This window comes from Jaculus jaculus, chromosome 13, assembly GCF_020740685.1.
Source record: "Jaculus jaculus isolate mJacJac1 chromosome 13, mJacJac1.mat.Y.cur, whole genome shotgun sequence".
In the NCBI taxonomy this organism is placed as follows: domain Eukaryota; kingdom Metazoa; phylum Chordata; class Mammalia; order Rodentia; family Dipodidae; genus Jaculus; species Jaculus jaculus.
Genome location: NC_059114.1, coordinates 30,408,586 through 30,542,095, shown reverse-complemented (window position 1 = coordinate 30,542,095; position 133,510 = coordinate 30,408,586). Strand labels below are relative to the sequence as shown.

Sequence of the window (133,510 nt, the reverse complement as noted above, 5' to 3'; positions counted from 1 at the left end):
AGGGAAATTCAAGGGTCATCGCCACCCATCCCATCCCACAAACCCTAAGCATCATGAGTCAATGAAGCAAGACGTGTCTATTTTCCCCAACACAGGGGACAGTGACTGCGCCACTAATTTGCACAAAAATGGATTGAATGGCGGGGCCCCCTGGTCGCTAGGCTGGGAGATTTGTGCTAACTCCAACCAAGTACAGTTCCATATGCTTCAGCGCACGAGGCTGTAAGAAGTCCACCCACCACGCTCTTTCCCTGGATAACTGCCCACGCAGGAAAGGGGCTCGGAAGACAGCGCGCCGAGCATGATGCAAGCGTGCCTCCTGCCTAGGAACTCTCCCAGCTCCTTGGCCAGCCAGCACCTTCCAGAAAAAAAGAAAATCCAGCCAGCTCTGAAAGAAGCTAGTTAAGTCCTGAGAATATTTCAACCAAGTGTAGACAGCTAAGGGTTTCTCAGGAACCAGCCTCGCTTTTGGAACTAAATATAGACTTGTCAAACTGTGTTCTCTTTATGTCCCTGGTGGGAACCGGTGAAAGACATGGGCGCCCAAGGACCTAGACAGATTGTGTCCTAGCAGCAGTGCCGAGAACCCTTTCTGAGCCAGCAGCACTCTGAGGGGTAGCACAACGTCCCTCCGAAGGCCAGGCTGCCCAAAGCCACACACAGGCAAGAGCCCTTTCTGGGTGGGGCGTGGCACGGTGAGGGGACAGGTTCTGACACAAAGCTCTGGGCAGGCAGCTGCTCCAAAAAGCCTAGGAGCACATCCAGGCATACGCTGACCCCCCGCGGAGAAACAAAATAGCGACAAAACTGAAATTTTCAAGTCTGAGGGACTGTACACTTCTGCAAACAAGTCCCAGAGCCTCAGCTGGGCTCAGCCCGCAGCAGTGCCCGACGGCGCGAGGGCGCCCAGCTGCCCACCAGCCCACCGAAGGCCTCGCCCCGCAGCGAACCGACGCCGCCCTCCTGGCCCGGGGAAACCCAAGGCCTGCCACTACCTCGCCAAGTAGAAGGTTTTAGTAAATATCTGGGGTCACTTAAGGGTATGTCATAGGAAGACAATGTTTACATTTCTCCCTGAGCCGCGAAGTTACCTTTTCTGGTGCGTTCTGCGGGTCTGCCTGGTTGGTCGGTTAAGAACCAGGGAAAGGAGGAGTGATTTGGGATGAGGGAAAGGTGGTGGGAGGCAATTATGATCGTGGTGTATTGTCCATATGAACGGAGGTTGTCAATAAAAAGTTTTAAAAGAACGGGGAAAGAATGTCCTCAGGCAGGAACTACCTGGTCCTGGTTTGAAAAGGTCAGGGGCACTGAGCCCTCCCCAGCATAGGGGTGCTGCTGTCACCCGGCCTACAGGGGTGTCTCCCCGGCCTGGGGTAAGGGAGGGAGGCTCTCTCTTTTCAGGATCAGCTCCTCAACCACCAACACGTAGCCACAGCAGGGAGGCAGAAAGCTTAGCAAACGAACTCCTGCGGAGGCAACAAGCAGAAAAATACCTGACGAGTTTGCTTTCCCAACGCACTGGCTTTGGGAGACAGCGGCCCGGGGTGGCAGCAGGGACCGGGGATCGCTAATCCCAGGGCGATGGCTATTCCCTCACCGCATTCCAGGCGGCCCTGCGCGCCCCGAGGCTTCCTGGCCACGCGGCCCTTTTCCCTCCGGTCTTGGGGTCAAGGCGGTGGGGCGGCCCGTGTGCCCAGGAAGGGAGCAAAGAGGCACCGGGCTGGGAGGCCACTTCTGGGGGCGTTTGGATCGCGGCGGGGCGCGGGGAAGGACTACTGACAGGTCGGACAGCACTGGCGACACCACCTCAAGGCCCCGCAGGTGTCCTGAAAAGGCACGTCCCTGAGCGTGGGCAGCAGGCCGCGGGTGGAAGGGTTCTGGGGACCCTGGACCACAGCAAATCCCCAGGGCCTGGGGACGGGAAGGGAACTCCTGGGGGCGAGTCCTCGGCCGGCCGCCCCCGGGCGCCCGAAAAGGATGCGCGGGGCAGCGGGAGCGGGAGCGGGGCGAGGCCGGCGCGCCCCTGCCCGGCGCGAAGGGGACCGCTGGAGCCTCCCCCCACCAAGTCCGGCCCAAGTGCGGGAGCTGGGAGCCACGCAGGACTTGAACGGAGGCGGCCAAGTTTGCGCGTGGCGGCCGGGGTCGCGGAGGGGCCCGGGGACGCGTTACCTGGGCACCGGAGCGCGGCGAGCGCCAGCAGGAGCCCGAGAGGCGGCGCCCGCGGCATGGTCCTAGCGCGGCGGCTGCGGTCCGCCCGGCTCCGGGAGCGGCTAGGCGCGGGCGCCGGGCATGGCTCGCTCCTCCAGACGCAGGCGCAGGCGCCCGGGCCCGCGGCTTCCTCGCGGCGCCTCCCCCGGCGCGCTCTCCCGGCTCGGCTCGGCCCGGCCCGGCCCGGCCCGGCTCAGCACCGCGCGCGCTCGCCCAACGCCCGGCACTTGGCTGGAGTTGCGCGGCCCCCGCCCGCGCCCGCGCCGCCGCTCCTGCGCCCCAGCGCCGGTCCCATCCCGGCCGCGCCGCCGCCGCCTCTGCCAGCGCCAGCTGCCGGCCGCCCCTCGAGCCAGCGAGAGAGTGAGCGAGAGAGCGCGCCGGAGGAGGGCGGGGAGGAGGCAGAAGCAGGGAGGACAGGAGGGGGAGGAGCAGGGGGCGAGGAGGAGGGGGCGGGGCGGAAAGGGGGAGAAGGAGGAGGAGAACTAGGGAAGAAGGGGAAGGGGGAGAAGAGAGGGCGAGGAATGCGGGAAGGGGGAGGAAGGAGGATGGACGACGAAGGGAGGAGGACAGGGAAGGGAGGAGAGGAGGAAGGCCAGGGAGGGGGTGGGAGAGAAGTCCAGAGAAGTGCCGGGGTCTGGGGACCCCAGGAGACCGGCGGCGGGACGTGCCTGGGGCAGGGCGCCGGGCAGGAGGCCTAGGGAGACCCGCACGGGTGGTCAGGAGCGTGGGTTTGGCAGGGACTAGGGTGGGGGTGATGCAGAGTGCAGAGAGAAGTTTCCAGGTAGAACCCGGCTGTCGTGTAGGGTCGAAGGGATGGGCGTTCCCAAGGTCGAGGGATGGAGGAGCCAGGGGAGGGCCCCAGGAATGGATCTGCCACGTGTACCCCCAAGGAATTATATTGTTGCGAAGCTGATCGCTGAGTTCCTGTGGTAAATCGTTTCGGGGGTGCCTGCGGAAGCAGTGGCGGCACCCCAAGGGCAGGTATGCCAGCCGGGCGGAGATCCAGAAACAGCCCCCAGGGTCTTGGGGACGTCTGCGACCTGCGGCTTTTGAGGTTGGGACAGTCCTGTCTCCAACCCTAAAGTGCGCCTTCTCCTTGCTCACAGCGGAGCGGGAGCCTGGAGTGGGCTTCCCCGAGAGTCCTGGGCGTCTCCTGCCCCAGCCCGGGACTGTGCCATGCTTCAATCTGGGCTGGATTCTCTCTGCTCTGTCCACCACCACATACCTGCCAGGGCTCCAGAGACTCAGCTTTGCCTGAAAAAGTGGGTCAAGTGGGACGACCAGATCAGTGGTCCAACAGGGGTGATCCAGAGACCTGGGAAGATTCCTGAGTAGCAGCCTTAGCTGGCAGCCTGCTCTGCACGCTGGCTGTGCAGCCTAGACCAAGGGAACCGCTACCCTTCCAGAAACTCAGTTTCCCCGCCTGAAAAATGGAAGCTACCTGGTGCCCCCAACAACTACACAGAAAGCCAGACCTCGGAAATGGCCGGCTTAAAGGCTACTCTGTGGATATCATTCTGCTGCATCTGATTTTCCTCCGGGGCCCTGAGCACACAGGGCTCTCCTCCACCCTCCCAACTGGTCATTAGTGCAAACAGGCTCCTTAGCAGAACTGCTGTCCTCAGATAAAAAGAGGAAGAAAGAGCTAGGGGCAGGTGGGCACTCTCTGGCATGCGTTAATTATGACACATGAAGTCATTCCTCTTGTGCTGCTTGAGCCTTCCCTTCCAAGGGGACCCCCCACCAGCTCCAACCCAGCCCCCTCTTGGGCTCCCAGGCAAGGCTGGACAGTGGGATATCCTGAGACCTGGGGTCCTGCAAAGGGCCTGGCTGTTCCTTATGATGACTCTGCCCAGCTAAGAGGAAAGTCCTGGACATGCTGTTCACTGTCCGTCCTCAGGATCAGCTGTGTGGTGGCTCCAGCTACCTCTTCTCTCTCCCCTTCCAGCGTGTGTGACTTCCACTGAGCTGAGCACCTATCCTGTGTGCACTGCCTGGCCTTGTGGAGAAGAAGCAGGCTGGACACAGCAGCCCCGTGACACACGTACCCCAGGGTACAGCCATAGCTGGAAGGAAGTAGGCCAGGAAGTGCTTGGCTGTGTCAGTGAGATATATGAGGGATCTATGGCCATGAAGGGATGAGGGGTCATTCTGTGTCATACTAGGGACAGGGGACCACTGGAGGACACACACAAGCATACATGAGGCCCTTGAGCAAGGCAAGCAGCCGGGGCCATGCAGTCCTAGATGTGTGCTGTCTCCTTCTCCCTCCCACAGCCATCCCTGGGCAGAGATGACAGGATGCATCCCTGTCGCCCTCCATGGAGCTACTCAAAAGCAGAGGTGGACTGGAGCACACCCTCTGCAACTGAACAGTAGGGGTGATGGTTGAACACTCAAGCATCAAGGAGGAGAGGGATCTGACTTTTGTTTGTTTGTTTTTCAAAGTAGGGTCTTGTTCTGGCCCAGGCTGAGCTGGAATTCATTATGTAGTCTCAGGGTGGCCTCAAACTCATGGAGATCCTCCTACCTCTGCCTCCTGAGTGCTGGGATTAAAGATGTGCACCACCACGCACAGCTGGATCTGACTTTTGAGGGTGCCTTTTACACACACACACACACACACACACACACACACACACACTGGGTGGGAGGATAGAAAGAGTTTATGTTACTTTAGACAAACTCCTAACTCTCTCTGAGCCCCTTCTATGGGATAAACGTGATACTCAAGCCTTGTCCTGCCCTATGCTGTGACTGGGTGAGGATTTCTGCCTGTCAACCAGGTCTCTGGACCAAATTCTCTAATGAGAGTATGTCTGGAGTCTTTATGAGCAAGGACAGAGCCTTCCAGAACCAGGGGGAGGGGCCAGGGAGTCTGGGGGACTAGCAATGTGACCAGGAGACCCCAGAGTGCAGTAGAACCCTCCTTTTACCCCACTCCTCATCCCTAGCCTACTAGCCTCACAACCTGCAGTCTTCCCATGTACAGAGATGGGGAAACTGTGACCAGAAATGGCCCATCTCCTGGTTCTACAAGTATGGGGAGGCAGTTCTTCTGACCTGGCCCAGTTAAGCACAGCTTCCATAAGCCTGCCACTCCTATTTAGCAGGTGCTGAACCTCTAGATTCTCTGGCCGGCTCCCTGCCCTAGGCTATAGCTCAGCCTGCGCGCCTGCAAGGCTGCAGCAAGGGGCAACATTGCCATCCTGTGGCCATCTCAGGCACTGCAGGCAAGGGTGCTAGGGGGACCTGGCAGGCGACCTCCCGACCTCAGTGGGCTAGCTCAACTCCGACAGAGCCTTTGGCCTTTACACAAGAGGTGAGAGCACACAGTGTGCAGTTCTTTGCATTTTCCAGTCAAACTGTGATGCCTAGCAGAAGCCTGACTGACACCCTCACCCACTGAGAACATAGAACTCACGTGCACTGGCACCACCCATGGAACACTGGGGGTGGAGGGGACTGGAAATAGAAGTCAGGCTCACTTAAATAGGAAATCAAAAATGAGCTAAGAATCAAGAATCCCAAGAAATCAGTTGCTCGGTGCTTGAGCCTCTGGGGGAGAGAAGCAGTGGCCTTCCTGGGATGCCCAGCCACACGCAGCTCCTATGGACTCTGCCATGTTTGTTTGGTTGGTGGGTTTTCTGTTGCTGTTTTGTGGGGGGTGGTGTTTGTTAATATCTAGGGTCATACACAGAGACACTTTTACTCTCTCCATTGGGTTGTGAGCTTCTGTCCTTCCACCAAACAGCTGGTGGCACTGGCTGGGTCGTGTGACAGGCTTGGCACAGGAGATACCCAGCAGCTAAAAAAATGCATGGAGGAATGAAACTCAAGGTTAGGAGTTGAGTCCCGGGAAGGTGACAGGCACTCCCGGAGGCCTGAGAAAGCCATAGCAGAAAGGATCTGAGCTCACATAAAGCCCACCAAAGGGAGGGGCTTTGGGGTTCATGGGTTGCATTAAAGTAGGGAGTACCTGCAGCCCTGTCCCTGGCCTCCCATAGGAGAGAGGAGCCCTTGGGTGCTAAGCAGGCAGGGAGAGAGGGGTAGGGAAGAGCCAGCTAGGGCTCAGTAGGTAAAGTACAGGTTGCACAAGCATGAGAACCTGAGTTTGAATCCCTAACATGCAAGTAAAAGCTGAGTGCTACAGAGTGCACCTGTGATCCCAAAACTGGGAGGAGGGAACACGCGGATCCCTGGTGCCTGCTAGCTAGATAGTCTTGCCAAATAGGTGAGCTCTGGGCTCCTTAAAAGACCCTATCTCAGAAAATAAGGTGGGGGGCCTGGGAAGAGAGTTCAACAAGAGCACTTACAGGGAAAGCATGGGACCTGAGACCACCCGAATGTGATTCCCCCAACACCCATGTAAACAGTTCAGCATACCAACACATCGGCAGTCTGTGGGAAACAGAGGCCAGAGAATGCACTTGTCAGCCAACCTGACTGAAAGTGACAGGTCCAGGTTCAGAGAGAGACTGTCTCACAGAAACACAGAGATGAGCAATGAGACATTCTCCTCCGGCCTCCAGACCATGCACACAGGGCATACACATCTGTGCATACACCACCACCACATATACTATACACATGAAACAATAAATAAGATGGGGTGTGGGATTGCTTAGTGGTTAAGGCGTTTGCCTGCAAAGCCAAAGGACCCAGGTTTGAGTCCCCAGGACCCACGTTAGCCAGATGTACAAGATGTATGCATCTGGAGTTTGTTTGCAGTGGCTGGAGGCCCTGGCATGCCTACTCATTCTCTTTCTCTCTCCCTCTTTCTCTGTCAAATAAATAAATTAAAATAAAATATTTTTAAGTTGCCAATAAATAAGATGGTAAAAATGAAGAGTGAATGAGGAAAACAGCCTCTATTAACCTCTGGCCTGTACACACATGCACATGGAAACACACAGGAAGGAAAGCAGCACAGAGGGCGAGCCAGCCATGAAGGCACCAAGGGGTGCTCTTTGGAACAAGTCTGAGATGCACTGGAGGCTGGAAAGTAAGGAGCAAGACCGGAGCTGCTGAGCCCGGCGCCATCCAAGGCTCTGCAGCTGTCCCGCGTCGTGCTTGCCAGTCCCACTTCCCAGCTGACCATCTTAAAGAGTTCAGTTCCCCAGTGCTTGGGGCATCCACCCTGTAACCATCACCACAGACTACTCCAGAACTTTCTTAAGGACCGACTTACTCCATGTCACCCCCTCTCCACTGCCTTAGGCCACGACACCGCCAGCTGTGTTCCACCTCTGAGGCTTCCCTTCTACTGCACACCTCACCTGTGCTGAGCCACGTGCTCCATGGCTTTTCTGTGGCCCTTTACACCCCACATTGTGTTCTTGCGGTCATCTGTGTGGGGTGGGGGTGGGAGGTGTTGTTGGCAGGTCATTCCTGTCTGTAGTTGAATGGTATTCCTTATGGAATGGGCAGCATTTGTTTTAGTGGATATTGAGATATTCACAACCTTAGGCGGGAACACTATAGAATGTATAAGGTTTTACTAAAATACCATTTCAACTCTTTGGAATTTGCATATTTGATTCATTTAACTCTCACAACCCAACTATCCATTCATTTTGCCCCTAGCAGTGTGACCTCAGGTTCTGTGGGCACCAGGATGGATGGGCTATGCCAACCACACATTCCAAGACCACCCCAGATGCAGCTCTGCTTGCCTTCCCAGCTCTCAGCTGCTTTGTAGGGCACAAGGCAAATCTGTCACTCACTCCATGGGGCCCAGTTCTGAAAAAGGCCTGTGACCCAGCTCTGACCAATGAGAATGGGAAATATGGAGACTGCTTTCCTGATCAAAGGAGAAAAGCCAAGGCCCTTTTTGCTCTCTGCCCCTTTTTTTCTTCTTGGCAACTTGTTGAGTGAAGTTGTGGTGAAACAGGCTCTGGTTCCGTCTTATGACCATGAGGTCCACCAACAGCCACTGCAGGGGACAAAGACATAGATTCTGGCAACATTCTTAACTACCACATCACCCCCACCACAGGCTTTTCACTGCCATGCTTCACTGAGACAATCAAAGGCAGCCTCATTGATAAAGGTGGGTTCTGGAAGAGCCCAGATAGACAGTCACATACACTCACCACATTCACAATGTACCTTGAGAGATAGAAAGAAGAAAAAAGTTCTGCTATTCTGACTTTATGAGTGTTAAATCACTTTCCAAATTGTGTGCTCCTGGTCTGGGGGTATAGCTCAGTGGTAAAGCATTTGCCTGATATGTACAAGGGCCAGGGATCCATCCCTAGCATTGGGGAGGGCCTGTGCATGATACCGTTCTTGTGCATGGTAAGTTCTGGGGCATATGCATGGTTAGGTCTGGGGCATATCCCCCAAACCACATTGAGAGTGAGGGATTTGCAGCTTGGGGTCACCATGCTAAGTGCCCCTACAAAACTGTGCTGATGAGGTTCCCACCCTAGGTGGCCAGGGCGTGTTGCCCAGTCTGTATTTCTCATATACAGATGGCTTTCTTTACTTGTTTTTAACATGCACATCTGTGTTGTTCCATTCATCAAAGATGACCATATCAGTACTAACTCATTATCCATTCAAATTTGTAAATATTCCAGAGAAGTTTGCAATGAGATTCATAAATGTACTGAAATCACCACCACCTGTAATTTCATCACCATCATCATTTTGGTGCAGGAGGTCAAGCCCCCATGGGACACAAACCCTTCTCACTCTTTCTTTTCTTTTCTTGCTATTTGTTGTTGTTGTTTTTAACATAGGATCTCACTCTAGCCCAGACTGACCTGAAACTCACTCTGTAGCCAGGCTGACTTCGAATTTATCTCTTCCTGCCACAGCCTCCCAAGTGCTGGTATTAAAGGTGTGCACTACATGCCCCAAGTCTCCCGGTATTCAATCCAGACTCTTCAATTGGGCCCAAGCAGCCTCCGATTTAGCCTGAGAGATGGTGGTGACACCAGCATGGCTCCTTATCTTGACCACACCTGCCCATGTGGTCAAGTAATTCCTTCAAGTAATTCCTCCCTCGCACCCTGTTTATCCTCTGACCCTGCAGGCAATCTAGAGGGAATGGTACATTCTGCCAGGATCCTCTGAACTAACTTCTAGGATATGTGGAGGCTTCAGTTCTCATGGCTGGATGCTGGGCCAGGGGCAGGGTGGGGAGCCCTCATTACTGTCCACAGAAGGGATGGCACCTGACCTATGGTCCTGTGTTTTCCTTCTAAGAGGAACAACTGACTGGTTTGGCTCATTGTCACGTTGAGCTTATCACAAGACACGAGTTCTCCTCGTGTCTCCAGCCACAGGGCTCAGCGCAGTGGCATGTTTTACAGTGACCGCGGCCTGAGTGGGAAGGGTCTCGGGGCTCACACAGTCAGAGGTTATGGCTTTAGACTCAGCTGATGCCGAGCCTCAGGACTTGCTCTCAGCAGAAGAAGGGTAGGAAAAGAATGTCACTGGGGCTGGAGAGATGGCTTAGCGGTTAAGCGCTTGCCTGTGAAGCCTAAGGACCCCGGTTCGAGGCTCGATTCTCCAGGATCCATGTTAGCCAGATACATAAAGGGGCTCATGCACATGGAGTTCGTTTGCAGTGGCTGGAAGCCCTGGCGCACCCATTCTCTCTCTCTCTCTCTCTCTCTCTCTCTCTCTCTCTCTCTCTCTCTCTCTATCTGCCTCTTTCTCTCTGTCACTCCCAAATAAATAAATAAAAATGAACAAAAAAAAAATTAAAAAAAAAGAATGTCACTGGCCACAGGCGGCGGATCACACTCTGACAGATTACATGACCCAGCTCCCCCAAAAGGTGTTTGGCATAGAGTAGATCCTGTTGATTGCTGCCAACGCAGCTTACTGTTAATAGTGGACTCTTACTGCACGCACACTTGAATGTATACTTTCCCCATTAATAAGATGCTGGGGGCCAACATCATTTGATTCCCTGATTGACAGCAGTTAGATACTTCCCTAATGTCTGGCTGCCTTGAACAGAAGATGGTTGGTCAAGAGGCCAGATGGATGGTCCTCGTGGCCACTCAGTGGCTGTGAACATACAGGCACCTGAGGAAGCTGCACAGCAACCACAGCTGCTTGCTGCCAACTGGCAACTTCAGACCCAGAACTCACTGTTCCAGCCATGACTGTTGAGCTGATCTTCCTGTAGCCACTCATCTTGGTGTACTCCAACAGCCACTTTCACCCAGGCCAGAAGGGAAGGACTTCCTCTCATTGGTTCAAACAACCCTGTCATTGGTTCATATGCATTTGCCCTGATTGGTGCAGACACCCTGGCTACACCCACTTTCTGACTATATAAGTAAGCTGTCTCCTCACCAGCTGGAGACACCCTCCTGTGCTGTTCCCTAGTTAATTCTAGACTTCTCTCCAGGGTGTTTTCTTGCTCACTCTTTATCATGAGGAGAGTAGGCTGAGCTGGCTTCATAGAGAAGAGAGAGCAGAAACATGAGCACAGCAACAGCATCAATGGAGGCAGTAGCAACGGCAGTGGCAAGAGGGCAGCTGAAGACTTACTGGCAGTGGCTGGGGAAGAAATGATGAGGAGCAGAGGCAGCCAAGAATGAGGGATAATGGACATACATAGAAGGTGAGAGACACCAGAGAGTTGAGGCAAAGACAGAAGGCTATAAAGAGATGAGAACCTGAGGGTTCTGGTTGCTAGAAGAATCCTGGGGAGCTATAACACCATTACCACAGGAGCTGAGGGCCTGCACCCAAGGCTGCCCAGGAGCTATAACCCCACAGCAGCTAAGGGCCCAGCACCAAGGCCTGCCCAGGAGCTGTAACACTCACCACAGGAGCTGAGGGCTAGCACCCGAGGCCTGTCCAGGAGCTTCTACTACTGCTAGAAACCAAGGACGACAACAGCCGTCAAGCTCCAGGTCCTGGTGGTTAATTCCCAGAGCAATGATTCCCCTCCTGCCTGACAAAAACCAGCAGACTCTGATTCTAGAGCCTGGAGTGGGAGGCCTCTAGCTCTCAGAAGTGTAGTTGGGAGCCTCTGGCTCCAAAGTCCAGCCTTCAGGTCTTGGGAACTCCCAAGACCTGGGACCACCCACTCCACAAAAGTATACCTACATCCACCATAATTCCTACCATGGTAGAAGAGAAAGGCCAGTAGATTGATGGCAACATGTCCATCATCAGACAATCTCTGTGTCAAGGATATGGAATATGCTAATTGGCCAGGCCTGATAAATCATGTGAGCCCATCCATACCACACCATGCAAGCCCAGATCCTTTACCCAAAGCCAACACCCAAGTTCTCCCAGATGATGCCCCTGAGAGGCAGAGGGCCACTCTGAAGATGCCAGACACAGCTCAGAGGATCAAGAACTCTAGAACACCAGCCCTGATTTTTCTTAGTCAGTTCTTCCAGCATGAGGCTTCCATGACTTCCACGAGGAAACCCAGCCATTTTAACTCAGGTTCAGCTGAGGGCCCTGAATATACATCAGGTACTTAAAAGACCTTCCAACATTTACTCATCCATGCAAAATGGACTATTTTGTCCCCATTTTTCAGAGGAGGAAACTGAGGTTCAATTTGCCCCCATACTCCAAATAGCACAGGTGGAATTTGAACAGAGATCTACATGAACCCAAGATCCCTTGTCAGCTCCCTTGTGGGTCTTTCTCCATCTCCTGGGAATAATGCTTTGTTTGTTTGCTTTTTGGTTTTTTGAGGTATGGTTTTGCTTTAGCTCAGGCTAACCTGGAATGCAGTAGTCTCAGGATGGCCTCAAACTCATGGCGATCCTCCTACCTCTGCCTCCCAAGTGCTGGGATTAAAGGTATGCACCACCATGCCTGGCTGTTTTGTTTTGAGATAGGGTCTCCTACATAATCCAGGCTGGCCTGGAACTCCTGAGCCTACTGCCTGAACCTCCCAAGTATTGATATTACAAATATGGGCCGCCATGCCCATCTTGGGGATGCTATTTTTGCATGTTTGGATATATGCATGTGGGGTGTATATGCATGCACGTTCTAGATTGTGGCAGTTTGAATTAGGTGTCCCCCATAAACTCATGTGTTTTGAATGTTTGATTCACAGCTGATGGCAATTTGGCAGGTGGAGCCTTGCCTGGAGGAGGTGTGTTTGAGGGGATGGGCTTATGGGTATTATAGCTGGCTCCCCCTTACTAGAAAATGGCCCACTCTTCTGCTGCTATTTATCACCTGCTGTGACAAGGAGGTGATGTCCAGACTCTGTTTTACCATTTTTCCCCTGCCATCATGGAGCTTCCCCTCAAGACTGTAAACCAATAAACTTTCCTCCCCCTGCCCCCCCAGCTGCTTTTGGCTGGGTGCCTTGGTACCTGCAACAGAGGTCAACATCAGGTGTCTTTTTATTTATTTATTTATTTTTACTTGAGAGAGACAGACAGAGTATGGGCATGCCAGGGCCTCTTACCACTGCAAATGAAGATGTGCCACTTTGTGAATGTGGCTTTATGTGGATAATGGGGAATTGAACCTAGGCCAGCAGGCTTTGCAAACAAGTGCCTTTAGCCACTGAGCAATCTCCCCACCCATGGGATCTTTTTCAATCCTCTCCACCTTAATTTTTTATATATTTTATTTATTTATGAGAGAGAAAGAGGCAGAGAGAGGGAGTCATGTGCCACCTTGTGCATCTGGCTTTATACGGGTACTGGGAATCAAACCTGGGTCCTTGGGCTTTTCAGGCAAGCACCTTAACCACTGAGCAAGCTACAGCCCCTCCACCTTATTTTTTGAGACATGGTTTTTCCTTAAACCTGGAGCTCACCAACTCAACTAGGCTAGCTAGTCAGTGGGCCCCAATAATTCTCCTTTCTCTGCCTCCTTAGCGCAGGGATCACAAGTATGCAGCGAATGTCCAGCTTTTACATGGGTGCTAGGACTCCCCACTTAGGATCTCATATGAGCTTACGTTAATGCGAGCATTAATCACTGCAATCTCAAGTCCTCGTGTGTACATGGCACATTAACAACTGAGTCTGACCCCAGCCCCGACACTGCTCTTAAATTTGGGATCCGAGGACTAGCTCTGGCTGAGATAGCTGTCCAGGCCAGCAGCCCCTCATCAGTGGGACCATCACCCAGCAAATGCCACAGCCTCACCCTCAAGACAAGCAAATATATGAAGGTCACATTGCTAGCTGGAGGCAGGGTTCATCCCCTTCCTCCCTGTGTGATTTGCAGGACACCCCTCTCCTCCAAGACCTGCATGTGAGCCCCAAACATCCTTGGCTGTTGGCTAGGGTCAAGGACCACAACAAGCACCTCCTCCATTTCCATGCACCTGGGATCATGAGCGGGGCTCAGTCTCCCTTAGGAAACCAGGCATGGCTTTCAGAGTTCTTGGGAATGTGCGAGGGAAGGAGGGGCTGTAAACACCAAATATAACCACTGTGCTCCAGGGGAGCCATGGGCTCTGCAGACAAGCTGGTTACATAACCAGTTGCCAGGAGCTCTGGAGCCTGGCCAGCTTGAGGGAGAAGACAGTTTTCCTAAACCCCATGCCTTCATTCACCCATTCCTTTATCACATACTTGTCAGCCCTGCCACACCGTGGGCACCCTAAGAGGCACTAGGGACCCAACCAAAATCAGACCAAAGTCCCCTACCCTTCCCCCTAAACACCTGCATGTAAGGGGGGTGCCCTCGGCTGGAGACAAGTCTTAACCACAGAAGTGAGCAAGCTGTTGGACAGGTCAGATAAAAGGGAGCGCAAAGAAGTAAAATAATATTTTTGGAGTGGAAGGGATGGCTTAAGCAGAGAGAGGCTAAAACTGGTGGCACTGGAGTGAGTCGTGCAGGTGGGAGCAGGCCTGCTGGTAGCAGGGACAGAAAGTGCAAAGCCCCTGGGGCAGGAAACGGCCAGCATTAGGAGGTCCCGCTGGAGACCAGCAGCCAGGACAGGGTCTTGAAAAGATGCTCCTGCCAGTCAGAGAGGCCACTGTGTCTGAAGGCAGACATTTGAGGTACAACTGACTATTCCTGCTGCTGGCACTGAGGGCAAGGAACAATGGGGACAATGTGGCCTTCAAGAGTGGGGAGACAGCCAGTCTGACTGCCATCAGGAAACCAGGCCTTAGCCCTCCTGCCACAGGGGCCTGGCTCTGCCTGTCCCAGGTGAGGACACTGGCCAGCTGTGGGACCCAAGCAGACCTCCAGTCTCAGAATCTGAGCTGGTAAATGGAAACTTTGAGCTGCTGGGGCCACTTGCTTCACAGCCAGAGAGGCCAGTGTGGCAGGCACTTCAGCCAATCACCAAACTGCATCTCTAAAGTTCCTCCTTGCTTAAGACACCCACTTCTACTCTAAAAATATTCCTCTTACTGGTTTTATTTTTTTGTGCTCATTTTTATCTGATCTGCCAACAGCTTGCTCATTCATGTGCTTAAGACCTATCTCCCACCTGGCCAGGGCACCAAACCCATGGCCCCACAGGCCAGAAACTTAGATCTGTTTCTGGTTGGGTCCCTCATGCCTCTTAGGGTGACTGGTCTGCCCCTCTCCAGCCTCCTTCCCACTGCCCTTCCCTCCCCTGAAGCCTCTGAAGTCCTCTTGTTTCCCTAGAATAGAACATGGCACTATTGTGGTTCCTACCTCAGGGCCTTTGCTCATACCATCCCCTCTGCCCAGAGCACTCTTCCCCAGACCATGGCATGGCTGACACCTTCCCACTCTCCTGGGTTTCTCTCGACATGTCACCTCCTCTGAGACTTCAGCTCAGCGCTCTCTCTCTCTCTCTCTCTCTCTCTCTCTCTCTGTCTCTCTGTCATATGGTATGTCACTTCTGTGTCAATGGCTGGTTTTTCCACAGGAGCATGAGTTCTATCATGACAGCAGCTGTCCCTTGTGGCTATTTCCTGTGCCCTACCCAGGTCCTGGCCCAGAAAGGCATTCAATGAAAATGGCTTACAGAACAATTGGAAAATTCCTCTGATCAGTCAGTGGCTGTTTTGATTTCTTTCACAGGGAGGAGAGAAAAAAAAAAAAAACAACGAACAAGGAATAATTCATAGAAAAAGTAAAGTCTTTCGCAAAGTGAGACACTCATTTGCATAATGACAAGCATCTGATTTTTAATGTAACCCACCTCCACAGTGAACCATCAGCCACCCGAGCACAGCCAGAAGCGGATCAGCCAGCCGGGGCATGCGTCATCGTGGGTCACACTCTCCTGGATTCGCTGGGAGATGGCTGGGGGACAAAAGCCCTTGCTGCACAAGCAGGAGGACTGAGTTACATCCCCAGTACCCACATAAGAAGACAGGATGGCCATGCATGCCAGTAACCCTGGTCTTGTGGTCCTGTGGCTTGGGGGAGACAGAAGGATCACTGGGGCTCACTAGCCAGCCAATCTGACCAAACAACAGCATCTCTGGCTGTAGTGAGAGACTCTGTCTCAAGGAATAAGGCAGAAGAGTGATGAAAGAGGACACATGAGATTCTCTTCTGCCTCTTCATGCATGTACATGGAACATGCAGATCTGCATGCATGCACGTGTATGCACGCACGCACACAAAACGGCCACACACACAGAAGAACAAAACCTTTCCCAGAGTAGCCCTCACCGCAGCTTGGAGCTGCACTGCTGCTTGCAGGGTGGAACTTGCCAGTCAGAACACTCCTGTGCTCAGCGCACTCCCTACTCCCGGCTTCTCTTTCTCCTGCCTCCTCATTTGATACAGAATGGAGAAATTAACTGACGGTTTTCCCAGGCTCCAGACTCCCTTGAAGACCTACAACTGTCTCCATGAGATAAACAGAGAAGGTCCAAAGGTTAACTGGGAATACTGTTATGCCTGAAGACTATCACAGGGACCTGACCAGGCTTTAATCCCTTCTTGCTTTAAATGTAGCTTCTATGGCTGGAGTCACAGCAGTCATCTTGTGACCATAAGGAGAAGTCCAAGTGTTTCAGGAAACTTTTCCCATGGGGAGACACAAACACATGTCAGATGGCAGACAAAAGTACAATTGCACCCACCCATACCAGTTTGGTGAACCAATGAGTTTACTAAGGCTCACTTACAGAGCATGGAGAGGAGTTACTTACAGGAATGTGGAGCTCCCAAAGCAACCACTCTGATGGGACTTCCTGTGTCCAGATCACTCCTTGGATCCTCCCTCAGCTTCAGGGTAAGGGCCTACTTACAAAGCATGGGGACCCAGAGTGGCTGCACTACCGAGAAGTCTCATCCTACCTCGAATGAAGACTTACCTGCAGCTGCTTCCAGAAGCACCTTGTCCCTGTCCAGGAGTGTGAGACCCCAAAGCAGCACTTCAGTGGGGCTCACTATACTAGGATTGCCCCTGTATATAAGGGAGGCTCCTCTCTCAGCCTCGGGGTGAGGGCTTACTTACGGAGCATGAGGACTCCAAGAAACCACTTCCATGGAGCTCCTCATTCCTTGCTCTTACCCTGTATATACTCCATCTTCCCCTGATGCCACAAGACCTTGTGCGTTCTTGTATACACTGGCACAAGGGGTACCTGAGATCTCAGGTGAGGGTCTGATGACCTCCCCACACCTTCTCTTGTGAGTTGTCCCAGCTGCTTTTGAAAAAGCTGGCAATAGTTGTTCACTGCTTTCAATGCAGAGGAATTTTGCCATACAACACCAAGAAACTACTGTTTCTAACATTTCTTGTTCACATGCCAGCTTTGTGAGTATAGACAGCCCCACGTGCCTGAGCAGAATTGTGTCTTTTCCCAAGGCAATCGAACATCCACAATTCCCCCTCACCATCACACTCTGGCAGTGCACATAAACAAGACTTTAAATTCCCTACCTGTCAGATGAGAAATCTGAGGTTCCAAGAGGTTAAGTAAGTTGTCACAGGTATGCTATAAAACTTGAAACTCAAAACTATAACCTGGGCTTCCAAATTCCTAATCCAATAATTAAGAAACAAGAACCTGAGGCAGCTCAAGTGAGCCTTAAGAGAAAGAAGAGCCTAGGCTGTCTGCTGTGGGCTGTAAAGAGGAATCCTGCTGATTGACAGATGGTTAATCTGAGCACAGCACCATTGTGAGTCTGGAATGTTCTGCCTGCGGGTCTGAATGGGTAATAGTGGTTTCCTCTTACAGCTCACAGCTGTTCACGTAGGTGGAGCTGTCTGTACCCACAAAGCTGGCACATGAACAAGAAATATTGGAAACAGTAGTCTCTTGGCCTTCTCCTCACTACATGCATAGCAGACCAGAAGTTGAGGACCACTGAACTCAAAGAGCTGCTCTGGGAGCAGCAGTAAACAGCATCCAAGGACAACGGGCTGGGCATGATGTCTGCTGACTCCTAGTGTCCAGCAGCACTGGCCACAATGGCACATCAGATACTGCAGAGTGCTACTCCCAGATGTCCCATTTCAACCAGTTTTCATTGTCTGTGAATTCCCCAGGAGGGTAGCTTCAATATAGTTTTTCTCCCCTTCACCCATCCAGGCCCCATGCTGGGCCAGCTCTGCTCTGTTCACCCCACAGGCTTCACTGGGGACACACAGTGGAGCCACAGGCCACCTCAGCGAGGTGAGGCCTGGCACCACAAGTGTCCCACCGAGTTTCCTGCCTCCACAGCTCACCAGTCACAACATAGATGTTGAGGCACTGAGGGGTCAGAGCTACCAACCAGCCAGCTCAAGGGTCATCACACCTGTAGGGGACAGCAGCCAGACTGTGGTAGATAAACCCATCTCACAGGTGTTCTATCTGACCTACATGATGAGCCCTCTCCCCTTCATGATTAAAAATTATCTGTGTCATTAGCATACCGAGGGCCAGCAGGACTGCACTCTGCCATCTGGCAGATACTGCACCAGCAGCAGGGAGCTCAATGGACATGTGAGAACTGAGGGAACAAAACAGCTGAGAAAGAGGGAGGGGAAGCGACAGAGGAAGAGAGAGAGAGAGAGACGGGGTGACAGGAGGAGACAGAGAGACAGAAGACAGACAGGGGACGTCAGAGAAAAACATGGGGGATGGGAGATAAAGATGGAAAAAAGATGGGGGAAGACAGAAAAAGATACTGGAAAAGAATGGGGGAAGGAGGAGAAGAAACAGAGAGGAAGGGATGAGATAGGGGAGATAGAGAAAAAGTAGAGAATGACAGAATGAAAAAGAAAAAACTAGACTCAGAAAAGGATGAGAAAGGCTGGAGAGATTGTTTAGCAGTTAAGGCGCTTGCCTGTGAAGCCTAAAAACTTAAGTTCAAATCTCCAGGTCCCATGTAAGCCAGACACACAGTGACACAAGCATACAATGTTGCACATGCACACAAAGTGGCACATGCATCTGGAGTTTGTTCACACCTGGAGCGCCCATTCTCTCCCTCTCTATCTCTTTCTCAAAAAGTAAATTAAGGGACTGGAGAGATGGCTTAGTAGTTAAAGCTCTTGCCTATAAAGCCTAAGGACCCAGGTTTGATTCTCCAGGTCCCACATAAGCCAGATGCACAAGGTGGTACATGTGTCTGGAGTTCGTTTACAGTGACTAGAGGTACAGGCACACCCATATTCTCTCTCCTCTCTCTCTCTCTCTCTCTCTCTCTCTCTCTCTCTCTCTCTCTCTCTCTCCTTCCCTCCCTCCCTCTGTCTCTAATAAATAAATAAAAATCAACTGTTTAAAATATTAAAATTAAAACGGAAGGGAAGAGGGCTGGATGACTTGCTCAGTGGTTAAGGCACATTTCTACAAAACCTAACAACCTGAGTTCAATTCCCCGGTATACATGTAAAGCCAGATGCACTAAATGGTATGTGTGCCTGGAGTTTGTTTGCATTGGCAGGGCCCTTGTGCACCCATTCTTTCACTTATCTCTCTTCTATCTCTTCCATGTCTCTCTGCATTCAAATAAATAAATTAGGGGCTCCACCATGTCGAAGGTGTCATTTAAAATCACACTCACGACTTCTGGGTAAGCTGGCGGCATACTAGCCACACCAAAGCAGCCTAGGGAGGGAAATAAAAACACAGCAAAATACACTCTTCTATGAAAAGTGAAGGAGTATATCAACCACAGCAGAGAAGCAGAAGAAACCAAGATCTTCCACAAAGGAGAAAAACAGCCAGAATCCCATTGAGGCACCAACAGCCCCAATTCATGAACCTGCTCACCCACCTGCCCACCCAGGAGCCCAGAGCTGCAGGAGTAGAAAGGAGGGGAAGGGATTTTCAACTCACATCAGCCTCCTCACAAAGTCAAGAAACCTGAAGGAGAAGACAGAAGGGACCAGCTGAGCAGGTGCTGAAGGAGATACAAATGGGACCAGATGAACAGCTCTGGTAAAACTCCAGGCACCTTGCATAACCTCCCATTCCCCAACTGTCAGGGCTGTGAATGTCCAGACAACTGGTTCACCCCCAGCCACCCAGCACTGAGAGAGCGAGATCAAGGTGGGCACTGAGCATTGGTGAGATTGGAAGCCATCCCAAAAGATAACAGGGCTACTTTTACAAAGCCAGGTACAGAGGCCTGCACTGGAAGTACTCGTCTCTCTTTCCACGTCAGGAAAAGCTATATATTGCATTTGAATGATACATTCTTGGTTGGCTTTACCCTTCTCAAGTAAGCTGTATTTTGGTGTGGACTATTGTTGCCTTTGATATTTTTTGTCTTCTTCTGTCATTATTGGGGACAGGGACTGACTGGCCCCAGGCTGAAACCCATTTCAGACTAATCTCAACCTCCTAGTTGACAGGATTAAGGGTGTGGAGCAACCCACCCTTAGGGACTTCAGCTTTATAAGATTATCTGTTTATTTTAATCCCACACTTGTATAAATACTCTGTGCTGATTTTGACTGAATGTCTACATTGCTCAGTTGAATTTTAGAATTTGCCAGTAATTTGCTTCACCCAGTCTACTACAATACTGGAACAGCAGGCAAACTCAACACTTAGGGTCACTTCTGCTATTTCTCTTGGCATGTAATAGCTACCCCCTGGCACCTTAAACTCATACACCGAAGATATATAAGGTCAGATTTACATGGCTAAGAACACTGCAAGTCATTGGAAAACCCAAGCAACAAATTAACTCAAGATGCAAAAATCTCTACATTATAATACAAGAAACACAAAAAATCAAGACAATATAATTCCACCAAAAATTATAAATCCATCAGAAAAGACTTCCACTGATAGTGTTTTAGATGAAATGCCTGACAAAGATTTAACAAATGATTATATCTATATGCAAATCAAAGAAGAAAAGGAATCAAAGAAGAAAACAAACTCCTGAAGGAGAACACAGAAAACCAACTTAATTAAATAAGGAGGTCAATATAAGACATGAGTAAGGAAATCAAAATAATGAAAAAATACCAATCAGAAATACTAGAAATGAAAAACAGAGTACATCAAATAGAAAACTCTATAGAAAGTCTCACCAGTAGGATGGATGAAGGAGAGGACAGAATATCTAAACGAGAAGACCAGGTGGCAGATCTAATACAGTCCAACAAAGAGAAAGACAAACTAATAGGAAGGCATGAATGGGAATTTCAAGACATTCAGGACACTATGAAGAGATCAAACATAAAAATTCAGGGCATAGTAGAAGGAGGAAATTTTCACTCCAAAGGCATAACAGGTATTTTCAACAAAATCATAGAAGAAACTTTCCCAAGTAGGGAAAGTGATGAAAACACAGATACAGGAAGCCTATAGAACACCAAACAGACAAAATCAGGAAAGAACCTCTCACCATCATATTATAATCAAACTGCAAAACACACAAATGAAAGAAAATATACTGAAAGCAGTTAGAGAGAAAAATCAATTCACATACAAAGGCAAGTCCATCAGGATAACAGCAGATTACTCAACACAAACTTTAGAAGCCAGAAGGGCTTGGAATGATGTATTCCAAGTTCTGAAAGATAACAACTTTCAACCAAGATTACTTTATCCTGCAAAGCTATCCATTCAAATAGATGAAGAAATAAGGACATTCCACAACAAAAGCAAGCTAAAGGAATATATGAAGACTAAACCAGCTCTACAGAAAATACTTGAAAGGATCCTCCATGCTGAAGAGAATGAAAAGCACACATATAAGGAACCTGGAAAAAAAGAAGATCATGCTCACATCAGACTGCCGTACAAAGTACTGTGTTTCTGAAAGTACAACTTTTTCAGCGGTTAAGGTTTTCAGCAGAAGAATTTAAAGTTCCTGCAGGAACAAGTGCAATTATTTTCTTTCTTTTTTTTTTCTTTTTTTTTTTTTTGGTTTTGTTTTGTTTTTCAAGGTAGGGTCTCACTCTAGAGTCTAGGCTGACCTGGAATTTACTATGCAGTCTCAGGGTGGCCTCAAACCCATGGCAATTCTCCTACTTCTACCTCCTGAGTGCTGAGATTAAAGGTGTGCACCACCACACACCAAAATGTTTTTCTAAAGCATAGTTCAGAACTATGAAGTATTCCTAGAGATCATGTTGGAAGTCATTAATACATGCAACTTGGAGCACAGTTACCAACCAGAATAAATATTAATGTATACTGTTGCTATAAAATTGAAATCAAGCATTTAAGATACTATGAAAATACCAAGAATCAATGAAACAATGAATGGAGGTTCTTTTGTCCCTTGTTCATACTTTTCATATGAAATGGAAAGCCTTGTGAGTGGAGGGCATGACTTCCACAGAAGGTGGTACAGTTGGTAACTGCTACTTCTTAACAACAGAGAGTTCACTTGTGGCAAATGGATTATCTGACTTGTCTAATAATTCTTACCAGAACATTTGGAAAACTAAAGTTCACTTACTCTTACATCATACTTGCCTCGTTGAGTTAAAATGTAAAAGAATTATGGGTCATAGATGACAATTGACTGATAATATCTGACTTGCAAACATGTAGTTTGATTTACTATATAGTCTGATAAAGTTAACAGACATTTCAGTGAAAAGCTGTCTTAGTTTTTTTATTTTTTAGGGTTTTTAAGTTTCAACCTTAATATATTCTATAAATTTTAATTTCTCATCATGAAGCCAAAAAGTGAATTTTTAGATCTAGCTATTGTGTCTATAAATTGATGTCTTACACTAAATATTTTTAATATTTTATTTTTATTTATTTAACAGAGAAGAGAGAGAGAGAATTGGTGCAGCAGGGTCACCAGCCATTGTAAACAAACTCCAAAGACACATGTGCCCTCTTGTGCATCTGTCTAACATGGGTCCTGGGAATCAAACATGGGTCCTCTGGCTTTACAGGCAAACACTTTAATGGCTAAGCCATCCCTCCAGCTCCACATCAATTTTTTTGTTTTTATTTTTATATATTCATTTGAGAGCAACAGACATAGAGAAAGAGGCAGAGAGAGACAGAGAATGGGTGTGTTAGGGCCTCCAGCCACTGCAAACGAACTCCAGATGCATGTGCCACCTTGTGCATCTGACTTATGTGGGTCCTGGGGAATTGAGCCTCCAACTGAGGTCCTTAGGCTTCACAGGCAAGCTTTTAACCACTAAGCCATCTCTCCGGCCCTACACCTAATTTTTGTTGTTGGTGGTGGTTTTTCAAGGTAGAGTCTCACTCTAGCCCAGGTTGACCTGGAATTCACTATGGAGTCTCAGGGTGGCCTCAAACTCACAAGGATCCTCCTACCTCTGCTTCCCAAGTGCTGGGATTAAAGGCCACACCTGGCTCCACCAAATATTTTTAAGTTATCTTGCAAAATCCAACACTCATAATTGAATTGACATGAGTAGAAACATCTTTTGTTGAGTTATATATTTTTAATACCAACTTATATGAAAGAAATCCTCAAGAAACCATTTTTTTAGGATATTTTTGAATAGTGTTCAGAAAGAATGTTGTTGCAGCAGAGGTTTGAAGTGTACAATGCTTCTTTGAGCAAAGAAATACTGACTGGAAGTGTTGATGAGTAATACTCATTGAAGACCTACACTTCAGGGAAATATTACTATTAGTCATCTTGTGCATAAGAAATCAGGGGAAGTCAGGCGTGGTGGCGCACGCCTTTAATCCCAGCACTCGGGAGGCAGAGGTAGGAGGCTCACTGTGAGTTCAAGGCCACCCTGAGATTACATAGTATAATTCCAGGTCAGCCTGAGCTAGAGTGAAACCCAACCTCAAAAAAAACCAAAAAAAAAAAAAAAAAAAGAAGAAGAAGAGAAGAAGTCAGAGGAAGGAAGATGGGGCAAGCAAAGCAAAGGCCAGCAGTGACAAGGAACAGAGATGGCACTCAGCTGCAGGAAAAACCCACAGGCTGGACAAAACTAAAAGAGTAAATCAGAGCAAACTAAAAGGGAAGACAAAATACATGACTTAAGTACCAAATGACATTTAGACAAAGAGAGGAGGCTATATTATATGAATGTGTACCCTTCAGAAATCCCCCTGATGAAAGTCCAAAGAAAGCTTTGTCCTTACAGAGAAAGTCTCTATCTCTGCATGTCTTGAAAGATGAATTAAAGGTTGAGTGACTCAGAGCCAGGACTGGAGCAGCTGTATTTTTAAGTGGTGAGCTCTGAAGGCAAGAGAAAGGTAGGTATTCAATAAATAGTTGCTGAATTCATGGATAAATTCTCGAGGACCAATTTTTACCTTGACATATTTCAGTGTTACAGGACCTCGGTTCATTTATAACAAAACATAAAAGATACAACATCTGAAAGCTACATTAGTGGTTTAGGAAATTACTAGATATCAATCACAAATTATCAAAAAGAGCGATACCGCCAGGCGTGGTGGCACACGCCTTTAATCCCAGCACTCAGGAGGCAGAGGTAGGAGGATCACCGTGAGTTCAAGGCCTCCCTGAGACTACATAATGAATTCTAGGTCAGCCAGGGCTAGAGTGAGACCCTACTAATACTCAGTGACCTGGCTGCTTATAAGATTAGGCCTCAATTAGACAGAAGTGTCAGAATACTGTCTTGAGTTTTGACCTTAATTGTAATTTTCTTCTTTCTCCTTTTATCACACAAGTCTGTGCAGTCCACTTAAACGTCCTTTGCTATAAAGTGATTTACTTAATACTTACATGTTTGGTTTTGAAAATTAAATTGTAATTGTAAAAACATGTATTAAACAACTAGGTGTTTTGTTATTAAATGTGATCTGTAAGCTCTTTATGCATAATGTTTTGAAGCATTGTGTTTAAATGCATTACTGGTCCATAATTAATATCTTAGGAAAATAAATTTTCTTATACTGTAAAAAAATTAAAAATATAAACAGAGAAAAGATGGGAAGAGAAGAACATGAGAGAGGAGAGATGGAAGGAGAGACTGAATGAAGAGGACTGTGAAGGGGAGAGGCACACACTAGGGAGATCCCTGCAGGAGGAGAGCGTTCCTTGAAAAACTCTCAGACTGAGCTGGCCGTGGTGGCGCACTCGGGAGGCAGAGGTAGGAGGATCACCGTGAGTTCGAGGCTACGCTGAGACTCCATAGTGAATTCCAGGTCAGCCTGGGCTAGAGTGAGACCCTACCTCGAAAAACCAAAAAAAAAAAAAAAGGAAAAAGAAAAACTCTCAGACTGACCATAAGGAAGAAGAGAGCTTCCACCACTAAAGATCCAGAGAGTGGAACTCTGAGCAGGGACTGGAAAGGTCACATACTAACTTTATAAACAAAATTAACATTAAAAAAAAAAAAACTTTTGACTGGGCATGGTGGGAGGCAGAGGTAGGAGGATCCCTGTGAGTTCAAGACCACTCTAAGACTGCATAATGAATTAAGGTCAGTCTGGGCTAGAATGAAACTATCTCAAAAACATAAAATACTTACTCTAGCCCAGGCTGACTTGGATGGGTTGACCAGGAACACCCCTCCCCCACCCCAGCACAGGCATGTAAGGCCATGCCTGGATGTTTACCTAATGCTGGGGATCAAACTCAGGTCCCCATGCTTGTATAGCAAGAGTGCTTACCTGCTGAGCCTTCTCCTAGCACCTTTGTTCTGGAAGTCTCTGTTTTCCTCCAAAGATCTGTGATTGGTCAGCACTCCAGGCCAGCTTCAAGTGACCCAGGCTATGCTATGGACTTGGCAGAGGTTTCTTTAAGGACCCTGGTGACAGACTCCATCTCAGAGAAATGAGGTGGAATGACAGAGGAGGACACCCGATGTTTTTCTCTGGCCTCTGTACAGACCACAGGGAGTACACATCTGCACACACACATACACCACACACACATCATACATGCGACACACACACAAAAAGAAAGATGGAGAGAGAAAGAAACCTCCAAGAGGTGAACGCCTTCACTGTGAAGGTGTAGGACAGACAGCAAGTCCTGCTCTTCACTGGACCGGGCCCACTGCAGAGAGAGCTCTGTGAGGAGAGTCCCCTTCTCCCAGGAAGCTTACAAGGACCCATTTCTTAGATGTACACCCTGAGTCCCAAAAGAGTGATGTGACAAGCTGGCTGAGGGTCTGGCCTTCTCAGTTCACAACCACAGCTTCCTCCTGCCTAGCTGCCCTTCCTCAACCATCTCTTCTGTGCAAAACACCCAGATTCCTCTTGGAACTTACCATTTACTGTACAAGAGGCCTAGACAGAGCTGACACCTCCCCACCCCACATTTGGTAATATGACCCAAGCCTAGCCAATCAAATTTCTAGGGTCCATCCAACCTGAGGAGAGCCAGGCCTGGACAATAGCAGTCCATGAAAGACAACAGAAGCTTCCAAGTGATCTAAGCCATGCCCCCACCTCAGAGCTCAGGAGGAAACAGTGCCCTTCCTGGGAGAGCCACAAGCCCACACATGACCAGGCACTGGGCCACCTGTCCTTAGTCTTCATCGGAACCCTGGGAAACAGTGAGACCACAGCCTGGGTCCCCAGCACAGGCTTCTGCCACAGCCATCCTACTGCCTGGTGAGGAGAGGTGCCCGTTGGTGACAATGCAGAAAACAAGACTGTTGGTGAAGAGGGAGAATGAACCAAGCAGTTGGGTGTCCCTGGGGTCTTGTGCTTAAGCCCAGCTCCCCATGCATGAGTCAAAACCCAGCTCTAAGAGGTGACCAGACTAAGACAGGAGGATGGAGCCTTGGAGCATGGGGTCAGCAGTGTCAGGAGCAGCAGGGAGCCTACTTCTCCCTGTAGCCTGCCTGTGCATAGAGCTGCCTTCAGAAGTCACCTACCTGCAATGGTACAACAGTTACACACGCACTCATGTACACACACAGAAAGAGAATTTCTTCTGTTAAAGAGACACGAGTCTCCTGATGAGGAGTGGGAAGGAAGCACACGGCATCATGTGCTATGCAGGAAGTTGTTGGGACAATGGCAGACAGATCATAGTTGCCTTGGTCACTTCCTGGCTTTGATCATTGGGGCATAGTTGTGTAGGAAAAGGCCTGCAACTGACATAAGTCAGAAAAATACAGGCGTGTGCACATGTGCACGTGCCTATGAGTACAAGAGTACATACGCATGTGGTGGAAAAGGTAAGCACACATCACAAAATTCTAATGCTTGGGGATCACACTCAGGTGTGAAGGACATATGGAATGATTTGTGCTATCCTTGCAATTTTTCTTAACTTTGAAATGATGTCAAACATAAAAAATGGAATAAACAGATCCAGGCATGATGGCGCACACCTTTAATCCCAGCACTCGGGAGTCAGAGGTAAGAGAATCGCCATGAGTTCGAGGCCACCCTGAGACTACATAGTGAATTCCAGGTCAGCCTGAGCTAGAGTGAGACCCTACCTCGAGAAACCAAAAGAAAAAAAAAAGGAATAAACAAGACACCTGCCACCCAGCACCCTTTGGAGTGAAGGGGAGTGAGGCAGCTTGAATAATGAGTTCCGACGCTGAGCATGGCGGTCAGGCTGCAAACACACTGTCATTGCACGCGTCGGTCCCACCCACCTCCAGCCTGCCATGCTCACGGTGTGCTGCCTGTGATTGTTTGGGGTTGCTGTAGCCAGCTTGTGAGCATGATGTGGCTGATGGTGTGGCTTACTAGCCTGTGTGGACTACACAGTCTGCACCCCACAATTGTCTTGAGCTTGGAGTAAGCCTTTCTCCTTTTCCCAAATCACAAGCTCCTTTCTTCTTTTTTGGTTCTTTTCTTTTTCAAAAATATTTGTATTTATTATTTGCAAGTAGAAAGAGACAGAGGCAAAGACAGAGTATGGGTCCGCCAAGGCCTCTTGCTTCTGCAAATGAACCCCAGATGCATGTGCCACTTTGTGTGTCCAGCTTGACCTGGCATGCTTTTCAAGCAAATGCCTTTAACCACTGAGCTGTCTCCTTAGCGCTCTTTTTTCTTTTCTTTTCTTTTGAGACAGGATCTTACTATTTAGCCTAGGCTAGTCTTGAACTCCCTCTGTAGCCCAGGTTGACTTCATGATCTTCCTGCCTCAGCCTTCCTCATGCTGGGATTCCAGGCATGAACCACCATGCCTGGCAGGCTCTGAAAGCACTGACTTGTGTCTCTTCTTCAAACCTTCCAGTCAGAATCTCTAGGAGCAGACCTAGGAGTACCTCATAGCTGATACATAAGATAAATACTTCCCGTGCAAAAACCTGAAGTGTATATCACAACCATTTCTTTTTTAAAATATTTTTATTATTTATTTATTTGAGAGAGAAGGAAAAAGAGGTAGATAAAGACAGAGAATGGGCATGCCAGTGCCTTCAGCCACTGAAAACAAACTCCAGATGCATATGCCACCTTGTGCATCTGGTTTGTGTGGGTCTTGGGGAATTGAACCTGGGTCCTTTGGCTTCACAGGCAAATGTCTTAACTGCTAAGCCATCTCTCCAGCCCACAACCATTCCTATCATGTTAAATATATGGAATTTACATGACATGGTAAACTCAGCATTTCATGCATCTTTAAATGTACAGTTCAGTGGCACCAGGCTCAGTCACAATGTGGCAATGAGCCCTTCATTTCCAGCACATTCTCATCTTCAAAACTGAAACCCTCAACCCATTAAACACTGACTTCAAATTCCCCCTTCATCATTCCCTGGATAACCTGCATGTTACTTCATGTCTGTGAATTTGCCTGTTCCACGTACCTCCTGGAACTGGAATCACACTTTGTCCTTTTGCGACTGGCACCTGCGCTCGGTGATAAAATGTGAAAATGGTCCATCTATATTGTAGCTGTGTCTGTACTTTTTCATGGCTGGGTAATATCTCATTGCATGCACCACATTTTGTTTAATCCATTACCTGACACTTGGGCTGTTCCCACCTTTTGTATATTGTGCAAAATGACACCATAAACATTGATATACAAGTACCCATTTTAGTCAGAGCTGTCAGTTTTGAGGGGTATATTCGTAGGAGCAGAACTGCTGGGTTGTATGTGATCCCATGGTCTAGTTCTGTCAGCTGCTCCCCATGGCGGCGGAACCATGCCACATTCCCACCTTGATGCACAAGTACACCAGTTGTCTGCAACCTCACCGAAGCCCAATTTTTAAAAATATTTTTATTTATTAATTTGCAAGCAGAAATAAAAAGAGAAAAGAGAGAATGGGCACACCAGGGCCTCCAGCCACTGCAAACGAACTCCAGATACATGTGCCACTTGCATCTGGCTTTACATGGGTACTGGGGAATTGAACCCAGGTCATTAGGCTTTTGTAGACAAGCATCTCTCCAGTCCCAAAGTCCAATTTTTAACAAATTTTATTTGTGTGCACCCGTGTGTGCAGATCAGGGGACAGCCTTGGGATATTGGCCCTCTCCTTCCACCTTGGCTTTCTTGTCTCACTAGCTGGCCCTGCAAGCTTTAGGAGTCTCCTGACCTCTCCTCCCACTGCTGCATGCATGGTGGGATTGCAGGTGTCTGTACCACTTCTGCCTCTGGCTTCATGTGGGTGCTGGGGATCTAGCTGATCAAGTATCTTTAACCACTGAGCCCACTCCCCAGTCCCAAACCCCAGTTTCTGCACATGTCTGTAAACTCACATACCATCATGTGAATAAAAATAACCAACATCCAGGCTGGAGAGATGGCTCAGTGGTTAAGTGCACTTCCTGAACCAGTATGAGGGCCTAAGGGGGGCCTGAGTCTGCCTGAGTTCAAATCTCCAGCTCCCACATAAACAGCTGGGCATGGCCACATGCATGTGCCTGTAACCCCAGTCCTGCAGGGGAGCAGACCTTAGAATCTGGCTTGAAGCAAGTGCCTTTAACCACTGAGACATCTCCCCAGCCCAAGACCTAAGAATCAAAGATGCTTTGCGAGCTCTGGAAACAGTAAAAAGAGACTTCTACTCAAACAAGACCAGGTGGAAGAGTGATGGGGTGGAAGAGTGATGGGGTGGAACACCCCAGGGTTTCACTCCATCCACCACAGGCAAGGGATCCCAGTGGCAGGAGAGCATGGGGGCACAGCAAAGTCACAGGCATGTGCATACTGCACACACACACACTCCACACATTACACACACACACACACACACACACACACACACACACAAGCAAAAGTAAATTTAAAGAGATATCAACATCCTCACAGCACAAGAGGCACTCTGTGGAGAAACAGTACTGTTGAAAGTTCCCAGCCAACATGGAACTTAGTGTAGCTCCAGCTCAGAGAAAGCCTGGTTAAAAATAAACCTGGGGTTGAAGATGGGACATTAAAAATGACACTGTCACTATGATAGAGTGGCTAATAATGCCACAAGTGACAGTAGCCCATCCATCAGGGACCTCTGCCTTCCGCTAAGATGGAAGAGGACTACAGGGAGGGACAAGACAGCAGCCCAGCTCCAAAACCCCAAAATGCATGACTGCAGCAGCCGGGCAGAGGCACCAACCCCGAATTCAATTTGCAAAGTCAACCATGTAGGAACGCAGACCTAATCGAGTTGTCACATTTGCATCTGTGTCATAGCATTCACAATGCATCTGGTGGAGCTGGAATACCAACGCAGCTATGAGATACATTACTGAGACCCTCGATTCCTGTCAAGTTTCTTTATTTTTAACATCTTATTGACCACTTTCATACTTGTATGTAATGTATTTTATCATAATTCCTACTATTACCTTTACCTTCTTTTGTTCTCCCTCTCTGTCCTCCATCCATTAAACCTCTTCTTTTGTCTAACTATACTGATGTCTTCTTTTCCTCTTGCATCATACAAGACGGAATGCTGACGGGCCCCACACTGGGCAGGTTCTCTTACCTTCCTGACAGCCACTGTGAGGTCGGCTGCGAACGCACTGGCCACTTCATGTTCGAAAGATGGCATTCCACAGCCCTCCTCCAGGTCCTCTGCCACTTACCTTCTTTCGTTGTTGTTTTAAAACGTTTTTCATTTTATTTATTTGCAAGCAAAGAGACAGACAGACAGACAGAGAGAATGGGCACACCAGGGCTTTCAGCTGCTGCAAACAAACTTCAGATGCACGTGCCACTTTGTGTTGACGTACTGTGGAATTGAACCCAGGTTGGTAGGCTTTGCAGGCAAGTACCTTAATCACTAAGCCATCTGTCTAGCCACCTCTTACCTTTTTTCTACCCTCTCTTCCACAGTGTTCCCTGAGCCCTGGGGGCAAAATAGCAACATCTCACTTAGCACTAAGAGCTGCAGAGCAGAGGTCCATTTGAAGGCCTCACCCTCTCTGGATGAATGGCTCCCCAAGAAACCCCCATCTCCACCAGGCTGGGATAAAGGGAAGAGCTTTTTACAGAACACTGTCATTTTAAATTTCATGACACATGAACCAATTTTTACCTAATTAAAGACTGAGAGTCAGTGACAGCAACAAAATGACTCAGAAATCCCATTTACTTGCATGTATGTGTGCGCACACTTACACACACACAAACACAGGTGTACCATGGATTCTACCAGTGCAAACAAACACCAGATGCATGCATCACTTTTTACATCCGACTTTTACTAGGGAATCAAATCTAGATTGGTAGGCTTAACAAGCAAGTGGCCTTAACCACTGCCATTTCCCCAGCCCTGGTGTGATTTTCAAAATCAATCTAGACAATTAGGAACTACCCACCAAAAAATAAAAACATGGTGCCCAAAACTATTCTCCTGAACCCCTCATGAGCTTGTTCCAAAGGGTTAGGTGTTCACTAGGTCAGTGGGCTGCACTCCACTCCCCAGTGTGGCCTGGGCATGGGAACCAGCCATGACAGGACTGGGGCTCTCACAATGGAGCACCCCGCATGCCCCCCTAGCCACTACATATTGGATATGGAGTGGTCCCCAAAGGCCCGTGTGTTGAATAAGACATGGTCCCCAGCATGGCACTGTGGGAGGTGATGATGGGAACACTGCAGAAGAGTGGGCAGGAAGAATATAACAGCCAGAGAACAGAGAAGTGCTATGGTTCTATTCCTGGCATGACATGGTGTAGCATTTATGACCTCATAGCAACTGTGGTTACCTACACAAAATTGGACCCTACATTCCATCTTGGATGGGGAAAGGACCCATGAAGTGCTCCCCTCCTGAGGAGTAACTGGCAGTTAATGGTTGCTAAGGGATAGGTGTCATACTCAGAAATGTAGCTAGCCACTGGCAAGTTATTCATACTCCAATAAACTACCCCCCACCACCAACTTACACACACAAAGGCAAATAGACATGGAATTACGAAGGAAAATAGTTGGGAAGAAGGTGTTTAGTGGAGAGGGATAAGAGAGGGTAAGGCAGGGGTAAATATCTAAATAGGTATGTAATTGTCAAAAAGATAAAAATAGAGCTGGGCATGGTGGCACATCCTTTAACTCCAGCACTTGGGAAGCAGAGGTAGGAGGACCACTGTGAGTTCAAAGTCAACCTGAAACTATATAATGAATTCTAGGTCAGTCTGGGCTAGAGCGAGAGCCAATATCTTCATAAGAAAAAAAAAAGAAAGAAAGAAATGCTGTTTGGTAGTTCTTGCCACCAAGACTCAGACCCCAGTCTTTTTGCTATTTTGTTTTTTGAGGGAAGGTCTCATTCTAGTCCAGGCCAACCTAGAATTCACAGTGATCCTCCTACCTCGGCCTCCTGAGTACTTGAATCAAAGGAGTGTGTCACATGCCTGTCTTTGTATTATTGCACTACAATTATTCGTTTCTTCAGTTAGTATACAAAGTAACACATTCCATTATGACACTGTCACACATGTACATCAATAGACTGTTAGTTTTGGTCCCCCACCTTACTTCCTACTCCCCATCCCACTGCCCCCCCCCTTGCTAGCCCTCTTCCTTCCCCAAAATAATCCCCTCTTCTGCTTTCATGTCACATGTATTTCATTACTCACTTTCCTCCCACCCCCTTTTTTAAGATTCCTTCCTCTCTCTCTCTCATGGTCTCATCTCATCCCAGTCAGAATAGTACCATCAAGGAAACAAATGCTGGGAAGGATGTGAGAAAAGGGGACCTGACTCACTGCTAGTGGCGTGCAGCTACCATGGAAATCAGTTTCTCAATAAGCTGTAAGTAGGGGCTGGAGGGATAGCTTAGTGGTTAAGGCACTTGCTTGCAGAGCCTAAGGATCCAGGTTTGATTCCCCCATACCCATGTAAGCCAGATGCATAAGGTGGCACATGCATCTGGGGTTTGTGGCACCCATTCTATCTATCTGCCTCTCTCTATCTCTCGTAAATAAATAAAAAAATTTTTTAAGTAATCTAAAAGTCAAACTACCATATGATCCAATTATACTGCTTCTGGCTATATACCCAAAGGACTCTTAAGTCAACATACCACAGAGATCTGCTCATCCATATTTATTGTGACACTGTTTACAGGCATGAAATGGAACCAGCCCAGGTGTCCATCAACAAAGAGGATGTGGTCCAGACACACCAGGCACTAAGGCGAGACCCTGTCTCACAGACAACACGACATCTTTCGCTGGGGATACAGTGGTAAAGGCATTATCAGATAAACTGAGGCTGCCAACTTGGAACCCAGCCACTTCATCAGCATCTAGGAACTACTGCTTTGTGGCTGTGCCCACCAGACACCCATTCACAAAGCTGTTATCTGATGCTTACACTTAACTGGGTGGCCTGCATTTTATCTGTCACGTCAAACCCCAACTCCAGAGCACATGCTCTTTATGGCATCCTACTGCCCTTAGAGGTGCTGAAAGCTGATACACTGGCCTGTCCTGGATCCCTCTGTGCCTAAAGCCAGCCCTTTCTTCTCATTTCCCTCCCAAGAGCTCAGACATGGTGCCAGTCCCAATTCAAATAAGCCCCTGAACCCTTGCTCTGTGGTTGGGCCAAGGGCAGAAGGTGGAGGAGAGGTAATGAGAGAGCAGAGCAGGCCACAAAGTAGGCCTCACACCTGGGGGCACCCAGGAGGTGTGCCCACTAGTATGGAAAGGGGTGGTTAACATCAAAGCCAGGGCGTGTGGGCCTGTGTTTGGGTCTGCATTCTGTGTGTGCATGTGCCCAGACCAGTGTGAGGAAGCTTGAGTGCCGTATGTCTATGTCAGATAGGTCCTAGTGTGTGTCACCGCTTGGGACAAAGTATCTGTGTGCATGTAAAATAAGCATATTTGTGCATGTGAGAATCTGAATTTGAAACTGGAGTGTATATCATGGCCCTGGAGCCTGAGCCACTGGTAGCCTATGTTCGTCACCCATTGATACCTCCTAAATTGTCATTGATTTAAGGGGTTAAAATATCCATTTACCCATGGTCCACTATGTGGGGACAATGCAGGGGAGCGGAGCAGATGAGGCTTGTGTCCCATGCAGGTTCAGCTCTGTTTTCCCCTCCAAACCCTTCAGTCACAAGCAGAACTTATCTCCAAGCAGCTGCTACTGACTTCAGGCAAGGCCTGATAAAGAGAGGGCAGGCCCACTCAACATAATCTCCCCAGATTAACTCAAGGACAATTGACTGGGAACCAGCTATCCCACAAAACTCCCCCCTATGACCTCTAAGGTCAGTGGTGGGCTTAGCTCCTTCCCACACTCAAGGGGAAACACAAAATTCTGTGGGGAGGTAGAGGACAGCTGTGGAGAGGGGTGTCTTGGGGAGGAAAGAGACCCAGGAGGACAAAGCAGCGATGCTAGCCATTCCAGTGCCTGTTGCGTTTAGTTTTGTGTTGTCTGATTTTTGACGCAGGGTCTTGCTCTGTAGCCCAGAATGGCTAGGAATTCTGGATCCTCCTGAGTGTGGGGTTTGACAACTATGTGCCACCATGCCCAGTCCAGCTGGTATTCACAGCAGCCTTGAAGCCATCCCCATGGCTACAGAGCCTGAGAGAACAGTAGGGATTTGGGATCTGAAAGATCTTGTCCTGCAAAGTAGGAGCTCTGAGAGATGCCTACATGATGGTTCTTACTCCTTTCTGGGCCTGGGCTTTGTGGACAGTTATTAGGGTTCTCTGGAATAACTGCAGAAACTCTTTGGGGGAAGTGAGGCTTAGACTGCCACACCCCCACCCAGGTGGTGATTGGGAGGAAGTCTCATTTCTCATTCAAGTCATGGGACAGTGAGGATTCACAGCTGGGCACATTGGGGTGCCTACTACAGCTGTGGGGAGAGGAAAGAGAAGCAGCTTTCTTAAAAATTAATAAGCCATCCCGAGGCCAGAACATAAGAAATGCCCTTTTAAATTATTTTTCTAGCAGAGTCTCACCGTAGCCCAGGCTGGCCTTGAACTCATGGCAATTCTCCTCCCTCAGCCTCCTGAGTGCTGGGATCACAGATGCAGGAGCTACTTTGTATCTGGCTTACAGGGATGCTGGGGAATTCAACCCAGGCTGGCAGGCTCTGCAAACAAGCACCTGTAACTGCTATCTCCCTGGCTCCCACAGACAGCTTCCAAAAGCCTCACTATTCCATCCCAATTTCAAGACTGATACAAGCAAGCAAGTATAGCCCCATGAGTGCATTGTAATCCCGACCCTGCTGTCTTGGTTTACAGCTGGCAATCAGGCCCGGATATCACTGGTAAGTGGATAGTATAATTGAGCAGCTTCTAGGGACACAGTTGTTAGGTCCGATACTCTGGAACTTTCAATACTGTTCACCTTGAGCTCTGGCCTCACCTCCTTTCTTTCATTGGCTCACGCAGGGAGATCACAAGCCACATTGGGGCTGTGGAGCAAGAAAGAGTCTGCTGGCACTGCCTGACCATCCCTCTCACAGACCTGGAGCTGGCTGTGGTCAAGTTGATTTTGGTGTCCTCTTCCTGTTTTTAATTATGATTCAGATTTCATTGGCAGTAAGTATCAGAAACTACAACCCAGACTGGCTAAAGCCAGGACAAACAGTGCCATGAAAATTTCCACAGGGGACTAGTTTCAGGTGGGTCTGGATCTAGAACACCCATACCATCACCACTATTCTCCCTCCATTCTGGCCAGCTATCTTCTGCACCCAGTCTTCTCACGTGGACTCTCCTCCACCCACGCCCAGGAGACATACTCAGCCCCAGGCTTTTATCCTCAGAGAGGAGAGCCTTCCCTCAGGAGTTCGGGCCCAAGCCCTGGTGTTAAAATGTGTTGGACTGTCAGGGTCACATGTCTAATCACTTGCAGAATGCTGATTAGGCAGGCCTGAGTCCCATGAGCTTGGCTATAGAATGGCTTTGCATTGCCCTCAGTGACAGAAGTTGGGAGGCACATCTCTCAGGTGCATGCCCTTCCCAGCTTCTCTGGCCTCCCAAGGGTCTGGGCAGCCTGTGGCACCATGGGGACACAGGACAGCTGGCCAGTGGCTGCCAGGTTTTTAGAGTGCCTTTTGGAGCAAGGTTCAGACCATCTGCCACTTTTAATGAAGTTGTCCAGCTTACTTATCAAGGGGCTTTGTCACCAGGCCTTTCCCAGCTAGAGCACACAGGGTAAGCCCAAGGTTCCTCCATATGCCATGGACTTGCCAGCAGCCCCCAGAACTGACAAGAGGACCACACAGTCCTGAGCCTGACCTGAGGCAGGGTGTGGCCTGATCAAGGCTCCTGGGAGGACTTGAAGACAAGCCCAACCCAGCTGGGGGCAGTCAGCAGCTCGGCCCCTGAGCTGGACTCCTCCAGCCCTCTCGCACCCTTCAAACAGATGTGCTTTCTTGACAACAGGTGTCAGATTGGTCCTCAGAGAAATAATGGGTGCATGGCCCAGTGCAAGTGGGGTGCTTGCTGGCAGTCAGTAACGGGGACTTGCCCCAGCTATGAAGATGGGAAAGAGGCGCCAGCCAAAGCAGCAGCCACTCCAGCCCAGAAGAGGGGCAAGAACAGCTTCTACCGGAGACACCAGGAGCCCAGGCTCCCCAGCCATCTCAGACCCATTGCCAGACAGGGACACTGGGCAGCATTTCATAGACAGGCACTGGAAACTATGCTAAGTTCCCCAGTCCCAGGATCCCCTGTAGCAAGTGTAACCAGTGCCCAGTGCAGTAGGGCCCGGAGCTCTCAAAAAAAAATTCTGCCGATAGGAGGGGCAGACTCAGATGGCTTCCTGCTTGTCACCTCCCTTCCTCCTGCCTGGAATGCAGAGGGAAGGCTTACAGTCACCTAGTAAGCAAGATGACAATAGCACACAGTGGAGCACTCCTGTGTGCCGGGGACACTCGCTGTGACAGAGAGACTATACTCCCAGACAGCCTGCACTGGGTCTGTGACAAACGGTAACACAACCCAAGGAGACACAGCTGTGGCAGAGGTAGTCCAGGCTCCAGCCAGCCAGCTCTGGGCAGCAGCAAGCCCGCCATCGGGGAGGCCTGGAGTTTAACCCAGAGCAGCACACCTAGCCCAGAAAGAGATCACTGCCAAATACCAAGGCCCTGGAAACACCAACACAGTTTGGGCACAGCTGTGACTGGCACCGTGGTACAGCTGGCCTCATCCACACGTCCACAGCTGGCTTCTGCAAAGAAAGGACAAGCATGCTGCACATGTGCAAGTGTGCATGTGCACACATTTATTGCATAAAATTCTTCATAGCACTTTTCCCTTACAGATTTAAAATCCAGAAGATTTCCAAAAGGTATTTCATTGTGCTCAGTTTAAAAAAAAAAAAAAAAAAAAAAGACAGAGCCAGGTGTGGTGGTGTACTCCTTTAGTCCCACGTTAAGAGGGTCACGTTGAGTTTAAAGCCAGCCTGGGGCTACAGAGTGAGTTCGAGGTCAGCCTGAGCTAGAGTGAAACCCTGCCTAAAAAATAAAATAAAAAATAAAAAACACAAAAATGAAAATGACCACCAGGATCCTGACCAAGGCCACTCAGCGGACCAGCACCCTCCCCTCACCCCAGTGCTTCCATCTTCCAGTACTGATGACACACAACCATAACAGATGCAGCCTCAGGTACAGAGAGCAGTGAGGTCACAGCCCACAGCACTCACGGTGACCATGCTGACCTGGGCCTGTACCTAGGAGCTTGCCCAGTGACCCCAAGAGTGGCCCAGGGTGGGTGCCCAGTGCATCACACCCCGGCACCAAACTTTCCATTAATGTTACATCTGAATGACTCAAAAGCTGCTATCAAGCCCCTGAGGCAGGATGACAGCACTTGCCAACAAGGAACCCCCACTGGCTGGAGCATGACTCAGTCTCCCCCAGTGGTATTCTGCCAAGGCAGACAGTACATGTGCTATCAGCCCAGGGCTCCCAACATCCAGCTACAAAACAAAGGGCACACAGGTGCCAGGTGTACCCTGGAACCAGCAAGCTCTTAATGGGATGGGACAACAGCCCTCAGAGGAAACAGGCCAACCAGAAGACAAGAATACAGGGCAGAAAGACTTGCACCATCATAAAGTGAAACAGAATTGTAGGCTCACGAGTTTGAGGGCCACACTGCTTCTCAGGTGTGCTGTCACTGGGATGTCATTGGCCCTGCACCTGCAAGGCCATGTGTAGACCCACATGCTCAGAGCTCAGGGCCTAAATGCACCCTTCTAGTCTCCAAAGGCCAGGCCCATCCTAGCACGTGGGAGACCCAGATCCACAGCAGATGGCTCCAAAAAGGGAACGCTGCTTCAGAGTTTACGAGCACGTGGTGCCACATCCATATAGAGCAGCTGTCAGCCTCTAGGTGTTTCTTGAATGTACAGAAGTCACAGTGCACAGGCACATGTGTGGTTGAGAGGTGTGGGAGCCAGTCTGGCTCAGAAGTCCTGCAGCTCAGGAATGTTCCGGTACAGGTCCAGGGCCTCAGGGTTGGAGAATGCCCCACGATGCTCTATGGCCCTTCCAGCCATCACTTGCTTCACAGCCACCTCCACCTTCTTGCCATTGAGCGTATACTGTGAGGAAAGGCAGGGAAGAGGGATGCTGAAAAGCGTAAGGGGAGAACACACTCTTACTCATATACCTGCCCTCATCCTCATCCTGAAGGGTCAACTCAACCCAGATGCTCAAAGCAGCCATGGCTGTCACAAGCTGGTGCACAAAGCTCTAAAGCCAGTGCCACACACCCTGCACAGATCACATCCACTGCCCATCTGGCAGTGGAAAGGGGTCAGACCAACTACATGGCCCAAGCTTGTGTTAAAGATCCACACACAGGCCACATGAGCATGTAACTGTATCTCATGCCACATGGTGGACCAGCTGCTGGTCTAAGATCCAGCTGGCCCAAAGTGGGCATGCCATGTGCCTGACACTCACCCCTGCCTGGGTGAGGGGTCCACTCACCAGGACCAATCCACAACTCATCTATCCCACCCCAGCGGGTGCTCTGTGTGCAATGAAGGGTGCAGTGAAGACAGGACCTAGGCATAGGAGGCTGATGCAGGAGGACGATGAGCTCAAGGCCAGCCTGAGCTATAGTCAGACCTTGTCTCAAAACAAACAACTGGGCTGGAGAGATAGCTCAGCAGTTAAAGGTACTTATTTGCAAAGCTTGACAGCCTAAGTTCAATTCCCTAGTACCCACATGAAGCCAGATGCATTTGTTCACATGCAAGAGGCCTGACATGCCCATGCTCGCTTGCTCGCGCCTTCTCTCTAAATAATATATATATACAATTTTTTTTTAAAAACTGGTGACTTCCATCACTACACTTGGGGGACTTGGGCAAATTCCTACACCTTAGTTGTTTGCTCACATGTAAAAGAGCTGAAGGGATCAGCAAATAGGACCTTGGGGGAGTCAGCACATCAACTCTGGACACGAAGAAGTCTGCCCAGAGATTACAAACTGCCTCAACTATCTTGACAAAAAGCAGCCTGGCTGGACGTAGTGGCACACACCTTTACTCCCAGCACTCTGGAGGCAAAGATAGGAGGATTGCCATGAGTTCAAGGCCACCCTGAGACTACAGAGTGAATTCCAGGTCAGCCTGGTCTACAGTGAGACCCTACCTCGAAAAACAAAACAAAAACAAACAAACAAAAAAAAAAAGCAACAGCCTGCTGAAATGCGGCCCGGAAAAGTAGTTTGCTTCCATCACTTCAGTACAAACCCTACCTCCACCTTAAGGCCAAAAAAATCTCCCAGCCACATGCTACCCAGGACGCTCTCACATTCGCAGGGTCAGAGGTAGCCCCTGGGCCCAGAGGTGTCCCTCTCAGACTAGCAAAGTCTGCTCTTGCCGTGGAGATTTCTATTCCTTTCTTTCTTCCAAACTCACCTTAAAACTTTCCTTACAAGAGGAGACAACACCTATCCGAAAGGCCATGGGCAAGGCACAAAGCTACCAAATAGCTTCAGAAGGCCTAGCTGTCCTCTGTACAGTCTTGTTCACTGCTGCTTATATTTCAGTACACACATTTATATCATTATACTTTATTACACTATAAAGACTAGCTGGGGGGGGGGGGGGGCTGGAGAGATGACTCGGTGGTTAAGGCACTGGCCTGCAAAACCTAAAGACCCAGGTTCCTACCTCTGCCTCCTGAATGCTGGGCCAGGCACCCAGGAGAGGCCAGCCAGCCTGTAGGCTAGGCCAGGCAACCACGCCCCAGTATACTGCCTCCTCTGGCACAGCACCTCTCAGAAGTGGCTGTAAATGTCAACTGGGAGAGAGAAGCCCCTGCCAAGCAGCACAGCATCCACCTGAAGCTTGAGGAACCATCAGCGCTCAGAGCTCCAGGTAAGTAGACTCCTGAGTGATGTGCTTGTGACAGACATTTACAGAGTGGCACAGGCGGGGAGAACATACCGGGATGCCCTGGGTCTCCAGAATGAGGCTGGGCACATGGCGAGCAGACAGGCCAAGGCGGATGGCATCACGGATGCGCTTCACTAGGTCAGTCCGGAAGGCGTGCCCCGAACCCATCTTCAGAAACAGGATGACCCTCTCTTCACCATCCCTGTTGTACTGGGGGACACAAAGACTGTCTTCCACCTCCTCAAAGGCTTCCACTGTGGGGACAGAACAGGCACGGCCTCACACAGAGTCCTTGGTAGGCTGTGACATTCATAGTCACATGGCAGAAAGGGATAGATGGGACCACCTGGGGAATGCCTTGGGGCTGCACTGCCAAGGGCTAGACTCACTTAAGGACAAACCACCACACGGGAGAAAGGGGGCAGCTGTCTGAGGACTCCACAGCTGGAAAGAGGGGCCTTCACATTGCTCACCTGGAGGCACACACAGACCTAATACCACTGGGGCTCAAATCCAAGCACAGTAAGGGAGGCCACTTTGCAGGAAGGGTGGCTTTGGGATCTGGGCTGAGTCTCTGTCAGGTCGGGCAGCTTTCAGCCCATTCTCCCCACCTACCCTCTGCCCTCCGTGACCCTACTAGACAATTCTGAGCTCCACAGATGTGAACATGGGGTCCGGCAAGGCTCTGCGGCCTTCAATATTCACATCCCCACTCTATACTTGTTTCCACACCCAGAAGACAAATTCACTGAGCTGGTTGTGAGGGTGAAGCATGGTGGGAAGGCAGAGGGCAGGCGATCTTAAACCCCTTCTGAGGCTGTACTCAGTATAGCCAAAAATGTTCTGGAAGAGGATGTGTGCACCGATGCCTGATCCCATATGTTCTCTGGAATCAGAGCCTGGTACTGTGATATCAGGCTGGACATTGAGTGAGAATAACATGGAAAGAGAAATACTGACTGACCGATGTTGTAGATCTCAGAGCTGCCAAATCTCACGCCATTGGGGTTGAGCGTGCCATCGCTACAGAGACAAGGACAAATGTGAGGCTGTGAGGGAGGGAGGCACCATGGGCCCTGAGGCAAAACCTTACTTCTTGGGTCAAGGCTTCTCTACCTGTTGACCTCACCCACAGATTTACACTCAGACATCAAGGGGCGCCCTTCTGTATGTACATTCCTCCCCAATGACCCTCCCCACCTGTACGTGGGTTCCTCCCTCCTGAGGACAAAACTGGGGACAGGTACCCAGCCCAGTGACAAACCCAGGTTGTACCTTTGTTTTGGGCCTCCAACCATGACTCCCTAACCTGTTACCCACCCCTATAAGCAAGGGAGCCAAGAAGGGTGCTCAATTTCATCAGTGGCAGAAGGGACTGTGTACCCACATCTCAGACTGAGTAGCCAGAGGGCCCGATGCTGCCCTGGAGGGGACTCTGGTCAGGGGGAGAGCACACACAAAGGCCCAGAGACAGGAGAGCATGAGGACTCAGGGGAGAAAGCAGCACAGGAGGGGAGGGTCTCTGACTCCTGCACTGGAGCAGACAGGAACCCAGGGTAGGGGTCATGACTACCACAGGACATACCCCACCCCCTGAAGCCTCTAGAAGAGGTAGAAAAGAGGGGCTGCCTAATGGCCACTCACCTCCGGCCCAGCATGACAATGCCCCCAGTCTTGGGGTTGATTCTGCAGTAGTCCCCATGCGCCCAGACACCTGCAAGAAGACAAAGTGGCTCAGTCACTCTGAGGGGACAGGCTGAGAAATGTGCTTGACAGGCAGCAGAGGTGGAAATAACAAGAAGGGGACATTAGCTACAGACTTCATGAGGCCAAAAACAGGCAGTGTGGAGCTAGGAGCAGAGGGTAAGCCATATGCTCATGGCTGGGCCATCCATGAGCATCCATGGGGAAAATGTCACTCAGAACACCAGCTCACACCAATCTTACCACCAGGACAATGTAGTCAGAGAAGGCATTTAGAGAAGTGTTCTCTGCGTGGAGGGGAAAGACAAGCCCCAGAGGACAATAGTGAGGACAGTGGAAGGCGACAGGTCTGGAGCCAGGCCAGGCCAACCAGTCCAGGACCCCACCACACAGACAGCCAACCTACAGGTAAGCCTAGGAGATGTGGAGGTAGGGGAAGAGGAAACAACCAGAGACAGCCCAGAGCAGTATCCTGAACAGTCACTACAGACTCACAGGTCACACACACAATGACCATACGCACAGCTAGGTACTGTGCTGGCAACAGTCAGAAGGTGGCCATTATCCCAGGTCTACCCATGCTCTGGACATCTTGGCAGGAGGTTCATGATCATATCCAATACCCTGCAGTACAGCAATGCACTGCAAGGGACAAGCCTGTGAGTGAAGGGGCTGCTGGGCTCCTGCAAGCAAGTCTACCCCACCATCAGCCATGGAGCAAAGGAATCACACACCACCACTCTCTCTCTCTGTCCACTTTGCAAAGACTGAGCTAAACATGACCAGTTTCTGTGTCCTCTAATGGCACGTACTCAGGCACGCATGCCTTCACTGCCACTCCACACCTAAAATTAAGCTCCTACCCTGAAAGTATATAACATTGAATTCACATGTCTAAGAATAGTGCAGATAATTAGAAAACCCAAGCAGGGACAGAGAGATAGCTTAGCAGATAAGGCACCTGTCTGCCAAGGCTAAGGACTCAGGTTTGATTCTCCAGGTCGCAAATGATCCAAAGGCAAGGCACATGGTGGCACATACATCTGGCATTTGTTTGCAGTGGCTAGAGGCCCTGGCATGATCATTCTCTTTCCCTCTCTCTCTCCAGTGGCTAGAGCCCCTGGCATACCCATTCTCCCTCCCTCCTCCCTCCCTTCTCTGCCTCTTTGTCTATCATTCTCAAATAAATAAACAAATGAAAAACTATAAATTCATCAGAAATGGTCTCAAGTGAGACTGTTTTAGATTAAATGCCTGAAAAAAAATTCAAAAGAATAACTATCTATGTTCAAAGAAATCAAACAAGAAAACAAACTCCTAAAGGAATCCCAAAAGAACACAAGAAATCAACTTAATGAAATAAGGAGGTCAATATAAGTCATGAATAAGGAAATAGAAATAATGAAGAAATAGTAGAAATACAAAACAGAGTAAGTCAAATAGAAAACTCCGTAGACAGTCTCACCAGTAGGATGCAACAAGGAGAGAACAGAATATCTAAACTAAAACACAAAGTGGCAGATCTAGTACAGTCCAAGAAACTAATAGGAAGATATGAATGGGAATTTCAAGACATTCAGGACACTGTGAAAAGATCAAACGTAAGAATTCAGGGTATAGTAGAAGAAAAATTTCACTCCAAAGGCATAGTAGTTATTTTCAACAAAATCATAGAAGAAAATTTCCCACAAATATGGAAAAAGAGATACCAAGATATAGGAAGCCTTTAGAATACCAAACAGACAAAACCAGGAAAGAACCTCTCCTCACCATATTATAATTAAATTACCAAACAGAAAAACCAAAGAAAATATTCTGAAAGCATTTAGAGAGAAACATCAAGTCACATATAAGGGCATGCCCATCAGGAAAGCAGCAGATTACTTAACACAAACTTTTTTTTTTGGGGGGGGGGGTTTCAAGGTAGGGTCTTGCTCTACCTCAGGCTGACCTGGAATTCACTATGTAGTTTCAGGGTGGCCATAAACTCATGGAAATCCTACCTCTGCCTCCCAAGTGCTGGAATTAAAGGTATGTGCCACCACGCCTGGCTTAACACAAACTTTAAAAGCCATAAGGGCTTGGAATGATGTATTCCAAGTTCTTAAGTTCAACAACTGTCAACTAAGATTATTATATCCAGCAAAGCTATCCACCCAAATTTATGGAGAAATAAGGATATTTCACAACAAAAACAAGGTAAAGGAATATATGACCATTATAAATGAGCTCTACATAAAATATTTGAAGAGTTCCACCATGCTGATGAGAAAGAAAAGCACACATGAGCTAATAGGAAAAAATAAACCGAACTCAAATAATAGTTAAGACTGTAGTAGATGCCTCCAGGGCAGGCAGGACCCTGAACTCAAGATGGCAGTACCCAGTAAAACAGCCAAGGCAGACCATAGTGAGAGAGATAGTAGGCATTTTGGATCTTGTTGGCTGGACAGACAGCTGGAAGCGCTGGGGAGTGCACCAAGCTGTGTAAGGCACCTACATCCTTGGTGTCTTACAAGAGGAAATAGAGGAAGAAAAACTGGACACTCTGCATGGTATCCTCTCTGCTTTCCTGGAAGAAGATTCCCTCCTTGATATCTGCAAGGAGATTGTAGAACGATGGTCTGAAACACAGAATGTTGTCACCAAGGTGAAAAGAAAAAAAGGAAGATGAGGTACAGACCATTGCTACCCTAATTGAGAAACAGGCCTACATTGTTGTGAAGCCCAGGATGGTGTCAGAAGAAGGGAAACAGAAAAGCCGCCCTGCTGGCCCAGTATGCTGACGCAACAGGTAGGGGACGAAGCAGAAGAAAATGGTGACTAAGGTGCCTTGGCGATGAACAGTGGTTCTAACAAATCCATACTCAGAAAGACCAACATGGAAGATGTTCTCAATGCTCAGAAACTGGAACAAGACTCTCGGCATGAGAACCAAAGGAAGAAGGAGCAAGACAAGCTGCAGAGAGAGACGAACTAGGCAAGCAGGAGTGCAAGAAAAAGAAAAGGACACAGAGAGGGGAAAGGAAACAACAGAACTGGCCCTCCCTTTGCCTTTACCCGCAGACAGACTGAGTGTACATGTGTTTAAGAGAAAGGGGAGACCATTACATTTTCCAAATTTCCCAAGGCATTTGTCCTTTTGTTTACATAGTCAAAAGGAAAATTGCATTTTGAACTATAAGTGTGCCATGTTTTGGTGATGTGGGCAATCAACTATAGTTAGTGTCTTTACCAAAGATCTTAAATAGGAGAAATCTTAATTTTTTAATATTGAGGTTCTGTGTTTCTTTTATCTTTGTACTTTTTAAAGGTTTTCCTTATTTTTTATTTAAAAAAAAACTAAAAAGTTACAGTTTTCATACTGGAGAAAGCATGATTATTCATTCCTTTTATGATAAAAAAATAAGTGGAATTGTAAATTGATTTGGAGGCAATATGTGCCCCTATATCTAATAATTTGTTTTTTGTTTTTTGAGACAGGATCTCATTCTATAGTCCAGGCTGGCCTTGAACTCATGAAAGTTCTCCTGCCTCATGTTCCTCAGTGCTGAGATTACAAATATCAGTAACTATGCATGGCTGTAGTAGCAGTTTATGGCTGAAATGGCTGTTAAGGAGCCCTGCCTGGATCCAGGTTTTATGACTTATGACAGCAAATTAGTAAAGTGGGAAGAAATTAACTGAGGGTGTTATATAGATATCTCTCTCTCTCTCTCTCTCTCCATATATGTGTGTGTGTGTGTGTGTATGTGTGTGTGTGTGTATATATATATATATATATATATATATATATATATGTACGTATGTATGTGTGTATGTGTATGTGTATGTGTATGTGTATGTATATGTATATGTATATGTATATGTATATGTATATGTATATGTATATGTATATGTATATGTATATGTATATGTATATATATAAAGTTGCAACCTCAGACTTCCAGGTAAGCTGGCGGTATACTAGCCACACCAAAAACAGCCTAGGGAGGGAAATAACAGAAACATAGCAAAATATACTCTTCTACTGAAAAGTGAAGGTGTACAAGCTATTATCAACCACAGCAGACAAGCAGGACAGACCAAGATCTTCCAGAAAGGAGGGAAACAGCCAAAATCCCATTGAGGTGTCAGCAGTCCCAATCTGTGTGACCACGTGGCCAGCAGTGCAGAGCAACAGGAGCAAAAACACGGTGAGGGAATTTTCCACTCACATCAGCCTCCTCCCAAAGGCAAGAAACCTGAAAAGGAAGACAGCAGAACAGCTGCTGAAGGAGAATACAAGGAGGGACTAGCTGAGAAGCTCTGGTACAGCTTCTCATCCTCCATCCATCACGGTCATGAATGTCCAGAGAACTCATTCACCCCTCGCTGCCCAGGACTGGCATCGAGAGAGATCAAGGTGAGCACACAGCATTACTGAGATTGGAAGCCATCCCAAAAGATAACAGGGCCTACTTATACCAAGCCAGATACATAGGCCTACACTGGAAGTGCTAATCTCTTTCCATGTCAGGAAGATTATGTATTACATTTGAATTATATATTCTTAATTGGCTTTACCCTTATCATATAAGCTGTATTTTGTATATTATTGCCTTTGACATTTCTTGATTTTTAAAGCTTTTGTCTTTCTTCAGTCATTACTAGGGACAGGAACTGACTGGCCTCAGGCTGACTTGGAACTCATTTTAGACTAGAAATCTCCTCCTAGTTGCTAGGATTACTAACAAAAGACACCCTTAAGGGGCTGGAGGGATGGCTTAGCAGTTAAGGCATTTGGCTGCAAAGCCAAAGGACCTGGGTTCAATTCCCCAGGATCCAAGGTAGCCAGATACCCAAGGAAGCACATGCATCTGGATGGAGTTCATTTGCAGTGGCTGGAGGCCCTGGCACACCCATTCTCTCTCTTTCCCTGTCAAATAAATAAATAATAAAATACTTTTTTAAAAAAAGATACCCTTAGGGACTTTGGCTTTACTAGATTTTCTGCTTAGTTTAATTCCCATGCTTGTATAAATATTCTGTGCTGATTTTGACTGAATGTCTACATTGTTCAGTTGAATTTTAGAATCTGCCAGTAATTTGCTTTACCCAGTCTACTACTGCAGGAAAATGGAACAATGAAGGACAGTTCTACTGTTTTCCTTGGAGTATAAGAGCTACACCAGGCACTCCCACATGAAGATACATAAAGTCAGATTTACATGGCTAAGAACACTGCAAATAATTGGAAAACCCAAGCATCAAATTAACTCAAGATGCAAAAATCTCTACAATATAATACATAAAAAAGTCAAGAAAAAACTATAAATTGATCAGAAATGACCTCATGTGAGACCTTTAGATGTAATTTCTGATGAAGAACTCAAAAACAAAATGATTATACCTATGTTCAAAGAAATTGAAGAAGAAATCACAGGAATCAAAGAAGAAAAACTCCTGAAGAAGAACACAGGAAACCAACTTAAATAAGGAGATCATTACAAAACATGAGTAAGGAAATAATAAAAAAAATACCAATCAGAAATAGTAGAAATGAAAAACACAGTAAGTCAAATAAAAACTCTGTAGAAAGTCTCACCAGTAGAAAAGAGAACAAAATATCTAAACAAGAAGACCAGGTGGCAGATCTAATACAGTCCAACAAAGAGAAAGACTAATAGGAAGGCATGAATGGGAATTTTAAGACATTCAGGACACTATGAAGAGATCAAACATAAGAATTCATGACATAGTAGAAGGAGCAGAATTTCACTTCAAAGGCAACAGGTATTTATCAAATTCAGAAAACTTCCACCAAGGAGGGAAAGTGATGCAAATACAGATACAGGAAGCCTAGAGAACACCAAACAGACAAAATCAGGAAACAACCTCTCACTACAAAACACACAAACCAAAGAAAATATATTGAAAGCAGTTAGACAGAAAAATCGAGCCACATACAAACACAAGCCCATCAGGATAACAGTAGATTACTCAACACAAACTTTAAAAGCCAGAAGGACTTGGAATGATGTATTCTAAGTTCTGAAATATAAAAACTGACAACCAAGATTATTTTATCCTGCAAAGCTGTCCATTCAAATTGATGGAGAAATAAGGACATTCCACAACAAAGCAGGCTAAAGGAATATTTGAAGACAAAGCCAGCTCTATAGAAAATACTTGAAAGTATCCTACATGCTGAAGAGTCAGAAATGTGCAAACATAAGGAACCTGGAAAAAAAGAAACAAACCATCCACAAATTATAGTTAATATAAGAGAGCAAAGGTACAACTGGAAGAACTACAAAACAAGAACAAAAGCAAAAATAAATACACACCTTTAAACAATAGCTATTAATATCAATGACCTCAATACCCCAGCCAAAAGACAAACGTTCGCAAACTGGGTTAAAAAGCAATATCCTTCAATTTGTTGCCTCCAAGAAACAAAAAATGGATACCAACTTAGGGTGAAAGGTTGGAATATGGTGTTTCAAGAAAGTGGGCTAGAAAACAAGCACATGCCGCTATCCTGATATCAGACAAGGTAGACTTCGACCCAACCTTAGTTAGGAAAGATGGTCACTTTATATTGATTAAAGGCACAGTCCAACAAGAAGACATTATAATACTAAACATATATGTACCTAACATGGGGGCTCCCAATTTCATCTAACAAACATTATTAGAACTAACGTCACAGATAACACCAAACACAGTTGTAGTGAGTGACTACAACACCCCACTCTCATCAATTAACAGGTCATCTTGGCAAATAGTGAATAGATGCATCTGAATTAAATTAGGTCATAGAATAAATAGACCTAACAGTTATCTACAGAACATTTCACCCAAATGCTACAGAATACACATTCTTTTCAGCAGCACATGGAACATTCTCTAAAATAGACCATATATTAGAACACAAAGCAAATCTTTTCTTGGTTTTTCAAGGTAGGTGACCTTGAACTCATGGCGCATAGTGAATTCCAGGTCAGCCTGGGCTAGAGTGCGACCCTATCCTGAAAAACCAAAAAAAATGGCATGCGTCTAACAAAGCAAATCTTAATAAATACACAAAAATTGTAATAACTCCTTACAATCTATCTGATCACAATGGGAAACTAAACAATACACTACTAAATGATGAATGGGTCAATAAAGAATTCAAGAAAGAAATCAAAAAATTCATAGACTCAAATGATAATGAGAACACAACATACCAAACCTTTGACACAATGAAGGCAATCCTAAGAGGGAGATTTACAGCTTTAGGTATCTATATAAAGAAATAAGAGCCAGCCCAAATGAACCAACAGGTGCAATAGTGGTATGCCCTCCAATTGGACTGGAGGCCCGCTCCATGGGGGAAACATATCCCTAATACTGAAAACCTAAAACAGGGGTAGTCATGAGCCCTAGGGGTGTAACATCTGCTGATGTCTGGAAAAATGTATATACTATGCTTATCAAACTGCCCAGTAAGCACTTCTCTTAATATTCATACCCTTATATTAATGCAACTCTCACTTTGGGTAGAGAAACTTCTCTTTTCAGATGGCAGTGACTTTGGGATGACTCAGAAGGTATCATAGTGCTGGAAAGAAGTGGCTGGAGTACTGAGTAACATCTTGATCACACCTTCCAAGGCTCAGGGTCTAATGCAGAAGAGGTGGCGGAAAGAATGTAAGAATCAAAGAAAGAGTAGGACTCCTTAAAACATGCTCCCTCCAGACATAAAATGGCCTGGATATCCATGACCTCATAGTGTCTGACACTACCTACACAAGACCATCATAAGAGGAGGAAAAGATCATGACATCAGAATAAGAGAGACTGATTGAGATGGGGAGGGGATATGATAGCGAATGGAATTTCAAAGGGGAAAGTGGGGAGTGGGGAGGGAAGGTATTACCATGGGATACTTTTTATAATCATGGAAAATGTTAATAAAAATTGAGAAAAAAAAAAGAAAAGAAATAAGAGAGGTTGGCCAGGGAGGTCCCTGATGCCCGCAAACCATTATAGGCCATTGTGAGGCTCTTGGTTTCCCACCAGGAATAGATGGTAAGACCCTATTGCTGAAGATTCCACATACTTGGGCTACAAGGTCAGTGAGAAACCCTGCTGGAGCTGAGCTCAAAACCTCCTCCATGTAGACCCAGCTGAAAGAAAGCTGGAAAAAGCTATGCTGCATGCAATTCCAAGGGAAAGAAAGAAATCACCAGTGAAGATACTCAACAGTGGACACTGAAAGCCCTTATATTTGGCCAGCCAGATCAAATGAACCAACGGGCACAATAGGGGCATGTCTGTTATGGGGGAAACCAACCGCTCTCTAATTGGACTAGAGTCACACTCTATGGGAGGGAATACGTCCCTGATACTGAAAACCTACAACAGGAGTAGCCATGAGCCCTAGGGGCATAACGTCTGCTGCTGCCTGGCTAAAAGTATTTACTATTCTCACCAAACTGCCCAGTAAGCACTTCTCTTAATGTTCATACCAATATATTAATGCTACTCTCACTTTAGGTAGAGAAGCTTCACTTTTCAGATAGCAGTGACCATGGGATGACTCAGAAGGCACCATGGTGCTGAGAAGAAGTGACAGAAGAGTGCTCAACACAGAAATATCTCTCTATCACATATTCCAAGACTCAGGGTCCATTGCAGAAGTGGTGGCAGAAAGAATGTAAGAGCCAGGACTGGAGAGATGGCTTAGCAGTTAAGGCACTTTCCTGCAAAGCCAAGGGACTGAGGTTCCATTCCCCAGGACCCACATAAGCGAGATGCACAAGATGGCGCATATGTCTGGAGTTCGTTAACAGTGGCTTGAGGCCCTGGAGCACCCATTCTTTCACTCCTTTTGTCTGACTGTTTCTCTCAAATAAATAAATAAAAAGAAAAAAATATTTAAAAAGAAAAAAAAAAGAATATAAGAGCCAAAGAAAGGGTAGGGACTCCTTATATGCACTCCTCCAGACACAAAATGGCCTGGATATCCATGACCTCACAGTGCCTGACACTACCTACACAAGGGTGGGGAAGAGTTAATCAAAATTCAAGATGTTATAAATAAGCCACATGGAAACCTACTTTTTTAGACAATGGCACATCCAGAAACCACAGATTATTACTAGAAAATTTTCCGTGCCAGGGATGGGATACCTTCAAGTGAGTTGCTGACCTGGGATGTCCCTGATGCCTCCAAAACACTATAGCCATTGCCACAGCTCTTGGTTTCCCACCAGAAATAGATGATAAGAGCCTACTGCAGAAGATACCACATGCTTGTGCTACAGGTCACTGAGAAAAAAACTTGGAGCTGAGTTGAAAACATCCTCCCTGTACACCAGCTAACAGAAAGCTGGAAAAAGCTACACTCTATACAACCCTGTGAGAGAGAAAAGTCATCAGTGGAGATAAACAACAGAGGATATTAAAGCCTTAAGTTTGAACAGTCAGGCCAAATGACCCAACGTGTACAATAGTGGCATGTGTTATGCTGGAAACCAATAGTTCTCTAATTGGATTAAAGGCCTGCTCCATAGGAGGGAATACATGCCTAGTACTGAAAACATAATCAAACGGTTACAGCAGGGGCAGTCATGAACCCTAGGGGAGTAATGCCTGCTGTTGTGTGGCTAAATGCATATATTGAGCTGGGGAGATGGCTTAACAGTTAAGCCACTTGCCTGTGAAGCCAAAGGACCCAGGTTTGCTTCCCCAGGACCCACATAAGACAAATGCACAAGGTGGCACATGCATCTGTAGTTTGATTGCAGTGGCTGGAGGCCCTGACACATCATGCCCATTCTCTTTCTCTCTCTCAAATAAATAAATATAAATAAAATTTTAAAATCATCTGAGTTTTTAAAATAAATAAATAAATGCATATATTATGTTCAGCAAACTGCCTACAAGCACTTTTCTTAGCATTCATACCCATATATTAATGCTACTTTCACTTCTGATTAGAGAAACTTCTCTTTTCAGAAGGCAGTGACCACTGGAATGACTCAAAAGGCACCATAGTGCTGAGAAGTGATGGTGGAATGTTCAGCACTGAAACATCTGTTATCACACCTTCAAAGGCTCAGGGTATATTGGTGTGGTGGTTTGATTCAGGTGTCCCCCATAAACTTAGGTGATGTGAATGCTAGCTCCCCAGCTGATGGATATTTGGGGATTAATGCCTCCTGGAGGGAGTGTATTGTTGGGGACGGGCTTATGGGTTTCATAGTCAGTTTCCCCATGCCAGTGTCTGGCACACACTCCTGTTGCTGTGGTCCACCTTATGTTGGGTAGGGGATGATGTCCACCCTCTGCTCATGCCATCGTTTTCCCCTGCCATCGTGGAGCTTCCCCCCAAGCCTGTAAGCCAAAATAAATCTCTTTTTCCCAGAAGCTGCTCTTGGTTGGGTGATTTCTACCAGCAATGCGAACCGGACTGCAACAATTGGTGAAGAGTTGGCAAAAAGAATGTAAGAAGCCGGGCATGGTGGTGCATACATTTAATCCCAGCACTCAGGAGGCAGAGGTAGGAGGATTGTCATGAGTTTAAGGCCAGCCTGAGACTACATAGTGAATTCCAGGTCAGCCTGGGCTACAGCGAACCCTACCTCGAAAAACAAAACAAAAGAATGTAAGAGCCAAAGGAAGGATAGGACTGCTTACAACGCAATCCTCCAGACACAAATGGCTTGGATATCCATGACCTCATAGTGCCTGGTACTACATATACAAGACCATCATAATACGAGAGATTAATTGAGAGGGGAAAGGGATATGACATAGGGTGAATTTGTGAAGGGGAAAGCAGGGGATGGCAGGGAATTATCATGTATTATTGTCTATAATTAAGGAAGCTGTCAATAAAGAAAAGTTTTAAAAAACTGTGGGGCATGATAGCACACACCTTTTATTAACCCCAGCACTCAAGAGACAAAGTAGGAGGAGCCCCTTGGGTTCCATATCAGCCTGGGCAAGGCCCTATCCCAAAAAATCAAAATAACCTGGGAAGCAGAGGTAGAAAGATCACCATGAGTTCAAGGCTACCCTGAGCTAGAGCAAAACCCTACCTCAAGAAAACAAACAAAAAAATCTAAATTAATGAATTAATTAATTAAAATAAAATAAACATCTTCTTGGCTTCAGACAGCCAGTGTGTACAGAAGTGCTTTCTGCAGGTCCTGAGGCAACCTAGACCACAGTGCAACATGGTCTGTCTGGCCCACGCACCTTGGACCCATTTGGGAACTTTTATGCCTGGACCAGCTGCAGCCTGGTGTGTGTGGGGTCAGGTCTTCCCTGATGGAAACTTGTAGGTTTTCTGGGCTGTTGGCAGTACTGTTCCCTGGTTACTAAAGCCCTAAAAATGCAGAGAAAAAATAAAGACATCAGTCCCCTGATGTCTGACAATATGCCCCAAGACACTTCTACCACTTGCAAAGAACAGCCGGTCCCTGACTCAATAAGTAATTTCTGGCCAACTTTTCATGCCCGCACACAGCCTGTTTGCACCACCACCTGGCATCCTGTTTTAGGGTCTGATGCCCACTTGCAGAAAAGAAGATTCAAAAAGTATTTGTGCTGGGTGTGGTGGCACACGCCTTTAGTCCCAGTACTCAGGAGGCAGAATTAGGAGGATCACCATGAGTTTTAGGCCACCCTGAGACTACAGAGTGAATTCCAGGTCAGCCTGGGCTAAAGCGAGACCCTACCTCAGAACACAAAAGAATCTGCACAGTGACTGAGGAGACAGCCTAAGGTCATCTTCTATTGAGCTTCCAGTACAACTCATCACCTAGCTTCTGCACATCCATTCACCTCCCAGCTGCCCTCAGACAACCTGAGCAAGTCACCTGTAGGCTGGTCATCTCACAACACACAACAAACTCAGCTCTGAGTCTCCTGGTAACCACAGCTGGAGAGATGGCTCAGTGGTTAAAGGTGCTTGCTTGCAAAGCCTGACAACCCAGGTTTGATTCCCAATACCCATGTAGATCCAGATGCATGTAGTGGTGCATGCATCTGGAGTTCTCTTGCAGTGACAAGGCAAGGCCCTGGCACAACCATTATTCTCTCTCTCTTTTCCTCTCTCCATCTTTCTCTCAAATAAATGTTTTATTTTTTTTTTTTAATTAAAAGTAGGACTGAAACAAGGTGGTGCATACATCTAGAGTTCATTTGCTGAGCCGGGCGTGGTGGCACACACCTTTAATCCCAGCACTTGGAAGGCAGAGGTAGGATCGCCATGAGTTCGAGGCCACCCTGAGACTACATAGTGAATTCCAGGTCAGCCTGGACTAGAGTGAGACCCTACCTCAAAAACAACAACAAAAAAAAAAAAGCTAGAGTTCATTTGCAGTGGCAAAAGGCCCTGACCCACCCATTCTCTCTCTCTCTCTCAAATACATAAAAAGAAAATATTTAAAAATACGGGGCTGGAGAGATGGCTTAATGGTTAAGGCGCTCGCCTGTGAAGCCTAAGAACCCATGTTCAATCTCTCTCCATATCCCACATAAGCCAGACATAAAAAGGTGAGGCAAAGCTATATATCTGATAGAGGATTAATATCTAGGATATACAAAGAACTCAAAAAGTTAAATAATAAGGAATCAAACAAGCCAATCAAAAAATGGGCTATGGAGCTAAATAGAGAGTTCTCAAAGGAAGAAATACGAATGGCATATAAGCATCTAAAAAAATGTTCTACGTCACTAGTCATCAGGGAAATGCAGATTAAAACTACATTGAGATTCCATCTCACTCCTGTCAGATTGGCCACCATCATGAAAACAAATGATAAATGTTGGCGGGGATGTGGAAAAAAAGGAACCCTTCTGCACTGCTGGTGGGAATGCAATCTGGTCCAGCCATTGTGGAAAACAGTGTGGCGGTTCCTAAAACAGCTAGAGATTGATCTACCATATGACCCAGCTATAGCACTCCTAGGCATATATCCAAAGGACTCATCTCATTTCCTTAGAAGTACATGCTCAACCATGTTTATTGCTGCTCAATTTATAATAGCTGGGAAATGGAACCAGCCTAGATGTCCCTCAACAGATGAGTGGATAATGAAGATGTGGTACATTTATACAATGGAGTTCTACTCAGCGGTAAAGAAAAATGAAGTTATGAAATTTGCAGAAAAATGGATGGACCTGGAAAGTATTATACTAAGTCAGGTAACCCAGGCCCAGAAAGCCAAGCGCCACATGTTCTCTCTCATATGTGGATCCTAGCTACAGATGACTGGGCTTCTGTGTGAGAATGAAAATACTTAGTAGCAGAGGCCAGTAAGTTGAAAAGGAGACATAAAGGGTGGAGAAAGGAAGGGAGGAGGATACTTAATAGGTTGATATTGTATATATGTAATTACAATGATTGTAATGGGGAGGTAATATGATGGAGAATGGAATTTCAAATGGGAAAGTGTGGGGGTGGGGAGGGAGGGAATTACCATGGGATATATTTTATAATCATGGAAAATGTTAATAAAAATTAAAAAAAAGAAAGAAAGAAAGAAAGGTGAGGCAAGCACAAGGTCACACATGCGCACTAGGTGGCACAAGTGTCTGGAGCTCAATTGTGGTGGCTGAAGCCCTAGCGTTCTAATTGTGTCTCTCTCACTCTCTCTTAAAAAAAAAAATAGGGCTGGAGAGATGACTCAGCAACTAAGGAGCTTGCCTGCAAAGCCTGACAACCTGGGTTTGAGGCCCCAGTACCCAAGTAAAGCCAGATGCACAAAGTGGCACATGCACCTAGAGTTTGTTTGCAGCAGCTGAAAGCCCTGGTATGCCCATTCTCTCTGTCTCTCCTCTCTCTCTCCCTGCTTGCAAATAAATAAGTATTTAAATTAAGAATAAATCAAATAAAAATAAATTTTAAAATGAAAATGCAACTGGTCAGAGCATTTATTTTATTGTTTTTGTTTATTCAAGGTAGCCTAGGCTGACCTAGAACTCACTCAGTAGTCCCAGAGTGGCCTCCAACTCACAGTGATAGTCCTACCTCCATTTTCCAAAGTGCTAGGATTAAAGGCGTGCACCACCATGCCTGCTCTGTTGTTGGTTTTTTGTTTTGTTTTGTTTTGTTTTGTTTTTGATTTTCAAGGTAGAGTCTCACTCTAGTCCAGGCTGACCTGGAATTCACTATGTAGTCTCAAGGTGGCCTTGAACTCACAGTGATCCTCCTGCCTCTGCCTCCCAAGTGCTGGAATTAAAGGTGTGCACCACCACGCCTAGCTTGTTGTTAGGTTTTTTTTGTTGTTGTTGTTGCTGTTTGAATCAGAGTCTCACACTAGCCCAGGCTGACATAGTGCTTTGACTGAAGGAGTGCACCACCACACTCGGCTTTTTTTTTCTTTATTATCCATTTGCATGCATGTGTGTATGCCAGGGTCTCTCGTCTGGCTTTATGTAGGTGGCTGGGGAACTGAACCCTGGACAGGAGGTGGGCTTTGCAAGCAAGCACCTTTAACAGCTCAGCATCTTCCCAGGCCCACAAAATCTTTTTCCCTAAGAAGGAATGTAACAGATTCAAAAGGAAAGATTAGCCGGGTGGTGCCAGCACACACTTTTAATCCCAGCACTGGGGAGGCAGAGGTAGGAGGATCACCATGAGGTTGAGGCCACCCTGAGACTACATGGTGAATTCCAAGTCAACCTGAACTAGAGTGAGACCCTTCCTCAAAGCCCCCCCAAAAGAAAGATAGAAAGAAAGATTTATTCTGAAATTCATCCTAAGAGATATTTTTCACAAATGTGACCAAAAAAAAAAAAAGACAGAAAAGGGTTTCAAAGAGCAATGCTGCTGAAGATGCATTTCTCAGACAATATTCAAATAAGGTCTGTTTCTGATGCTAGAGCAGGGTCCCTATGCTCTTATTGAGAAATAGTGTTTCTCTGCTGTTTCACATTGGGCTACTGCATAGTGACACTGTGGCAAGAGTCAAGGTGAAGTTTAGGCACAGCAGGTATTCAGGAGAGCCTCAGCATGGGGTGATAAAGAACTAAGGTATGGCAGGCACTGCACAGGGAGCAACAAACTTCACCAGTGACTGCAAACATACAAGGCAACACGCAAACATCCAGCCACAGCCACAACTTTAAGGAGCCCTTGCACATTCCGATTCTACCCATGTGCTTTATGCAAAGCCAAGTGGCTGAGTGGACCTGTGTAGCATGCGGAGGCTAGTGCACACTCATCACCACAGCCCTGGCACAGAAGGGGTGCTTAGTTAGACTGCTAAGTCCAAGGGGAGGAGCCAGGCCCTCAGAGAAGAGTTTCCCCTGCTGCGGCCCAGCAACCACATGAGATGACTGGTGGGTGTCAGTGTGAGGATGGTGCTCTGGCCACAAACCACCCCATTCAGGAGCACCACCCCTCACTGTGCCCCACTTCATTGTTACTTCCTCCTGGGCAGGCAGACCCTGATATGACAGCAACGGCCTTTAACATCCCAGATAGCACTGGGACCAGGAGGCTCTGGATATGGAAGTGGGTGAGGGCCAACTGAACCCAGGTTATAGAATCGCCCAATGGCTTCCAGATGACAGTACAAAATATTGACCATTTGGCTAGAAGGATGGCTCAAGCAGCTGAATGCACTTGCTTGCAATGTTTGACGGCTTGGGTCCAACTCCCTGACACCCAAATAAAGCCACACAATGTGACACAGGTGTCTGGAGTTAATTTGCACCAGCAGGAGGCCCCAGTGCACCTATATTCTCTTTCTCCCTCCCTCTCTCCTATATTAAGAAATCAGGGGAGGCAGTGGTTTGGAGAATCACTATGAGTTCAAGGCCAGCCTGAGACTACATAGTGAATTCCAGGTCAAGCTGGGCTAGAGTGAGACCCTACCTCAAAAAAAAAAAAAAAAAAAAAAAAACACTAGTTGGCAGCAGCAGGTCTCTGAGTTACGGTGAGCAGCTGGGCCAGCCAAGAACTAGGGACCAGCCAGGCAGGGTATAGTGCTGGCCTGGCTCTGACTTACCTGGGAATTTGGAGAAATAGGCCTTCCTATACTTGCTGCCATTCTCATCATTCCAGAAATGTGTGGGTTGGCAGGGGATGGGCTTAGTACACACCAGCTCGCCACTCTCTCCCCAGACGGCCTTTCCTGGCATGGAAGAGGAAGAGGAGGGTGAGCATGGCACCCTCTCTTCCTTAAGCTGCCATGTAGGATGCAAGAGTGACAAATTTCACAGGTAGGCAACCCACATCTGCATATGTACCATAGGCTTCTCCCCAGGCAGACCCCTTCTTGCCACCCCAGTTGCCTGAGGGTCCTGTTCAATCATTCCCCTTGCTAGGAAAGCCAGGAGCTGCCTGAGCACCACAGTCACCCACCCAGCTCCCACGGACATTCCTGCTTCAGGAACTCGGGACAAGGAGCCCATGGGAGACCAGGCAGGGAGAAAGGATGTTGTTTTGTAAGTGACAGAGGCGGCCCCTCAGCCAGAGATTGCAAGTCATCACAAGCAAGGGACACTTCCATGAGCTTCCCTGGGCCCCTCACTCCTCACAGCCAGGATCACTCAGGGAAGCCAGCACCTTCTTCATTCCAGGCCTCCACAGCCATGGCCAGGTTCCGTGCCTGAATCTCCCCCTTGTACACAGGGATGGATGTGTTCTGGCCCATGAAGCAAGAGATGATGTCAGTGCCACCTGGAAGCAATAGCAGAGAGGCAACTTTCAGGGACAGGAGTGAGTGTGGCCTATCCCATGGGTACACAGATGGCAGGGACTTCTTCTCAGGGAGAGGCCCGCAGAGACCCATCCCTGCTGTCTGACTGGCACCTCCAGTGATCACACTGAAGCCAGGATTTGAGTGGGGAAACGGGAGCACTGCTGACTGACTGCAAGAGCTTCTGTAGCCCTGCTGGGGTGCAGCACAAGAAGAGGAGAGGCTCTCCCTCCTGGTATAATCAGCAAGCAGACACCGTGGAAGCTGCCAGGACCGGAGAGCGGGGACAAGCAGAGAACAACAGGATAAGGGAGGAGCCGGGACACAGACTCAAACACAGAGCCCAGCTTAGATGAGCGTGCACACACCCACAGACACGGAGCACACACCCACACATACACATGAAGGCTCATCCACACACAGGTGCGCTCATACGCATGCACGCTCTCACACTCACAGGCACGCTCATATGCATGCCCGCTCTCACACACACACAGGCGCACTCATACGCATACACGCTCACACACACAGGTGCGCTCATACGCATGCACGCTCACACACACAGGCGCACTCATACGCATACACGCTCACACACACAGGTGTGCTCATATGCATGCACGCTCACACACACAGGTGCGCTCATACGCATGCACGCTCACACACACAGGCGCACTCATACGCATACACGCTCACACACACAGGTGTGCTCATATGCATGCACGCTCACACACACAGGTGCGCTCATACGCATGCACGCTCTCACACTCACAGGCACGCTCATATGCATGCCCGCTCTCACACACACACACAGGCGCACTCATACGCATACACACACACACAGGTGCACTCATACGCATGCACGCTCACACACACAGGTGCACTCATACACATGCACACTCACACACACAGGTGCACTCATACGCATGCACGCTCTCACACACACAGGCGCACTCATACGCATGCACGCTCTCACACAAGGGCGCACTCATACGCATGCACGCTCACACACACAGGACACTCATATGCATGCACGCTCTCACACACACAGGCGCACTCATACGCATGCACGCTCTCACACACAGGCGCACTCATACGCATGCACGCTCTCACACACACAGGCACACTCATACGCATGCACGCTCACACACACAGGACACTCATACGCATGCACGCTCTCACACACAGGCGCGCTCATACACATGCACGCTCACACACACAGGACACTCATACGCATGCACGCTCTCACACACACAGGACACTCATACGCATGCACGCTCTCACACACACAGGCGCACTCATACGCATGCACGCTCACACACACAGGCGCACTCATACGCATGCACGCTCTCACACACACAGGCGCACTCATACGCATGCACGCTCTCACACACGGGCGCACTCATACGCATGCACGCTCTCACACACAGGACACTCATATGCATGCACGCTCTCACACACAGGCGCACTCATACGCATGCACGCTCACACACACAGGCGCACTCATACGCATGCACGCTCTCACACACACAGGCGCACTCATACGCATGCACGCTCTCACACACGGGCGCACTCATACGCATGCACGCTCACACACACAGGACACTCATACGCATGCACGCTCTCACACACACACAGGACACTCATACGCATGCACGCTCACACACACAGGCGCACTCATACGCATGCACGCTCACACACACAGGTGCACTCATACGCATGCACACTCACACACACAGGTGCACTCATACGCATGCACGCTCACACACACAGGTGCACTCATACGCATGCACGCTCACACACACAGGACACTCATACGCATGCACGCTCTCACACACACAGGACACTCATATGCATGCACGCTCACACACACAGGCGCACTCATACGCATGCACGCTCACACACACAGGCGCACTCATACGCATGCACGCTCACACACACAGGTGCACTCATACGCATGCACGCTCTCACACACACAGGCGCACTCATACGCATGCACGCTCTCACACGCACAGGCGCACTCATTCCCATGCACGCTCTCACACACACAGGTGCACTCATATGCATGCACTCTCTCACACACACAGGCGCGCTCATACGCATGCACGCTCTCACACACACAGGCGCACACATACGCATGCACGCTCTCACACGCACAGGCGCACTCATTCCCATGCACGCTCTCACACACACAGGTGCACTCATACGCATGCATGCTCTCACACAGGCGCACTCATACGCATGCATGCTCACACACACACAACCGCACTCATTCGCATGCACGCTCTCACACTCACAGGTGCGCTCATACGCATGCACGCTCTCACACACACAGGCGCGCTCATACGCATGCACGCTCACACACACGGGCTCGTTCATACGCATGCATGTTCTCACTCACACAGGCGCGCTCATACGCATGCACGCTCTCACACACACAGGCACGTTCACATGCATGCACGCTCTCACACACACATGCACGCTCATACTCATGCACACTCTCACACACACAGGCACGCTCACATGCATGCACGATCTCACACACACAGGCACGCTCATATGCATGCACACTCTCACACACACATGCACGCTCATACTCATGCATGCTCTCACACACACATGCACACTCATACTCATGCACGCTCTCACACACACATGCACACTCATACTCATGCACGCTCTCACACACACAGGCGCACTCATACTCATGCACGCTCTCACACACACATGCACACTCATACACATGCACGCTCTCACACACACAGGCGCACTCATACGCATGCACGCTCTCACACACACATGCACACTCATACTCATGCATGCTCTCATACACAGGCACACTCATACACATGCATGCATGCTCTCACACACACAGGCACACTCATATGCATGCACACTCACTCACAGGCACACTCATTCGCATGCATGCTCATACAGGCACTCATACGCATGCACGATCTCACACACACAGGCACGCTCATGCATATACATGCTCTCACACACTATCTCTGAAAGACGGGCTTCTGACATAATTTCTTGTATACTCAGTTTTTCACTACCTGCACAAATATCTCTCCAAAGCACAGCTCAGACTTGTGTTAAGCAAAGCATTAAGAGAAATGGTCATTTGTAAACCACATATAACACACCCACATCTACACATGAGCGTCACTCTCTCAGCATCACAAGCACGTTCTTATGTGAGGAACCACTTTCATCCTATAAATTCCAAGAGAAGGTGGCCCCACGCTCCCACTTCCCACAGATACCTGCACAGAACCACACCTGAGATAGAACCCAGTAACACGTTGCTCCTTATGCATCTGTACACGTACTCATAGCTCTGGGCCTTCAGCGGGGAGCCAGTGGACAGAATCGTGTGAAGAGAATGCAGGTTGTGGGTTTCCGCTAAGAAGAGCAAGCACAAGAGATGAACCAGCCTCAATAGCCATACAGGGATGGCACTTCCTGAAGAGGCATTTCCTGAAGAGGCATTTCCAGGAACAGGAACAACTGGCACACTCACCTGGCCTCATGTCTTTCTCTTCCAGCACTGACAGCCACTTAGCACCCGTCCCAAGGATGGTGATCCTAAGGTGTGGGTGGGAAAGAAAACACTAGGTCCTTCAAGGCTCCTGTAGGTTCCCAAAGCTCCCTACCATCAGTGACCAACTTCTGACACAGTCTCCCCTTCCTCCCTGCTCCTGTGCCACCAGCTCCAGGAAAACAAGGCCTGCTTGTTCCTATCACCAGCCCTGGGCACCCCCTCCTGGAGAAGATGAGTCACTCTTGAGGACCGCTGTGCAGAGCTGTCTTACCGTCATGTGGCTGCCATACATGGACAACTGACACCACCACTACATCTCCTCGGACGGGGACTCTGGAGCTCAGGCCCCGTCTCTAGACAGAATGTTCCCTCTCTGGCTTTTGGGGGCTCATGAGCACATCCCAGGGAAGAAGAAGAGCCACTGTTAGTTGGTCTGGCCTGTGCTAATGAAGAACATTCATCCTCAATCCAGTAATGTTCCACCTATCCCACAACAAAAACAATTTCTCCCCATGGGTACTGAAGGAAAAATTCAAAGCCATGGAGACTCTAGGAATGTGATTAACCTTTTGCCAACAGCAGTCTCAATAGGAAATGATCTTCCTCTAAGACTGTACGCCAAATGTCAATACACAAAAAGCATCACCCTGGCTAGGCAAGCATATGTAAAAATATATTAATGGCCTAGATTTTAAAACACTATCAGAGAGGAGGAAAGGGAGAAGGAGCAGAAGAGGGAGAGAGGAAGGGAAAGAAGGAACTAGGAAGACATTTGGAGCTGGGGCCATAGCTCAGTGAAGTGCTTTCCTAGCATGGTTGAGACCCTGGAATGTTAAGTTGGGAACCAAATCATCACTATCTATGCACTGCCCACCTGTGTGACCTGATGTCCTGTGACTATCAAGTAAATTCCTTTTGAAATATACAAACAGAACACTCCACCAAAAGGCTCACAATGTCATCAGATAGCAGAGACTTCACTCTGCTACAACCTGCCTTTCTTGATGCTCCCACCAATATATTTTTAAAGCACCTTGAGTTATGACTTTCTTTGATTACTAAATGACATGAAACTATTAATGTTGCAAAAATTCTCTGGAAAGATCACTCCAGTGCCAGTATGAGTGAAAGTAGAGGCATTTATTACCTGGGGGCCAAATAGCTTGAGGTAGCCCTCTAAAGAAGCTTTAGCCCCAAGCTGAGATTTTATTTCCATTTTATAGTTTTCATAGCCAAGGGGAGGGATAAGTGAACAAACAAGATATGGCAATTTGCACATCAGTCATTTCTGTAGTCAGGCCACCCTAGCAAGGAAGTCCATTTCACTTTGTTTTAGCCTAAACTGTCTTTGTTCTTATCATCCCTGTCCCTCTGGGCCCTTTCTGGACAGCTCCCTCTTCGGGATTTTTCCGTTGGTTGACAAAGGTAAGTTTTAGCTCCCCAGCAATTAACTCTTTTCAGTAACTCAGTGAATCAGTTCAACTTTTAGCTTCTTTTCTACCATGCTGGAATGTGGGATCTGGGGCAACTTGAACCCATGTCTTGAGCCATAAGCGATCATACTTGGCTCTGGGATAAGTGCTCCCCTTTGAGGTGACAGCTGTGCTTCTTCTATAAGAAAGGTTCCATTCCCAGTGGAAGGGGTGGTACAGTTAGGGTGACAGGACCCCTGAAGGTAAAAAAGGGAGGAAAAGTTTGCACTTGCTAGAAATCAAGTATGATCTGACATCTTATCTCTTGCATAGTTCCCTAAACCTGTTTTTCCACAAACAACCAGGCCCCTCCTGGAAGAGAGGTCTTTCATAGAATTTAAGCATCCTGGTTGATCAAGTTCAGCCCCCAGAACATGGTGTCAGGGCTAGCCTCTTCCCAAGACAGCCCTTAGCCCTAACCAACCAGCTGTCCCTCTGGTTCACCTGAGCTGGAAGACTGCCCACCATTATAAAGCTATAAATATCTTTGCAAGGGGCAGGCAGGCTCTCTGATCACTTAGGAACTTCCAGCTACAGGTGAGATTTTCCCTCTGCTGGGTCTGGGCTGGCTCAGCCTGGGCCAAGGCCTAGGCCCAGCCAGGCAGGGCCCCTAGCCCTTAATCTCCACCTGGGCTCCTTTATTCCCTCCAGCAGGAACTTCTTGAATTTTCTTTTCTCTTTTCTTTCAGCATTTTCCCCCAGGCCCTCCACATGGGATCTCTAGCCATGTAGATGCCTTTCCTTGGCTCTGTAGTTTGCTTAGTAAATGTAATAATTTAATAATCATCTTTCTCAATTTTCTTAATTCAATTCTTTAATCAAAATTAGAACTGAACCGTCAGGCATGGTGGCACACGCCTTTTATCCCAGCACTCAGGAGGCAAAGGTAGGAGGAACGCTGAGAGTTCAAGGCCACCCTGAGACTCCATAGTGAATTCCAGGTCAGCCTGGGCTAGAGTGAGACCCTACCTCGGGAAAAAAAAAAGTTAGAACTAAACCTAGGATTTGGGGTTCAAGGTCTTTGCTGGACCCCTAGTATCCCATTACACCAGCACTGCAAGGAAAAGCAACCCAACCCTTCTGGTACCCTGATGTCTCAGGGTACTGAGGACCAGTCTCCCTCCACAAAGGACAGCTAACCCCACCCTGTCTGTTTCTGACATCCTCCATGCTCCCCCACCATCAGTGGGACATCTGTGATGGCTAAGCATTCCAAGGCCGGCACCCTGCTAACGGGACATCAGCATCCTCAGCATAACAAAGCAACAAAGACCCCAAGGACCTACCCTATCCTGTCCACCAAGTCCCACAGCACATTGGGTGTTGGGACCAGAGGGGAGCCATCGTACAAGACCACAGATGCTCCTGTGGCCAGAGCCGACACCATCCAGTTCCACATCATCCAGCCGACCTGCAACAAATATGAGGAAATGTGAGCCTGGTGTGGAGGTACACACCTGGAATCCCAGCACTCAGTAGCAGAGGAGGGAGCTGAGACAGGAGAATTGCACTGGACAACAAAGTGAAACCTTGTCTCAAAGAAAACAACAACAACAAAAAAAAAACAAATGTTTTGGGGCTGAGGAGATGGCTCAGTGGTTAAAGGCACTTGCTTGCAAAATGTGAAGCCAGGGTTTGAGTCCCTAGTTCCCACATAGAGCCAGATGCACAAAGTGACCCAAGTGTACAGATGATGTTTGCAATGGCAAGAGGCTCTGGCATATCCTTACTCCCTCTTTCTGCTCATGAATAAATAAAAATATTTTTTATTTAAGATTTTAAAGGCAAAACAAAGCACACAGGCCTGCCTATCTCTCCATCATATGGGGAGAATCATAGTTCTGGATCCATTATGCTAAGGAGTTTCTTTGTCTTTGTCTCTTTCTTTTGTGATACAGGGTCTTGTGTATCCAAGGCTGGCCTCATACTATGTAGCTGAAGATCACCTTGAATTCCAGACCCACCTACCTCTACCTCCCAAGTGTTGGGATTACAGGTATGCCACAATGCCTGACCCTGGTGGTGTCTTCCATCAAGGATTACCTCACCACTGGCCTAGATGCAGAGCACAATCAGAAATGACATTTCACAGACAAGGGACATGCACAACATCTACTCCTGAAGCTACTGCTCACATTACACTGGGAACCTAACTTGTCACAGAACCTGAGGGGCAAAAGGCTCAGGAAATATGAAATAGGCCTCCAAACCTGACTTCTTCATACACTACTTTCTCAATGTGAAACTTCAAGACACAACCTCCAAACCTGACTTCTTCATGCACCACCTTCTTAATGTGAAACCCTGTAACACAGGCTCCAAATCTGAGTTCTCAATGCAAAACCCTGTGGCTTAAAACTGCATGCCCCCCTGGGGGTTTCTGCAATCCATCAAGGACTGAACCTATGCCATGCTTCCTGCCCTAAAGGTGCCTGGGAAATCACAGGGCACAAAAGAGACCAGAACCTAGTGGCACCTAAAACCACACTTTCAGAACTAAGGTAAAAGTGACAATCCTGTCGACACGGTGGCGCATGCCTTTAATCCCAGCACTCAGAAAGCAGAGGTAGGAGTATCACCATGAGTTCAAGGCCACTCTGAGACTACATAGTGAATTCCAGGTCAGCCTGAGCTAGAGTGAGACCCTACCTCAAAAAAAAAAAAAAAAAAAAAAGTGACAATCCTTGAAGCTGAGCAACCTGTCATTTGGCTTAATTCATAGCTATGTACAGAGAGAATAAAGTAGCCTGTCTACAGTCACCATCAAGGCCAGGCTTGGTCCCCTTCCTATGTGTGTCTGGGGCCCAGGTGGACAGTCACCTATGCACAGCTGGGCTATAGACACCAATTTGGCAAGGAGAAACCTGCCTCCAGCAATGTCTTAAAAAGCAGCACAAGCCAGGTATGGTAGCACACACCTTTAATCCCAGCACTTGGGAGGCAGAAGTAGTAGGATCACCATGAGTTTGAGGCCACCTTGAGACTACATAGTGAATTCCAAATCAGCCTGGACTACAAAGAGACCCTACTTTGACAAACAAACAAAGCAGCACAGGGGCTGAAGAGATAGATGGCTTAACAGTTAAGGTGTTTGCTGCAAAGCCAAAGTACTCAGGTTCGATTCCCCAGGACCCATGTGAGCCAGTTGCACAAGGTGGCATATGTGTCTGGGGTTAATTTGCAGCAGCTGGAGACCATAGTGTACCAGTCTCCCGACCTTTCTCACTCTCTCTCTCTCTCTCTCTCTCTCTCTCTCTCTGCGTGTGTGTGTGTGTGTGTGTGTGTGTGTGTGTGTGTGTGTGAAATAAAAAAATAAAATTCTTTTCTTTTTTTTTTTTTTTTTTTTGAGGTAGGGTCTCACTCTGGCTCAGGCTGACCTGGAATTCACTATGTAGTCTCAGGATGGCCTTGAACTCTTGGCGATCCTCCTACCTCTGCCTCCCGAGTGCTGGGATTAAAGGCGTGCGCCACCACGCCCGGCTTTAAAAAAAATAAAATAAAATTCTTAAAAAGCCAAGCAGGTCAGCAGACCTGGAATCTCAGCTACTTGGGAGGGTAAGGCAGGAGGGCAAGTTCAAGACCAGCCTAAGCTACAGGGTAAATTCAAGGACAGCATGGGCAACTTAGCAAAATACTGTCTCAAAATAGAAAAAAAAAAAAAAATTAAGGGTGTGGCTAGTGATGTGTCTCAGTGGCAGGGCACTTGTATAGCATGCCCAAAGCACTTGACTTGGTCCCCAGTGCCACAAGAACAAAACAAAAAAAAAAAAAAAAGAAAAAAAAAAAGCAATGCCCATCCAGGAAATGTGGCCAGATTGTCCTGGAACCTCTAGACACCTGGAGTCTTAAAGAAGGCTAGTTCTGAGTTCTTGCCACACAGCCCCATCCCCACTCTGCACCAATCCATGTGGTGGTGGCAGGGACACCATGCTCAGTGAGAGACTTACTTACCGTGGTATAGTATAACAGGATGTCACTGTGTGTCATGTTACTGTGCAGCATGTGCTCCTTCAGGTGCTGGATAAGGGTGCCCTGCAGGAGGGAGAGAGGCTGGTGATCCCCTGCTCTGAGGCCTGCCAGAAAGACACCTGCAACCTTCTTCTTCCCTTCCTGGTTTCAGGGGCCACCTCCCATGTCACTCGTGTCATCTGATTCTGAGAGCTCTTGGTGCCTGTACCATCAGGAGTTCCAGAGACACCATAGGGACCCAACTTCAGGCAGAAGAGAATGAGCCTTATAGTGAAGGGCAGGCGCAGCATGTCCCTCTGGCTCAGGCCATCCTGCCTGCCCAAAGCTCCCACAACTGATGACAGGGAAACATGAGGCCTAAGCAGAACCAGATGGGGATCATCTGCAGGTCGGAGATGCCTGAGCAGAGAAAACACACAGACAGTATGGGACCTAGATCTGGTCAGACAATTCCACTCACCCTCTATACATTCCTTCACAGATGCTTATTTTTTTAATTAACAACTTCCAAGATTGTAAACAATATCCCTCTCTCCCCCCACTTCCCCTTTGAAACTCCACTCTCCATCATACCCCCTCCCCCTCTCAGTCTCTCTTTTATTTTGACATCATGATCTTTTCCTCCTATTATGATGGGTTTTTTTTTCTTTTTTTTTTTTTTCAGTTTTTCGAGGTAGGGTCTCACTCTAGCCCAGGCTGACCTGGAATTCACTATGGAGTCTCAGGGTGGCCTTGAACTCATGGCAATCCTCCTACCTCTGCCTCCCAAGTGCTGGGATTAAAGATGTGCACCACCACGCCCGGCTTATGATGGTATTGTGTAGGTAGTGTCAGGCACTGTGAGGTCATGGATCAGATGCTTTGTTTTAAACATTTTAATCCATTTGCACATGTACATTGTCAAGGAAGAGACAGCATGAGTGTGGTACATGTATGGGTGTGCCAGGGTCTCTTGCCACTGTCACTGAAAAGAATACCAGATCACTTTTTGAGTCTGACTTTATGTAGGTGCTGGAGAGTTAAACCCAGGCCAGCAGGAATCATAAGCAAGTGCCTTTAACTGCTGAGACAATTCCCCTCTTGCTTTTTAAAATCTATTTATTTTTAATTTCGTGTGTATATATGTGTGTGTGGTGCATGTGTATGCACTTGGAGGCCAGAGTTCCACATTAGGTCTCATTCAACTTTCACATGGGTGCAGGGGATCAGAACTCGGGTTCTCATGCCTACACCACAGGCACTTTTCCCTGTTGCTATATTATTTTTTTTTAACATTTTTATGAGAGAATCAGCACACCATGGCCTTCCAGCCACTATAAAGTTAACTCCAGACACATGCACCACCTTCTACACACATGCAACCTTGTGCTTGCGTCACTTTGTGCATCTGGCTTATGTGGGACATGGGGAGTCAAACATGGGTTCTTAGGCTTCAGAGACAAGCACCTTAACCGCTATATCATCTCTCCAGCCCTGCTCAACATTTAAGGCAATTTATTTACACACTTCAAAACTGTAATGCACATACTAAGAAATGCTGTTCTTGGGCTCGAGAGATGCCTTAGTGGTTAAGATACTCGCCTACAAAGCCTAATGACTCACTCAGTTCTATTCCCCAGTACCCATGTAAAAGCCAGATGCACACAGGTGCATACATATGAAGTTCATCTACAGCAGCTGGAGGACCTGGCATGCTCATTCACTCTGTTTGTATCTCTTCTCTCTCTCTCTTTCCTTGCAAAAACTAAATAAATAAAAGTATTTTTTAGGGCCAGGCGTGGTGGTGCATACCTTTAATCCCAGCACTCAAGAGGAAGAGGTAGAAGGATCACCATGAGTTCAAGGCCACCCTGAGACTCCATGCTGAATTCCAGGTCAGCCAGGGCTAGAGTGAAACTCTACTTAAAAAACAAAAACTTTTTTTTCAAAGAAAACAGCAGAGCTGGGCATGGCAGAACACACCTTTAATCCCAGCACTGGGGAGGCAAAGGTAGGAGGACTGTTGTGAGTTCAAGGTCAGCCTGAGACTACACAGTGAATTTCAGGTCAACCTGGGCTAGAGCAAGACCCTACCTCAAAAAAGAAAGGAAGGAAGGGAGGGAGGGAGGGAGGGAGACAAGAGGGCTGTACAGATGGCTTAGCAGTTAAGGCTTTGCCTGTGAAACCTAAGGACCCATGTGTGACTCTCCAGATCCCATATAATCCAGACGTACAAAGGTGAGGCAAGTGAAAGGTTGCACATGCCCACTAGGTGACACAAGTGTCTGGAGTTCGATTTCAGTGGCTGAGGCCCTGACACGCCAATTTTCTCTCTCTCTCTCTCTCTCCCCCCCTTCTTCTTCTTCTTCTTTCTCCCTCTCTCTCTCTCTCTCTCTCTCCAGTTCTCTAAAATAATTTCTTTTTTAAATTACATTAAATTAAATTAAGGGTTTAAAAAAAAACAGAGGGCTGGAGAAATGGTTCAGCAGTTAAAAGCGCTTGCTGACAAAGCTTGGTGGCCCAGGTTCAATTCCCCAATAACTACATAAAACCAAATGCACAAAGTGCTGCATGGATCTGGAGTTTGCAATTACAGGAGGCCCTGGTGTGCCCATATTCACTCACTGTCTGTCTCTGAAATAAATGTTTTTTTTAAAAAAAAAGAGAGAGAGAGAGAGACTTCTGGTTAAGATGGTGGTGTAGCAGCTACACCAAAGCAGCCTGGGAGGGTAAATAAGAAGAAAAACACTACAATACACTCTTCTACCAAAAAGTGAAGATATATAAGGAATTATCAACCACAGCAGGAGAGACCCAGAGCTTCTAGCAATCACAAAAGCAGCCAGAACTGGCTCCCACCACAGCCCCTGCGTCTGGTCTGCTGGAAAGAGCTATGCCCACACCTGGCCAGCCTGAGCCACAGAAGTTGAAACACTGTGAAGGGATTTGCCACTCACACCAGCTTCCTCACAAAGTTAAAAAACCTGAAGGAGAAGACAACATGAACCAGTTGATCAGCTCAGGAATGCCAGGCATCCTCCATAGCCTTCCCTTCCCCAACTGCCAGTGCCAGCAACCACTGGAAAACTGTAAAGGGTCTCAGCTATACAGTATCCAGCACAGCCGATCGAAACAGCAGACCCACCGACCCAACTAGCCTAGCAGAGCCCACTGAGCAGTAAAGAGGGATCCACACAGGCACTCAGCATAGGTGAGACTGAAGCCATCCCAAAAGGTAACAGGACCTATTTACGCTGGGTCAATACCTGCCCCAAAGCCAGGTATTTAGACCTGCTCTGGAAGTGCTAATCACACCTTTCATGTCAGGGAAGGTTATGTGTTAGATTTGATTGATGTACTTACTAGTGGTCAGCTTTACCATTCTTTTTTTTTTCTTTTTTTTTTAATTTTTTATTTATTTATTTGAGAGCGACAGACACAGAGAGAAAGACAGATAGAGGGAGAGAGAGAGAATGGGTGTGCCAGGGCTTCCAGCCTCTGCAAACGAACTCCAGACGCGTGCGCCCCGTTGTGCATCTGGCTAACGTGGGACCTGGGGAACCGAGCCTCGAACCGGGGTCCTTAGGCTTCACAGGCAAGCGCTTAACCGCTAAGCCATCTCTCCAGCCCACCATTCTTAAATAAACTGTGTTTTGGGGTTGATGTGTGTTGCTTTGGGTATTTTCAGGTTCATAGTGTCTTCTTCTGCCTTTCTTGGGGGCAGGGTCTCATTCAGTCCCAGGATGACGTGAAACCCATTACAGACCAGAAACCTCAGCCTCCCAGTCAACAGGATTACAGGTGTGGGGCAATACAAACATTTAGGGACTGTGGCTTTGTTAGATTATCTGTTTTAGTCCACTCCTACCCAAATATTCTGTGCTGGGTTTGATTATATATACTGCTCAGTTGAATTTTAGAACTTGCCTATATTTTGCTCCACCCAGCCTACTAGAATACTTACATAGCAGGCAAACTAAACACCAGGGTCACTTCTATGTTACTCTGGGAGTAATATAAGAGCCACACCTGGCACCTTAGGCTCCTATGCTGAAGACATATAACATCTGATTTAAAGGCCAAAGAATACCGCAGATCATTAGAAAACCCAAGCAGCAAATTAAAGATGCAAAAATCTCTGTATTATAATATAAGAAACACAAAAAATGTCAAGAAAATATAATTCCACCAAAAATTATAAATCCATCAGAAATGACCTCAAGTGAGACTGATTTTGATGAAATGTCTGACAAAGAATTCAAAAGAATGATTATATCTATATTCAAATAAATCAAATAAGAAAAAAAACTCCTGAAAGAATCCCAAAAGAATACAGGAAATCAACTTAATGAAATATGGAGGTCAAGACCTGAGTAAGGAAGGAGAAATAATGAAAAAATAACAATCAGAAATACAAGAAATACAAAACTGAGTAAGTGAAGTAGAAAACCCTGTAGAAAGTTTCACCAGTAGGATGGATCAAGGAGAGGACAGAATATCTAAACTAGAAGACAAAGTGGCAGATCTAGTACAGTCCAACAAACTAATAGAAACATATGAATAGGAATTTCAAGACATTCAGGACACTATGATCAAACATAATAATTTAGGCACAGGGCTAGAGAGATGGCTTAGCAGTTAAGGCATCTGCCTGCAAAGCCAAAGGACTCAGGTTCAATTCTCCAGGACCTACATAAAATAAACAAGGTGGCACAGAAGCTGGAGGCCCTGGAGTGCCCATTCTCTCTGTCTCTCTCTCTCCCTCTTTTTCTCTGACAAATAAATTAATTTAATTTAATATATTCAAAAACTAATTCAGGTATAGTAGGAGAAGAATTTCACTCCAAAGGCATAGTAGGTATTTTCAACAAAATCATAGAAGAAAATTTCCCCCAAATAAGGAAAGAGATGCCAAGTTACAAGAAGCCTTTAGAATACCAAACAGACAAAACCAGGAAAGATCCTCTCCTCACCATGTTATAATTAAACTAGTAAACACAAAAATGAAAGAAAATATCTTGAAAGCAGTTAGACAGAAAGACCAAGTCACGTTTAAAGGCAAGGCCATCAGCATAACAGCTGATTACTCAATACAAACTATAAAAGTCAGAAGGGCTGGGGGCATGGTGACGCACACCTTTAATCCCAGCACTCGGGAGGCAGAGGTAGGAGGATCGCCTTGAGTTCAGGCCACCTTGAGACTACATAGTTAATTCCAGGTCAACCTAGGCCAGAGTGAGACCCTACCTTGAAACCACCCGCCTGCCCCCCCCCCCGCAAAAAAAAAAAATAGCAACTGTCAACCTGTCAACCAAGATTACTTTATCCAGAAAAGCTATCCATTCAAATTGATGGAAAAATAAGGACATTCCACAACAAAAGCAGGCTAAAGGGATATATGGCCACTAAGCCAGCTCTACAGAAAATACTTGAAGGGATCCTTCACATTGAAGAGAAAGAAAAGCATATGCACGAGTAAACAGGAAAAAATAAACTATACTCAAATAACAGCTAATTCATGAGAGTAAATGGAAAACAGGAAACACTACAAAAGAAGAAGAATGGCAAAAATGAATATACACTTTTCAATAGTAACTCTTACTATCAATGGCCTCAATGCCCAACTTGCAGAGTGGATTAAATGGCAGGATCCTGGGCTAGAGAGATGGCTTAGTAGTTAAGGCATTTTCCTGTGAAGCCAGAGGACCCAAGTTAGATTCCACAGGACCCACATAAGCCAGATACACAAGGTGGCACATATGTCTGGAGTTTGTTTACAGTGGCTAGAGGCACTGGCACACCCATTCTCTTTCTCTCTCTCAAATAAATAAATAAAAATATGTTTTAAAAAGGCAGGACCCTTCTGTTTGTTGCCTCAAACAAACTCACCTCTCCATAAAAGGCAGATAGCATCTTAGGGTGAAAGGATGGAAAATGGTATTTTAAGCAAATAGACCTAGAAAACAAGCAGGTGTTACTATCCTAATATCTGACAGGAAAGACATCAAACCAACACTAGTTAGGAAAGATAAAGAAGGTCACTTTATTTTGATATAAGGTACAATGCAACAGGAGGTCATTACAATCCTAAACATATATGCACCTAACATGGGGGCTCCCAATTTCATCAAACAAACACTATCAGATTTAAGGTCACAGATAACATCAAGCACAATGGTAATGGGTGACTTCAACACCCCACTCTCATCAATTGACAGGTCATCCTGAAAAAATAGAGAAGCATCTGGATTAAATGATGCCATAGAACAAATGGACCTAACATTCCATCCAAATGCTGCAGAACATTCCATCCAAATGCTGCAGAATATACATTCTTTCCAGCAGCACATGGAACATTCTCAAAAACAGACCATTAGGACATAAAGCAAATCTTAACAAATATAGAAAGATTGAAATAATTCCTCATACTTTATCTGATCACAACAATAGTGAACATTGCAAGCCTTAAAGTTTGACCAGTCAGGCCAAGTGACCCAATGGGTGCGATAGTGGCATGTCTGTTACATGGAAAACCAACTGTTCTCTAATTGGATTGGAGGCCCGAGCCATAGGAGGGAATATATGCCAAGTCAAAAGCCTATGGAGGACTGGAGAAATGGATTAGCAGTTAAGGAGCTTGCCTGCAAAGTCTAAGGAGCCATGTTTGACTCTCCAGATCCCACATAAACCAGACACACAAAGGTGAAGCAAGCACAAGGTCATACATGACCACTAGGTGACACAAACACCTGGATTTCAATTGCAGTGACTCAGGCACTGGCGTACCAACTCTTTTTCTTTCTCTTTCTCTCTCTCCCTCTCTCTGTGTCTGTCTGTCTCTCTCTCTCTCTCTCTCTCTCTCTCTCTCTGTGTGTGTGTGTGTGTGTGTGTGTGTGTGTGTGTGTGTGTGTGTGTGAGATTCTCTTTCGCTCTCTAAAATAAAATAAATCTTTAACTTTTTTTTTTTCTGAGATAGGGTCTCACTCTAGCCCAGGCTGACCTGGAATTCACTATGGAGTCTCACAGTGGCCTTGAATTCATGGCAATCCTCCTACCTATGCCTCCCGAGTGCTGGGATTAAAGGCATGCGCCACCACGTCCAGCTAAAATAAATTTTTAAAAAGCCTATGGCAGGAGAGATCATGAGCCCTAAGGGTATAAAGCCTGCTGTTGTCTGGCTAAATGCATATGTCATGTTCACCAAACTGCCTAGTAAGCACTTTTGTTAATGTTCATATTCATGCATTAATGCTACTCTCTCTTTTGGTTAGAAAAACTTCTCTTTTCAGATGGCAGTGTCCTCCGGGATGACTCAAAAAGCCACATAGTGGGCTGGAGAGATGGCTTAGTGGTTAAGCGCTTACCTGTGAAGCCCAAGGACCCCGGTTGGAAGCCCCAGGACCCACGTTAGCCAGATGCACAAGGGGATGCACACATCTGGAGTTCATCTGCAGTGGCTACAGGCCCTGGCGCACCCATTCTCTCTCTCTCTCTCCCCCTCCCTCCCTCTCTCTCTCTCTCCCTCTTTCTCTCTCTGTTGCCCTCAAATAAATAAATAAAATACCAAAAAGAGAGAAAACTTTAAAAAAAAGGCAACATAGTGCTGAGAAGTGACAGAGGAGTGTTCATAACTGATACATCTCTATCACACCTTCTAAGGCTCAAGGTCCATTACAGAAGAGGTGACAGAAAGAATGTAAGAGCCAAAGGAAGGTTAGGACTGCTTACAATGCAATCTTCCAGATACAAAATGGCCTGGATATCCATGACTTCACAGTGCCTGGCACTACCTACCCAAGGCCCTCATAATAGGGAGGAAAAGATGACATCAAAATAAAGAGAGAAACTAATTGAGAAGGGGAAAGGATATGATGGGAGATGGATTTGTAAAAGGGAAAGTGGGGGAAGGGAGAGAATTATCATAGTTTATTGTCGATTATTATACAAGTTGTCAATAATAAAAGTTTATATGTATATAAAAGAAAGGAAGTTGGGGTTGGAAAGACTGCTCATTGGTTAAGGTGCTTGCCTGCTGTGGAGGTTTGATTCAGGTGTCCCCCATAAACTTATGTGTTCTGAATGCTAGGTTCCCAGCTGATAGAGATTTGGGAATTAACATCTCTTGGAGGCAGTTATTTTTGGGAACAGGCTTATGGGTATTATCGCTAGTATCCCCTCGCCAGTGTTTGGCACACTCTCCTGTTCCTGTTGTCCACCTGAGGTTGGCCACGGGGTGCTATCCACCCTCTTTGCTCAAGCCGTAGTTTTCCCTGCCATCATAGAGCTTCCCCCTCAAGCCTGTAAGCCAAAATATAGCCTTTTTTCCCAAAAGCTGCTCTTGGTCAGGTGATTTCTGCCAGCAATGAGAACCTGACTGGAGCACCTGCAAAGCCCAACAACCCTGGTTGGATTAACAAGTACCCACATAAAGCCAGGTGTGCAAAGTGACACATGCATCTGGAGTTTGTTTCCTGTGGCTTGAGGCCCTGGTGTGACCATTCTCAGTTTCTTTTCTCTTTCTCTCTCTCTCTGCTTGCAAGGAAAGAAGAAAAAGAAAAAAAAGAAGGAAGGAAAGAGAGAAAGAAAGAAAGAAAGAAAGAAAGAAAGAAAGAAAGAAAGAAAGAGAAAAAAGTCCAGAGAGATAGCTCAGTGGTTAAGGCACTTGCCTGCAAAGCCTAATGACACAGGTTCAATTCCTCAGTACTCCATAAAGCCATATGCACAGAGGGGCACATGTACTGTCTCTGGAGTTCAACTACAGTGGCTAAAGGCCCTAACATTCCCATTCTCTCCCTCCCTCCCTCCCTCCCCCCCCCTTTCTCTCTCTCTCTCTCTGCTTGCAAATTTTAAGAGAATGTCACCATGAGCATCTGGCTGACATGGGTACTGGGGAATCAAACTTGGATCATTTGCCTTAAGCACTAAGCCATCTCTCCAGCCCTTAATAATTTTTTTAATATATTTTATTTATTTATTTATTTGAGAGAAAAAAAAAGAGAAAGAGAGGGAGAGACTAGGCAAGCCAGGGCCTCCAGCCACTGCAAACGAACTCCAGATGCATGAGCCCTCTTATGCATCTGGTTTACGAGGGTCCTGGAGAATCGAAACAGGATGCTTTGGTTTTGCAGGCAAATGCCTTAACCGCTAAGCCATCTCTCCAGCCCCACCCTTAATAATTTTTTAAAAAAGAAATGCAGTCAGGCTTGGTGGCTCATGCCTTTAATCCCAGAACTTGGGAGACAAAGATAGAAGGATTGATTACTGTGAGTTCAAGGCCACTCTGAGACTACAGAGTGAATTCCAAGTCAGCCTGGGCTACAGTGTGACCCTACCTCAGGAAAAAGAAAGAAAAGAGGAGAGGAAAGGGAAAGGAGGGAAAGAGGGAGGGGGGGGAAAGGAAGGAAGGAAGGAAGGAAGGAAGGAAGGAAGGAAGGAAGGAAGGAAGGAAGGAAGGGCAGGCGAACAAAAGAAAGAAAGAAAGAAGTGCAGTTTCTCCTCACCCTGCACCAGAGACAGCCGGGTGAGCAGTTTCGCATGTTCCTTTACAGATCTGCGCTGGCCTTCACCACATGCTCACTCACACTACTTGCTGAGCTTTCACGGCTCTTCCTGTCCTGTGCTGTGTCTTCTTAGTAACCTCCTTACAAACCTGCTTCCCCAGAGCTGCCCAGTACCCCATTTCCTGCACCCATGCCTTCCAAGCAGCTCTGGCTGGTGGCTGGCAGAGAAGGAGGAAACTTCCTTCACAGAGTGCATGGAGGGGCCACTGCCCATCAATTCACCCTCTGCCTCAGTCTTGATCCAGAGGGACAGATTGGAAACACTGCCCTTCCATGCCTCTGGAGTGGGGAAACAGTACAGTCCACAGAAGTGAGCACGGGGTACACAGTAAGGTTCTTGTACTTCTTCTCCTCTATGGAGGGTCTGTGGGGCTGGCACGAGACCCTCCCTTGTTACACCAGCTCCACCCCACTCACAAGAAGTCAGAGGACAAGCCAATCAGAGGAGAACCTCCTTCAGGGCTCAACACAATTCTCCCAGAAGTCCTGGTCCAGAAGCCAGACTCCTAGGGTCCTAGATAGTGCCTACCACCATGCCTAAGAGTGGCAACTGCCACTGGCGGCAGCCTGCTGGCAAGCCTTGTCAACAGTCCACAGGAACATGCAGGAAGTGCTGAAATAGACAAGGCTTTTCTACAGATCCAAAATGCCTGGGACTCCACAGCTAAACTGCAGGCTGATGCACGGTGCCTGTCACAGGGGAGGACACAAGCTTCCACAGAAAGTTCCTCATATAGGGCTTCACGCAGGCAGGGTGGGTAAGAATTTGAGGATGACAACCTTTATAGAAAATCATTCAATGGATGCCATCTATATACAATGGATCCACTAAAGGACACAGCCTGGCTACGTGGCCAACATTAAATCCCTTCCCTCTTTCCCACTCACTGCAGTCTGTAATGAGGGCAGAGCTCCACCCAGCAGTCAGCTGTCTTGCAGCACTACCCCAAGCCACTGCTATGCACAGGCCCATCATGCTCTCAGCACAACACAGCTTTGGTTTCCTCTCCTGGGTTTTTCTCAGTCCTTTGCGTTTTAAACCCTACACTGCATCTGAATGCAGGCCCCATGCCACTGAGCCAGAGACATACCCCTGCACTGAGCAATTCAATTTAAAGGAAGGAAAGGGAATCTTCTTTCTGGGACCTTCCATGGACTAAGGACACAACCACAAGCCAATGACAACCCATGACTACATACCAGAGTGCTGGCAGCAGCCCTACCTTATGCTTTGGCCTCTCTTCAGCTGTCTTCAAGTCTGCTATCAGGTAACTAACTCTCAAACAATTGTGTGATTCCAATGCTCTGACAGCTGAGGCAGGGCTATAGAAATGAAGGACCAAGGTTTGATTCCCCAGAATCCACGTAAACCAGATGCACAAGGTGGCATATGTGTCTGGAGTTCATTTGCAGTGGCTGGAGGCCCTGGTATGCCCGATATCTATCTATCTATCTATCTATCTATCTATCTATCTCTTTCTCAAAATAAGAAAATATAAATTCTTTTAAGTAGAATGAGGCAGGAGGATTGCCACATTGAAGGCCAGCCTGGACTACATAGAAAGACCTTGTATCAAAACAACAATAAAAAAGAGAATTCTGGGCTGAAGAGATGGCTTAGTGGTTAAGGCACTTGCCTGCAAAGCTTAAGGACCTAGGTTCAATTACCCAGTACCCATGTAAGCCAGAAGCACAAGGTGGTACATACATCTGGAGTTTGTCTGCAGTGGCTGGAGGCTCCAGTGCACCCATTCTCTCTCTCTATCTCTTTGTCTCTCTCTCTCTCTCTCAAATAAATAAAATAAAATGTTTTAAAAGTTCAAGAAAAAGAGAGAGAGAATCCTGAAAACCAGGCAAGATGCTTAGTCACTCTCTGGAGATCCAAGAGTCAAGTGAGGACAGAATAAATATAACTTTCCTATCTGTCCGCTCTAAATTTATCAGGCATGATCCTTTTATGAGCAAACTACATTACAGCTAATACATTTTTATGTTCTTCTCCTAAAAAAATGACAGTCACTATGCAAAAATGCTAAAAATAATGGTAAAATTATACATTTTGATTTTTCTGGAGATGCCTTGTTTGGCCGCATAAACCCTGCCCTATACAAGAGCTTCAGAAGACACTGGGCCCTTTCCGCCGGCCCACAGGAGCTCAGCAGCTCTGGGCACCCAGCTTGATGTAGTAAATCAGGCTCATACAACAGTAGCCAGCCAGTGTTGTTCCTTCACCCCATGTCCCCCTCCAACCTTGCAGTTTTTAGGTACCCTGCTGTATCAGTAGGCTCATGGTGGTTTTTTTTATATTTTAGTTTTTACTTACTTATGTGTGTGTGTGAGAGAGACAGTGGGCGCACCAGGGCCTCTAGCCACTGTTAACAAACTCTAGACACATGTACAACTATGTGCATATGGTTTACATGGGTACTGGGGAATCAAGCCTGGGTCCTTAGGCTTTGCAAGCAAGCACCTTAACTACTAAGCCATCTCTCCAGCCCAGACTCATGTTTTGTCTGTGGTTATTTCACAACTGCAACTGAACCTTAGTTAAGTCCAAATCCAGGAGGCCAAGAGACCAGGTCACTCCCCCAGCCCCCGGCCCTACCCCACGTTCCTATGGAAGTCTGCTGGACAGACTGGGTACAACTATAAAATGCCTGTGTGAAAGTCCCTTTGTGGAAGGGATCCATTCTAACTGTTGAATGAGGCAGAATTCTAAGTTTCCTATTTCACTTCACAGCCCACCTCATCAGGCTACAGCTAATAAGCTGTCCAAGAACATGCACAGTCTCCTCTTAGAAAGTGAGGGAGAAAATACTGAGAGCACTAAGTTGCACTATGGTGATGAGGGTTTGGGCTCTGGAGGCTGAGCCATCACACGAGGAGGCTCCTCCCCCAAGGCTAGGAGGCAAGACAAGGAGGTGGAGGAGTAGCTAGCACCTGTGAGGAGGGAGGCTGGGATGCAGACTCCACACCAGCCAACAAGGCCTGGAACTGAGGCCTCTAGAAAAGCCTGCCTTACTAGTTCTTTAAAAACTTACAGACAAATGTCTGAGCCTCCTGCCTAATCATCGTCCCGAGCTCTTGCTAAGTTAAGGACACTTGGTAGTAAATACTAATGGCTTTCAAATTTTGACTGTAGCCTGCAGTCAAGTTCCACAAGGCCACTCAGTGTGTTTCCACATCTGTACCCACACTATATAAGGGCAGTTTCATGAAAACATACACCCCTGACAGTCATTGCATGTTTACACTTTCTGCCCTCCACAATTCTGACTTTGTTTTTTGGTCGTTTCAAGGTATGGTCTTCCTCTAGCCCAGGTTGACCTGGATCTCATTCTGGCAGTCTATAGGTCACAATGCTCTTCCTACCTCAGCCTCATAAATGCTGGCTCTTCAGTACTGGTGGCCCACCCACTGAGCTCACAATCTCCTAGAAGCCCACATGAGAAAGCCCAGGTCCACCCAGCGCGCGCCCACTTGGACAGAACTACGTGTTTGCTGCCATGATGACAGCTGCCACAGTGCCCCCAAGACAGTAGCTCTCCATCATCCTGGGACCAACTCTGAGTCTTCCTGAAACACTTAGGAAAGAAGCTGGACTCCAGAGAGGGGACCAGAAGAGACTGGGAGCCCCATCAGACAAGCACAGGAAAAGATACCTACCCCAGCAGAGTGCACCATGCACTTGGGTGCTCCTGTGGTGCCCGACGAGAACATGATAAACAGAGGGTGGCTGAAGGGCAGCTGCTCAAACTCCAGCTGAGGCGCCTGCTCACCTGCTCCGCCTGAGAGGAAATCATCCAGGAATGCGCTGTGGGCAGGAACATGGGAAAACCAACAGTGAACCCTCCAGAACGCCAAAATGGATCTGCTGATTCCACCCCCAGCTAGATGTGGCCTGACATCCATCTACTTCTACCATAATAAAAACCGGGGGGAGGGGGAGCTGGGGCAATAGCTCAGTGCATGAAACACTCACAAACATAAGGGTCTGAGTTCAGATCCCAACACTCCAGTACATAGCAGTGCAAGCCTGTAACCCCAGTGCTTGAGAAGTGGAGAGCCACCCAGAGCAAGCTGTCCAGCTAAACCAGCCAAATCAGAAACCCCTGTCTCAATAAATAAGGTGGGGAGTGATTGAGGAAAACACCCAACTTCTGGCCTCTATACACATACCACACACACATACACATACACACACACACACACACATACACACACACACAAATAGTATAAAATGCCTAGAGGACTGGAGTAATAGCATCTGCTTAGCATGTGAAGGCACTGGAAAGATGGCTCAGCAGTTAAAGGTGCTTGCTTGCAAAGCCTGATGGCCTAGGTACCCATGTAAAACCAGATGCACAAAGTAGCTCATGTCTCGAGTTTGCACTGGCAAGAGACCCTGGCATGGTCATTTTCTCTCCCCTTCCCTGGTTTTCTCTCTCCCTCCTTCCCTCCCTCCCTTTCTCTCCCTGCAAAGAAAAAAAAAAAAAGATTTAAAAAGCCATAGTTTGGGATCTTTGTGGGAGGAAGGGGGATCACATGCTATGAACTTAAGCTAATAGGGGAGCTCAGTGAATGACTAAGGGTTTGAAGTTCATTTCCACTCTGGACACATTCACGAGCACTCTCATAAACACTGTAACAGGATGGGAAAGGCTGCTCACAAGTAATGCTATGCAGACCCTGGGAAGCCATCTTTGAACTTGATATTGAAGTCTTCTAGCCCATTTCCTCTGTCCACTGTTACTGCCTGATGAGCAGCCTGGGTTTAAGGCTCTGACTGCCCAAAAGGGAGCTCTGGCCAGGTATGTGTCTGAAGTTCATTTGTAGGCCCTGGAGCGCTCCATCTCTCTTTGTCTCTCTCTGCCTCTTTCTCTCTCTCAAATAAATAAATATACTTTTAAAATTAAAAAAAAAAAGCTGGGTTGGAGAGTTAGCTTAGTGGTTAAGGCACTTGCCTGGAAGCCTAAGGACCCAGGTTCAATTCCCCAGTACCTACATAAGCCAGATGCACAAGGTGACACATGCATCTGGAGTTTGTTTGCAGTGGCTGGGGACCCTAGTACACCCACTCTTTCTATCTGCCTATTTCTTTCTTCCCCTCTCTCTCTCTCTCTCTCTCACAATAAATAAATAAAATATTTAAATTTAAGAAAAAGCTGGGTATTGTGGTACATGCCTTCAGTCAATCAGCCCTTGGGAGACAGGGGAAGTTGTAGGCCAGCCTGGGACTACACAACTCCAGTAAGCCTTGGCTGGAATGAGACTTTCAAAACAGACAACAGCACAGCAAGTAGCACTTGGGATGTAATGAGGAGAGAGCCTCCTGCTGTATAAAGCAGTGAATGAAGCCGGGTGTGGTGGTGCGCACCTTTAATCCCAGCACTTGGGAGGCAGAGGTAGGAGGATTGCCGTGAGTTCGAGGCCATCCTGAGACTACATAGTTAATTCCAGGTCAGCCTGAGCCAGAGTGAGATCCTACCTCGAAAAACCAAAAACAAAATTTAAAAATAAATAAATAATAATAATAATAATAAATAAAGCAGCAAATGTGGCTCTCCTTTGTCTCAATTGTAGATACGCACAGAAACAGGCAAACAAGTGCCGGCCATCCTGGGACTAGCAGCACCAGTCTGCTTTTCCTCCTCTGCATGACAGCCTCTGTCAGACACCCAAGAGCCAAGTCACTGGTTACAAAGAAAGCAGAATGGGGGTCTGCCAATCTGGCTGGAACACAGAGTCAGCAGAGTTCTCTAAGTCTACCTGGGCTTGCCTTCTATGCTTTAGGGAACAGAACTCCCTGCCCCTCACAGTGACACACTGTTACTGATTGCTAACTATACACTAGCTTGGCATTCACCTATCTACCTCACAGCTGGGAAGAACTAACTACCCCACGTGATGATTGCAGAAAGCAAGATACAGGCAGGTTAAGCACCAATCTGGAGTCACCTAGCCAAAATCTGAACCCAAGTGAGCTGGCTCTGGTGACTTTAGTCTCACCAAACTGTATTTTGATCATGACACCCTTCCTTATGCAGTAAGGGCCAGCTAGAACAGACCAAGGCAAATGAGGTTCCACCTCCCCAGACCTTGCAGAGGAACAGCCAGGCCCCTCACTGGGCCCAGCAGTCATCTCTGTTCCCTGCTCCCACAGGTAAGACTCATCACTGGAAATACATTGTACCCCCTAAAGACCAGAAGACAGTACCGTGCACAACTGGGAAGTCTGCCATCACCCACCATGGGTGCACATGTATACAGACAAGCAGGTAAACACATGTCCATATGTACCTGGGCATGTGTGTACCACATGAGTGAGGTGTAAGCATGCCTGTGAACTCCACAGTTAATATGAGCTCCAACACTAAGCTGTAGGGCTAATCCAAGAAGCCAGGGCTGGACCTTTTCAGTCTTGCACAGCAAAAGGACATAGGCAAGGAGTGACAGCTCCTGGGACCTCCCATTCTGTCACTCACTTGCTATGCTCCCCCAAGAGATTAACTGTGGGGTCTGCCCATGTCCCACCCATAGAATGAAGGTCCTAACCAGCAGCTCCCCCACTTCTCACACCCTGATACAAGTCCAGATGAAGGCTCCCCACAGCTCCACCTAGGGCCAGAGAGCAGTACCTGTTTGGGATCTTGGAAATGTCAATCTTCTCCTTAGGGACAATGTAGGGGATCAGCACCACTCTCTGCAGGTCAGGAAGCCCTGAAAGGAGGGTGGGCAAAGTCAGGACACAGATACACTCAGCTGCCAAAATCCAGCCATAGTCTGAGATGGGAAGGAGGACTCCTGAGGGGAATTCTATCTCTTCCTACACTCAAGGCTCCAGGGAGATGCCCATCTACATATGTATGCAACCCCTCCCCCAGAGACAAAGCACAGCACACCTTTCACCACACGCTGCAACTTCTCCAAGTGGCTGTGCTCCTTGCCATTGTAGACAACAGCCTCCACTGAGAAGATGAGCTTCGGCTGAATTTGAGAAAAGCGGTCTAGGACACCCTGAAAAATGAAGGAACAAGTCAGCACAGACCATCCAAAAGGCAAAACTCTTGGGCCACCCCTAGGAGTGGGAAAGGCTGACAGCACCTAAGCCATGCCCTTCATCCCCAAATCCATCAAAACACAACCCACATCTAAAAAACAAGGTCATGACAAGGAAGGTCTCAGCAGCACAAAAACCTGTGCATTCCAGGCCTGTCCTTAAGTAGTAAGGCTGTCTGCTGCAGAGAACCCCTGCACCATAGGAGGAGGTCCACCTCCCAGAAGGACAACCATGGCATCACAAGGTGGCCCCTGATTCTGTTCCTCTGAATCTTCACTTAAAGAGGAACCTGACTCCTCTAAGTGGTCCACGTTGACCTGGAATTCATTATGTAGTGAGTGGCCTTGGACTCACGGTAATCCACCTATCTCTGCCTCCCAAGTGCTGGGATTAAGGATGTGTGCCACCATGCCCGGCTTAAGTGATACTTTTTTGCCAACTGGATAGAGACATCTATGAGTATGCACAGTGCTGAAGAAATCCTGGCTGAAGGAGCAAGTTCCCCACTTGCAGATCTGCCCTTCCCCGCCTCCCACAATGAGAGAGGTGCAGCCTCCTGACACCTATGCCACCAAAGGACCAGATCACAGCACTCTGGAGCAGGCCTCCTCTTCAGCTCCACCCACAAGGCCATCCCCTAGGCAGGAGCGCTGTGCAGGAGGCATCTTCCTCACTCTACTACAGCCTTGTCAGCAGCCCAAGGGCAGCTTAGATGGTGCCCATGGTGACAGCAGACACAAAAGAACAGGGTCCCCACCTGGCTATAGGCCCAGTCACCTGCAGAGAGATCATTAAGTTAATTAAGGACCTAAGCTGAGTAATTAACTGGTAATTAAGAAGATGCACAAGCCTTTGTTTTTAGAGCTCTCAGGTGACTTTCAGCAAGTGAGGGAGCCAACAGCTCATGGTGGGATTCCCCCACCAGTTACATCAGCATCCCCTGCCCCTCCCACAAACACTACAGATTGTCTAGCAATCTGCTTCCATCAGCACAGCAGTTCTGATGCACCATAACCTGAGACTCTCTGAGCTAAAGGTCCAAGAACAGAGATCACTTCCAGAGACTAACAGAGGGGAGTTGTGGAAGGCATTCGTCTAGTCTACCTCCTGGGCACTGAGGCCCTGCCAGGGAGCCAGCGAGCATCCTTCTTCCATGATGCACTCCACAGAAAAACTGCATGGACACAGCAACTGGATGTGTCGTGTTATTGCTTCCTATTTCCAACTGCTGCCAGGAAAGTATGTTCCCAACACAAGCAGCAGGGAGGAAAATAGGAAAGGAAGGAGCCAGGCTTGGCAGCAAACCCCTTTCAACCCAGCAGTAGGCTGAGACAGGAGGATCACAACTTCAAAGCCAGCTTAGGGCCATATCTGTCTCCAAAAATATTTTAAGAAATAAGGCTGGAGATACGGCTCAGCAGTTAAGGCCACTGCAGTAGTTCTCTCTGTCTCTATCTCTTCTCTCTCTTCTCTTCTCTTCTCTTCTCTTCTCTTCTCTTCTCTTCTCTTCTCTCTCTCTCTCTCTCTCTCTCTCTCTCTCTCTCTCTCTTGCTTGCAAACAAATACTTATTTTTTTTTAAATTAAGATATAAAGAATAAGACTAGAATTAAATTACCTAAAACTAGGGCAGGAGAGATGGTTTAGCAGTTAAGGTGCTTGCCTGTGAAGCCTAAGGACCCAGGTTTGATTCCCTAATACCCATGTAAGCCAGATGCACATGGTAGCACACAAGTCTGGAGTTAGTCTACAGTGCCTAGAGGCCCTAGTATACCCATTTTCTCTCTCTCCCTCTCTCTTTCTCAATTAAATTAATAGAATTAAATTTAAACAGGACACTGGGCATGGTGGCACATGTCTTTAATCAGTACTCAGGAAGCAGAGGTAGGAGAATCGCTGTGAGTTAAAGGTCAGCCTGAGACTATATAGTGAATTCCAGGTCAGCCTGGGCTAGAGGGAGACCCTACCTCAAAAAAGAAAAAAACTTGAAGAGGAGTTGGGGATATTGCTCAGTAGTAGAGTTTGCCTAGAGAGTGCAAGGCCCTGAGTTCAGACCCCAGCACCAGCAAGAAAAAAACTAAAGTAAAAGAAAGGAATTACGAGGGCAGACTTCATTGGTAATTCCTACCTTTTTCCCCAAAATATCAATAAAATAAACTTTTTGACAAATCTGATCACTTTGCAGCATGCCATGCCCCAAGCACAGTACTGACACCCAACATGTATATCAGCTCGGGGAACCTCTGCCACCACCACCCACACTGCAGAGGGAGCATCCACTGGACTACAGGAATGCAACTACTAAGAAACTGACGTTTTCACTTTACAGAGGAATAGGAAGCAGGAGGAAGGGTGGCAACATTTGGTGACAGCGTGAAGCACAGTGGCACAGGGAACCTCCCACCCCAACATGCCATCCACTGCAGGAGGTGAGGAGAAAGTCACAGCCTTGGGACCTCGCTGCACTTCAGGAAAGCCCAGGGCTCAGGGCAGCAACTGACTTGGTTACAGGAAGACTTCATTTTTTGGTTTTCTCGGTTGGTTTGCTTTCAAGCTGCGATGAAATACACAAACCTACCACTACAGATCTGACTATATCAGTGCTTAGCAACCAGTCAGGCAGGTGCTGAGTCACGCAGATGGCCACCCAGAGCTGAAGCTGACCCATCTACACTCACAAGCACACACAGCTCCCTGAGCAGCAGTGCACCTGAGAAGGAAAGCAACAGGCTGCGCCCCAGGCATGAGGGTATCCGAGGGGGCTCCCCATCACCAGCTCAAAGTCAGCATCTTGGTAAGGCCTAGCACAACTCCTATAGGCAATGGCCTCCAGGCCCAGACATGTCAGCTACCCCAGGCACAGCGGCCATAACTGTAGGGGGGCGAGAAAAAGGCAGGGACGGGGCTTTGGATCACAGATTCATCCCAGGACACACCTCACAGTTACCGGGAGTGCAAATGAGCAAGTCCTGGGCCTACTGTGGACACAGGATCCAGGCCGGTGCAAGCAGGCAGGAGTGCTGCTCCCCAGGGTTCTCCATGATAGCCCCAGGCTGCTGAATCACACCACATATGTCACTTCCTGTATATCACCAGTGCCACACATGCCACCCATCTCTAACAGAAAGGAAAGAGGACTCAGCCATGGAGACCAGTTAAAGAACCACTTCTGGAGTCAGGGGTTGAGAGACTTGTCCTAGCAGGAAGTGGTCACTACTCATTCTCTGACCCACAGACACAAGTATATGGCATGCATTCTCTTCCCAGAGCCACTTCTGGAATCAGGGGCTGAGGGATGCAGCCAACCACACTGAGGAAAAAGGGAAAAGCAGGGCCCTGCTGCCCCCTGGTGCCCATGTTAGCAGCAAGCCATCTCGCTCACAGACGCACACAAGCAGCTGTGAAGGCAGACACCCACAACTCAAAAGCCAGGGAAAAATGCCCCTAAGAGCCTTTGTGAAGAGCCACTTGCTGGGACAGTACTCTAGAGTTACTGGAATCCTCTAGTAGTAACTAGAACGACATTCAGCAATGGGGTCAGCTGTAAGAACAAGCCAAGCCAGCATTATTCACCAGTATTCAGCACAGGCCCAGCCTTGGTCAGAAGCTCTAACAGAGCAGGCAGCATAGATGTCCACATATCCCTCAAAAGTGCATGTCATCAAGCCAGATGTGGTAGCACATGACTTTAGTTCTAGCACTTGGGAGGCTGAGCCAAGAGGATCGCTGTGAATTCAAGGCCAGGCAGGGGCTACAGAGTGAGTTCCAGGTCAGCCTGGACTAGAGACCCTGTTTCAAAAAAAAAAGTGCCTGTTCTCCTGGAGTCCATGGGTCCAGATACCCAGGGCGGTACCCAGCTGAGCAGTGTGACCTGAGTGGGCCTCACTCTGCTAACACAGCCTGTGTCCACAAAAGGGCCACAAGCTGAGCAAATCCAATGGTGATCACATGCCCTTGCCCTCACCTGGGCAGCTCTGAGCAACTGACACACCCTGGGTCCCATGGTTCCCTGGCATGTGGAGTACCAGCAACTCCCAAGCACTCCCCACACAGCAGAGAAGGGGCCAGAATCCTAACAGCTACAATCCACAGGAGCTCAGGACAAACCCAACTACTGGCCTCAGAAGACCTTAAGAACACCTAACAGGGTCCAAAAGTCCAGACAAAAAAAGGCAAGGTGGGGCTGGAGAGATGGCTTAGCGGTTAAGCGCTTGCCTGTGAAGCCTAAGGACCCCAGTTCGAGGCTCGGTTCCCCAGGTCCCATGTTAGCCAGATGCACAAGGGGGCGCACGCGTCTGGAGTTTGTTTGCAGAGGCTGGAAGCCCTGGCGCGCCCATTCTCTCTCTCCCTCTATCTGTCTTTCTCTCTGTGTCTGTCGCTCTCAAATAAATAAATAAAAAATAAAATAAAATAAAAGGCAAGGTGATGCCACAGGAGCCCAGAGGAACATTGACTACCAAACATAGCACCTGCTAACATCACCAACAAATTCTGACAATCTGGGACTTAGCTAAAGGAAGCAAGAACTACTTCACTTATAAATTTATACACAAGGGCTGGAAGGATGGCTCAGCAGTTAAGGCGTTTACCTCCAAAGCCAAAAGGCCCAGGTTCCATTCCTCAGGACCCACGTTAGCCAGATGCACAGGGGGACACATGCATCTGGAGTTCGTTTGCAGTGGTTGGAGTGCCTATATTCATTCATTCATATTCCCTCTCTCTCCACCCCACCTCAAATAAGTAAATAAAAATAAATGTATACACAAGGTTAGGCTAGGGAGATGGCTCAACAGTTAAAGGCACTTGCCTGCAGGTCAAGGTTTGATTCTCTAGTAGCCAGGCACATGAAGTGGTACATGTGTCTGGAATTCATTAGCAGTGGCAAGAAGCTCTAGTGTGCCCATTCCCCCTCTCTCATTCTCTCCTACCTCCCCCAACCACCACTGTCTCTATCTCTCTGTGTTGTGCGTATGAAAATAAATAAATACAAAGATTTTTAAAAATAAACAAAAAATTGACAAGTGAAGTGGCTCACGCCTATAATCCCAGGGCTTGGGAGACTAAGGTAGGAGGGCTGCCTCAAATTTAAGGTCAGCCTGGGTCACATGGTCAATTCCAGGGCAGCCTAGGTTACAGAGTAAAATCTTGTCTCAACACCCCCCCAAAAATATTAAATTAATCCCAACAAGATTTACACCCATGCTGAACATGTGTGAGGCCCTATCTTCAATGGGCAGCACCAACAGGACTTGCCCCCTTTGGGCCTTTCCCTCAGTCACTCTCATCACTAGCCGGGAGATGGACAGGAGTGACGCTGCCCTTTAGCCCTACTCCACTGCAACAAAGCTCAGCCAGGGTCCAACCCCCATCCCACAGCTGCCCCAAGACACTCCTGAGCACAATGGCACCCCTCCAGCAGGACCCCAACTCACATTTACACCAAAATCTGGGGATGTGGAGCTCCAGATGGCACCAATACTTGCTGTGGCCAGCATCGCCTCCACAGCATGTGCACCATTGGGCAGATAACCTGTGGGGAATGGGGAGAAAGCCTTGAGTCCAGGAAGTCCAGGTAACAGACTTTCAAAAGTTCCTCCAAGTAACACCTTCTGCTGTCTAGCTAAATGCATGTACTACACCCACCAAACTGCCCTTTAAGCACTTTTTTGAATGTTTATACCCATACATTAACACTATTCCCACTTTTCATTAGAGAAGCTTCTTTTATAGTGGTGAACTCTATGGTGAAAGTCACCACAGTGCTGAGAAGTAGGGACAGAGGAAAGCTCAGCACTGAGACATCTCTATCACACCCTCCAAGGCTCAGGGTCTATTGAGGAAGAGGTGGCAGAAAAAATGTAAGAGCCAAAGGAAGAGTAGGACTTCTTACGATGCAATCGTCCAGACACAAAATGGCCATAATAGGAGGAAAAGATGACGATATCAACATAAAAAGAGACTAGGGCTGGGCATGGGAGTGCACACCTTTAATCCCAAGTACTTGGGAGGCAAAAATAGGAAGATCGTCCAGGCTACCCTGAGACTACTAGTGAATTCCAGGTCAGCCTGGGCTAGAGAGAGACCCTCCTCAAAAAAACCAAAACAGTAAATGAATAAATAAGACTAGTGGTTAAGCACTTGCCTATGAAACCTAAGGACCCCGGTTCAAGGCTCGATTCCCCAGGACCCACATTAGCCAGATACACAAGTAGGCGCACGCATCTGGAGTTCATTTGCAGTGGCTGGAGGCCCTGTTGCACCCATTCTCTCTATATATCTGCCTCTTTCTCTCTGTTTGTTGCTCTCAAATAAATCAATAAAAATAACAAAATAAAAAAAAAGACTAACTGGAAGGGGGAAGGGATTTGATGGAGGGAGGGTCTGAGAGGGGAAAATGATCATGAAAGGACGGAATTATCATGGTTTACTGTCTATACTTATAGAAACTGTCAATAAAAAAGTTCAATTAAAAAAAGTTTAATAGGGCTGAAGAGATGGCTTAGCGGTTAGGCGCTTGCCTGTGAAGCCTAAGGACCCCGGTTCGAGGCTCGGTTCCCTAGGTCCCACATTAGCCAGATGCATAAGGGAGCGCACGCATCTGGAGTTCGTTTGCAGAGGCTGGAAGCCCTGGAGCGCCCATTCTCTCTCTCTCCCTCTATCTGTCTTTCTCTCTGTGTCTGTCGCTCTCAAATAAATAAATTTTTTAAAAAAGTTTAATAGGTTGTTATTGTATATATGTAAGTACAATGATGGAGATGGGGAGGTAATATGATGGAAAACGGAATTTCAAAGGGGAAAGTGTCAGGGGGGAGGGAGGGAATTACCATGGGATTTTTTTTTATAATCATGGAAAATGTTAATAAAAAATTAAAAATTTAAAAATTTTTTAAAAAAAGTTTAAAAGCCAGGCATGGTGGCGCACACCTTTAATCCCAGCACTCGGGAGGCAGAGGTAGGAGGATCACCAAGAGTTCGAGGCCACCCTGAGACTACATAGTGAGTTCCAGTCAGCCAGGGCTAGAGTAAGACCCTACCTCAACAAAAAAATAAAAAAAGTTCCTCTGAGAATGGTGCCAGAGTGAGAAGAGGAGGGTGGCCTGGGGCACCAAAGGAGTGGGATTCCCTACTGCCAGCCTGCCCACCCCAGTCTTCAATCTGACCTGTCTCCTCGTTCTAATCCTGTCCTTGCCTCTCCCTCTCATGTTTCTCACAACAGCCTTCTTTCAGTCCTTCAGTTGTTCTAAGATCCTCCAGCTTCAGGTCTTTGCACAAGCTGTTTTTCCTAAATACTCACAACACACCAGCACTCCTTGCTCAGGGGTACTCGTCCTTCAGCTTTTAACTCAAAAGAAGCTTCCTCTGGAAGTCTTCCCTAAGACAAATGGTGACCCACAAAACAATGCACTTCTCTTTCCTAGAGTACTGGACCAGTGTGTGAATGGCCATGAATACACCCAGTGGGTCAATAACTGCAATCCTCTGTGAGAGCAAGAACTTCACCTGTCTTCATTTTTCCTTGTAGAATGCCGTTTACCATGCCTGCATATGAAGGCCCTCAGGATGTAGTAGTTGGCAGGTAGACAGACAGAGGCCTGTTCCTACCATCTTTGGGTTCTAACACATCTCCTTTCTTTCTCTGAGGGCAAGAGAAGGGCAGTAAGAAGAAGCAGGGGTCTGGGCGACTCTAGGTGAGGCAGAGGTGGATGAGGCCTTTCAGAATCAATGCTAGCACCTGCCCCTCTGCCCTCCACAGCTCACCTTCACTGCAGACACCCTGCTCTTGCAACCACAGGGCCTTCACGTGGGTTGTATCTACTACTTGGCTACTCTTGTTTCCCCACACTGAGCTAAGTGCTAGGTATATTTTCATTAATTCAATCATATGCAAATAGGACCTTGTCCCTTTAAGATCTGAAACAAAACAAGAAACCAAAGAGAGTTCCTGTCCCTCAGACTAATAGAATATGGTACCTTCTCTCCCTTTCTTCTTTCCTCCCTCCTTCTAGCCTTCCTTCTTTCTTCCTTCCTTTTTTTTTTTTTTTTTTTAGGTAAAGGTAACCTGGAATTCACTAAGTAGTCTCAAACTCACAGTGATCCTCCTTCCTCAGGTTCCTGAGCGCTGGGATTTAAAGGTGTACACCACCACGTCCAGCCTTCTTTCTTTATTTCTATGACTTGTTTTACTTTATGCTCCCCTATGTAGCCCAGGCTAGCCTAGAACTTTCAAACCAGCTGCCTCATCCTTCAAGGGCTGGGATTCCAGGGATGTGCCACCACTTCTCTCTTTCTACAATGCTCCTCTGCTGCCTGCTCTCTGGGTGTAGCTGTAAACTTCCACCACCTTTAAAGGGCCTTCCATCTTCAGGGTCATTCCGTGGTCTCCTAAAACCAAGAGTCACTCACCAACCACGCGGTCTCCTTTCTTCACACCCATCCTCCTCATGGCCGCTGCAAACAAAGCCACCTGCTGCTTCAGTTCCTCAAAGGTCACCTTCACAATCTCCTCTTTGCCTTCCCCTGAGAGAGAACACAGATGGCCATCACAGAAAGGAAGGACCCACATCACTGTATCAGGGCCAGGGAAGGACCACCAGACCAACACAGGGTGACACAGGTCTGTGGGAAAGCAGGCTAGGCAGAAGACAGGCTCCAATGTGATGGCCGGACCATGTATAGGAGCTTTCCTCCTGTGAAGGAGCAGCAGTTTCAGTCTGGGGTTTCAGTTTGAAGTAGTCAGATCCATATATACCTGTACCCTAGCTTTGAGAGAACTGTGGAGGCTTGCTAGTCAGCCAGTCTGACCACAATGGGCAGCTCCAGGTTCACTGAGACCCCCACTCAAAGAAACAAAGTGCAAGAGCAAGGGAGAACACCCAGCACTGGGCACACAGGACACAAACATCTGCACACATATATGAATACACCACACACAAAATGAAAAGTGAGATTTTTTAAAAACCTGAAATAGGGCTGGAGATATGGCTTAGTGGTTAAGCGCTTGCCTGTGAAGCCTAAGGACCCTGGTTCAAGGCTCCATTCCCCAGGACCTACATTAGCCAGATGCACAAGGGAGCACATGCATCTGGAGTTCGTTTGCAGTGGCTGGGGGCCCTGGCGCACCCCCTCTCCCTCTCCCTCTCCCTCTCCCTCTCCCTCTCTCTCTCTCTCTCTCTCTCTCTGCCTGTTTCTTTCTCTCTCTGTTGCTCTCAAATAAATAAACAAAAAAAAATTTTTAATACTTTTTTAAAAAAACCTGAAATAGCTGCCATTTTTGTTTATAGTACACATTCTTGCTTTCCTTGAATTAATGTATGTAGGTGCCTCTTTAATCCTGAAAAGAAGAAAAAAGAACAAATGGCCTGATGCCTCCAAAACATGACAGGCCATTGCCAAGGTTCTTGGTTTCCTACCAGAAAGAGATGGTAAGACCTTATTGCTAAATACCCACATGCCTGGGCCTGGGATGCAAGGTCACTGAAAAATCTATCTGGTGGGCTGGATAGAGAACTTAGCAGTTAAGGCACTTGCCTGAGAAGCCTAAGGACCCAGGTTCAATTCCCCAGGACCCATGAAAGCCAGATACACAAGGTAGCACATACATCTGAAGTTCATTTGCAGCTGGTGGAGGCCCTCTTGTGCCCATTTTCTCTTTCTCTTACTCTCTTTCTCAAATAAATAAATAAATAAATTTTAAAATGAATATGGGGCTGGAGGGATGGCTTAGCAGTTAAGGTGTTTGCCTGCAAAGCCCAAGGACCCTAGTTCTATTCCCCAGGACCAACATAAGCCAGATGCACAAGATGGAACATGTGTCTGAAGGCCCTGGTGCACCCATTCTCTCTGTCTGTGTCTGTCTGTCTGTCTGTCTCTCTCTCTCACACACACACACACACACAAAAAAAAGAAAGAAAGAAAAAGAATATGGCTTTAAAAAAAAGAAAGAGAGAAAGAAAGAAAGAAGGAAAGAAAGAAAGAAAGAAAGAAAGAAAGAAAGAAAGAAAGAAAGAAAGAAAGAAAGAAAGGAAGGAAGGAAGGAAGAAGTCAATCAATCAATCAAGCTGGAGCTGAGCTGAAAACCTCCTACTTGCAGAACAGCTGACTGATAGCTGGAAAGAGCTACACTGTATACAGCCCTGTGGGAGACATCAGCAGTGAAAACAGTGGACACTGCAAGGTTCAAGTTTGGCCATCCAGGACAAATGACCAAACAGGTACAATAGTGGCATGTATGTTATGGAGGAAAACAACTGCTCTCTAATTGGACTGCAGACCTGCTCTACAGGAGTGAATACATGGTACTGAAAATCTAGTCAAAAGCCTATGGCAGGGGAGGACATGAGCCCTAGGAGTGTAATGCCTGCTCTTATCTGGCTAAATGCATATACTATGCTCACCAAACTGCACTGTAGTAAGCACTTTACTTAATGTCCAAATTTATTAATGCTACTCTCATTTTTGGTTAGAGAAGCTTGTCTTTTCAGATGGTGAGGACCACTGAGATGACCCAAAAGACATCATAGTACTGAGAAGAAGTAACAGAGGAGTGTTCAGCACTAAAATATCTCTATCATGTCTTCCAAGGCTCAGGGTCCATTGCAGAAGAGGTGGTGGAATGAATGTAAGAACCAAGCCAAGCATGGTGGCTCACGCCTTTAATCCTAGCACTTGGGAGGCAGAGGTAGGAGGATGGCCCTAAGTTCAAGGCCACCCTGAGACTACGTAGTGAATTCCAGGTCAGCCTAAGCTAGAATGAGACCATATCTCAAACCCCCCTCCCACAAAAAAAAAAAAAAAAATGCTGAAAAGCAGAAAAAAAAAAAAAAGAAAAACATAAGAGCTAAAGGAAGGGTAGGAGTGCTTATATGCAATCATTCAGATACAGATTGGCCTCAATACCCATGACCTTGCACTGCCTAGCACTACCTTCACAAGACCTTTGTAACAGGATAATGACATCAAAATAAAAGAGAAGCCAGGCGTGGTGGCGCACACCTTTAATCCCAGCACTCGGGAGGCAGAGATAGGAGGATTGCTGTGAGTTCAAGGCCACCCTGAGACTACATAGTGAATTCCAGGTCAGCCTGAGCTAGAGTGAGACCCTATCTCAAAACCCTGTCAATAATAATAATAATAATAATAATAATAATAATGATGATGATGATAAAAAGCCAAACCCAACATGAAGACTGTGCCGAGGGACTTAGCAGGCACAAGCATAAGAAGTGACTATGGACTCTATAGTGATCTACACTGCAGATGATATTCCAGAAGTCCTCATGGGGGAAAAAAAAAAAAAAAAAACTGTACCATGGGCCAAGCATGGTGACCCATACCTTTAATCCCAGCACTTGGGAGGCAGAGGTAGGAGGATCACTGCGAGTTTGAAGCCAGCATGAGACTACACAGTGAATTCTAGGTCAGCCTAGGCTAGAGCAAGATCTTACTTCGGGGGGAGGGGGTGCAGGGGGAAGCTGCACCATGATTTCCAACATTTACCCTGACTGATCCTCTGTACACACATGGCCTCTGTACTAAGGGCAGTTCTAAGAACACATCTTGTGTGCCCGCTTAATCCTTCAATAACTTTGAAGTAGATGCCAACATCTTGCTCACAGAAACAGAGCCAGAGAGACTAACAGACTTACTGAGGTCCCATAGCAACAATACGATCCTGGGGCCTGAAGTTCAAATCCCTGCTCAAGCTCTCTCCTGTGTCAAACCCACATCACTTCTAGTGAAGTGGAGAAACTTGAAAACTCACAAGATACTAGGGAGTCAAGGGTACTGGCAGCTGCCAGATCATGACAGAGTACCTTAGAAATCAGGAGTGTGAGAAGACAGCAGAGCCACCTGGGTCTTTCTGAAAGCACTGGAGCACAGCAGTTCACACACCTCAACAGGTCCTGCTGACTCCATCCAACAATCAGAACTTTGAGTCACAAACCTCCTTAGAGAAGGCCCACTCCCCTCGGCAGACACAAACCCACTGCATTCAGAAGTAGACAAAGCATTATTACTCAGTGGGAGAGGGAGGCCCAGCCATGTAGAAAAATCATTTCAGTATAAAACCTTAAATCCTAGTGACTCCATCTTGCCCTAGAACCCATTACCTCCTATCTCAGCCTCCCAAGTGCTGGGATTACAGGCATTGCTACAACACCCAGCCCACAATATCTCTTTACAAAGAAAACTCACAGCTTATTTAAAATGCTCCCTTTACATCAATTCTCCCAGAGACTGCTTACTACATACATTGGACTATGCACTAAACTTTATTTCTCAAAGCGAAGCCCATGAAGAGGCACCCCCAGGTCCACCCACTTTCTGAATGACTCAGCTGCTCACTTGATACATGGTGTCACGCTGAGCACAGCGGCACACATTTGGAAACCCACAGCTGGGAAGGCTGAGGCAGGAGACTTGAGAGTTTGAGACGAGTCCGAGCTAGATAGTAAGACTGTTCTCACAAACAGAAAGAAAGTGCTCCCACAGAAGCCGGATGCACACACACAACTGGCCCTCTCGCCATTCCCCACAGAAAGGGGTCAAGAGTGGTGGTCATGTCAGGAAGGTACTAAGACCCAGCTATTCCTTGGCACCTACAAACATTGGAACCTCCCAGAGACACAGGGTCATAGGCATGTACAACACCGGGGGAAGCCAGAGGCCAGGAGGACTCACGGGCAACGTAAAGGGCCACTCTATCATTCTCCTTGTGTCGCAGGAGGTTCTCAGCATAATTGAGCCGGCTGCCTCTGAACCACTCAGGGATGTCTGCGATTCCTTTGGATGTGTCCACGACCTGCAGAGGGGACAAGAAACCACAGGACGCACACACAAGAGCCCTGACATGATCAGATGAGGCCACAGGGTCATGTCCCAAAGCCTCATTCGATCAGTTCACATGCTGACCTCCAGCTGGCTTGAAACAAGCAATTTACCTGTGGGGAAAACACCCCCTGCCCCTCATCATTTGCTTTTGCAACAAGGCAGGTGTTGAAAAAGGAGGAAAAGAAAATGCCAAAGGCAGGTATATCAGATAGCTTCAGGTTCGCTGAGATGAACTTCCAGACCAGGCACATTTATGGAGGAAGGGATATTTCTTGAAGCTTACAGATCCAGAGGAAGTTCCATAATAGCAGAAAAAGCTGGCCTGCTTTCACAGAACCAAACACAGAAAGGGAAGCACAGGCCTAAAATCCAAAAGCCACACAACACAGCACACTATAGGAACTCCAGCCACACACACTGTGCATGTCTTAAGATTGAAATCTGAAACTCACCACCTCACCTTAAGATCCACCCAGTGACACTGCCTCCAGCCAGGTGGCTGCAGATGCAAACTACAAACTAATAAAACACTGAATATATTGGGGGCCATCTATTCAAACTACCACAGCAGGTATTAAGGGTACAGGCCTATAATGTCAGCACTAGGGAAGTGGAAGATCAGGAATTTGAGGCTAGCCTGAACTACATGAGACCCCAGCACCCCATCTCCCTAAAAAAGGAAAATGCCTGGGACTGGGTTGTGGCTCATTGTCAGAGCACTAACCCAGCATACCCAAGGCCCTGGGATGTGGGGAGTGACAGTAAAGACCCCTGACTCACATGCCAGAGACAACTTAAGCACACCAAAACCACAGATGAGCTGCTGGTCCTTACCACAATTTTCTGGAAATTTTCTTTTTCTTTTTTCTTTTTTTTTTTTTTTTTTTTTTTTTTGAGAGAGAGAGAAAGAGAATGGGGCACGCTAGGGCCTCCAGCCACTGCAAACGAACTCCAAATGCATGTGCCCCCTTGTGCATCTGGAGAACCAAACAGGGATCCTCTGGCTTTGCAGACAAACACCTTAACCACTAAGCCATCTCTTCAGCCATCTTACTTATTTTTTTGCCTGTTCGTTTTTAAGATTTTCTTCTCAAAGTACCAACACATCAACTGCCAAAGACTTTGCCCCAGACAGACAATGGATTATACTTAGAATGTCCTCACCTGTTAAGACTATCATTCGATCGATAGTTGGAGATTGAAAGGAACCTAAATCAGATGCACAAGGTACCACATACTTCTAGAGTTCATTTACAACAGCTAAAAGTCCTGGCACGCCCATTCTCTCTCTTTCTCTCTCTCTCTCTCTCTCTCTCTCTCTCTCTCTCTTTCTCTCTGTCTCAAATAAACAAAATACCTTTTTTTTATTTTTGTTTGTTTGTTTGTTTTTTTAAGGTAGGGTCTCACACTGGCCCAGGCTGACCTGGAATTAACTATGTAGTTTCAGTGTGGCCTCGAACTCATGGCAAACCTCCTACCTCTGCCTCCCAAGTGCTAGGATTAAAGACGTGCACCACCACACCAACCCTTAAAAACTTTTTGTAAAAAGGGCTGGAGGGATGGCTTCACGGTTAAGGTGTTTGCTTGCAAAGCCAAAGCACCCAGGTTCAATTCCTCAGGACCCACGTCAGCCAAATGCACAAGGTAAAGCATGCGTCTGGAGTGCGTTTGCAGTAGCTGGAGGCCCTAGTGCACCCATTCTCTTCTCTCTCTCTCTTTCTCTCTCTCTCTCTTTCTCTCTGCCTCTTTCTCTCTGTCAAATAAATAAAAATAAAATCTTTTTTAAATTTTTTTTTTTTGTTTTTTGGGGGTTTTTTGTTTGTTTGTTTGGTTGGTTGGTTTTGGTTTTTCGAGGTAGGGTCTTGCTCTAGCCCAGGCTGACCTGGAATTCACTATGGAGTCTCAGGGTGGCCTCAAACTCACGGCAATCCTCCTACCTCTGCCTCCCGAGTGTTGGTATTAAAGGTGTGCGCCACCATGCCTGGCTAAAAAACATTTTTTGAAAAAATATTGAAAGGGGGTCTGTGGAGATGGCTTAGGAGGTAAGAGTGCTTGCCACATAGCGCAAGGACCTAAGATGGCCTGGCCTGAGACCATCCATGTTCGATTCCCCAGCACCCACATAAAAAGCTGGGCATGGCCATGCACATCTGTAACCCAGACCTGCAGGAGGCCAGAAATTGGAGAATCACTGGGACTTGCTAGCAGAAAAGAACAGTCCCATGCTAAATGGGAGACTGTGTCTCAAGACATATGTGGATGAGTTACAGAAGAATAACATCCAACATTCTCCTCTAGACTCTGCATGCATACACATAGGATGTACACACATCACATCACACCACATATACTCTACACTGATGTACAATACGTGCCAGGAAAAAAAAGAACAAGCTGGGCATGGTGGCGCATGCCTTTAATCCCAGCACTCGGGAGGCAGAGGTAGGAGGATCGCTGTGAGTTCGAGGCCACCCTGAGACTCTATAGTGAATTCCAGGTCAGCCTGAGCTAGAGCGAGATCCTACCTCGGAAAAAAAAAAAACGGTTGAGGGCTAGCAAAAGCAAATAGCCCAGGTAAGATTCTCTAGTACCCATGAAAACCAGATACATAAAGTGGCACATGCATCTGCAGTTTATAATATTAGCAAGAGGTACTGGCATGCCCTTATTTTCTTTCTCCCTCTCCCCCTTGCAAATAATAAATTAAAAATTATTTTTAATTTTGTTTTGCTGTTTTTCAAAGCAGGGTCTCACTCTAGCTCAGGCTGACCTGGAATTCACTATATAGTCTCAGGCTGACCTGGAATTCACTATATAGTCTCAGGCTGGCCTCAAACTCACAGTGATCCTCCTATATCTGCCTTTAATCCCAGCACTTGAGAGGCAGAGGTAGGAGGATTACTGGAAGTTCAAGGCCAGCCTAAGATTACATAATGAATTCCAGGTCAGCCTGGGCTCAAGTAAGACCCTACATGGGGGTGGGGGGGGGACTCTGTAGAAAGTCTCACCTATAGACTGGCAAATCTAGAACATTCCAACAAAGGGAATGACAAAGTACTAAGAAAATGTGATTAGGAATTTCAAAACATTTGATTTCTGTTTGTTTTTATTTATTGATTTGAGAGCAACAGAGAGAGAAAGAGACAGAGAGAGAGAGAGAGAGAGAGAAGGAATGGGCACAGCAAGGCCTCCAGCCACTGCAAATGAAATCCAGATGCATGCACCACCTTGTACATCTGGCTTACATCAGTACTGGGGAATCAAGCCTTAAACCAGGGGTCCTTAAGCTTCACAGGCAACAGCTTAACTGCTAAGCAACCTCTCCAGCCCTTTTTAAACATTTTTTTAATTTTTTGTTTATTTTTATTTATTTGAGAGCAACAGAGAAAAAAGTCAAAACATTTGAGACACTAAGAAGATATGAAGAGATCAAACTTAATAATTCAGGGTATTTACTTTCAAAATTAAAAAACAATTCAAGGTATTGAAGAAAGAGAAGAACTTCAATCCAGAGTAACAGTAGATATTTGCTTTCAACAAAAATCACACATAAACATTTTCCAAAAATAGGAAGAAATACAAATACAGATACAGGAGGCATAGGATAAAAGACAAGACCAGAAAGAATCTCTCCTCACCTTATTAGAATTAGATTACCAAACATAGAGACCAAAGAAAATACACTGAAAGCAGTAAGAGAGAAGTACCTAGTACCCTATAAAGGTAAGCCCATCAGGATAACACCAGATTGCAAAACACAGTCTTTTTATTTTTTTTTTTTTTAATTTGTCAAAGTAGGGTCTTGCTCTAGCCCAGGCTGACAGACATGGAATTCACTCTGTAGTCCTAAACTGGCCTCGAACTCATGACAATCCTACCTACCTCTCCCTCCAAAGTGCTAGAATTAAAGGTGTGTAAATTCATGCAGCTGCATCCATCTAATTTTTGAAAAAAAAATGCCAAAAATAATGAATGAGAAAAAGACAGCCTCAGACCAAAAATGAACCCAACATGCCTCAGGGAAATTTTGCGGAAGAGGGGGCAGAAAGCATGTCAGAGCCGCACAGTGGGTCATGATACACAAAGACATTTCTCCTACCCATAACTGTGGGCTAATTCCACAATGCATGACCCATATACCTCAACAAGGAGAGACCAGGGGGAGGGGGTGGGACATGGATGAGCCTAACAATGATACCAACTTGACGGTATTAATTAATTAATTAATTTAAAAAGACAGTCTCTTTAATAAATGACACTGGGAAAAATGGATATATCTGTAGAAAGATGAAAATAGGTCCTTAACTCTTTCCATGAATAAGAATCAAGTCCAAATGGATCAAAGGCCTTAATATCAGACCTGAAACTCTGAAACGGCTAGAGGAAAAAGTAGGAGAAACTCTTCAACATATCGGTATAGGCAAAGACTTTCTCAATATAACACCAGCTGCTCAGAAAATAAAACCACTAATCAATCACTGGTATCCCTTGAAATTATAAAGCTTTTGCATAGCAAAGGACACTGTGAATAGAGCAAAGAGGCAACCTACAGAATGGGAGAAAATCTTTGCCAACTATACATCTGACAGAAGATTAATATCCAGGATATACAAATAACTCAAAAAAAAACTAAATAATAAGAAATCAAACCACCCAGTTAAAAATCTGGCTATGGAGCTAGGCATGGTGGCCAAATGAGCCAGCAGCTACAAGAGTAGCACGTCTGTTATGGGGGAAACCAACTGCCCTCTAATTGGACTGCAGGCCCACTCCATGGGAGGGAATACATCCCTGATACTGAAAACCTAAAACAGGGTAGTCATGAGCCTTAGGGGTGTAACGTCTGCTGCTGTCTGGCTAAATGTATATACGATGCTTATCAAACTTCCCAGTAAGCACTTCTCTTAATGTTCATACCCTTATATTAATGCTACTCTCACTTTTGGTAGAGAATCTTCTCTTTTCAGATGGCAGTGACCTTGGGATGACTCAGAAGGCATCATGGTGCCAGAAAAAATAGACAGAGAGTGCTCAGTACTGCAATATCTCTATCACACCTTCCAAGATTCAGGGTCTACTGTAGAAGAGGCGATGGAAAGAATATAAGAGCCAAAGGAAAGGTAGGATTCCTTATAACATGCTCCCTCCAGACACAAAATGGCCTGGATATCCATCACCTTACAGTACCTGACACTACCTACACAAGACCATCATAATAGGAGGAAAGATCATGACATCAAAATAAAAGAGAGACTGATTGAATTGGCAAGGGGATATGATGGAGAATGGAGTTTCAAAGGGGAAAGTGGGAGGAGGGAGGATAATACTATGGGATATGTTTTATAATAATGGAAGTTGTTAATAAAAAAAATTTGAAAAGAAAAATAGACAGGCATATGGCACACACCTTTAATCCCAGCACTTGGGAGGCAGAGATAGGAGGACTGCTATCAATTCAACGCCACCCTGAAACTACACAGTGAATTCCAGGTCAGCCTGGACCTTAGTGAGACCCTACCTCGAAAACCAGAAAAATGAAATAAAAAAGTCCAGCTGGAGAGATACTAGCCCTAAAACCTAAGGACTCAGGTCTGATTCCACAAGATGACACATACATCTTGTAGAATACATTTACAATGGCTTGAGGCCTTGGTGTGCCCATTCTCCACCCCCCCCCCTTTCTCTCTCTTGCTCACTTTCACTCTCTTAAATAAAAATATTTTTAAGGGCTGGAGAAATGGCTTAGCAGTTAAGGCATTTGCCTGTGAAGCCAAAGGACCCAGGTTTGATTCCCCATGACCCATGTAAGCCAGATGCACAAAGAGCACATGCATCTGGAGTTTGTTTGCAGTGGCTAGAGGCCCTGGCATGCCCATTGTCTCTCTGACTATCTCTCTTCTATCTCTCTCTCTCTACTTGCAAATAAATAAATTCATATACATATATACATATCTAAACACACACACACACACACATATATATTTTTTTTTAAAGACAGGGCCTGGAGAGATGGCTTAGAGGTTAAGGCACTTGCCTGCAAAGCCTAAGAAGCCAGGTTCGAGTCTCCAGGACCCAAGAAAGCCAGATGCACAAGGTGGCACATGCATCTGGAGTTCATTTGCACTGGCTGAAGGCCCTGGCATACCCATTTTCCCTGACTCTCTCTCTCTCCTTCTCATAAATAAAAAATAAAATAAAATAACTTCACCAGGTATGGTGGCACAAGCCTTTAATCCCAGCACTCACTAAGCAGAGGTAGGAAGGAAGATCACTGTGACTTGAAGGTTACCCTGAGATTACATAGTAAATGAATTCCAGGTCAGCCTGGGCTCAAAAAACCAAGAAAACAAAAATCCTAGCACTTGGGAGGCAGAGGTAGGAGGATTAGCGTGAATTCAATGCCAGCCTAGAACTACAGAGTGAGTTCCTGATCAGCCTGGGCTAGACTAGAGTAAGACCCCTACCCCTTCCCCCCCCCCAAAAAAAAAACAGGCTATAGAGATGGATCAATGGTTAAGGCACTTGTCTGCAAAGCCTAATGACTGGGGTTCAATTCCCCAGTACCCAAGTAAAGACAAGGTGGCACGAATCTGGAGGTCATTTGAAGTAGCTGGAGGCCCCAGTATACCCATTCTCTCTTTCTATCTCTCTCTCTCTCTCTCAAATAAATAAATAAAATATATTACCAGAAGTGGTGGCACACACCTTTAATCCCAGCACTCAGGAGGCAGAGGTAGGAGAATGGCTATAAGTGCCAAGCCACCCTGAGACTACATAGTGAATTCCAGCTCAGCCTGGGCTAAAACAAGACCCTACCTCAAAAAAAACAAAAAAAAAAAGAAAAAAGAAATTTAAAAATAATACAATATTTAAAAGTTTTTGGAAGCTGGAGAGATGGCTTAGCGGTTAAGCGCTTGCCTGTGAAGCCTAAGGACCACGGTTCGAGGCTCGGTTCCCCAGGTCCCACGTTAGCCAGATGCACAAGGGGGCGCACGCGTCTGGAGTTCGGTTGCAGAGGCTGGAAGCCCTGGCGCGCCCATTCTCTCTCTCTCCCTCTACCTGTCTTTCTCTCTCTGTCTGTCGCTCTCAAATAAATAAATAAATAAAAATATTTTTTTTAAAAAAAAACAAAAAAAAAAAAGAAAAAAGAAATTTAAAAATAATACAATATTTAAAAGTTTTTGGAAGCTGGAGAGATGGCTTAGCAGTTAAGATACTTACCTGTAAAGCCAAAGGACCCAGGTTCAATTCCCCAGGACCACCACGTAAGCCAGATGCAAAAGGTGGTGCAAGTGTATGGAGTTCATGTGCAGTGGCTCAAGGCCCTGGCACACCTACTCTCTATCTGCCTTTTTCTCTCTCTCCCTCAAATAAATACACAAACAAACAAATAAAGCAGGTTTGGTAGCACATACCTTTAATCCCAGCATTTGGGAAGCAGAGGTAGGAGGATCACTGTGATTTCAAGGCCATCCTGAGACTACATAGTGAATTCCAGGGTAAGCCTAAGCTACAGCAAGACCCTAGCTTGAAAAACAAAAAATACTACTACTAATAATAATAATAAACAATAAATTAAATACAATAGTAAAAAGCTACCAGGAGTATTGGCATATGTTTTTAAACCAACCACTCAGGAGGCAGAGGTAAGAGGATCACTGTGAGTTTGAGGCCAGCCAGGGACTACAGAGTAAGTTCCAGGTCAGCCTAGGCTAAAATGAGACCTTGTATCGAAAAAACAAACAAACAAACAAAAAAATGTTTAGAGAAGATATGACAGGAGGGGAAGGAAAAGGAAAGAGAGCAGATGCCTGGCACCTTGCTTCCTAAGACACAACACAAGAACCTCGACAAGATCATGGTCTTCAAAGATTTCAGGTACCAATGAGGTCCATGCTAATTTCATCCAGGGTAATGACTTTTTTCCTACCTACATGAGGTGTTTTTTTTTAATAATTTATTTTTATTTATTTGACAGAGAAAGAGGGGGAGAGAGAGAGAGAATGGGCATGCCAGGGCCTCCAGCAACTGCAAACTACAAATACATGTGCCCCCTTGTACATCTGGCTAACATGGGTCTTGGGGAATCAAACCTGGTTCCTTTGGCTTTGCAGGCAAACGCCTTAACTGCTAAGCCATTCCTTCAATCCTCCTACATGAGGTTTTAAAAGAAGGTCTGGGGCTGGAGAGATGGGTTAGCGGTTAAGCGCTTGCCTGTGAAGCCGAAGGACCCCAGTTCGAGGCTCGCTTCCCCAGGTCCCACGTTAGCCAGATGCACAAGGGGGCGCACGCGTCTGGAGTTTGTTTGCAGTGGCTGGAAGCCCTGGCGCACCCATTCTCTCTCTCTCCCTCTATCTGTCTTTCTCCCTGTGTCTGTCGCTCTCAAATAAATAAATAAAAAATGAACAAAAAAAAATTTTTAAAAAAAAATTAAAAGAAGGACTGTAGCCTATCATAGTGGCTTTTTTTTTTTTAATCCCCGTACTAGGGAGGCTGAGGTAGGAGGGGATCTGAGTTTGAAGCCAGCTATAGAATGAGTTCCACGTCAGCCTTAACTATAGTGAGACCCTTCTTTGAAAAACCAAAATAATTAATAAATACAAGAAAGTATAATTGAGTGGGGCATGGTGCACATGCCTTTAATCCCAACACTTGGGAGGCAGAGGCACTCTGAGACTACATAGTGAATTCCAGGTCAGCTTGAGCTAGAGTGAAACCCTACCTTGCAAAAAAGGATGATTGAATATTTACAAAGTTAACATTCCTTCTGAAACAGCACTGTGAAAAGAGATTTTCCCCCCCCCCCAATCACTTACCTCATCATACATGCGAGAGTGAAGGATCCCGCTAAACTTCCAGAACTCTGCCCAGAAGTCCGAGTATGACTCCACTGACCAATGGTACAAGTCATCATAATTCTCTAAAATAAAATAAAACACACAGGGCTCAGCCAACCTAGTCTGGGAAGTCCAAGCACCTCAGGGAGGGAGCCAGGCTGGCCTAAGGAATCTCAGATGTATCACAGATTTAAAGGTACCTGTGCGAAGCTGCTGAGGAGGGGGAGATTGCTCAGTGGTTAAGGCGCTTGCCTGAAAAGCCTAATGACCTGGATTCAATTCCCTAGTACCCACATAAAGCCAATGGGAAACTGCCCTGTGTAAAGGCCCCTCAGGTTTTCCCCCTCCCACAAATGAGAGCTCTCTGGCTGCAGAAACTTCCCCAGCTGCTAAGAGGCAGGCTGGAGGCTCAAAATCCAGGCCATGGATGAAGACACCAAAGGCCTGTATAAATCTTCACCCAGGGCAGGGCTGGTGGTGCAGGCTTGTCATCCCATCTAGCCAGGAAGCTGAGGCAGAAGATGAAGGTCTGTCCAACCTATGGAGCAAGTTCAAGGCCAGCCTAAGGAGTTTAACAGTGGGAAGGGTATTACCATGGGATATTTTTTATAATCATGGAAGTTGTTAATAAAAACTTGAAAAAAAAATGCTAAATTAAAAAAAAGAGTTTAACAGTGGGTCTGGGAAGTTGGCTCAGTGGTCACAGGTACTTGCTTACAAAGCCTGCCAGCTTGGGGTTCAATTGTGCAGCCATCCACATAAATTAGACAAGCATTTGCTTGCAGCCAAGACAGGCCTGGCACACATACACACACACACACACACACACACACACACACACACACGCGCGCGCGCGCACACACACACACACACACACACACACGTATAAATAAATAAAATTTTTAAAAAAGAACAAGAAGCCGAGCATGGTGGCGCATACCTTTAATCCCAGCACTCAGGAGGCAGAGGTAGGAGGATCACCATGAGTGAGTTCAAGGCCACCCTGAGACTCCATAGTGAATTCCAGGTCAGCCTGAGCCAGTGTGAGACCCTACCTCAAAAAAAAAAAAAAAGAACAAGGCCCTATCTCAAAATAAAAAACAGCTATGATAATGATATATTATATATGTGTGTGAAAGTTGTCAATAAAAAGTTTAAGAGAAGCTGAAGAGATGGCTTAGCAGTTAAGTCAGATGCATAAGGGGGCACATGCATCTGGAGTTCGTTTGCAGTGGCTACAGGCCCTAGCATGCCCATTTTCTTTCTCTCTCTCTCTCCATCTTTCTGTCTCACAAATAAATAAATAAATATGTTTAAAAAATTAAAAAGTTTAAGAGAAGTCGTACGTGGTGGCACACGCTTTTAATCCCAGCACTCAGGAGGCTCAGGTAGGAGGATCTTACTGAGTCCAAGGACTGCCTGAGACTACATAGTGAATTCCAGGTCAGCATAGGATAGAACAAGACCATAATTTAAAAAACAAAAAACGTATCACTTGGGAAGCAGGGGTAGCAGGATCACCATAAGTTCAAGGCCACCCTGAGACTACATAGTGAATTTCAGGTCAGCCTAGGCTAGAGTGAAACCCTACCTCAAAAAAAAAAAAAAAAAAAACAGAAAGCCAGTTGTTGGTGGGCTCATGCCTTTAACTGAAGCATTTGGGAGGCTAAGGCAAGAGAACTCTGTAAATTCAAAGACAACCTGGGCTATAGATAGCACTAGACTGAGACTCTTCCTCCAAAATTCAGGAAGGGAGGGAAAGGGAAAAATAAAGAAAAAAGAAAAGCACACCTCCACACAACAGCATCACAGGAGACATACCCAGGCCCACAGCCAAGGGACTGGTGGTCACAATGACACCTTAATACTTTGACAGCCATGTATGGGAACCTCTTCTCTGGGCCACAGAACCTCACTCAGGCAGGAGCTACAGTCAACACCAGGAGGCCACAGACACATTCAGTTCAGTCTGTGTGAGTCATGAAGAGTCTGAACCAGGAGCTAGCACTTGAACACCTGGTTTTGTTTTTGCTTTTTTTTTTTTGCTTTTGTTTTTCGAGGTAGGGCCTCACTCTAGGTCAAGCTGGCCTGGAATTCACTCTGTAGTCTCAGGGTACCCTCGAACTCATGGCGATCCTCCTACCTCTGCCTCCCAAGTGCTCAACAATTGGTTTTAAATAAAATTCCAGCAGGTCATTAAGGAGAAGGAGGGTTTGAAATCCAACATTATCATCCTCAGCTACATAGTGAGTTTGAGGCCAACCGACACTACATGAGACCCTGTTTCAAAAAAGAAAGAGAACATGTCCTCTGATGCTTGTCTCACGGAAATACAGCCCCAGACCGCCCATGGCTGCTTCATGGAAATACAGCCCTATATGGTAGGCCCTGGGGTTTAATGTCCAGGCTTCCAGCTATTTGTTTGAGGGAGAGCCTACACTCTAGCACAAGTTTACCTAGAATGCTATGCAGTCCTGGCTGGCCTCAAACTCACAGAATTCCTCCTGTTTCATTATAATGACCCTGAATACATTATAGGTGTAGACCACCATATCCAGTAAGCCTCCCAGTTTTTTCTTTTTTTAAGTACTTTTATTTATTTGGGAGAGAAAGAGGCAGACAGAAAGTGTATGGGTACAACACGACCTCCTGGCACTGCAAATGAACTCCAAACATATGTGCCACTTCAAGCATCAGGCTTTACGTAGATACTAGGGTATCAAACCCAGGCCGTTAAGACTTTGCAAGCAAATGCCTTTGACCACTGAGCCATTTCTCAAGCCTCTGCCTCCCAAGTTTTAAACACGGGTCAATCAGACTTCTGAGATGGCCCAGGAGCCAGAACCTTGAAGGAGGGAAGAGACTGGCACTCCCAGCAGACAGCAGCACTCAACAGCCTAGGCCTGTCCTCTCACAGGCACCTCCACCCAGGGGCAATGGTCCTCTCTGATTATGCTCATTTCACAGATGAGGAAACCAAGGCTTGGGGCAATTCAATGGCCTGTTCCTGGTTACATAAAGTGGCTCAGACACCTGTGGTGGTTTGAATAGAATAGATGGCCCCCAATATATTCAGTTGTTTGTAGTTTGCATCTGCTGGCTACCTGGCTGGAGGCAATGTCACTGGGTGATCTTAAACTATGGTGGTGGGTTTCCAATTTCGATGTAAAGATATGCAAAGTGTGCCTAGCTGGAGTTCCTGAAGTGTGCTGTGGCTTTTGACCTTAAGGCTTGTGCTGCTTCTCTGTCTGCTTGGGCCTGTGAAGGCAGGCCTGCTTCTTCTGCCATTAATGGAACTTCCCCTGGGTCTGTAAGCTTCAATAAATCCCTTCCTCCATACTGTGCCTGGTCTGAAAGTTCATCTCAGTGAACCTGAAGCTGTCTGTTACAACACCCATGGGACGAAACTACAGCTACTGTCTCTTCCTCACTTGCGATGAAGGGGGGTCTTTACCCCGTGCACAGTGGGGAGTGGTTTTGCCAAGTTTCATGCTGAACAAGTGCCAGAGATCAGTATTGATCAGCATACATTATTGCTGACAGGGGAGACAATGGAATCAAGGCAGAGCATTGTGGGTGACAGAGCGAAGGATGTAATCCAGACATTGTCTCACAGTTCTTCCCCAGCCAAGGCTCTTCATCAACCCAACACCCACTGACAACTGATAAGGGATATACCTGTCTACACATGGGCAAAGAAGGGCCAGAGGTGGAGTACAGGTAGTCCCAGAAAGGAACCATGTGGAAGAGCCACTATGCTCTGGAAGACAGATGGCAGTTTGCAGTGCCATGGCCAACAAGGGACCTGGTAGACTGGCAGCCTAGAAGTGGCAAAGCAAGACCTATGCTCTAAGGTGATCTGGCTCCGGAAACAGGACACACCGAGGAGGGCGGGAAGCAGGAAAACCCAGCACTGCTCAAGAGGAGGGGAGAAGCCTCTGGGCTGGGAAGAAGACCATGCCCTGAGAAAGACCCTTGGAACAAAGACAGGACCCACGTGCCACTTTTGTGAAGCTGAAATGGACATGGATACCACCAACAGAAACAAGGAGGTCTCAGCAGGTGAGGGGCAAGACAGCGTGAAAAGGAAAGATCGCCGTGAGTTTGAGGTCAGCCTGGGACTACAGAGTGAGCTCCAGGTCATCTTAAGTTAACCCTACCTCAAAAACTGACAGTTTAAAAAAAGACAACTATGTGCTGAAAATCACCGATAAATCTGGGTAGGGTGGGCAGCTGAGCAGGCAACCAGACCGGCCGAGCCTGATGGAGCCCAGGAAAGAGATTCGCCCTGGGCTCCGCCCACAGGGGCAGGGCGGGCCAACGTGGTTCTGGAAGACGCTCTGAACTCCAAGATTTGGGGCGAGGAGTTTAAATGTGAGTGGATGGGGAGGAGGCTCTAGCCTGATCTCAAAGAAGGGCTCTTACCTGACCAGCTTTCCAGGGTGCCTGAAATTTCATACTGGTCGCAAGGCAGCTAAGGGGAGCACGACCCATGAACCCCACAAACTTAGAATGAACTGCAAGTCCGAGGAGCCCTCAGCACGAAGGAAGCCTCCATCGGCTGGACAGCAGCACGCTAAGTGGGAAAGCTCAGCAAGGGACCCTGGAACCAGGCGGGCTGCCATCTCCGGAAGGTGACCCACACTGGGAGAAGGCAGCCAACCTGCGGAAAGGTCTGGAGGCAGAGGAGGTCTCTCCCCGTGGACAGCGGCAAAGAGCCCGTGGGAAGGCCGCCAGCCCCTGAGAAGCGCCGGCGCCAGGGGGCGGACACTGGCCACCGATCCCGACCTCTAGGAGAGAAAGGGGCAGCGCCGGCCTTCCAGAGGAGGGTCCCTCTCCCTAGGAGGAACCTCGCTTCCGGGACGGCCCCGGGGGCGGCCGGGCCGCGCGCCCCGCACTCACCCAGCGCCAGGCCGCAGGCGGCGCCCACGGCCGCCCGGAAGCGGTCCATCTGCGTGTTCTTCTTGCTGTCAGGCTCCCACATCACCTGGCTCTCCATGATCTCCTCGCGTCCGGGCCGAACCTGCTTGGACATGGCTGATGCGGGCTACGGGCTGCCGGGCGCCGGCGAGCGCAGGGCGGGCACGGCCAAGAGCGACGCGGGTGAACAGCAGCGCGAGACTCAGCCCGCGCCGCCGCGGGCCTCGGGACACCGGCCTGGCCACGGCCCCGCCGGCGCCGCCCCAACTCCCGAGCCACGCCCCCTTCTGGGCCACGCCTCCGCGCTGTAACCCTCCGCCGAGCAGCGCGAAAAAAGGAGTGCTGCGCGTCAGGATCCCACCGAGAGCTACCTGGGCGGCGGACCTGCGCAGGCGCAGTGAGCCCGACTCGGAGAGGCTGCGCCGCTCCCGACACGCGCCAAGGCTATTGGGTCTTCTGCATGCCTTCATTTATTCAGTGTTAATGTGTTTCGCTAGGCCAGCTGCAGGCAGAAAGGCGAGGGGACAGATAGATGTACGTTCAATAGGATAGTAGTGGACTAAAAGGGACTGGGTGGAGGAGATGGTTTAGCGGATAAAGGTGCTTACTTGCAGAGCCTCCTGACTGGATTCGATTTCTCAGTGTCCACGTAAAGCCAGATGTTCAGCGTGGCTCATGCATCTGGAGTTCGATTGCAGTGCAGTGGCAAGAAGGCAAAGCATGCCCATTCATATTCCTTCCTTCCCTCCCTCCCTCTCTTCCTCTCTCTCTGTCCCTCCCTCCCTCCCCCCCCCCCTCTCTCTCTCTCTCTCTCTTCTTCTTCTTCTTCTTCTTCTTCTTCTTCTCTCCCCCCCCCCCTCTCTCTCTCAAATAAACAAAAATAATAAAAAATGAAGGCTCAGGGTGTGCTGGGGCATTCCTCTCCTGTAATGCAAACGCTTGGGTAGCTGAGGCAGGATTGCCGTGACTTCAGTGCCAGCCTGGGCTACATATCAAGACCTTGTAGCTACACAACACCCCTGCCGCATTCCTCCCTGAGACGTTATTGGCAAATGTAGCAGTTAGCTGCTGGTCTGGGACAAAACACCAGAACAAAAGCAGCTTATGGGGAGGAAAAAGGCTTATGGTTTTTCGGGTAACTTTCATACATATACACAATATGATCATAATCCTCTCCCACTAACCTCCCACCTCCCGTATTCCCCCCTCCAATGAATCCCTTCTTTCCAATTAGTCTCCTATTTTGATTTCATCCTTTTTTTCCTCCTATTATGCAGATCTTGTGTAGGTGGTGTCAGCTACTATAAGGCCATGAATACCACAGGCCCCTTTGTGTTTGAAAGACAGTATTGCAAAGCCTCCTCCCCTTCCTTTGGCTCTTACATTCTTTCCACCACCTCTTACACAATAGTCCCTGAGCATTGGAGGGTGTGATACAGATGTCTCACTTAGTACTGATTATTCCACTCTCACTTCTTCACAGCACTTTGATGAGATTTGAGTCTCCCCAGTGGTCACCGCCATCTGAAAAGTGAAGCTTCTCAAGCCAAAAATGAGAGTAGTATTAATACATGGGCATAAACATAAGTATTTAGAGAGCAGTTTGATGGGCACAATATATCCATTTATCCAGACAATAGTAGTAGTTTCCCCTCTAGCACTTATGACCTCCCCAGTCATAAGCTTTCCATCAGCTTTTCAGTACTGGGAAGGAATTCCCTCCTGTAGAGTGGGTATCAAGTCCAATCAGAGAGCTGTTGTTTCCCCCATAACAGACATGCCACCATTGCACCAGTTGGTATATTTGGCCTGGTTGTTTAGCTGTAAAGCTTGCAAGGTCCACTGCTAGTTAAGACCACTGATGACTTTTCTTCCCCCAACCAGCTGCATAGCTCTTTCCAGTGTCATGATAGCTAGTCAACAGGGTGGAAGCCTCCAGTCAGGCTTACAGGGTTTATTTTGTATAGTTTTGTTTTGTATAGTTTTGCTTTTGTTGTTGTTTTGATGTAGGGTCTTGCTCTAGCCCACGATGACCTGGAATTTACTATGTAGTCTCAGAGTGGCCTCGAACTCACAGCGATCCTCCTACCTCTGCCTCCCGAGTGCTGGGAGTAAAGGTGTGTGCCATCATGCCTGGCCTGGGCTTACAGTTTTGAGGGGAAGCTTCATCATGGCAAAGGAAGCTGGCTCACATCATCATACATCCACAGCAGAGAAAGAAAGAGCAGGACTGGAAAGATGGCTTAGCAGTTAAGGCATTGCCCAAAGAGCCAAAGGATTCAATTCCCTAGGACACAGGTAAGCCAGATGCACAAAGTGGTGCATGGATCTGGAGTTCATTTGCAGCACTTGAGGCCCTGGTGTGCCCAATCTCTCATTCTTTCCCCTCTCTCTCTTCCTCTCTCTGCCTCTGTCTTTCAAATAAATAAAAATAAAATATTAGCTGGGTGTGGTGGCTCATGCCTTTAATCCCAGCATTTGGGAGGCAGATGTAGGAGGATTTCCATGAGTTCAAGGCCACCCTGAGACTACATAGTGAATTCCAGGTCAGCCTGAGCTAGAGTGAAACCCTGCCTCAAAAAACTAAAAATAAAATAAAATATTAAAAAAGTTTTACAAAACCATCATAATAGGAGGAAAAGAAGATGACATCAAAATAAAAGAGATTGAGAAGGGGAGGGGGAACAATGGAGAGTGGAGTTTCAAAGGGGAAAGTGGAGGAAGGGAGAGAATTACCATGGGTTATTGTCTATAATTATGGAAGTTGTTAATAAAAAAATAAATTTTAAAAATTTGTAAAAAAAAAAAAAAGAAAGAAAAGAAAAGAAAAGAAGAGGTGGCACACCTGGGTTCAAATTCTTGCTCCAGCATATAATGGCCATGCAAATAAGCTGTTTAATTTTTTGTGCCTCAACTCCATTTGCAAAATGGAGCACAAACGTGCCTCACAGGGCTATTGTGAGGATTAAATTAAATGAGATTATGTATGTAAAGTAAAAGAAAAGAAAACTAAAAAAAAAAAAAAAAAGGTTAGGGCTGAAGAGATGACTTAGCAGTTAAGGCACTTGCCTGCAAAGCCTAATGACTCATGTTCAATCTCTCTCCAGATCCCATGTAAACTAGATGCACGAAGGTGAGGCAAGCGCAAGGTTGCACATGCCCACTAGGTGAAGAAAGCATCTGCAGTTCAATTGCAGTGGCTGAGATCCTGGTGAATTCTCTATCTCTCTGTTAAAAAAAAAAATTAAAAAGAAATAAAAGTTTTAAAAAGGAAGAACAGGGCTGGAGAGATGGCTTAGCAGTTAAGGTGCTTACCTGGGAAGCCTAAGGACCCAGGTTTGATTCTCTAGGTCCCAAGAAAGCCAGATGCACATGGTAGTGCATGCATCTGGAATTGGTTTGCAGTGGCTAGAGGCCATGGTGTGCCCATTCTGTGTGTGTGTGTGTCTGTGTTTCTAATAAATAAATAAAAATTAAAACTTTTTTTAAAAAAAAAGGAAGGACAGCAAGAGTAAGCTAGCTCTGAGCACCCAGTAAGGCTGGACTCAAGGCCACCTCCTCCAGCAGGGCTCCCTCTACAGGGGACTAAGTGGGAAGCTTAAACACAAACACCTAAGGCTACAAAGGACATTCACATTCAAACCACTACAGTGGGTAATAGTTGCTGGTGGAGGGAAGACATTTTCTTCAGTGGTATGACCAGTGGTAGGTTACATATGCTCTGGTAAATAACCCCTGCCCATACTCTTGAGGGAAATCCTGGTTAAACTCAGCAGGACACACACACAGAGACATTAAAGTAAAAGAGTAACTAGCTGGGAAGAAAGGGTTCAAAGCGGGGCATGGTAGTGCACGCCTTCAATCCCAGAACTCACAAGGCAGAGGTAGGAGGATGCCATGAGTTGAGGACGCTCTGAGACTACATAGTGAATTCCAGGACAGCCTGGGCTATAGTGAGACCCTACCTCAAAAAAAAAAACAAAGAAGCCAGAGATGATGGAAAAATGGCTTAGTGGTTAAGGCCCTTGTTTGCAAAGCCTAAGGACTCACGTTCAATTCTCCAGGTCCCACATAAACCAGACACACAGTGACGTAAGCACATAAGGTCACACATGCACACAAGGGGGCTCATGTGTCTGAGTTCAATTTCAGTGGCTGGAGGCCCTAGTATGCCAATATTTTCCCTCTCTGCCCCCCCCCCCCTTCTCTCTCTCTCATAAAAAAAGGCCAGCCAAAGGATCCCAGTTTGATTCTCCAGGAATGTAAACCAGATGCACAAGGTGGCGCATACATCTGGAGTTTGTTTGCAGTAGCTGGAGGCTCTGGCAGTCCATTCTCTCCCTCTCCCTTTCTCCGCCTATTTCTCTCTCTCAAATAAATAAATAAATAAAATATTTCTTTAAAAAAAGGCCAGTCTGTTGGGCTTGCCTAAAAAAAAAACTGAAGCCAGGGCTGGAGAGATTGCCTAGTGGTTAAGGCACTTGCCTGAAAAGCCAAAGGACCCCAGTTTGAATCCCCAGGACCCACATAAGCCAAATGCACAAGGTGGCGCATGCAACTAGAGTTCATTCATTTGCAGTGGCTGGAGGCCCTGGTGTGCCCATTTTCTCTCTCTCTCCCCCTCTCTCCCCCCCCCCTCTCTCTCTCTTTGTTTTTGTTTTTGGTTTTTTCATGATAGGGTTTCACTCTAGCCCAGGCTGACCTGGAATTCACTATGTAGTCTCAGGGTGGCCTCAAACTCACACCAATCCTTCTACTTCTGCCTCCCAAGAGCTGGGATTAAAGGTATGTGCCACCACACCCAGCTCATTCTCTTTCTATATGTCTCTTTCTCTCTCAAATAAATAAATATGTTAAAAAATAATAATATTCATCTCTCTTTTAAAGAAAAATTAAGCCAGGCTTTAAGTTCTCAGACTTGAGAGATGGTTCAGTGGTTAAGGCACTCAACCACAAAGCCTAAACCTGGGTTCTATTTTCCAGCATGCACATAAATGAGATGTACAAAGTGGCACATGCATCTGGGGTTCATTTGCAATGGCTGGAGGCCCTGGGGTGCCCATTCTCTTTCTCTCTGTCTGTCTTTCTCTGCTTGCAAACAAATAAATAAAATAATTTTTAAATATTTTATTTATTTATTAGAGAGGGAGAGAAAGAGGCCGAGAGAGAATGAGTGAGCATGCCAGGGCCTCCAGCCACTGCAAACAAACTCCTGACACACACGCCACTTTATGCATCTGGCTTACATGGGTACTAGGGAATTTAATCTGGATCCTTAGTCTTTGCAGGCAAGCACCTTAACTACTAAACCATCTCTCCAGCCCAAAATATTTCTTAAGAAAAGACTTGTGTGGTGGCACACACTTTTAATCCCAGCACTCAGGAGGCAAAGGTAGAAGGGTTGCTGTGAATTCAAGGCCACCCTGAGACTACATACTGAATTCCAGGTCAGCCTGGGCTAGAGTGAGACCCTACCTCAAAAATAAAAAACCTTTTTTCTCTTTCAAAGTGTGCCAAGAAGCCCTGGGCCAGGTTTTAAGGTAGGACATAACATGCCCGACCATTTTCTTACAGATGCTTGTAGCTGCTGTGTGGCCAGCACGTGGGTAGTGCATGGGAAAGTGCAAGCTGAGACAGCAGCTGCAGGACATTGCAACAGTCCCCAGGGGTCACTAGGTGAAGTGGAGAGGGTGGGGTGGGAAGACGCTGACAATGAGGGGTCCCTCCTGTGTTTGTGGGCATATCTGTCCATCAGCCTATAGGAATACCTGTGTGCACATGAATTCTTACACAGTGCCACAGAAAGTCTGGGGTGGTTAATCTCCATTATCAACTTTAGAATCAACATGAACACATCTCTGGGCATGACTGTGAGAGTTTCTATATGAGATTAATTGAGGAGGAAAGACCTGCCCTAAGGGGTGGAGGGACACCATTCCCTGGGATCCCAGACTGCATAAAAGGGAGAAAAGGAGCCAAGCACTCGCCTTCATCTCTGACTGTGCATGCAATAAGACCTGCCTCCTCAAGCTGCTGCTTCCAGGCCTTCCCCACCGCGAAGGAGTACAAGCCCAATAAGACCTTCCTTCCAGCCGGGCGTGGTGGCGCACGCGCCTTTCATCCCAGCACACAGGAGGCAGAGGTAGGAGGATTACCATGAGTTCAAGGCTACCCTGAAACTACATAGTGAATTCCACGTCAGCCTGGACTAGAGTGAGACTACCTAAAAATAAATAAATAAATAAATAAATAACCCCTTCCTTAAGTTGCTTTTGTCAGGTATTGCCAGAGCAAAGAAAGTGATTAGCATAGCCATCTGGAAGGCAGACTTAGCCGGCTATGTAGCTGGGCTAGATGAGGCTCATAGAGCCCAGCCTAGACAAGCCCAAATTCTGGCATTAAACAAACCTTAGCCAGGTGTGCTGGCACATGCCTTTAATCTCAGCACTTGGGAAGCAGAGGTAGGAGGACTGCTGTGAGTTTGAGGCCAGCCTGGGTCTACAGAGTGAGATCCAGGTCAGCTTGAGCTAGAGTGAGACCCTACCTCAAAAAATCAAAAAAGGGCTGGAGAGATGGCTTAGCAGTTAAGCGCTTGCCTGAGAAGCCTAAGGACCCCGGTTCGAGGCTCGGTTCCCCAGGTCCCACGTTAGCCAGATGCACAAGGGGGCGCACGCGTCTGGAGTTCGTTTGCTGTGGCTGGAGGCCCTGGCGCGCCCATTCTCTCTCTCTATCTGCCTCTTTCTCTCTCTGTCACTCTCAAATAAATAAATAAATAAAAATATTTTTAAAAAAAGACCCTGAAGCCCAGCACAAGAGGGCTGAGGCAGGAGGTCAGAGGGTAGCACCCACCTAGCTGACACCCAGCACACCAGGCCAGACAGGGTGGGGAGAGTGGACGGCAGGTGCTGGTTCTATCCCAGAGCCTCAATCTGGTCCCTAGTTCACCAGGCCAAAGAGTTGTGGGAAGGTTTCCCTTCCTGGCCTCCAAGGTTGCTTTACCTTCCCCCTATATCCCAAGGGTTGTGGAAATGGAAGAGGTGCCAGCTACCAAGGCACTTGAGGCAATTTTCCAAAACTCAGCCTCCCTCCACCTCCCCTGTACCCAGCACCTAGCAAGCTTAGATGAGCCCAGTAACACAAAGTCCTGGCAGTAGGGAGTAGGGCCACCATAGTCACAGCAGAACACCTCACAGCCATGACAGTGCACAGGACAGGAGTGTGGGACTGAGCCCCCGGCAGTCAGCCCCCAAAGTATGCACACCATGTTTACATTCACAAAAAGGCCCAAAGCCAGAAAACTCCAGAACACTCTGTTTTTTTTTGAGTTAGGGTCTCCTTCTAGCCCAGGCTGACATGGAATTTACTATGTGAATTCAGGGTGAATTCAGGGTGGTCTTGAACTCACCACAGTCCTCCCACCTCTGCCTCCTGTGTGCTGGGATTAAAGTTGTGTGCCACCTTGCTGGGAAAACTCCAGAACTTCCTTATTAGGAATACATGTGAGAAGAGCATAAAGAGCTCACATCGTAATCCCACCACCACACGAGAAGTGGAGGTAGGAGAACTAGTTAAAAAAAAAACCAAAAAACAAAAACCAGGGCTGCAGAGATGGCTTAGTGGTTTAGGGGCTTGCGTGCGAAGTCTAGGGACTCAGGTTAGATTTCCCACTAGCCATGTTAGCCAGCTGCACAAGGTGGCGTACATCTGGAGTTTGTTTGCAGTTGCTGAAGGCCCTAGAGTGCCCATTCTCCTCTGCCTCTCTTTCTCTCTCTCTCTCTCAAATAAATAAAAATAAATTTAAAAAAAAAAAAAAAGGAAAAGAAGCCGGGCCTGGTGGCGCACATCTTTAATTACAGCACTTGAAAGGCAGAAGTAGGAGGATCACCATGAGTTCAAGGCCACCCTGAGACAACATATAGTAAATTCCAGGTCAGCCTGAGCTAGAGTGAAGCCCTACCTTGAGGGGAAAAAAAAAAAAAGAGGGGCTGGAGAGATGGCTTATCAGTTAAGGCACTTGCCAGCAAAGCCAAAGGACCCAGGTTTGATTCCCCAGTACCCACCGACATAAGTCAGATGCACAAGGTGGCACATAGGTCTGGAGTTCGTTTGCAGTAGCTAGAGGCCCTGGTTCACCCATTCTCTCTCTATTTGCCTTTCTCTCTCTCTCTCTCAAATAAATAAATAAATATTTTTGAAAAGGAAAAGAAGGCCAGGTGTGGAGGCACACCCCTTTAATCCCAGCATTCGAGAGGCAGAGGTAGAAGGACTGCCATAAATTCGAGGCCACCCTGAGACTCCATAGTGAATTCCAGGTCAGCCTGGGCTAGAGTGAGACCCTACCTCGAAAAACAAAAAACAAAAACAAAAAAAAAAAAAAAGGAAAAGAAGGGGATGAAGAGATGGCTCAGTAGTTAGAGGTGCTTGCTTGCAAGACCTGATGGCCCAGGTTCAGTTCCCTGGTACCCAAGTAAAGCCAGATGCATAAAGTGGCACATGTGTCTGGAGTTCATTTGCAGCAGTAAGAGGCCCTGTAGTCTGTCAGTGCCCCTCTCCCTCTCTCTCTCTCTCTCTTTCTCTCTCTCTCTGCTTGCAAATAATAAATTTTTTAAATTTCTAAGAAGAAAGTCAACCAACAGAGAAGCAGGCAACCGTAGTGTGATCCCAATTGGTAGGCATTAACTGAACAGAAAGGAAGTGATGTATCTGTAGGGAGGACATGATACAGTAGATGATACATCTAGTATATAAACACGAGTGGCACGCCATGCACAAGCCCACAGCAGAGTGCACTTGCCTGTGGTGACCAAAATTGCTCCTCTGCCCTTTTTTTAAAAAAAAGGAAGGTCTTACTCTACCTCAGGTTGACCTGGAACTCACTCTATAATGCCAGCCTGGCCTTGAATTCATGGTTATCTTCCTACCTCAGCCTCCCAAGTGCTGGAATTAAAGAAGTGAGCCACCATGCCCATTCTTATTTTCCCTTTTATTTATTTATTTATTTATTATATTTGCAAGGTAGGGTCTCGCTGTAGCCCAGGCTGATCTGGAATTCACTATGTAGTCTCAAGCTGGCCTCAAACTCACAGGGATCCTCCTACCTCTGCCTCTCCTAAGATTAAAGGTGTGCACCACTATGTCCAGCTTTTTTAAAGTTATTTATTTATTTGTAAGTAGAGAGAGATAGGAGAAAGACAGAGAATGGGCATACCAGGGCCTCCAGCCACTGCAAATGAACTCCAGATGCATGTGCCACTTTGTGCATCTGGCTTTACATGGGTACTAGGGAATTGAACTCAGGTAGTTACCCTTTGCAAGCAAGCACCTTTGCTAAGATATCCCTCCAGCCCTAGTTTGTTTTTTTCTTTTTATTATTAGGGAGAGAATGAATGGAGTTACCAGGGCCTCTTGCCACTGCTGCAAATGAACATCAGGCCTCTAGACACATGTGCCACTTTGTGCATCTGACTTTATATGGATACTGAGGAATCTAGTCCAGGCAGGCAGGCTTTGTAAGCAAGTGCCTTTAGCTGCTAAGCCATCTCCTCAGCCCACCTACCCCTTTAAAAAAAATTTTATTTATTTACAAGCAGTTACTGACAAAGAAAGAGAGAGACAGAAAGAGAGAATAGGCACACCAGAGCCTCTTGCCACTGCAAATGAACTCCAGATGCACGTGCCACTTTATGAAGCTGGCTTTACTTGGGTACTGGGAATCGAACCCAGACAATTAGGCTTTGCAAGCAGTGCCCTAACTGCTAAACCAGACTCCACCCCACCTTTTCTTTTTTGGTTTTTCGAGGTAGGGTCTTGCTCTAGTCCAGGCTAACCTGGAATTCACTATGTAGTCTCAAGCTGGCCAAGTCAAGTCTCATAGCAATACTCCTACATCAGCCTCCTGAATGCTGTGACTAAAGGTGTGCACCACCATGCCCAGCAAGATTTTTTTTAAATATATATTTTATTCATTCATTTGCAACCAGAGAGAGAAGAGAGACAGACAGAAAGAAAGAATGGACCAGGTGTCGTGGTGCACGCCTTTAATCCCAGCACTCAGGAAGCAGAGGTAGGAGGATCGCCATTAGTTCGAGGCCACTCTGAGACTACATAGTGAATTACAGGTCAGCCTGAGCTAGAGTGAAACCCTACCTCAAAAAAAAAAAAAAGAAAGAAAGAAAGAAAAGAAAGGGCACATCAGGGCCTCCAGCTGCTGCAAACGAGCTCCAGATGCATGTGCTTCATTATGTATCTGGCTTCATATGGGTATTGGAGAATCGAACCTGGGTTGCTAGGCTTACAGGTAAGCACCTTAACTGATGAACCATCTCCCCAGTCCCTTCACAGAGGTTGTTTTGTTTTGTTTTGTTTTCCCCAAGGTAGGGTCTCACTCCAGCTCAGGCCAACCTGGAATTCACTATCTCAGGGTGGCCTCGAACTCACAGTAATCCTCTCCTTCCTCTGCCTCTCAAGTGCTGTGATTAAAGGCTTGTGCTACCATGCCAGGCTTCACAGATTTTTTTAAGGGGATGAAGCAAAATGCAGAATGACATCTACAGTTATAAAAACAAAAAACTACAGAATGGGATGGAGAGATGGTTTAGCAGTGAAGGCATTTGCCTGCAAAGCCTGAGGACCCATGTTTGATTGCCCAGTATCTATGTATAATGGAGCATGCATCAGGAGTTTGTTTGCAGTGGCTAGAGGCCCTGGTATGCCCATTCTCTCTCTCTCTCTCTCTCTCTCTCTCTCTCTCTCTCTCTCTCTCTCTCCTTGCAAATAAAATAAATTTTAGAAGCTGGGTGTGGTGGCACACACCTTTAATCCCAGTACTCAGTAGGCAGAGGTAGGAGGATTGCCATGAGTTCAAGACCACCCTGAGACTACACAGTGAATTCCAGGTCAGCCTGGGCTAGAGTGAGACTCTACCTCAAAAAAAACTAAATAAATAAATAGATAGATAAATAAATAAATAAAATTTTAGAAAAAAATAAAGTGGAGAGCAATAGATCTCATGTGTTCCGAACGCCTGATCCCCAGCTGATGGCAATTTGGGAGGTGGATCCTTGCTGGGGGTGGTGTGTTGTTGGAGGTGGGCTTCTTGCTAAAATTTGGCTCACTCCTGCTGCTGTTTTCCATCCATGGCAAGGTGATATCCAGCCTCGCTCCTGCCATCATGAAGCTTCCCCTATAAACCTAAATGAAAACTATCCTCCTGCTTTTGGTTGGGCGATTTGTCCCAGAAACAAGAAGGTGACTGCAACAGAAGACACTAGATGTCCACCTTTGGCCTCCACAAGCAAGTGCATCCACACACATATGATGGGCTGGGGAGATGGCTCAGCAGTTAAAGGTGCTCACTTACAAAGACTTCTGGGCCAGGTTCAATTCCCAAGACAACCAGGTAAGCCAGACACAAAAAGTGGCACAATAATCTAGTGTTCATTTGCAGCAGCCAGAGATCCTGATGCACCCAGACAGACAAATAAACAATACATACACCACACATACAAAAAAAGAATGAATAAAAATCTTCTTTGAGACTGGGCATGGTAGAGCACACTTTTAATCCCAGCACTTGGGAGGCAGAGGTAGGAGGATCACCATAAGTTCAAGGCTACCCTGAGACTACATAGTGACTTCCAGGTCAACCTGGGATAGAGTGAAACCCTACCTTGAAAAACCAAAAACAAAAAATATCTTCTTTGAGGGCTGGAGAAATGGCTTAGCAGTTAAGGCGCTTGCCTGCAAAGCCAAAGGACCTTGGTTCAATTCCCCAGTACCCATCTAAGCCAGATGCACAAGGTGATGCATGTGTCTGGAGTTTGTTTGCAGTGGCTGGAGGCCCTGATGCACCCATTCTCTCTCTCTCTTTCTCTCAAATAAATAAATAAAAATAAAAATGTATTTTAAAAAATCTTTGAGCTGGGCGTGGTGGGGCACGCCTTTAATCCCAGCACTCGGGAGGCAGAGGTAGGAGGATCGCTGTGAGTTCGAGGCCACCCTGAGACTACATAGTGAATTCCAGGTCAGCCTGAGCCAGAGTGAGACCTTACCTCGAAAAACCAAAAAATAAAGAAAGAATAATAAATAAATAAAATAAAATAAAATAAATCTTTGAAAGCAGTGCATGGGGGTGCTCGCCTTTAATCCCAGCACTCAGGAGGTAGAGGTAGGAGGATTGCCATGAGTTTAAGGCCTCCCTGAGACTACATAGTGAATTCCAGATCAGCCTGAACTAGAGTGAGACCCTGCCTCAAAAAAAAAAAAAAAAAGAAAGAAAAGAAAAGAAATCAGGAGGCAGAAGTAGGAAGATCGCCATGAGTTCAAGTCCACCCTGAGAATACATAATGAATATTACAGATCAGTCTGGGCTAGAGTGAGACCCTACCTCGAAAAAAAAAAAAAATCTCTGAAGCTTTGAAGCTGGGCATGGTGGAGCAGGCCTTTAATCCCAGCACACAGAGGCAAAGGTAGGAGGATCACAATGAGTTTGAGGCCACCCTGAGACTACATAGTGAATTCCAGGTCAACCTGGGGGGAGGGAATCTTCTTCGGGGCTGGAAAAATTGCTCAGTGGTTAAGACACTTGCCTACAAAGCCTAAGAATCTGAGTTCAATTCCCTAGTACCCGTGTAAAGCGAGATGCACAAAGTGGCACATGCATCTGGAGTACATTTGCAGAGGCTAGAGGCCCTGGTTCACCCATTCTCCCTGTCTGTCTCTCTTATCTCTCTCTGCTTGCCAAAAAGTAAAAATACTTTTTAGGGGTAGAGAGATGGCTTTGCGGTTAAGGTGCTTGCCTGCAAAGCCAAAGGACATTGGTTCAATTCCCTAGGGCCCATGTAAGCCAGATACACAGGTGGTGCATGTGTCTGGAGTTTGTTTGCAGTGGCTGGAAGCCCTGGAGCACCCATTCTCTCTCTATCTGCCTCTTTCTCTCTCTCACCCTCTAAAATAAATAAATAAAATTTTTAAAAAGTTTAAAAAAATAATTTTTTAAAGCTGGGCGTGGTGGCACACGCCTTTAATCCCAGCACTCGGAGGCAGAGGTAGGAGGATCACCGTGAGTTCAAGGCTACCCTGAGATTCCATAGTGAATTCCAGGCCAGCCTGAGCTAGAGTGAGACCCTACCTCGAAAAAACAAAAGAATAATAATTTTTTTTCATTTATTTATTTGAGAGAGAGAGAGAGGAGAAAGAGGCAGATAGAGAATGGGCACACCAGGGCCTCCAGCCACTGCAAACGAACTCCAGACACATGGACCACCTTGTGTATCTGGCTTACATGGGTCCTGGGGAGTTGAACTTGGGTCCTTTGGCTTTGCAGGCAAACACCTTCACTGCTAAGCCATTTCTGCAGCCCTAAAAAAAAAATATATTTTTAAAAAAAATCTTTGAGGGCTGGAGAGATGGCTTAGTGGTTAAGGAGGTAGAAGTAGGAGGATCACCATGAGTTTGAAGCCACCCTGAGACTACATAGTTAAGGCTAAGGTTAAGGTTACCTGCAAAGCCTAAGGACATGTTCAATTCTATAGGTCCCACATAAGCCTGATGCACAAAGGTGAAGCAAGCACAAGATTGCACATGCCCAGTAAGTGGTACAAGCATCTGGAGTTCAAGGGTTGAGTTCAAGTTGAGGCCCTGGTACACCAATTCTCTCTCTCTCACATTCTCTCTAAAATAAAAATAAAAAAATTAAATTAAATAATAAAAACATAAATCTTGGTTGGAGAGATGGCTTAGTGTTTAAGGCATTTGCCTGGAAAGCCAAAGGATCCCAGTTTGACTCTCCAGGACCCATGTAAGCCAGATGCACAAGGGGGCACATGCATCTGGAGTTTGTTTGCAGTGGGTGGAGGCCCTGGGGTACCCATTCTCTCTCTCTCTGCCTCTTTCTCTCTCTCAAATAAATAAATAAAATATATTTAAATATATATATATATCTTTTGATATAAAATATATATTTACACATTACTATGTAAATGTAGAAGATACCGTACCTTGTGAGTGATGGCCCTTCAGTGATATCCTCCAGAACACATGACCTTACCTGGAAAAGAGCTTTGCAGCTGTGTCTGAGGTGATATCTGCAGAGGAGGAATTCATCCTGGATGACCCAGGGTTGCCCTGAACCTAATGACAAGTGTCCTTAGAAGACACTCACAAAGTTGGGTATGGTGGCATCAAACACTCCAGAGGCTGAGGCAGAGTTGTTGGCTACCAGCCTGGGAAACAAAGGCTGACAACTGACTCAGGCAGAGACTGGAATGAGCAGCCACGAGCCCGGGAATGCCAGGAGCTTGCAGAAGCTGGAGGAGTCCGAGGGACATCCCTGAGGCTTTGGAGGAAGCACAGCCCTACCTGGACTGTGAGAAGCACCCGCTTGCCAGCTTGGTTCTGGTTCCTGGTCTAGAAGCCCTAGAAACAGCAGAGCAGACATTCCCCGAACCCTGGGCAATGGTTTCCTCTGTGGAGGTGTCAAAGCGCCCTGTCATCTCATCTGGGCAGGACTACTTTTTTTTTTTAATTTAACAGACAGGAAGAGGGAGGGAGAGAGAGCGCGCCAGGGCCTCCAGCCACTGCAAACAAACTCCAGGTGCACGTGCCCCCTTGTGCATTTGGCTTACATGGGTGCTGGAGAGTCCAACCGGGATCCTTTGGCTTTGCAGGCAAACGCCTTAACTTCTAAGCTGTGTCTCCAGCCCCGAGGACTACTTTTTATAAGGAAAAGGCATTTCACTGTTCTCACAATATTAACATCTACTGTGACTGCTTCCTGAGGTGGGGTCTAGGTGCTTTGGGTACACAGAGCCTGACATGGAGAGGAATACCAGGAAGACCTAGGGAATGAAAAATGAATGTGGGCCTGGAAAGATGGCTTAGTGGTTAAGGTACTTGCCTGCAAAGCCAAAGGATCCAGGTTCGACTCTCCAGGACCCACATAAACCAGATGCACAAGGTGTTGCATATGTCTGGAGTTTCCAGCAGAAGCCCTGGTACGCCCATTCCCCCCACCCCTCTCTGCCTCTTTCTCTCTCAATTAATATAAATTTTTTTTGTTTAAAAAAAAAAAGAAAGATGAATGTGATGTTGTTGGTTGGTTGGTTGGTTGGTTTTGGTTTTTCACAATAAGGTGTTGCTCTAGCCCAGGCTGATCTAGAATTCACTATGTAGTTTCAGGATGGCCTAAAACTCATCTTGATCCTCCTATCTCTGCCTCCTGAGCCACCACACCCCGCTAGTTTGTTTGTTTGTTTGGTTTGTTTTCAAGGTAAGATCTCACTCTATCCCAGACTGATCTGGAATTCACTCTCTATAGTCTCAGGATGGCCTCAAACTCACAGTGATACTCCTACCTCTGCCTCCCAAATGCTGCATTAAAGGTGTGTACCACCATGCTGGACGGAGTGTGGTGGTTTGAATCAAATGTCCCCCACACACTCATGTGTTCTGAATGCTTGGTCCCTAGCTGTTTTCAGTTTGGAAGGCAGAGCCTTGCTGGAGTTGTGTTGTTCACTTGTGGGTGTTATAGCCAACTCCCCCTTGCCAGAGCTTGGCTCATTCTCTTACTGCTGTTGTCTACCTGTTGTGGCAGAGGTGATGTCTCCCCTACCATCATGAAGCGTCCTCTGGAGACTAATCAAAATAATTCCTTTTCTCCCATCAACTGCTTTTGGCTGGTGTTTCTCCCAACAATGAGAAGATAACTACCACAGGGAGGAATGAAGGCCTCCAGCTGTCCCTGCGTGTAAAGCCACCCCACCCCCTTCTTCCCTGAATCCATGATAAAAAGATTCCCATAGCTGGGCGTGGTGGCACTTGGGAGGCAAAGGTAGGAGGATCTCCATGAGTTCGAGGCTACCCTGAGACTACACAGTGAATTCCAGGTCAGCCTGGGCTAGAGTGAGACCCTACCTTGAAAAACAAAACAAACAAGCAATAAAAGGTTCCCATGGATACAGGTGCAAATGGAACCCAAGCTCCTTTCTGTTGGTTATTTTTTTAAATATTTTATTTTTATTTATTTATTTGAGAGAGAGACTAGGTGCACCAGGGCCTCGAGCCACTGTAAACTCTAGAATCATGCACCACCTTGTGCACCTGGCTTACGTGCATCCTAGGGAATTGAACCAGGGTCCTTTGGCTTTGCAGACAAGCATCTTAACTGCTAAGCCATCTCCCCAGCCCCCAAGCTCCTTTCTTTTTTCAAAAAATATTTTATTTTATTTTTATTTTTACTTATTTATTTGAGAGAGAGAGAGAATAGGCATGCCAGGACCTCTAGTGGCTACAAACGAACTCCAGACACATGAGCCACCTTGTGCATCTGGCTTACGTGGGTCCTGGAGAGTTGAGCCTGGATTCTTTAGCTCTACAGGCAAGTGCCTTAACCACTAAACCACCCCTCCAGCTCCCAGGCTCCTTTTTTTTTTTTTTTTTGGTTTTTTGAGGTAGAGTCTCACTCTAGCCCAGGCTGACCTGGAATTCACTATGTAGTCTCAGGGTGGCCTCCAACTCACAGCAATCTTCCTACCTCTGCCTCCTGAGTGCTGGGATTAAAGGTGTGCACCACCACACCTGGCCCAAGCTCCTTTCTTAACACTGGGGTTTCACTAGGCAGGCCGGGCTGGTGGAAGGCACAGTGTACCTCTCCACCCAACAGACACTGGAGCTCACAAGTCCAGGATGAAGAATAGAGGCAGGACATAGCATGACTCTCAAGGCTCTGGAGGAATGTTCCTGAATATAGCAAATAAGAACACATTCAAAGGCTGGAGAGATGAATCAGTGGTTAAAATACTTGCCTGCAAAATCTAAAGATCCAAGTTCAATTCCCCAGTACTCATGTAAAGCCAGATGCACAAGGTACCACATACGTCTGGAGTTCATTTGCACTGTCTAGAAGCTCTGGTGTGCCCATTCTCTCTCACTGGCTATCTATGTGCCTCTTTCTCTCACTCTCTCAAATAAGTAAATAAAATACTAAAAAAAAAAAAAAAGAGAGAGAGAGAGAGAGAGAGAGAGAGAGAGAGATAAAAAACAGGCATGGTGGCACCCACATTTAATCCCAGCACTTGGGAGGCCAAGGTAGGAGAATCACTGTGAGTCTGAGAAGATTACATAGTGAATTCTATGTCAGCCTGGGCTACAGAGAGACCCTACCATAAAGGAAAAAAAAGGGGAGGAGTGAGAAAGGAAAATAAGGGGAAAAGAAAGGAGAAACAAAGGAAAATGAAAGAAAAAGAAAGGGAAAGAAATTCATAAAATATATTTTATTTTTGTTTCTTTGTTTTTTCTTTATTTTTGTTTTGTTTAATACTTATATTTAATTTTATTTATTTGCTTGAAAGAGAGGGAGGGAGAGATAGAGAATGGGCATATCAGGGTTTCTAGCTGCTACAAACTCCAGATGCATGTACCACCTTGTGCATCTGGCTTACATGGGTCCTGGGGAATTAAACCTGTGTCTTTTGGCTTTGCAGGCAAATGCCTTAACCACTAAGCCCTCTCTCCAGCTCTGTTTTTGTTTTTGTTTTTGAAACAGGATATCACTGTGTAGTGCCTGGATATACTTTAACTTTTAGCAATTCTCCTGCCTCTACCTGGGAATGGGTTCTGATATGTGGAACCTGGGTCCTTAGGCTTCACAGGCAAGCACCTTAACCACTAAGCCAGTCTCCAGCCCTGAATCACAATTTTTGTTTTGTTTTGTTTTTTTGAGGTAGAGTCTCACTGTAGTCCAGGCTGACCTGGAATTCACTATGTAGTCTCAGAGTGCCTTGAACTCATGGCAATGCTCCTACTTCTGCCTCCCAAGTGCTGGAATTAAAGGCATGCACCACCATGCCCAGCTTCTGAAGCACTAGTTTTACTCACTGACTCCAAATCAAGAAGATTCATAAAACATCATTTTTCATAAATCAGTAAATCTAGACAATGTAGCAAATTCACTTTTGTCATTAGTTTCTATCATGCCCTCTTGAAGGCCTTCTGGGCTGCCCACAACTGCAAACTCCCTGAGCCCCAGACACTGCAAATAATTCTGTCCTCAGCATAAGGCTAAACTGTCCCATTATTAATATTTTTTTGTTTTGTTTTTAATTGGGACAGTGTCTCATGTAGCCTAGGCTAGCTCAAACTTGATATGTAGCCAAGACTGGCCTTGACTTCCTGATTCTTCTGCCTCTACCCCTTGAGGGGTAGGATTCTAGATATGTACCTTGCTGCCTAGGCTGTTTGTGTGGGAGGAGGGCGCATGCATGTGTGTGTATGCATGCTCATTTTTATGTGGGTGCATGTTGGTACGTGTGCATTTGGGGGCCCAAGGTTCACTTTGAGTATCTTCTTCAATCACTGCCCACCCTACTTTCTGAGACAGTCTCTTACTGAACCCAGAGCTTACTGATTCAGCTAGACCAGCTTGCCAGCAAATCCTGGAATCCTGTCTTGGCCTCCCCAGTGCAGGATTATATGCATGTACTACTGCTGCTGGCTTTTTTATTGGTGCTGGGATCCGAACTCAGGTCTCCACGCTTCTGTGGAAGTACTTTACCCGCTGAGTCAGCCCTACTTTGTTGCTGGTTTATCTTCTATCCCTCCCCTCCCCCCCGCCCCCACCACATTACAGTGACATTCTATGAAAACAGGGTCTTGACTTTGTTGCTAGGATATAGCACATAGGGACTATTTGCCACTTGAAAGCATCCCAAGTATCTGCCCATGCACTCAGGGTGGACACTCAGAGACCATAGGCTGCACCTTGAGCCCATCACCCTGCAATCCAGCACCACTACATAAGATGGGGCCTGAGAGGCACTCACCCTTGTACCCAGTGCTAATAGTGACACAGAGGTCTTCCAACCCTAAACACAGTAACAGCAGCCAGCCAAGCCACATGCAACTTGCTACAGTTTGCTCTTGCTTGTTCAAAGTCAGAAATGGTGACCAGATGGGATGACCATGTACCCTCTGGCTCCATTTGGCTTTTTTCCTCTTATGTAAGTTGCGAGCTCTCTCTGCAGAAGCCAGGTTTCCAGAGAAAAGGGTTTTGTGTAACACAAAGCCTCTAGTGTGTTCTACTAACTTCTATGGTGAAAGGAGACAGATGGTGATAAGGCACAAGGAAATATTTACATACATGTGCCAAGGCAGGCATGCAAGCACACTTTCTTTCCCTCTCTCCCTCCCTCTCTCTTTCCCTCCCTCCCTCCCCCTCACTCCCCCTTCCCCTCTCTGGAGCAGGATCATAACTCTGTCCCAGGCTGACCTGGAACTCAGTAGATCAGGCTGGCCTTCCTCCGACCTCAGCCTCCCCTAGTGCTGGAACTAAAGGCATGTTTTAACCTCCCCAGTCACTTGTATTACAGGCGGGTAGCACCACACATTGTTTTGTTGTTATTGTTGTTGTTTGTTTTGTTTTCTGAGGTAGGGTCTTGCTCTAGCCTAGGCTGACCTGGAATTCACTAATTCACTATGTAGTCTCAGGGTGTCCTTGAACTCAGGTGATCCTCCTACCTCTGCCTCAAAGTTCTGGGATTAAAGGCATGAGCCACCATGCCCTGCTTTTGTTTTTATTTCTATTTATTTATTTTTGAGAGAGAGAAAGATGGCAGAGAGAGAGAGAGAGAATGGGCACGCCAGGACTTTCAGCCTGCTACAAATGAACTTCAGACGCTGCGGCCCCCTGTGCACATGTGCAACATAGTACACTTGTGTCACTGCATCTGGCTATGTGGGGCCTGGAGATTCAAACATGTGTTCTTAAGCTTTGCAGGCAAGTGCCTTAACAGCTAAGCCATCTCTCCATCCCTTAATTTTTTTTTTTTTGTTTGTTTTGTTTTTCGAGGTAGGGTCTCACTCTGGCTCAGGCTGACCTGGAACTCACTATGTAGTCTCAGGGTGGCCTACAACTCATGGCAATCCTCCTACCTCTGCCTCCCGAGTTCTGGGATTAAAGGCGTGCGCCACCATGCCCGGCTCATCCCTTAATTTTTTGTTGTTGTTTTGTTTTTTGTTTTTCCAGCCAGAGTCTCACTCTAGCCCACGCTGACCTGCAGTTCACTCCCTACTCAGGGTGGCCTCAAATTCATGGTGATCCTCCTACCTCTGCCTCCCAAGTGCTGGGATTAAAGGCATGTGCCACCATGCCCAGCTAGCCCTTAAATTTTTTTATTCATTCTCATGTAGCCCAAGCTGGCCTCCATTCCTTGTAGAGGATGAACTTGAACTCCTGATCCCTCTTCCTCCACTTCCCACACCTGGTATTACAGGCATGAGCCATCATGCCTGGTTTGCAGTGCTAGAGGTGGATTGCCTGCAATTTACCAACTGAGCTACATCCCAGACTCCAGTCTTGACTAACATCCCTTTTGTTATTGATTTGAGACAGCTTCTCATGAAGCACAGGCTGACCTTGAACTCCTGATCCTTCTGCCTCCTCCATCTCCCAAGAGCTAGGATTACAGATGTACTACTCCTCACGCTATCTCACCATGCCATCAACAGCCCTTTGTGTTCATGATTTGTTTGATGGTATTTTTCGTTTGTTGATTATTTGCCCATGTATTTTGTAATGAACCCAGGGACCTCCAGTCAAGCGCTCTGCCACTGAGTAGAACCCCAGCCCTATTCTAATTTATTCTAGGATGACACGCGAGAGTTTGATCTTGGGAAGGGTCCCCAGCAGAAGAGGAAGTCCCTTCCCGGGCAACTCTGCTGGGTTCTCTCGCCTCTCCACCTGTCACCTTCGGCATCTTTCCGGCAGGCCGTAGCACCCGGAGGCGGCGGCCCGAGCAGCGGCGGAGGGATTCTGAGCACAAGCACGCGCCACATTCAGCCTGCGCGCTGATTGGCTGGAGGGGTCCTGGCCCCACATCAGCCCAGGCGCAGGGCCGCGCAGGGCCGGGCAGAGCGCCCACCAATTGCATGATGTTCCGGTTCGTGGGCTGCGCCTCTCAACCAATCATAAAGGGATCGTGGAAAAGGGCGTGACCAATGGGAGCTGTGCACCGGGGCGGAGTCCTTTTTTGGACTGGGCTGGCAGAGCGCTGTTACCATGGCAACCAGGCTGCCGGCAGATTCAGTAGTACCTCACTAATCACACACCTTGAGTCCTGGGTTGACTCCTGAGATGCTGATGCCGACAGTGCTTCGAAAACGTGTGGAAAACGTTCATTCTGACGTTTGCACATTCATCTATGCTGAGCTTGGGGACCGGATATCGGAGGGAAGTCCACCCTGTCCGGTGCACGGCCAAGGGGCTCCTGCTGGACCCTGGCTTCCTTGTCCCCCGCGGGACTCCAGCGCAGTGGATCCCAGAGGCTTGCTTCTGGCTTCTTCAGGAGGGCAGGGATAGGCTCGCTCGTGTTTGCAGCGTACTTGGCTTGTACTGGCTTGAGCTGTGGTGATGAATTTGAGACTATGGGGTCTTTTGATACAAGGAAGCATGGCTGGGAGGCGTTGCAGAATTCCCTAAACCCCGGGACAAATCCAGAGAACAATAACCACGTTTCCTATCAGGGAATAGCTTCCAATATTTCCAGAGCTACTAACTCCACGTCAGAGGCTATAACAGAAGGGCAAGCTAGTTAAATTTTTTGAATATAAGAAAAATTCAAGTCAGGCAAAATGGCATGTGTTTGTGTAATCCCAGCATTCAGGAGGCTGAAGCAGGAGGATGGAGCGTTTTAGGCCAAAACCTGAGCTACATAGTGAGACCTGGTCTCAAAACAAAAAAGTCAATATTTTAAGCTTTTATGTTTAAGAAAGTAATGCAAGCTGGGCGTGGTGTTGCACACCTTTAATCCCAGCACTCAGGAGGCAGAGGTAGGAGGATCGCCATGAGTTCAAGGCCACCCTGTGACTACGTAGTGAGTTGCAGGTCAGCCTGGGCTAGACCCTACCTCAGGGAAAAAAAAATAAAAGGTAAGATTTGGGTGCCTGTACCTTTAGTGCTGGGGGGTGGGCAGAGACAGGGGATGGCGGGGGCTCGCTGGTCAACTAGTCTTAATTCAGAAACAGGAAGCTCCAAGTTCAGCGAGAGACTCAGGAAAACACTGTCTTCCTCTGGCCTCCACATGTGTGTGCACAGGGCACATGCAGCAACACACACACAGCATATACCATACAACATATACACATACCCCCCCCAAAAAAAGAAGATATATATATTCTAATTTTGGTGCTGGAAAAACATTTCAGGATTCACTAAGTCGCTAATTTGTTTCATACTATGACAGAGGGTCTGGCTCAAGTTTAAGGTTGTATGATGCATAGTGTATGTTTCGAAACACTGGTGAGTTCGGGGAATGACCATGTTGAAAAAAAATTCAGGATAACTTTTTTGTCAATGTGAGAGCCAGAGTTAAATGAAAATAAGTGTGCCAGGCATGGTGGCACATGCCTTTAATCCCAACACTTAGGAGGCAGAGGTAGGAGGATCACTGTGAGCCCTCAAACTACATAGTGAATTCCAGGTCAGCCTGGGTCAGAGTGAGACCCTACCTCAAAAAAAAAATAATAATAATAATAAAAGCAAAAAATATGTATGTTCAGGGACTGGGTAGATGGCTCAGTGATTAAAGGCACTTGCTTACAGAGCTTGCTGGCCAGGGTTCAGTTCCCTAGTACCCACATAAAGCTGGATGCATAAAGTGGTACATGCATCTGGAGTTCATTTGCAGCAGCAAGAGGCTCTGGTGCATCTATGCTCTCTGTTTGGAAATGAATAATGTTTTTAAATGTTCATAGGA

At 47.1% G+C, this 133,510-nt stretch overlaps 2 protein-coding genes and 1 pseudogene across 2 annotated transcripts in view; 1 reads left to right on the top strand and 2 right to left on the bottom strand.

Moving 5' to 3' along the window:
- The window catches only part of Tmem132b (transmembrane protein 132B), a 423,578-nt gene extending 421,312 nt beyond the window's left edge, over window positions 1-2,266 (bottom strand). The window contains exon 1 of the mRNA XM_045132377.1: window positions 2,170-2,266. Coding sequence (XP_044988312.1) covers window positions 2,170-2,227 — 58 coding nt within the window. The 5' untranslated portion in view covers window positions 2,228-2,266. The remainder of the gene's footprint in view (window positions 1-2,169) is intronic.
- Window positions 2,267-32,898: 30,632 nt separating this feature from the next.
- Aacs (acetoacetyl-CoA synthetase) lies at window positions 32,899-110,965 on the bottom strand. The gene is made up of 18 exons (XM_004668503.2): window positions 110,745-110,965; window positions 105,822-105,925; window positions 96,856-96,976; window positions 92,578-92,691; window positions 89,607-89,704; window positions 84,019-84,133; window positions 83,755-83,836; window positions 80,783-80,930; window positions 67,560-67,640; window positions 64,895-65,019; window positions 62,116-62,180; window positions 61,875-61,997; window positions 58,460-58,573; window positions 57,900-58,025; window positions 41,842-41,911; window positions 41,162-41,220; window positions 40,249-40,451; window positions 32,899-38,388 (listed from the first exon to the last, which is right to left on the bottom strand). Exons 1-18 carry the CDS (start codon window positions 110,875-110,877, stop codon window positions 38,251-38,253), a joined length of 2,019 nt encoding a protein of 672 aa, XP_004668560.2. The 5' UTR covers window positions 110,878-110,965; the 3' UTR covers window positions 32,899-38,250.
- On the top strand, window positions 44,275-44,976 carry LOC123454170 (annotated as a pseudogene).
- Window positions 110,966-133,510: the final 22,545 nt, after the last annotated feature.

Excerpts from the sequence above, each read along its gene's own strand:
- Aacs (XM_004668503.2), bottom strand. The coding sequence starts at position 110,877 with ATGTCCAAGCAGGTTCGGCCCGGACGCGAGGAGATCATGGAGAGCCAG. Across the intron at positions 105,926-110,744 it reads CGCCTGCGGCCTGGCGCTGG|AGAATTATGATGACTTGTAC; the intron begins GTGAGTGCGGGG and ends ATTTTATTTTAG. Across the intron at positions 61,998-62,115 it reads AGAGAAAGACATGAGGCCAG|CGGAAACCCACAACCTGCAT; the intron begins GTGAGTGTGCCA and ends TGCTCTTCTTAG.